Source organism: Mirounga leonina, unplaced genomic scaffold, assembly GCF_011800145.1.
Source record: "Mirounga leonina isolate KUSES-001 unplaced genomic scaffold, KU_Mleo_1.0 Mir_94, whole genome shotgun sequence".
Taxonomy (NCBI): Eukaryota; Metazoa; Chordata; class Mammalia; order Carnivora; family Phocidae; genus Mirounga; species Mirounga leonina.
The window spans coordinates 4,667,297-4,803,368 of NW_023270855.1; the positions used below are offsets into that span (position 1 = coordinate 4,667,297).

The window sequence follows — 136,072 nt, forward strand, 5'->3', positions numbered from 1 at the left end:
CTGTGGCCTTAAGCACCAATTTCCCAGGCGGCAGGACAAGCCCTACTCACCATCCTGTTATTCCAGACTTGCAAGCTCAGGTGGGTTCTCCAGGCCACCAAATAATCCTTGTCCTGCCCCAGCCTGCACCTTCAGGCCTCTCCTAGCATTCACCTGCTCGGCCCCTTCCACCTACAGTGACCTAAGGACAGGTGCCTCCTGCAGAAATATTCTGGGGTCCGTTCTTACATAACATTTTCTCCCTTCCTCGGTAGGTTTAAATGGATAAATGAATAAATTAATGAATGGAAATCCACTGGGGGAGGACAGTGTGAGTTTCTGGAACTAGGCTGCCTGGGTTCGAATCTTGGGACCAAGAGTAGGTATGTGACCTTGGTCAAGTTACTTAACTTTTCTGGGTCTCAGTTTCCTCATCTACAAAATAGGGAAAATAACAACACATACTCTTGAGGTCGTTGTGGGGATTCAATGTGGTATTTTGCCAACAACCGATTTTGTGCCTGATGCCAATAGAGGTAAAGCTTCTTTGTCATCCAGGGTCTAAGCTTCATCCCGTGTCTGTGCTTAGAACCTAATTTCTTTAGGTCCAACCTAATCTTTTTTCACCCACTGGCTTTGGCTAATTCATCCAGTGCTGAGTAATTTATTATCACAGACAGTGCTCTGGAGACAGAACAAAGGTTAAGATGCTACGGGCTGGACGCATGGGGGAGAGACACATTTTTAGTCTGAGGAAACCAGATATGTAGAAAAATGGTACACATGCCAAAAGGGGGCCTGGATGGAATTAAACCTCTTGACTTAACTGCCGATTAAAGCCCTACAGCGGCAACACAGGCTGCAGCCTGCGACTAAGCTGCTCTGAGACTTCCTGTTGGAAAAAATGACTCCAGGGCCCCCTTTAAAAATAAGAGCATGGCTCGGTGGCCGTGTCCACGGGGAAATAGCTGCTGTGTGTTTCAGAAGGTCTCCTCTCTCCCCCTTCTTTAAAAGGCCTAGGAGATTTGACAAAATCCACTTAAGAGATGAGCAGGAAGAAGATAATTGGTCTCCCACCCAGTCCCACCCCCTGGGGACCCAGCAGGGGGACAAAATGGACCTCAGAACACTGCAAAATATGCAGCATCATAACACAGACTGTCTTTAGGTGTGTGCCTTCTGCTGTGAGAAAACTGGCGCTGAGCAAAACTTCTGTATCCTGCAAGTGATGCGTGCACAGCACCTGTCAGCAGGCAAGCCATTTCTGTGCTCTGTATCTCAGACATCCTGTGGGCCCAACTAGGTACAGGGGCTGAGGCAAACAGGGGTGAGGCAATGTTCTCGAGGTAGCTGAAGGGGTGCAGCTGGGACTGATCCCAGGCTCCTTGGAGGGAAACCTGTGCTCTCTCTCACCAGGCTAGAGTAGCCCCTGTCTGCCTCTTTCTTCCAGAATGAATCCAGGTCCGTGATCTGAGATCCGGAGGAGAATGGCCTGGTAAAGAACATGAGGGCTGTGGCCTCAATTTTTGTATTTGGTAGCAGAAGGCAATTCCAGATTGACCCACGTTTGGAAAGCATCAAAGGAAGAATTTGAGGAAAAGGATATGTGAAAAATCAAGGGTGTGCTCAGAGGGCATTCTGGTCAATCCAAGAAGAAGCTTTCCCTGCTTCTCCAGACCTTGAAGTGTGTGAAGTTGGGGTAAATAAAAGAGATGCCTTGTTTTTTTTCCTTGGTAATTTCAACGTCTTGGTAGGTAATTAAAATCAGCTGGATGCCACTCTGGTGAGAACTTCTGGTAAAGGTGATGGTATAAACTTGCCTAATGAGCATGAAGATGACAGCAAAGGACCATGACAGGCATTACACAGAGAAAGGTCAACTCTTGAGGTCTTCTGGGCATCTATAAACAACTAAAGTTTCTTTCTAGCTGCCCAAGATCAGAACCCTCTGAATGGCATCATTGCTGGGCAAGAAAACTAAAGTTCATGGTTTCCAGTTTGTCTTTGTCTTCTCCTTCTCCCCTCTTCCCTCTTTCTTTTATTAATTCCTCTCTAGCCATTTTCAGATGGTTCCCCTCTTTACAAGGAAATAGCATGCAAAAAATTAACTCAATGTCTTTGAGTTATTCTTTGACTCTAGGCTCCAGCACTAGCTAGCTGGCAAAGGCCCTTTGGTGCATCACTTAACCTCTTGGTCCTTGTTTTTCTCCTCTGTAAAATGGGGATAATAGCTCCGACCTCTGAGATTATTCCAAGGATTAAGCCAAATAGATAACCCATGAAAAGAGTTACACACATGTCTGACATCCAAGTGCTACGGCTAAACTCATCATTTCTATCAGTTTCCTATGGTAACTGTCGTCGAAAACTGACCTCCGTGCCTCAGAGCCAAAATATAACGCGTGAAGACAGAGTTTGGGGTAAAGCGGAACAACAACTTTATTGCTTTTGCCAGGCAAAGGAGGCTGCAGCAGGCTAAAGCCTTCAAAACTGCAAGCCCTCCCAAAGGTCAGGGCTGGGGTGTTTCCTAGGGAAATCAGGATCTAGCTGTTTTTTTTGTTTTGTTTTGTTTTGTTTTAATCAAAGTGGCTGCTTCTGGAGAGTGGGAAACAGGTAAGGTGGACCAGGGGACCCTTTTTTTGTTTTGTTTTGATTTGGGGGTGGGGGAACCACTGCTTTTTTTTAAAAGATTTTGACAGAGCACAGAGGGACAAGCAGGCTCCCCGCTGAGCAAGGAGCCCGATGTGGGACTCGATCCCAGGACCCCGGGACCATGACCTGGGCTGAAGGCAGCTGCTCAACAGACTGAGCCACCCAGGCGTCCCCAGGATCTAGCTGGTTTTGACAGGAATTGTTTATATGCTGCCAGCCTCATTTGCCATGTCTTCGGGGTGATACGGGGTTCCTGAAACAAAAAAGCTAAGAAGAGAGGAGGGGAGGTTTGGGGAAGAGAAGAAAAAGGTTGCTTAGCTTAAAAATCGAGACTTTCTGAAACATTAGTGCAGCCATTTTGATTTTTGTTCAACTTCGTGCTTCTAAGCCATTTCATAATTAATTACTACAGATTTACTGGCTTAAAACAACACAAATTCTCCTATTTTTCTGGAGGTTGAAAGTCTGAAATGAGCCTTACAAGGTGTGATATTGGGATTTATAATAAATATATATTTGGTCTTCAGCCCAGTTCCTGGCACGGAGCTCCTAAACCCTCGGAATTTCCTAAGGGAAGACAGCAATAAAGGAGTCTTTTGTTATGTTGATGATGACTTTTGGAAAGCACCTAAGGATAGGGCTGGTTGCTAGGAGAACCATAACCCACAGTGTGATTAGAGAGTTGGAATTTTTCAGTCCCACCCTCTGACCTCCATGGAGGGGAGAGGGGCTGGAGATTGAGTTCAATCACTAATGGCCAGTGATTTAATCAATCATGCCTACGTAATGAAGCCTCCATAAAACCCTCTAAAAAAGTTCGGAGAGCTTCCAGGTTTGTGAGCATGTGGAGATTTGTGGAGATTTGTGGCTTGCCCAGAGAGGTCAAGGGATCTCCATCCCCCTTCCCAAATACCTTGCCTTAGTGCGTCTCTTCCATCTGGCTGTTCTTGAGTTACATGCCTTTATAATCTAAACCAGTAATCTAGTAAGTAAAATGTTTCTCTGAGTCCTGTGAGCTGTTCTAATAAATTAATCAAACCCAAGGAGGGGTTCACTGGAACCTCCAATTTAGAAGCACAGGTGACAGCCTGGACTTGGAATTGGCATCTGAAGTGAAGGCAGTCTTGTAGGACTGAGCCCTTAACCTGTGGGATCTGAGGCTATCTCCAGTTAGATAATGTCAGAATTGATTTGAATTGTAGGACACAGCTGCCATTGAAGAATTGCTTGGTGGTGTGGGAAAACCCTCACACATCGAACTGGGGTGCAGAATCACTACAAGGCTAAAATCTAGGTGTCATGGTGCTGCACTCCTTCTAGAGGTTCTAGAAGAGGATTTCTCTTTTCCTTCTAGAGGCTGCCCGCATTCCCTAGCATGTGGTCTTTGATCCTCCTGCCTCCTTCATAAGGACCCTTCTGATTACATTGGGCCTATCCAGATAATCTCCCCATCTCAAGATCTTTAATTTAATCATGGCTGCAAATTCCCTTTTGCCATAGAGGTAACATATTCACAGGTTTTGGGGATTAAAAGACGGACACCTTTGGCAGGGGGTCAGTAGTCTGTCTAACACAATCAGTATTTTTATCAAGACTAGCTCATTTAACTTATTTCATTCTCATTAAATCCCATGAAGTAGATACTGTTTTATTCCCATTTGGAAATTGAGGCACAGAGAAGTTAAGTAACTTTCCCAAAGCCACATGAACAGTAAGTGCGATTGGAAGCCAGGACACTGGCCTCTGGAGTTCATGTTCTTGCCAGCTGAAATATGTAAAGTGGCACATAGTAAGCACTATATTAGTGCTTTCTATTAAGCTTTCTACCAAGCTTAATATAATAATCCTATATAATATAATCACATGTGGTTCTTGTGAGAATTAAATAAGTTAACGTGCGAGAAGCACCAGACAGTGCCAGTCATACCGCAGGTCTTCAAATGGCATTTAGATCTTTCCAGTCCCACCAATCCACCTTTCTTTTCATCACGAACATCTGTGGTCACTACGCCCTCCCCAAGATGGCGCCACCCCAACACCCAATCTGCCCCACTCAAGATGGCGTCCATAGCTCTGAAAGCCACAATGCGCCCTTCTCAAGATGGCGCCAACACTAGCCCTGTTATCCTTCCTCTTTCTTCAAGATGGCCTTAACCCTGGGCATTCTTTGACTCTCTCAAAATGGTGGCAGACGCAGTACGCACAACATCGGACCTTTCCAAGATGGCGCCAGCGTCGCATACTTATCGTCGCTATTATGACAGACACTTCCGGTTGTGCCGAACACAGGCATTTGAGGCCTGCGGGAGACTGTGCGGGGCCCAGCTTTGCGCTGAGACGCTCTGGCGCCAGAATGGACCGGAGGAAAAAGCCTTTGGATGTTACGGCCTCCTCGGTGAGTGCGGGCACAAATGATGCTACGGGGCTCCGAGTTCTCCTCATGTCCGCTAGACGAGAATCTCGACCTTGTTTCTTCACTCGGGAGACCCAGACCTGGCCTTCCCGCCAACAGGAACCCAGGCCTGGCTCTTCTCAGTTGGGGACCCGGGCCAACTTTTCTTACTTACAGGACCCCGTACTTGGCTTCTCCCCTCGGACGTACACCGGACCAGGAGCCCCTCCTTAGATCCTGAACCTGGTGTCTTTTCCCGTTTAAGAGTGTCCCTGCCTCCCCTCTGCGACAGCCGGGCCAGGCCTCCTTGCCAGTCCTGTCTCTCTCTGTGCTTGCCGTGCTGACACATTCCCCTTCCTCGTTTCCTTTCCAGTCCGGGGACCAGCAAGGTCCTCCCAGAACATGAGCGAGGGTGACTTATTCCCCGGGTCCGAGAGCGCCCAGCGTCCCGATCAGGAACTAAACAGTTGTGAATGCGCTCATAGGTTGCGGTGCCTGCGGGCTGTAAGGTCTAGCAGGACGTAAGCGGTTTGGGTAAAGTAGCTACTTCGGGGAAGAAAACCTGCTCGGAGTACGTTTCTGTGCATTGTCTTATTGAATCCTCTCAGCCGCTTTAGAGAGTAGGTGCTATTAATATCCGTGTTTTATGGCTGATAAATTTGAGGCCCCGTAAGGGAAAGTGGCTTTCCCCATCTCGCATACAGAATTCTTAGTGACAGAACTGGCGCGCTCAGGCTGTTTGTCATCAGAGCTACTGCCTTTTCTGTCACATGAGAGCAAATTGCCTAATCTTTGATTTAATCTTCAATTACCTGCAAAGTATTAGGATGCAAAGGGAGTGCAAAGGAAAACCACTGTGTGTCCCAATATTTGAGTCTCTTTTCCTTGTCTAATATTGAAAATTAGTACTGGTTATTATGGTTGCGCCTAAGGAATCAAAAAGCTATAAATATTAAAGTTATTCTATCCTGACAGGTTAAAATTTAGCAATAACCGTAGTAGAAATGCCATCTGGAAATGGGTAGTTTTCAGAGCATCTTCCTTTTAAAACTCAAAAGTAGTCATAGAAGAGGAAAATGTGTGGCTAGAAAATTGTTACAGTGAAGAAGGCTCAGAAGAAGGGACTAAAGTTTTTGTGTTTAGAAACTTAGTATGTCCTGGGATGAAACTGCCCTTAGCGTTATTAAATCCCTGCCAAGGCTGCTTTTAAATTGATGTCTTCCAAAATAGATCATTGAACTCAGTCATTTTGATTTCCCTTAGAAGTCAGTCTGTGATGCTGGGCTTTATAAGTATCTGATTTATAGGGAGCTGTATCTGGACCTTTAAAAAGGGAACTGTCATTTTATCTTTCTTTGCGGAGTACACAGTGGTGATTGGTACAAGTGAGAGATAGGCATGGATATTCACCCAACTGCCCTGTTCCCTTTGCCCTGGCCTTTCCTGTTCTTGAACCCTATGATTCAACTAAACTTACAGTTTCTAGAACATACATAAACTTGGAGCTCTTCTCATTCACTCAATCCACTTTATTTCTGGCTGTTGAAATCTTGCCTCTCTCTTTTTTTTTAAGTTTTATTTATTTAAGTAATCTCTACACCCAACATGGGGCTCAAAACTCATGACCCTGAGATCAAGAGTTACACACTCCTCTGACTGAGCCAGCCAGGCGCCCCTTGCCTATCTTTTAAGGCTCAGCTCAAAGCTGTCTCTGATCACTGTGGACAGAAGGAAATGCTCCTGTAGCTGAACTTTTATGCTCTTTTCTTCTACCACCTCCCCCCACCTTTTTAAAGATTTTTTTAAGTAATCTCTACACACAATGTGGGGCTGGAACTCACAACCCCAAGATCAAGAGTCTCATGCTTCACCCCCTGAGCCAGTCAGGTGCCCCTGTTTTCTTCCACTCTTGAAGTCATTTATTACATTTTACTGGTATTTTAAGTTACCTTTTTTTTTTAATTAGGTTGTAACTGTTTGAGGCAGGAGAATGTCTGTTTCATGTTTGTATCCTTTTCTTTAGTGCTCAGATAGTTGCTGAACAAAGACATTTTTCTGCAGAAATAATAAATTTTGATGATTAAATGAGATTACAGTATAAAAAAGCCAAGTACAGTGTCAGGCAGAGAGAAGGTATTTAAAGTTGTTAGTTCTTTTTTTTTTTTTTTTAAGATTTTATTTATTTGTCAGAGAGAGAGAGAGAAAGCACAAGCAGGGGAACAGCAGGTGGAGGGAGAAGCAGGCTTCCCGCTGAGCAAGGAGCCTGATGTGGGCCTTCATCCCAGGACCCTGGACCCTGGGATCACGACCTGAGCCGAAGGCAGCCACTTAACCGACTGAGCCACCCAGGTGTCCCTTAAAGTTGTTAGTTCAGTGTGAATCTAACAGATGCAAACTTCATTTACTTTGCTTAATCACTCTCCCCTTAGCCCAGTATTGAAGGTTAGGGTAGAAATACATTACCAACAGAACTGGAATGCAGTATGACTTGGTTTTATTTTGTACATTCAGACATTTAATTTTGTATCCATTATTGTCCATTTATAGGAACTTTAAATCTTACTTTGAGAATTACAAGAACTTGGAAACCTAGTCAGTCATTAGAATTAATTAAATGTTTTTGTTTGCTTATTGGTTTTATTCTAGTTGGTAGACCTTAAGGCTGAACTCTTCCGAAAACAAGAAGAATTCAAACAAGAAAAACTTCTCAAAGATTCTGGCGTTTTGGGAAAACCAAAAACAACTAATAAGGTAAAAATAAGATCTAGTTATCTCCATTAATTCCAAATATGGGGGAATTATACCATACCTAGGTTTTTTGAAAATGTCCTGGTCTCTGCTACATATAAAAAATAAAGGAAACTCCCTTGTAGCTGACCATGTGTATAAAATGTTTTATATTAAAATAGAAATTAGAGCATTTAAAAGAAATTAGAGCATTATAGTACTATAATTACTTAGCTCTTCTTTTGGAAGAGTGCATGTGTTTTTTTTTTTGTTTTGTTTTGTTTTGTTTTTTAAGAGTGCATGTTTTAATTAGTGGTTTGTGTACATTCTCATGGAAGATCAGCTGTATAGGTATTATTAATCCAAACAGATAAACAATTAGATAATATAGCAATATAGCAGAAAATGTCAGGGTCTTTAACAGTTGTGAATAGGTTGTGGTATTTATTACTTATATTACTAAATCTATTGAATTAAGTTGTAATCATTCAGGAGATAATAGATAAGTAACTATCTTGTAAAGGAATTCTTTATATAATTTAGGGCTTTTTTTTTTTTCAGCACTAGCTTTTCCTTGTATAGTCTATTTGCACGACATAGGGTGGCTGTCAGATCTAGTTTTCTCCATTGATTCATAAGATCTAATCCGGTTTTTTTTCTTCCGATGTGTAAGTAGAGATTTTTGTTTTGCAATCACTTGGTTCTGTTTTGTCTTTTTAAATAAATATGCTGCAGAAACCAAGTATCTGGAGCAAACAGAATGCAGGAGTTTCAAATCGAGCTGAGAAGGATGCAGAACAGAAGATCGAGGAACAGAAGACTTTAGACAAAGCAAGGTAAAGTTAAGCTCTGCTAACTGTAGTTGCCTCTGAGGCTACCCAAGCAAAGAAGTGAGAGTTCCACTTTTAGGCTTCTGGATTTACAGTTTTAATTTTGTCATCTTTTCAGTCATATGCTCTATAAATATAAAATAGACTCTAAGAATAATATAATTTGCAGATGTATTTGTAGTCTTAAGAGAAGACATAACCGCAGTCTGAAAGATGAAACAGAGTCCCACTTTGAGCCTTTGTTAGGCTCTAAGATCATCAACAAGTGTTTAAGAAGTGTCCGCGTGGTGGTGTGGCTCTGGCCTACTAGGTAATGTGACAGTAGCATTTAGAAACTAAATTTTCCCCCTAGCTTTTTATTTTGAAAAACTTGAAAACAACAGAATAGTTGAAAGAAGGGTACAATGAATCTTCTAATACTTTTTACCTAAGTTCACCAATTAATGTTTTTCCACATCTGCTTTTGCTTCTCTCTTTCTCTCCTCTTTGTGTGTGTATAGAGAAACTTTGTTAAACATTATGATACTTTGCCTCAAAATATTTCAGTATGTATCCACTAAGAGCAAGGACATTCTCCTACATCACTACGATAATGCTGTCATACCTAAGAAATTTAACACCAATAAAATAATATTATCTATTATATGGTCTATAGGCAGAGTTCACCAATTATCCTGATACAATTAAGTCCTTTATAGTTTTTTTTTAAATTTAATCCAGAATTCAAAGATTGCACATTGAATTTAGTTTTCGTATTTTTCTTTCTTTTTCTCTTTAAGAGGGAGACATTTTGGTTATAGCATGGCTTTCTTTCTTTTTTTTAAAGTTTTTTTTTTTTTTTTTTTAGTAATCTACACCCAACGTGGGGCTCGAACTCACAACCCTGAGATCGAGATATACACTCCTCTAAGCCAGCCAGGCACCCCAGATGGCATATTTCTTTAGTCTCTTTTAATCTAGACTAATTCCCATGCCTTTTTGTTGTCTGTTATACCATTGCTGTTCTTGAAGAATCCAGACCTGTTGATCCGCAGTGTCCCATAATCTGATTGAGTCACATTAACTGCTTTTGCTTAAGAATATGATGTGCATGGTGTGTCCTTCCTGTTGGATCACAGCAAGAGGTTCACAATGTCAGTTTGAGTTTTTATTGGTGATAAAGTTTGATCACTCAGTTAAGATAGGCCTGCTAGATTTTTCCACTGTAAAGGTGCTTGTCCCCATTTGTAATTAATAATAATCTAAGGAGGGAAACTCTGAGACTATGCTTGTTCACCAACATATTTCCACATCGTTATTACATTGGTGATTTCAAAGTGATGATTTTTCTAATTCTTTCATTCCATTTATTAGCTGACATTCTTCTGTAAAGAACTCTCCCTTATTTGCAGTATCAGTCTAGATTCAGAGAGAACCCCAAGTTTTAATGTCTGTCATGACTCATGTCCTTTTGGATCTATTGCATAATAAAAACTGCAGTAGCAAACAGTGGTCGCTAAGGTTGCTCAGCTCTTCTGGGTCTGAAAAAAAGAGGCAGGATATTAGCACATTTGGGGGATTGTTTTTCTTGGCACTTGACCTGTTCCCAGCAGACATGGGATATGTTAATTTTTGAGACATCTTTCTCACCTACTGGACATATTCTCAGAATTCTAATTTGTTGAAAGGTACTGTAATCTTTTATTCTTTATAAATGTATAAACTCTGTATAACAGAGTTTCCCTGGGTACTTTGCTGTGATTTTTTTTCTGTTCAATGACCTGTTAACGTAATACTTTGGCTTCACTGCGCTTGTGAGGAATCAAGTCTTTCCTTGGTCTGCAGGACTTCTGCGTCTCCGCAGAGCTCAAAACAGGCAGGGGCAGTCCCATGAGGGTGTAAGGCCTTAGGCAAGTTACTTCTCCATTGAGATTTTTCTTATCTGTGAAGTGAGGCAGTTTATACTCAGCTCCTGGAGCTCTTGAGGGGATTAAATGAGTTATGTAGTGTCTGGCACATAGTAGTTTCAGATAAGTGTCCCATGCTCTTGCCCTCTGAATTCCATCTTTCTTACTCGACTGAAGAAATTATTCCTTGAAATCTCTAATGACTTCCTCATCTACTAAATCCAGTGGCCATTTCTCTGATATCTTGCTTGATCTCCATTATTCATTTGTAGACTCTTCTGCCATCTTCTTTCTGTTACACTGCATCCAGACTCCTTATCCTTTCCCATGCGTTCCTGTACCTGCCTTTCTCTGTCCTTATTTTGTGCCCCTCTCTCCTGTGCTCAGCATCCTCCACCGCTCTGGTCTCTGCTTGAACATACCAAGCTCATTCCCACCTCCTCTTTCCTCTGCCTCACTTGCTTTCTTCCCAAGATCCTCTCATGGTTGGCTTCTTGCTCTATAAGCCTTAGCTCAAATGTCACCTTCAAAAAGGTTTCCCCGGGCTTCCTTTTCTAGCTTAGTGTCCGCCCGGTTACTCTGTCCTGACACCTGTTTTTTTGTGTGTTTTTTTTTTTTTTTTTTTTTAAGATTTCATTTATTTGAGAGAGAGAATGAGAGACAGCACAAGAGGGAAGAGGGTGACAGGGAGAAGCAGACCCCCCGCTGAGCAGGGAGCCCAATGCGGGACTCGATCCTGGGACTCCAGGATCATGACCTGAGCCGAAGGCAGTCGCTTAACCAACTGAGCCACCCAGGCGCCCTGTGTTTTGTTTTTTTTAATTAAAGTTTTATTTTCATGAAAAAGTAAGAGTCTATAATGACAGAGGTTATTACATTAAGCCCCCTCTGATATAGGGCAAATTAACCTTTTGGAAGTTGAAGGGCCTCCAGTGGTGAAAACTGCTTTTATTTCCTCCCCTTCACAGCACTTGTCTGAAATCCTCGTTCTCATTGATTCGTTACTGTCCTTCTCCCCTTCTATAACAAGAACTCTATGAGCGTGGGGACTGTGTCTTGTTGACTGCCGAGCCCTTGGTGCCTGAAACAGTGCTTGACACAGAGGAGGCCTGGAAGCAGTGCCCGTGGAATGAATGTGTAAAATGGGAGAGGACTCTTTCTGACCCAGATGGCAGAGAAGCACATGCCGTAACTGACGGCAAGCTTTCGGGTGTGGTCTAGGCACTCTTCATGGCCACCCTAAGAGGGAGTGCTGTTTTTTTCATCTATTCCAGATTTAGGAATTGGGGGTACAAGAGAGGTGAGGTAAGTCGCTCCAGAGCACACAGCCGTGTGACCAAGGGACTTTATTGTCTCGGGACGCCATTAGAAATGAAATTTTCCATTGTGATTAAGTGTGATTCTTCACAGGCAAAAGCTCAGATGACCTTTTTGGGACTTCTCTTTGCCATCATTAAGTATTTCCAGAATAGAGAATTGCCAGCCATCTTACTGGGTCTGTACCCACTAAAAAATAAACGTCATCAGAATTAATGTGAGCAGAGAGGCTGCTTTATTGAAATACCAGGGTTGATGTTTGTTTTTTATTAGCTGTGTGTCACAAATAAATTATTCATGCTTTGTATAAAACAGATACATATATATTTTTTGACATTTTTAAAATTTAAATTCCGTTAATTAACATATAATGTATTATTGGTTTCAGAGGTACAGATCTGTGATTCATCAGTCTTAGACAACACCCAGTGCTCATTACATCACATGCCCTCCTTAATGTCCATCACCCAGGTACTCCATCCTTCCACCCCCCTCCCCTCCAGCAACCCTCAGTTTGTTTCCTTTGTTTAAGAAGAGTCTCTTATGGTTTGTCTCCCTCTCTGGTTTTGTCTTGTTTTATTTTTTTCCTCTCTTCCCCAATGATCCTCTATTGTCTTTCTCTGCTTGACTTATGTCACTTAGCATGTCCTCCAGTTCCATCCCTGTCGATGCAAGTGGTAGGTATTCATCCTTTCTGATGGCTGAGTCATATTCCATTGTATATATATATACGGACACACCACACCTTCTTTATCTATTCATCTGTCGGTGGACATCTGGGCTCTTTCCACAGTTTGGCTATTGTGGACATTGCTGCTATAAACATCGGGGTGCAGGTGCCCCTTCGGATCACTACATTTGTCAGATACTATATTTTTAAGAGACTTGTAAGAAGTTGGTCTTTAGCTACCTTAGAGAAGCCTAATAAGCCATGGATGACCAGGGACCCTTGTCTGAAAACAGTAATGCAAAGAGTTTTCATTGAATTTGGTGTTCTGTTTGGAAGGTTGTGTATAGAAAATGTTTTTGTTTGGACATCTCTCTCCTTTTTTTGGCATTTAACTTAGGTTGTACTTGGCATTTGCATCTGGAATCTTACTTCATTATTTATTTTCAGGTACTGATTGAGAACTTGTGCCAGGTATTGTTTTAGGCCCTGGGCTACAGTCATGAATAAGAGAAACATGGGCCTGTTCTCACAGAACTGACACTTAGTCGACAAAGCGGGCGTCGCTGGGTCTGAGGGTCCCCTTAGGGCGGGGTGGTCAGCTCGAGGTACAGCCGCTGCATCATCAGACGGGCCTCTTGTGCAGGGCACGACACGCAGGCAGCCTTAGCAGGAGTGGCAGGTGTTGGACCATTTCTAATACTTGTCTTTTTTTCTCTAGGGAGAAATTGGAAGAAAAAGCCAAATTATATGAGAAAATGACTAAAGGAGACTTTATAGGTAAACACAATAATTTATTTATACTTCTCTATTTTCTGTAACTTATACAGCCCTATAGTATTTTGTTATTTGTTAGGATAACCGTAAGAACAGGGAGGAAATTGAAGGAATAATACAGATTATTTTCTCTGCTGGCATGGAGACAAGAAAATCCGCAGTAATTGTTGATTGCCTAGTGTGGGCCAGGCTGTGTTAGGTGCTCTAAGGGGACAAACAAGGGCAGTGTAAGCCAGATTCTCTGCCTCTGCCCTCAAGGGGGTCGTCATCAATGGAGGCCAATGATGCAGACTGAAGCAAAGGTAGGAAACGAGGTCTAAATAGACTATCATTATAAACTCTTATAACTATGTTAAAAAAAGACTGAGAGGAGTTATGGGTATATCAGCGTGTTGGAGTTATGTTTCCTTTTCCTTATTTTCTATTTTTTCTGTGATGTGCCTGTAATTCCTTCTAAAATAATAAAAAAATCCCCCTTTCCTCATACCCTGCAGAAAAATAAAACCCAGCCTACAGTTAGATAGCAGAAGAGATTTTACAAGGCAGTGTGTATTTCATTGCCAAAGGCATGTAGGGAAGTCTTTAGGGAGAAGGTAGGCTCTGATAGGGTCTTAAAGGCTTTGGATAGCTGGAGAAAGGGATTCTGCAGGGGAAGAGTGGTGAGAGCAGATCCTCAGAGGGAGGAGAGGGCCAGTGTCGGCAGGACAGACTAGCGTGGCTGGGCCTGATGGGCTGGGAAGGGGGCAGCAGTAGAGAGGCAGGGCTGGAACCCTGGTCATTGGCTACCCAGACAGCCAAACTCCCTCTTCCCAGATGGCAGAGGCATGTTCCCTGCATGGCAGGGAGCCCCGTGGGGGAGAGTCAGGCACTCTCAAAGCTAGGGGACATGGGGAGAGGCCATGTCTTCTTCCTGAAGAAGCAGCAGGGTGTCCTTTAACCGGGAGGCCTCACTATTATGTGGTCTTATAACTCTGCTCTGGGAATGCACATCTCTTTCTCATGTGAGTTATTTTGTGGCTTTAAAAAAAATTAAAGTCTTTTACTTTTGATGCAAACTTGACTTGTATTGTTAATCAAGAAATCAGGTCCAAAGGCCTGTGGATGTGGGGATTTGGTTCTGTCCAAAACAGCAGGCCCTGATGGGCATAGTGGCCCCACGTGTCTGGGCAAATTGAGTTTTGGAGCCTCAGTTATTCTCCCCTCTACACTGGGGCTCAACACCAGTACTGGGGACATGGAGCCTAGTGTCTGCTCCATACAGCTCGGTACTGTCCTCAGAGAAGAACTGAAGTGACTGTCTAAAATCCAGCATAGTGGGGCGCCTGGGTGGCTTAGTCGTTAAGCGTCTGCCTTCGGCTCAGATCATGATCCCAGGGTCCTGGGATCAAGCCCTGCATCCGGCTCCCTGCTCGGCGGGAAGCCTGCTTCTCCCTCTCCCACTCCCCCTGCTTGTGTTCCCTCTCTGGCTGTGTCTCTCTCTGTCAAATAAATAAATAAAATCTTTAAAAAAAAATAAAATAAAATCCAGCATAGTGAAACTTCACATAAACCTTATTTTGAGTACATCAACTATCTTGGGTTAAATTAAAGTCGTGGATTGTTATTTAACTTTCAGTGTATGTTTTAGCTCAGGCAGATCACAAGCCACACGTCTCTGTGTGCCCTGCAGATCCTCGCACTATGCCTTGCCTGAAAGTGGTGTTCATCAGGTTGAAAAGAATTCAGATGACTTCTTTTACCCTATACAGTGATCCTTAAAACCTATACCATGGCAGTATAATTAGGACTAAGTAATGTCGCCCCTTAATTGGGGAGGACTATGTAGCAACAAAGGTCTATTGCTCTGGTCTGGCAGCGTGAGCATTGCAGTTCTGCTTCGGCATTTTATCATCGGGTGGATGAGTCTCTTGAAATCAAAAGGTTTGATCTTAAAATTGCATTCCAAGACCGTATTGCTCTCTCATTCTGTTGACGAGGCAACAGAAGACTTTAAGCACTTTTAAGACTTTTTTGTGTGGTATGTGTTTCTGATGGCCTATTTGCAGCTTCCCTGTCAGGTCCATGGTGGCTCTGTGTCTTTGAAGTGTTCAGGGAGTGCCGGGGGTGGTGGATGCATCGACTAGTGAACTGTCCAGGGCCAGTGTAGCTGCCCAGTGGTGAATGTGACTGCTTCATATCAATTCCATCTGTGGTTTACTTCTTTGAAAAGAATGTCAAAAATCTGAAAATTGATTTTTCTGTCTTAGATGAAGAAGTGGAGGATATGTACCTTGTGGATTTCACGCAGAAGATCATAGACAAACACAAAGAAATGGAGGTGTTTGGTGCCAATAGAGATTCTAGAAAGGCAGCAGAAAGAGATGATGATGAAGAAAATCTTTCTGAAAAAGATATACCTCCTCCGCAGGACCCCAGTGAAGAATGGTTGGTGATAATGACACAATTTGGTCATGTTAACATTCTCAGACTTGCGTTTACTTTTTTTTTTTTTTTTTTTTTTTAAGTAATCTCTATGCCCAACATGGGGCTCAAACTTACGACCCCAAGATCAAGAATTCCTTGTTCTCTCGACTGAGCCAGCCAGGTGCCCCAACTTGTATTTATTTTCCAAAAGTGTATTTGTTTGCGTGTTACCAAACCACTTCTTATTCTTCCTCAGTTTTCTTTCTTTTAAGATTGGATTTACAGATGCAGAAACAGTAACTCCAAAGAAGAAATAATTACAAGACTGAGCCAAGTGCAAAAGGCATTAATACACCTGTTTCATTGGTGTGGAAGAGTTGTTTAGACAGAAGCATGTTCCTTTGTTACCCAGGCTGCTGCCCATGTCATTATTCAGACAGGGAGAGTCACTGTCTAGCCGTTGGCGATGTTCATTTCCATAGACAAGAGGCAGGCAGAGCCGGTCCAGTAAACCTTACTGTGGCTGGGACCTTTTCCAGCAGTGAGATAGACGCATTGCGGACCTTGGACCTGCGTAGCACTGGCTCCATCTTTCACTGGCAATACCACCTTGATCAAGTTCCAGCCTTGCTGAGGCTGTTTTCTCACCTGTAAAACAGGTGATTGTTTGGCCTTAAACTCCCTTGGAAATCAGAGAGTATTCTAAGCTACCCAAGAAACTGCTGTCTGTGGAGTATAAGCAGACCTTTCGTAAACTTTTATTGAAATTATCCTGAATTTTATCTACGTGTAGGTGAATGATGGGGAAGCCAAACTTGTCTTTTCTTTATGAGACCAATACGTCAATAAGTAAAGAGACCAGAATGAAAATTCCCTTCTGATGATTCTCTACTTAACACTTTGTTTAAGACTGGGAATAATCCTACCTGCCCACCCTCCTGCCTGTGCATCTTCCCTTCCAGGCTCAGATAGTCTCATTATTGTGGTCTTAACAAGGAACTGCTTAAGATGGTTTGTAGCACTTGACCTTCTGTCAGCTATTGGCCCTGCTGGCAGGAGTTGGTGATGAGCATGAGAGAGCAGTGCCAGCTACTGAGGATCACAGGGACCCCACATCTTCATACAACTGGGGGTGTTCCCAGTGGTCCAGAAACAACATTCACGTTGGGATAGAACAGATGTTTGCTTAGCTGCTTTCTAAAAATTTATCTTTGGGCTAGGTTTTCTGGCTGCATACTTGGTACAAGCAATCCAAAGGAAAGCACATACAGCGCAGTCTCTACCATGGATGCTTTTCCTCATCCTTTTAGTGTGAGTGATTTCTCCCTCACCCGGACTCTGGTAGCACTTAGATACGCTTCCAGCTCCTTTGGGTCTTAACCTTTTATTTAGTATTGACACACAACTGGCCTCATTACTAGAAGGAGATTTGAGACAAACTTTGGGTCCTTTTTATATCCTCCCTGCTGTTGTTAGGAAGTGTTTCATGGGCACATGCCTTAACTTCCCCCCGGAGCTCGTTGAAGATGACATGACTCTGAGTCCTCCTTTATTACTCTTGTACCTCAAGTAATTGTTTCCCTGGGGCTTGCTCAGTGATTGCTGATTACACAGAGCACTTGCTGACTACTGTCTTGCCACTTCTGTTTTGATGGGATCTGTACATTTTAGAGACCTTCTTCAGAAACAGAATAGCCTATGATTGCTTTTCATAGCAGAAATCTCATCTCCTTTGAAAGGTTTAATGTCTTTTTTTTCCCTTACTAATGCCTGTATGATTACAAGCAATTTGTCAGTGATTTGAAGAGTTTGGAGGGCAATTGAAGGTGTCACATGCCACCATATGGTGAAGGAAGACGCACTGCAAGCAGTTCTAACACTTTTTGTTTTTAAATTAAGCTCCAGAATTGTAACTACTTGTAAAATCCTTTTGGTAGTTAAGTTCCAGGTGGTGGAAAATCTTCCCGCAAAAATACTGTAAATAATTACTCAGACCATCTGGCTAGATGATTTTCTTTTTCTATTCATTAGAAAAAGGGTTGGGGGGGGTGGGAAAGAAACTGCTTTCTGCAGTAGGAGGTTTTATTTCTTGTGGTAAGTAGCGCTAGGACTATAGTAGTAGATTCTCAAACATTCCGTTTTCAAGTCATGGGCTAACAATTGGAATCAGCATGTGGAAGAGGAAAGAAACTGCTAACAAAAGCAAAGCCACATATGTGAGACTCTGACCTTGAGCTGCATGAGCAGTACTGACCCCTTTCTGTGTTTTTAGCACCCTGCTAAAGCCTGGGAAATTCCTTGCCCATAATTAAACAATAAAAAAATCTGTTGCATCATAATGCAATTGAAATGTTTTCTGTGAAAATCTGTCCATATTTCCTGTTGTGGGAAGTTGGTCTTTCATTTTGCCTTGCCGTCTGCCTGGTTCTCTTGACTGTCTAGTTTGGGCAAAGATGAGGAAAGAGGAACTAAGTAAAAGATAATAGACTGGCCCACTGCCAGGATGCTTTTGCAGTACAAAATGTGTGTTGCTTGGCTTCCTCCTAATTAATGGGTCCTCAAAATATCATGACTTGAGAAATTACTAATTGGAAAGAACTGTACCAATTAGAAGAAATAAAAGAATAAAAAATCAGATTTGGGAAGACTGAGAAAATGAACAAGTTGAGAATGGTACAGAGCTCGGTTATTCTGATGCTGATAAAATATGGGGAATTGTCTAAACCAGATTGAAGTCAGTTCTGAGATGTTGCAGCAAGGGTCTATATGGGGTATTTATTTTTGAAATCAGAGACATACATGATCAATCATTTTCTGCAGTTTCTAAACCTAATGTTTAATAAAGGGCATAATGAGCTTATTGTGTGTCAACTTTAAACTTTAAAAATCATGTTCTTATCAGTGGTAATGGTCTCTCAGGTGGAGGGTTTTTCTTGGTACTGAGGCTGACATTAATTTTTTTATTGTACACCAACTCCCTAACTTAGGGAACCATATGTCATGTACAAAGCTGCCTTCACATGTTTTCACTTTTATTTCAGGGTGGATTATGTGGATTCTTTAGGACGATCTCGGCGCTGTATGAAAAAGGATTTGCCAGATTTGCTGGAGATGGATAAAAATCTTCAAGGGAGGCTGTAAGTGTGTGATATGCAAAGCTTTGCCCAGGTCTGAAATGCAGACACAGGGATTGTTTTGTGAGTGAGGCTGCTTTTAGTTCATTATTTTTGATGGTCCAGTAAGGAGGTTTTTTCTTAACATACAAAAATATTTGCTGAAGTACACTTTTGTGGCTAGCATACACACATAATACACACTCAGGGAACAACCTGAATAGTTAATCACCCATACTGTGTAGCTACTAAAACGGATGGATGAGTTGGAGCTGTATCTGTTTATTTGGAAGGGTGTTTCATATCAGAGTCAAAAATATAGAATGAACCCAATCCAACAAACAAACCTCTGTGGAGAAAGATGTTTAGGAATGTATACTTGGTTATCCCATAGCAAGTGGGAGCAGAGAGGTAGTTAGCTTTTTAACTTTTTCTTTATACATTTTTGCATTTTAAAGTAAGGGCCTTATAGCTAGATTTTTTTTTACAGGGCCTAAGACACATCGAAGAGATAACTTGTTCCCATGCTCCAGGGAATAAAATTGCCCTCACCAAGGGCAGTTTTTATGAGGAAAATGGTGGGAGAAGGTCCACCTTGTCCAAGTCCTTTAGGTTCAGATAGGCCCGGGGTCAGCACAAGGAAGGAAATGCAGAAGCCCTGAGCTATCTGAGAGAGGCCAGGGGGCGCTACCCAGACTGCAGCATGATGCAGCTTCCTCGGCCCTGTGCAGGTAACCATGCATAGGAGGCTCTGCTGCCTCCTCCCCTTTAGCCCAGAACCAGGGTGGAAAGGAAAGGGATTTGTCTCAAGTGCTGAGGCAAGATTCTGGTGTGCTATTGTAACAAGTCAGCTGCTTGATTAAAGAAAGGTTAAGACTGTTTTTGCAGTTTCCCAGTGGTATTGGGTCAGAAACTTCTGTAAGGAAGTTGCTTGTCCATGATCCAGCTTACTGAACTCCCTTATTGTGTGAAGAGAAGCACTGCTGTCTCACGGCTCTTATCTAAAGAGTTTTGCTCTGTTCCCTTACTAGTTTCGTTAGTCCTGCTAATGAGAAAACCTTATTATCCGAAGATATGAGAAAAGAACTTCAGCGCCAGCAATGGGAGGAAGAAGAAAGAGAGGCCTTGAAAAGGCCAATGGGGCCCATCCATTATGAAGACATTCGTGAAAATGGTATGATCATCTTGCAGCTTTTTAAATCTTTTTTTTTTTTAATCTTGAACTAATGGCAAGCATAAAGGGAAGTATAAAGCAGCAGCTCTTATATAGAAATAAAAGATTCTGATTTTGAAATTGAAAATATCTCCTTTGTTCACTTCATAGCCTAGAGAATACTCATATTGGGAATATCATTCCTACAGAGGGTCTATTAATCACAAGGAGATTTTTTTGGCTTAGCTGCTTTTTTTTTTTTTTTTTAAACTTGTGCCAAATATCACTGCGTTTCTTTTAGCTTTGGTAGGAAAGTTAGCCTGAGTCTAATTCATTAATCAGGAAACTCTAATCTTTTGAATAATTTGATTCATTTCAGAGGCCCGGCAACTTGGTGTTGGATATTTTGCTTTTGCTCGAGATAAAGAGTTGAGAAATAAGCAGATGAAAACATTAGAGATGCTGCGTGAACAGGTAAAAATTAAATTCAGAATTGATGTTAAGAAGTATTTGAGCGATTGGTTTCTTGTTGCACCATATTACAAAAACAATCTATTGGGGCGCCTGGATGGTTCAGTTGTTAAGCATCTCCCTTCGGCTTAGGTCATGATCCCAGGGTCCTGGGATCAGGCCCTGCGTTGGGCTCCCTGCTCAGTGGGGAGCCTGCTTCTCCCTCTCCCACTCCCCCGCTTGTGTTCCCTCTCTGCTGTGTCTCTCTGTCTCAAATAAATAAATAAAATCTTTAAAAAAAAATCTATTATTTATTTAAGTCAATTAATTAATTTTTGAGCAAGAGAGAAAGAGAATGAGAACCAAGTAGGGGGAGGGGCAGAGGGAGAGGGAGAAACAGACTCTCAGCTGAGCAGGGAGCCTGATGTGGGGCTCCATCCCAGGACCCAGAGATCATGATCTGAGCCGAAGGCAGACGTGTAACTGACTGAGCCACCCAGGCACCCCACAGTCTATTTTTCAAATTGGTATTCAGAATGGCTTTTTTTTTTTAAAGAAATGTTATATTTAGGGACGCCTAGGTCACTGCCTGTGCCTCTGCCTGCCGCTCCTCCTGCTTGTGCTCTGTATCTCTCTCTCTCTGACAAATAAATAAAATCTTAAAAAAAAAAATGTTATATTTATTTAATAGTTAATACTCAGAGCAGTGATGGACAAAAGTGCATCAAATTTTCAATTTTATTAAAGATTGATATTTCTGATATTTAATAATGTTATAGCCGTAAACCAGATATTTTATTATTACTTTTTAATTGAAGTGAAATTGACACATAGCATTATATTACTTTCAGGTGTACAACATAACTATTCAATATTTGTGTCTATTGGGAAATGATCACCACGTTAAGTCTAGTTAACATCCATCACCGCATAGTTACAAAATTTTTTTTCTTGTGTTGAGAACTTGTAAGGTCCACTCTCTTAGCAACTTTCAAATATGTGTTACAGTATTATTAACTGTGGTTGCCATGTGCTACATTATATCCCCATGACTTGTTTATTTTATAACTGGAAGTTTAAGTACCTTTTGATTCCCTTCACTCATCCCCTCCCCCCTCCCCCCCACTCTGTCAACCACCAATCTGTTCTCTGTATCTATAAGCTTGTATTTGGGGATTTTTGAGGGGGTGGAGGTTAGAGTCCACATATAAGTGAGATCATACTGTATTTGTCTTTTCCTGTCTAACTTATCTCACTTAGCATAATGGTTTCAAGGTCCATCCGTGTTGTTCAAATGGCAAAATTTCCTTCTTTTTTATAGCTGAATGATATTCTGTTCCACATATATATAAACACACACACACATACATGCACACACACGCCTTTATTCATCCATTGATGGACACTTAGATTGTTTCCATATCTTGGCTATAATTCTACAGTGAACATGGGGGGTGCAGATATCTTTCAAGTTAGTGTTTTTTTTCATTTTCTTCAAATAAATATGCAGAAGTGGAATTGCTGGATCATATGGTAACTCTATTTTTAATTTTTTGAGGAACCTCCATACTGTTCTCCACAGTGGCTGCACCAGTTTGCATTCCCACCAACAGTGCACGAGGGTTCCCTTTTTTCTACATCCTTGCCAATAATTTTTATTTTCTGTCTGTTTGATAATAGTCACTCTAACAGGTGTGAGGTGATATCTCACTGTGGTTTTGATTTGCATTCCCTTGATGATTAGTGATGTCCGGCATGTGTTTATAGGTCTGTTGGCCATCTGTATGTATTCTTTGGAAAGATGTCTATTCAGGTTATCTCCTGGGGGTTTTTTGTTTTTTTGTTTTTGTTTGTTTCTGTTTTTTTCTCATCTGCCTGTTTTTTAATTAGATTGGTTTTTGTGGGTTTTTTCTTTCTCACTTTTTTTTTGTACTGCATTGTATGAGTTCTCTGTATATTTTGGACATTAATCCCTTATCAGATAATATGATTTGCAAATATTTTCTCCCATTCAGTAAGTTGTCTTTTCATTTTGTTGATGGTTTCCTTTGCTGTGCAGAAACTTTTTAGTTAGATGTAATCCCATGTGTTAATTTTTGCTTTTTTTTTTTTTTAAAGATTTTATTTATTTATTTGAGAGAGAGAGCATGAGAGGGAGGAGGGTCATAGGGAGAAGCAGACTCCTCGCTGAGCAAGGAGCCCGATGCGGGACTCGATCCCGAGACTCCAGGATCATGACCTGAGCCGAAGGCAGTCACTTAACCAACTGAGCCACCCAGGCGCCCTAATTTTTGCTTTTGTTGCCTTTGCTTTTGGTGTCACATCCAAAAAATCATGGCCAAGACTGATGTTAAGGAGCTTACTGCCTATGTTTTCTTCAAGAAGTTTTATAGTTTCAAGTCTTATGTTCAAGTCTTTAGTCCATTTTGAGTTAATTTTTGTGTATGACGTAAGATAGTGGTCCAGTTTCATTCTTTTGCATGTGGCTGTCCTGTTTTCCCACCATTTATTAAAGAGATTGTCCTTTTCCCATTATATATTATTGGCTCTTTTGGCATAAATTAATTGACCATATATGGTTGGGTTTATTTCTGGGCTCCCTTTTCTGTTCCGCTGATCTCTGTGTCTGTTTTTATGCCAATATCATACTGTTTCAGTTATTATAGCTTTGTACTATAGTTCAGAATCAGGGAGCCTGATGCTTCCAGTTTTGTTCTTCTTTCTCAAGAATGCTTTGGCTTTTCAAGATCTTTTGTGGTTCCATATAAATCTTAGGGTTGTTTGTTCTATTATTATGAAAAATATTTGTTGGAATTTTGATAGAGATTGCATTGAATCTTTAGATTGCTTTGGGTAATATGGACATTTTATCAATATTAATTCTGCCAATCTATGAGCATGCTGTATTTTTCCATTTCTTTGTGTCTTCAGTTTCTTTCATAATTGCCTTTAGTTTCCCTTGGTTAAATGTATTCCTAGGCATTTTATTCTTTTTGATGTAATGGGAATGTTTTCTTAATTTCTTTCCGATAGTTTATTAGCCTATAGAAGTACAACAGATTTGTGTATGCTGATTTTGTACCCCATAACTTTTTTTTTTAAGATTTTATTTATTTATTTGAGAGCGAGAAGACAAGCAGTCTGAGGAGCAGAGGGAGAGGGAGAAGCAGACTCCCCGCTGAGCAGGGAGCCCGACATGGGGCTAGATCCCAGGACCCTGAGATCATGACCTGAGCTGAAGGCAGATGGTTAACTGACTGAGCCACCCAGGTGCCCCTGTACCCTGCAACTTTACTGAAGCCATTTATTCTCACAGTTTTTGGGTGGCATCTTTAGGGTTTTCTATATATAATATCATGTCTTCTGCAAATAGTGACAGTTTTATCACTATTACTTATCAGTATCAGAATGCTCTTATAGTTTCACGAAGGTACTTGCTGTTCTATTTTGGTGTTTCAGACTTTAAAATTATAGCTGCTCAGAAGTAACTTATGTAACTTTGATGTTTTAAATTTGGTTTTAAATATGGTACTTTTGGAGTGGCCTGGGTAAGAAAATAGAGAGTTATTTAAGGGATTTATTTAAGGGATTAAGGAGTAGAACAGAATTGGTTGGTTTCCTTGAATGTGAAGATTCCAGGATGCTCTGTGAACACTCGCTAAACTTAGAAAACACACCCAGAGGGCTTGTATAAGAGGACCTCATAGGTCTGCGTTTTGAAGAGCTCAAGGCTAGCTTCTTAGAGGTGGCATGAAAACCAATTAGCCTCTTTTTTAAATAAAATAAATTATTTCATCCCTTTAAACAGAAATATTGTGAATTTGGCTTACAGTAAATAATGTTCTAATTTTCTTTTGTATTCAGACAACAGATCAGAGAACAAAACGAGAGAACATAAAGGAAAAGCGAAAGGCTATGTTAGAAGCAAGACTTGCTAAACTCCGGCAAAAAAAGATGAAAAAGTCAAAAGAAGATGGAGCAGAGGAAGAAAATAGAGGTATATCATGGCGCATGTATCTGACCTTCAAAAGGAAAAATTTTAGTTCCATTGATGTCTCAACAAGTAGGACTGGCAATATGGAAAGGAGTCATTTCGTTTTATTCTCTAAGCAAGCAGAGTACCTCTGAGGTACTGCCAGGAACAGGTTTTTATAACCAGAGTGGTGCAGGGTGACACTCCAAAGAATCTTTTTCTATAGACAAAAATACTAACAAACAGGACATTGTGTTACTTCATAGAACGGCATGGTTTTTTAGTAACAGACTTAACTGAGAGAAGAGATGTTTTAAGATAAAGTTGAGTTGTACACACACGTTTTGGACCGAATTTCTTTTGCTATAGCTGTATGTTTTTTGGTTATTATACATTCATTTATTTTAAAGAAGAAATATATTCACAAAATCAGATAAAAGAAAGAATTTACAAATATGAGCCTGGATGGCTCACAAAAGGTCACAGTGTGTGGAAACACTGTTACATGTGTTCCTGCTGGCTTGCTGCCTGCAGTGTGAGTTACCCTAATCTGGGCTAAGCTGTGCTGACCGAGACCCCTGCATGGACTGGCTCACACAAGGTGGAAGTCTGTTTTCTATTTTAATGCTTTAGAGGTGGTGGGTTTTCAGGCAGGTAGTGGCTCTGCTCCAGATGGTCAACCAGGCCCAGCTTCTTCCTGTCTTCCTGCTTCTGCCATCCCTAGAGTGTTGCTCTACCTGCAGGGTGGAGGCTTGTTCCCTAGCACCTGTTCGCAGCCCAGCCCGAGGGAAGGGGAAGGAGGGGGGAGGAACCAGCTTCTTTAGGAATGTGAATCGAAGGCACACACAACCCACGCATTTACATCCCACTGGCCCGAATGCAGCTGCAGGGGGCTGGGGAATGGCCCGTCTAGTGAGGTGGCCACACCCGCAGCTGAAACTGGGGGCGTTGTGTTCCCAGGAGGAAGAAGGGGGTGTGGGTGTCAGGGGCATGTACCAGCCTCTCCAGCCCTAACAGAGGCCTGTGCCAAGCCACTGGCCATCTTCAGATCTGAACACAGCTTCAGCTGAGCTCTGAAAGGAGACCAGAAACACTGAGGAATTGGGAAGTCACCAGTGCCGTTTTGTATGACGCTAGGTCCCTGAAACATGTTAAGCTCTGCATACTGTTTCTCTGTTTTTGCTCTACTCCTCAACATCTGTCATTTCCACAACATGTGAAGTGCCAGCACAGTGGTTTTTAAAAACCCATTTTCTTTAAAAATCTGGCCAAAGGTGAATAGCCTGCGGCCTGTTGCCATGCGTCAGCTCTTCATCACCCTATGTCCCCTTGCTTTGTCTGAGACTCCTTCTTTAGTTGAGTAATTGGGGATTTCTGGCCCTTCAGTTGTTGGTCTGGGGAAGCGGGGTGCCATAGTGGGAAACACAGACTTTGAAATCCATCCAACCTGGGTTTGGATCCTGGCTCTGTCTATTTCTCCTTGTGTAGCATTTCTGAGCTTAATTTTCCTCATTTATAAAGTAGAAAAACCAATACTGACTTTGTTAGGGTTATTACAAGAATTACACGATAGGTGCTCATCAAATACTAGTTACTGCTTTTACTCTCAAGATTAGTGTGTTATATTTATTGATTATTTTTTAAATAGCTTTAAGCTTTACTATAATAATGTCTTATTCTCTGGCAAAAAATAGATGTTATTGGACCTTTGCCACCAGAACCAGAGGCTGTGCCAACTCCACGTACTGCTGCCCAGAGTAGCAAAGTGGAAGTCATTGTTCAGGAGAGGAAGGATACCAGGCCCGGAGTGCCCCATGTCCGAGAGTGGGACAGAGGAAAAGGTAAGGGGGCATGGGCTTCAAGGTATAAATCCTTTCCAGTGATGGGCCTTGCACAGAAGATTTTTCTGGTTCATCTCAGTATGATTCTCATGGGTCTTAGTGGTCCCTTGAGGTTTAAGGAATTCTCCAGATCTTTCGACTGGGTTCTTCTTAGTACCCAGGCACTAGCTGTTTGTAAACAGGGGTACTAGAAAGTGTGATCATAAAAGACCAGGGTCTACAATACATCATTTCAAAAGGACAATTTTTTAGAAGCACTGGGTGAAGTTTTGTAAATTCGTGCTACCTCCATGTGGCTTTACAGCTTTGGAATGCCCTTTCTCAGGAGCCACTTTTAAAAATCTTACAAGGTTTGGTATTTTAATGTCCTCTGTGTTCTTTAGCGTCTCCTTTACGTTCAGTTGAAAATAGTCTGCATCTGTACACCGTGATGCCCACAGCAGCTTCTTGTTGGAAGAGGCTATGATTTATGTCTCTTCAAACGAGATGGTTAGAATAGTACATTAGCTCATGCTGTTTGAGCTGATGAGGTCCAAGTGTCAAGTAAAAGATAGGCAAATAGGCGAGTGCCTTAGGTTAGTGCTGCTGTTAGCAGTAGAGCTGAAATACCAAATGAGATTTGGACAGGTGTCTTTTTGTGTCTTCTAAAACTCAATAAAGGTCAAAATTTGTGTTTGGTTGTGAAGTACCTACATCATGTCAAGCAAATAATCTGAGGGTGTGATTTTTCTAGATTTCTCTTTCAGTTATAATTTTAGTGCCTTTTTGGCAATACTTCCAGAACCCACCAGCCTTCCCCACAGAGCCTTCCTTGAATTTTTCCCCATCTGGAAGTAGGCACTCCCTTTTCCTTATATTTTTGTAGGCATTACATAGACCTTATATTATGTTATTGCTATCCTTGTTCTCCAGAGAATGGGAGTTGGCTTTTAATATATAATAATAGAGAAGTAATAATGATCAGTTCTAATAATACTCTTTCTTATTTTTACTAGAATTTTCCTTTGGGTACTGGTCGAAGAGGCAGTCAGATCTCCGGGCCGAGAGAGATCCTGAGTTTGCTCCACCATCAGATTACTTTGTGGGTCAAAAGAGAACTGGTACCTTTGGTAGCCAGACATGGAACAGACCTGCACCTGCACAGAGTGACTCAGGACAGCGCTCTGGCCAGAGCCATGACCCCAGCTCTTCACATACATCATCCACTCCCGCCCCCAGCAGGCCACCACAAGCCGCCACAGTCACTTTCGAAACTCTGGATGATATGATATCATATTATAAACAAGTGACATGAACTTCAAAACCATTCTCACTTGGGTCTATACTGTGATGGTGCCTTTTTCTCCCAAATTAGGGAAAATATAACTTAGAGACAGAATAGTATCTTTCTCCTCCTGTCCTTTCCCTAGATGATACAGACTTCAGGTTGGGTTTGTCAGCAAGGAAGAAAGTGAATGGTACTTCGGGAATTCTGTGGCCACTTGGCTGTTCATTTCTTTCTGATTGATATGGTGACCTGTCTGCCTGGATTTATGTGTAAGCTGTCATAATATGACCCTGAGGAGTTTGTAATCCTGTTTCCTACCCACTCCCTTGGCTTATTTGATTTAAGCGTTCCATTCCTTTCCTTTTGTAAATACTAGCATGCAGCTCTCTTTGTTCCAACGATTCAGCTTCCATATCAGTTGATGGAGCATCTGTCAGGAGGCATGTTTGCCTGTCAAAGTGGCAAATGAGGGGACACTGTGTGGGGCAAGTGGTTTAGTCTCTAAGGGGACCCTGAAGCTGGTGGACTGCTAAGCAATAACATTTGAAATGATAAAGAAGACCAGGAAAGAGAACCTCATAATCCAGAAAGGTAGAAGGTGAAGTCACTTTTATTGTCAGCACACAGGCCTTATGGGCATTCATTGTGTGTGGAGTGCCTGGGGCCCATTTGGAGGCTGTTCGCTGAGTCAGAGAGTGAGAGGCTCCTTAGCTTAAGGGTTAGTTTTTCAGCTGGGCCTGTCTCTCTGCTGTGCCCCCTGTAGGCCCTCATCACTTTCAGGAGCCACATCACCTCAGAAGTCTAATTAAAATAGACCTGGGCTGGAGTGAGAGGCAGGGAGGTCTCTTCATCTTTACTACCAGTGAGTTAGTGAGCAGAGCTCCGGAAGCATTTCCTGTGCCTGAATACATCCCGTCCTCTGCCTGCTGCACCTCCGTGTCTTCTCAGCTCCAGACAAGCAGTGGGAGTTGGCCACCAGGCCCATAGGGCTCCAATGGCTGCCTCCCAGGCCAGTGAATTCTGTAAGAACATGCTAGAGCAGATCTTCCAAGTGCCAGAAGGAGCCTCTACTCCAGTGGGCTCTGATCCACATAGTTTCAGTGGTGTTGATGGGAGTGCTCCTTACAGATTGCAAACTAGAGCCCAGAAAGGGTCAACGATTTATCCAAGGTCATGTGGCATCAAACGGCAGTTCTGGGACTTAAATGTAGCTTGTTTAGGCTCATGTTTGCTCCAAATTCGATTTCTCCAGTGCCCTCTGCTCTCAGTCTTGTCACTCCAATATCAAGTAGTACTAGACAAAAATCCCAAATTCTTGCAAACTTAACCTCTGAACTCTGTGCCAAGGGTAAAGTTGCCTGTCCTAAGGGTCATTCTGTCAGTCTGATCAGGCAAATACCTCTTTTTAAAAATAATACATTAAAATCAACTGACCCAGCCACCTTTTTGCAGAAATTGATAAGCTGATCCTAAATTTGTATGGAATTGAAGAGACCCAGAATATCCAAAACAATCTTGAAAAAGAACAAAGTTGGAGGACTCACACTTCCTATTTCAAGACTTACTACAAAGCTACAGGAATCAAAGCAGTGTTGGTACTGACAGGATAAGCACCTAGATCCATGGACTAACACTGAAGTCCAAAAAGAAAGCTATATTTCTGTAGTCAATTGATATTTGACAGTGGTGCCGAGGCCATCCAGTGGGGAAAGAATAGCTTCTTCAACAGATGATTTTGGGACAGCTGACTATCCACACGCAAAAGAATGAATTTGGACCCATAACTTGGGCCATAAACAAAACCAACCCAATGTCAAAATGGATTGAAGACCTAAACATAGGAACTAAAACTACAAAACCAACTGAAACAGCTTGTAGGACGAAGGGAGAGGAGACAGAAAAAGAAAAATTGGAATAGTAGAAAGAAAAAATAGAATTATTAGTTATACTGGAATCAAAAAAAATGGAAGAAGGGAAGGAAGAAAACAGACAAATGAGAAAGATGGAAAGAGGGTATGGTTATAAGGTAGAGCAGAAGGACTTGAGAGGCTGTTTGTGGAGAAGGGACAGGAAGTCTGGTCAGGCAGCAGTAAGCCCTGTGGGAGCCAGTGGTCATGAGAGGGATCCCCAAATAACCTTTTGTCGCCAGGATGGCCCAACCTAAGGTGGACGGCGAAGCACTCTGCACGTTGGCTCATGGTCACTGTCGACTAGTAACTGTAAGTCATTTTCTCTAGGATTTCAAGACTATATAAACATTTCTCATTTTGTCTTAGCATACAGGTAGTTTAGTGTTTCGGGAGCCCAGTTGTTACATCCTCTTGCCTTTCAGACCCAGAGTTCAAGTGTTGACGCAATTCTGGTTTTACCATTTCTCATGGGCCTGTTTTGCACATGTGTATCCAGCAGATGGCGCCAGCATTCTCAAGACTTCAGATTTCACTCTGCAACAGCACCGCCCAATAGAAATATGATGTAAGCCGTTTTCAGTTTTCTGGGAACCACATTAAAAAAGTGAAATTAATTTTATGACATACTTTAACCCAGTATATCCAGACTATTTCAACATTTAATTATATTAAAAATACTGAAATATTTTATATTTCTTTTCACACCAAGTGTTAAAAAATCTGTATGTCCACTGATGGACATCTCAATTCAGATGCTAAATTTTCATCAGGAGTACTTGGTCTATATTTATATTTCTTAGAATATACAGTGAAAAAGTAGATTCACACACCCAAGTTGTTCCAAACACACAAACCTTTCCGAGTTTGCCAGTAACTGAATCAAATATCAGTTCTTAATACAATTTTAGTTCCTTAGTCATACTAACCACATTTCAGATGCTTAGAAGACATGAGGCTAGTGCTACTGTCCTGCATAGCACAACTCTGATCTGTTTTTATAGGCTTTAGGGTCTGACTACACATAACCCTTCCCTTAGTAACTAAAGGATTGATAAACATTTCTTCCAGGCATGCATTAAGCACGCAAGCTATTCTCACGGCAGTGTTTAACTCGGAGGCAAGGAGTCGTGAAAACATGACCACACCTTATTCATTTTTTTGTAGAGCTAAGCGAAATGTTTTGGATCAGAAATTGCTTTGAATTATTTGTTTTCATTGTAATCTTTCCTCTAGGCCTTTGTGTGTTTTGATACAGTCCCTTTGAATTGGCTAAATAAATCATTTTGTTTGCTTGCAAAATTCCCAAAGGAGAAACTTTAAATCCATATACATGAGATTGCTGCTATGTTTAGCCATACATTTGCCAAAGATTTGTGGGATCGTTTATTTCCTCTTAAAGCCACAGTGCAGCCTGCAGGATGGTTTTCAGCTAACCTTGTTGTGACATCGAGATGAGGCAGTAGAATTTAGAATTTGGAACAGGGGTGGGTACTGGTCTTTACAGTTAATACCACATAGAGGAGCCACGCCATATGTGCTTAGTTTCTTTTTCAGCCAGTGCATTGAACTAAGTCAGTTATATGTCAAGCAGTTCCTGTAAAAAGCTATATGGCTAAGGTAAGTGATGATAATTAGAATTTGTTGACCTGCTGAAAATCGTGAGAGAAAATGAAACCCCCTGGCCCTCCCACCCAGCCCTTGTGAGCTGCCTTGGTGAGGCATTTAGCTAGTGTAGGTTATGGACATCTAGCTTAATGTTTAACGTTTAGGGTCGGGGGAAGAGAATGATGTAATAGGTGTACATTATTGTCTAGGAAAACTGGAAAAAAACGAAGCAAGGCGTTTTAATGAAAACCTGGCTCTCAGGCCCAGTATTGATCTGTTACTGTGTTTCTTAATAAATCCTGGGCTGCATTTATATACACATGCATATTATTAAGTGCATGTTTGTCCAGTGATGGGAATGGTCAGAAATATTCTCTGTCAACCTCAATTTAAACAGCTTCTTTCTCCACCACATTTCTAACTGCCACGTTCTTCCTAACTCTGAAAACTCGCCTGCTTGGTGGCAGTTTTGCCTGGTGGTAAGCATTTTCACTGGGGTACGTTGTTTTCTATTTCTCTTTCTGATCGTTATCAGCAATGAAGCTTCCATGAACTTGAACATGGGGGGTAGTTTTAGACACTTGACCCCTCAATGCCCCTTGCCCTGCCCCACACCTCTCTGTACATGTTGTTCAGGGTTGTTTATGTAAACTAGAAACACAAAAGTAGGCCCTGTTCACAGCCCAGTTCTCCCAGGTCACAAATACGTCTGAGAACGGCACTGCTATCTTTGCAGGGGACCCAGGATTTATTGTCTTCTTTCCAAAAATGAATTGATTTTTTTTATCGAGGTTTAGTTTACATATAACATACTAGTTTCAGTTGTACAACCTAATGACTTGACATTTGTATATATTACAAAGTGATCACCATTTTACCATCCATCACCATACATACAGAATTCTTTTTCTTGTGATGAGAACTTTTAAGATCTATTCTCTTAGCAACTTTCAAATATGCAGTACAGTATTAACTATAGTCACCATGCTGTACATTATATTCCCATGGCTTATTTATTTTATAACGAACGTTGCAGTTTCTGACTCCCTTTACCCATTTCGTCCACCCCCATCCTCTCCCTCCGGCAACCACCAGTCTGTTCTCTGTTTCTGTGAGCTTGGCTTTTTGGTTTTTTGGGTTTTTTTAGATTCCACTTATAAGAGAGATCATATGGTATTTGTCTTTCTCTGTCTGACTTATTTCACTTAACATAATGCCCTCAGGGTCCATCCATGTTGAAACTGGCAAGATTTCCTTCTTTTTGTGGCTGTGTAATATTCCATTATATATGTGAGTCACATTTTCTTTATCCATTCATCTATCAATGGACACTTAGGTTGCTTCCATATCTTGGCTGCTGTAAATAATGCTGCAATGAACATGGGGGTGCAGATATCTTTTCCAGTTGGTGTTTTTGTTTTCATTGGATAAATACCCAGAAGTGGAATTCCTGGATCATACAGTAATTCTATTTTTAATATTTTGAGGAACCTCCATATTGGTTTCCATAGTGGTTGCACCAATTTACATTCCCACTAACAGTGTACGAGGGTTCCAATTTCTCCACATTCTCTCCAACACTTGTTATTTCTTGTCTTTTTGATGATAGTCATTCTAACAGGTGTGAGATGATATCCCATCGTGGTTTTGATATGCATTTCCCTGATGATTAGGGATGTTGAGCATTTCTTCATAATTTACAAAAATCATCTTTACCTTAGAAGAGGCTTTATATCTCTGCTTCCAATTATAATCTACATAAGTTTTAAGGGATGTGTGACCAAAGTAAACATACCATTTTTTAAAATAATGTTTTTAAAACTGAGCTGTGCCGATATTTTTAATTGTTATCTAATAGTTTATCAAATTAATCTACATTGTTGTTAAACACTTCCTCAGTTGTTGGCTGGCTGCATTATTTCACTATTAGAAATGAAGAGGCTATAAGCATCTTTTTGTTTGGCTCAACCAGCATTCATCTGTATCCAAGTAGCTTCTCTCCCTCTTTTAAACTGTCCCCCTGGGCATTACTTTCAGAAGTGAGATCACTAGGTCAAAGGGATGATCATTTTTATGTTTCTTGGTGGGTCTTGCCGGGAGACCCGTCTTAATAAGGGCCCTTGACGTCCTGATAAATCTCCCTGGTGGAGGTTGCAGGTGGTTTGCAAGTGAATTCTGCTCCAGGATGAGGGGTGACCATGAGGTTTCAGTCTCCTGTGTAAACCTTCCTTGGTGGCAGGCAGTTAAGCTTAATCGTATGTAGTGGCCCCCATTCTGCTTCCTCTTCAGATCACTTCTCTCTCCAGCTCAGCCCTTCTGTCTTCCTCATCTGCTTAGAGAATTCAAGCATCTGTTCAGAACATGCTTTATATACTGAACAACAGAAAGCACAGTGTCTTAATTTTCCTAGTCTCATCTCCACTTCTTCGGTGCACCGAGCGAGGGCTTATTCTCATGCCTGTCCTAGCCGACAGCTTGGCTTGCTCACAGACTGCAGGCACGCAGTTACATCTACACTGCTTTCTGTCTTTATCAAAGCTTTTCTGATTAAAACTACAGAGAGCCAGAAACTAGAGATAATAGTAAAGAAAGCCAGGACCAGATGACCTGAGAGAGCAAAGTTTAATTTTGTTTTTAAGTATACCACTGTATATTCTTTAAAAAATAAAAAAAAAAGATTTTACTTAATCATTTGAGAGAGAACACGCACAAGTTGGTGGGGGGAGGGAGACAGGGGCAGTGGGAGAGGGAGAAGCAGGCTCTCTGCTGAGTAGGGAGCTTGACTTAGGGCTCAATCCCAGGACCCCGGGATCATGACCTGAGCCGAAGGCAGATGCTTACCCGACTGAGTCACCCAGACACCCCCAGGTGTATGTATTTCTAAAAAATATATTCTTGGGAAGGAAGGATGCCCTTTTCTCTTCTAAACCTATACCCGATTTCACCCCTCAGCTTCCTTCTGACTACGGGTCCTTGCTTTTCCCAAAGCCTGTGCAGAATTTTCCCACTTTTCACCCCTGTTGTGCTTGTGCTCCTCGGCACCCCTGGCAGTTCGCCGTGTCTGTGCTTTTTAAGTACTCTTCTGGGTGCACCAAGGACTGGGAGTCCCTTTTCACTGTAGGCAGAAATCAGGGTGCTGTGGGTGTGGCCCCTCTCCTTGGCTAATCCCTCCAGCAACTGGGCTGCTCACACTCCTTCCACTGCACTGCCAGCCCCTGGGAGGGGCTCCCTAGAATACAGATGCCGCCTCCGCTTGCAGTCCTTCTGTGCTTTCCCGTCCCCTGCAGAACAAAGTCCAGGCTGATTGTTTCACGGCTGGTCCCTCCCTGCCCCTCTCGCTCCACACTAACCCACAGCATGCTCTGCTTGCTTCTTCCCCAAACTTGCCAGTTTAGAGCCTCCACCCTGAGCAAGTGTCGTGCCCACCACCTGGAATGCTCTTCCTCTCCTTGTTCACTAGTCTAACTGGTTTCTGGGCCAGTTTCTGTCATTTCCATTGCGCAACCCTCTTCGACCACTCCAAATAATTTCCTTTTTCCATTTAACATTCACTGAGCACTTAACTGTGCTAGGCATTGTGCCAACCCTGTACATGCATCATCTCACTTATCCTCACAGACCGGGGCGGTGGGGACTAGGGCCCTTGAGATCATCATGCAGATCAAGTGCCAGGCTCAAGGTCACAAAATTTGAGATTATCACACAGATAAGTGCCAAGCTCAAGGTCACATTGCCTGAGCTCTTAGCTGCCCAGCCACACTGCCTTCTCTGGGCTTCCATTCTGCCTTGCAGAGAGCACTCTGACTTGTCATTGTAGCTTTGTGTGTTTCTCCCCTTGGATCTGTCCTCTTGGGACAGAGCAGCCAGGCAGCAAATCAAATGAAGAAGGCACTGGGCCTGTGGTCATCTTCTATATGCTTTATAAACTTCTCACACGATCTTTTCATTTCTTTGTGGGAGGTGTTTCTTGAAACTTCGCTTATGGCCATCTGCATGGGTCTGTTAGGCTATGCATGGGACTTTGATGCCGCAAATGTTTTTCAGTTCCTAGTATGTAGCAGCACTGTATTTAGTAATATGGACATTATAAAAGGGAGAGAAGACGTGGCCCCTGCCGTCCAATTGCAGAGATGAGAATTACCACGTGGGACAGAGCTAGTGATTAAAGACAATGCATTTGAATATTTGATCATACAACACATGCAAATTCTTTGGCATGACATACAAGACCTTTTGCGATCTGATTTGAGACCACTTTTCTAACCTTACTACTCTCCCAGAGACCCCAGTCATACTTATGTGTTTTGCAGTTCTCTGAACCCACCGTGCTTTAAATGCCTCTGCTCCCTTGTACATCCTGCTCCTTTTGCCTAGAATGGCAACTTCTGCTCATCTTTTATAACCATCTTCAGTGCTGCTTCTGTGAGACGTTTTTCTTTGGGTTTTCATGGCTCTTGTACATTCTTCTGTAGTGTGACCCTTATTATATTGTCTATAAGTCAGTTTTGTAAGTCTTATGTGCCTGTTAAATGTTGAGCTGCTTGGGGGCAAGGCCTGTGTCTCAGTGATGGAAAAATGAATGACAGAATTAAAATTGGATACATAGAAAGGAGGGTGGGATGATGTTCCAACATGGCTGGTGGTCAGTCCGGAATCACACTTGACTGCAAGGAGAGAGATCTAAACAAAGGGGCCCATTCTCTCCTGTGAAACAAGTTTAGAGGTAGGTAGCCAAGCGCTGGTGCAGGGGTGCTGCTGTGTCCTCAGGAGCCTAGGTTCTGTTACTCTGCTCGACCACCTTCAATGCACGGCTTCCCTCTCCAAGGTAACTTCATGGCTCTAAATGGCTGCTGGACCTACAGTCATCTCATCCATCCCAAACGAGAAGGGCTGTGAGGAAAGAACAAGCTATGAAGGTAGCCTCCTTTAAAAACATGTCTCAGGGCCGAACTTAGCAGCTCCACTTTAATCCCATAGGCCAGGATTTAGTCACATGGGCACCTCTAGCTGAATTTTGAAGAGATAACCCATATGGCAGTAAATACAGGTCAGGGCACCTGGGTGGTGCAGTTGGTTAAGTGTCCGACTCTTGGTTTCGGCTCAGGTCATGATCTCAGGGTCATGGGATCAAACCCCGTGCCGGCTCTGCCCAGTGCGGTGTCAGCTTGAGTTTCTCTCTCCCTTTCCCTCTGCTCCATTACCCCACTCTCTAAAATAAATAAATAAATCTTTTAACAAATACAGGTAAATATAAATTATAAATATAACAAATATTTGTGTTGATTATATTTATTATAATACTTATATATAATGTAAATATAAATAAATATATGATAACTATTTGATTTTAAATGACATTTCTTTAAAAAAAAAAAACAAAATAGCTTTTAGAGCCAAATAGACTTTTCTCAAAAGAAGGTATAAATTGGTTCATAAACACGTGAAAGGATGCTCACCATCATTAGTCTTTAGGGAAATGCAAATCAAAATCACAATGAGATACCACTTCACACCCTCTAGAATGGCTCTAGAATCAAAAAGACATAATAAAAAGTGTTCACAAGGACATGGAGGAATTAGAAGCCTCCTACATTGCTGGTGGGGCTATAAAATGGTACGTCCACTTTGGAAACCAGTCTGACAGTCCCTCAAAATGTTAAACACTGAGTTACCATATGACCCAGCTAGCTGTTCCACTCCTGGGTGTACATCCAAGAGAATCGTGGTGAAAACATCTGTCCACACAAAAACTTGTACATGAATGTTCACAGTATTACTATTCATAATAGCCCCAAAGTGGAAGCAATCAAAATGCCCATCAGATAATGAATGGATCAACAAATTGTGATATATCCACATAATGGGATATTATTCTGCCAGAAAAATGAATGACGTAACTGATACGTGCTCAACATGGATGAACCTTGGAAATATGCTAAGTGAAAGAAGCCAGTCACAAAAGACAACATAATGTATGATTTCATTTATATGGAATGCCCAGAACAGGCAAATCTATAGAGAGAAACTAGATTAGTGGGTGCCTAGGAGTGAGAGGGAATGTGGAGTGACTGCTAATGAATTTCTTTTGGGGGTGATGAAAATGTTCTAAAATTAGATAGTAGTGTCAGTTGCACAACTTTGAATATACTAAAAACCATTATACACTTTAAAAGGGGCACATTGTATGACATGTGAATTATATCTCAATAAAACTGCTTTAAAAAGCTCTTATCTGTTTGTCAGACATATCTTCAAAATTAACCTCAAAAGAAATGAGTTGGTAAGGGGTGGGATGGGGAGAATTTCCTCAGACCAGTTAACATTTCAAGGACTGTATTTGTCTTCTCTTCATTTGAGTCCTGGCTTAAAAAAAAAAAAAAAAAAAATCTGCCCTTCTTGGTCAGGGTCAGATCCCTCTGGCTGGTCGCCCAGATGACTGAGATTCTGAGTGGTTTCTTTGTTCTACAGACTTATCATTTAAAAAACGAAGTATTTTTCTGAGTCTCCAAAGCGAAGGAATAAAGATGCCAGGGGGTCAGCAAATAGACATAGGAAGCCACTTATCTGGAAACCAGGATGTCAGAAGGGTTTGCTCTGTGGAACTCTTGTTCCTTGGAGATTTTGTTGCTGATAGATGGGCAGAAGCAGTTCAAGGGCTGTGAGGAAATCAGACTGTGTTTGGAAAGCTTCTGTGCTGGGAGTCTGCACACAGGCAACTCCCACCTGACTAGGAGCTCTGTCTCGTCCGTCATCAGGGAAATGGGAGAAATAATCTCACCCCAGGTGGTCACACCAGATCGTGCCTGTGAACCTGCTCTGTAAACGGGGGTGGTGTACCCCAGGGGTGAACTTGGGGTGGCTCCGGAGGACACGGTTTGAAAGGTGAAAGAATGAAGATTGTCTGGCAGGAGAAAAGCACCATGGACAGGGTGGGGAGTGGTTGTCAGGATGGAAGGTGGAATTGACAGTGGGAAGGCTGTGGTAACAAGGATTGTCAGAGGCCCTGGCCAGCAGTCCTTCCTCTGCTCTAGAGGTCAACACTGCTAGGCCCCTAGCACATTCCTAGTTTGCCTTTGGGGCCATTTAAGTCAAACAACAGGGGCAACTGGCCTACACTGCATGGAAATGCCAGCAAAGGTGATTCTCTTAGGTCTACCTTTCCTACATATTCTGGATTCTTTTTTTTTTAAGATTTTATTTATTTATTTATTTATTTATTTGAAAGAGAGAGAACGTGCGCACGCACATGAATGAGGGAGGAGCAGAGGCAGAGGGACAAGCAGACTCTGCTCTGAAAGTGGAGCCTGACACAAGGCTCAACCCTAGAACCCTGAGATCATGACCTGAGTTGAAACCAGGAGTTGGATGCTTAACTGACTGAGCCACCCAGGCACTCCTGTGTTCTGGATTCTTGAGCATCTTTTGCAGAGGCTCATGTTCTCACAAAGCCCCTCAGGAATTAAGAGAAATAAGTCATCATTTTTGTGTAATGCAAGATCAAGAAGTGACCTTACATTTTTGTCAGTGTGTTGATATATGACTGAAGAATGTCCTTACAGGGTTCATTTTGATCAGATAAATGAAACTTTCAGATCTGATTACAAAACCCTAGGGGATTTTTCCAGCCATTTTTGTGCTAATCAAATTGTTCTTCACACTTCCTCTCTTCAGCCAGTGGTCTATTTTTTATATATATTAAGAAGACCAGAATAAAACACAGTCTAGAAATATGTCAAGGTAAAAACCATAGCACCATAGCACCTAGTGCTGTTCAGCTGACCCAGACATGAGTATGCTTATCTGCTAACCCACATATGTCTACTTGATGAGCACTCAGAGCCCTCAAGAAGTTCTATTAAAGTGGGAAAATATTTATTATAGTTCATTGATTTTAAGGTATGCATTTTTTCCATTTTAACATCTCTTAAATTGTGATATCTCTTATAGTCAATGGCATCTTAAATTGATATTTTTTTTCTTATAAGTTGGTGCATCTTACAATCAATTACATCAGACCTTGATTTGATGAAATGTGGCAAATATTAGTCATTGAATTGAGAAAATTTATTCTCCTCATTCTTTTCCATCTGCCCTTGGATATACATGCTGAATAATTGCATCCCCATCCTTGCATTGCCACCAGGAACTACCCCATCCGCATCCTCCAGAGAGCCAATAAAACATCTTTTTTGTGTTTGCAGGTTTTTATCCATAGACCACAAGTAGATCTTCCACTCCCAGGTCTCTAACTGTAAAAGGTACAGTGGAACCTTTCTCCCTTCCCCATCCTTTCCATTCCTCCAGCACCCCAGGGTTCCTCCAAGAGGTACTCAGTTTGTATGACTGTCCCTGGAACCATTTCTGGAATCCGGTCATCCCCAAGGCCCTTCCCAAAGTAACCCACTAATGTGGGTTCATCTGATGCTGTCTCTGGGAAGAAAAAGGAGGAGGGACATCCCTTTACCTTCCTGTGTGAGGAGTGATCAATTATTTCCTTATCCTTCCTGGATAGGACCTGCTGGCTCAATGACCTATAAAGGCTATTTCAGCACTTCCATTCTGTCTGTCTCCAAGGCTTCACCTTAGGTAAGCACTGTCACTCTCGGTCACCTCTCAGGGGGCTCTGACTTTCTACAGCTGCAGGTCCATCTGGTCTGAGATGGACAGTATTACCTAGCAGGATGTATACTGTAGCAACATGACTGACATTAAGAGCAACCGAGAATTGTACCAGCAATACACAGCCTCAGCGCCCAGGCTGCTGGCCCATATCTCCAAACTGCTCATCAGTTGCCGGAACGCAGGTATTTCTGTACCTAAGGGCATCAGGAACATCTTTGAGTTCACTTGGGAGGAGCTCACTGCCGACCCCATGGTGCCTACCCCGTCTGACATCATGGGCCTGGAGATCAACATTGGACCCCCACCCGTGGTGCTCATGGAATCAGTCCCCGCGCAGGCCCCTGTCCAAAAGAAGCCACCTCCAGTACCAACACCACAGTTGCTGCCCACATCCACTGGGCCAGCCAAGTTAACCCAGTCTCCCACCCATGGCTATCTAGCACACTCTGGCCAGGAGACCCTGCACAGATTCCAGCGGCAGTCTATCCACCTGCTGACAGAGCTGCTCACCCTGAAGATGAAGACCATGGTGGAGTCCGTGTCTGGTAAGCCTGGCTTGCCAGATTCTTCTCCATTTTTTCTGAACCCAGAAGGATCTGCCCAGACTGATGTGTGTGTCCACCACAGCCATCCCAGACAGGTATATAAGGATATGCTGGGGATAGGTGGCAGCCATGGGTCTGCTGTAGGAATTGAGTCATCAATTCCTCTCACCCCTCATCCTCTCACCCCTCTCTGTTCTCCACTTTTTCCTCCCATTTCCCCAGCGTTGCTGAGTCCAGACTGGAAGAGGCTGTGGAGAACAGTGTGAGGCCAGAGGTACTGAAGGGTGGAGTTTGTAGAAATGATGCAGAAGTGGAGAGAGGCAGCACCCAGGAGGAGGGGGTAAATTGAGAGGACTGATTAGTGGTCAGCAGGACCATCCATGGTAAGGGTGTAACCCCAAGATCATGGAGGGTAGATAAAGCCATACCAGTAATTGAGCCTTCTAGATGCTTCTAGAGCCTTCTAGATGTTATTTTCCATACTAATGGCATCAGTACCCTGGCCTGTGGGTAGGAAGAGAGAAGGGTAAGGGGGGCAGAGAGCAAAATGCCACCTGATCAGTCTTGAGAGCTCAAGACCCTTCCATTGGGAAGACCCTCATACTTGCTTACTCTAGGAGTAGATCTTCTCTCTACCCTTATTTCCTGGGCCATTTACAGAGGTCCTTTCCTGGAAGCATTAGCCCCGTGCTGAGAGGAAAATGAGTTGCTTCAATGATTCTTTTAGTAGGTGCCAATCCCCTGGACATCACAAGGCGCTTCGTGGAGGCCAGCCAGCTTCTCCACCTCAATGCCAAGGAGATGGCTTTTGACTACCTGATCGGCACAATGGGGAGAAGTAACCGGGGTGTTGGACTGATAGGGAAAGGTGGGTACCCAAGCTTCAGCCCTTAGGTGGAAGCTCCAAGAATACCAATAAGAATGCAAGATAGAAAGGTCAAATCCCCAGTTTAAACATTTGACATCTCCAAGAGTTGAGGTGGATTCTCAGATTCTAGAGAAACAGAGATTCTCAAATGCTGCAGGTGAGTATGTAAAGTGGTGCAGTTTCCCTGGAGAGCAGTTTGATAGTATCTGCAATGTGGAAGATGCTCTAGCATCTTACAACCCAGCAATTTCTCTTCTAGGTTATTCCCTAGAGCTGTGCTTTTCAAACTATCTGTGGTGAAGGACCAGTTTGTAAAATTGCCAATCTCTTGTGGATTGACCTTTTTCAAAAATATGATGTCACAGCAATGTCAAATTGCCACAACGTTTTCTAAATGTTTACTTTTAATTTTCGTGCTCATCTAGTCATGGCCTGGTGTGGCTTCACAGCAGTCCACTGGCCACACTTGAGAGTCACACTGGCACACGTGTGCAAGTTGTACTGAATGTTTATTGCAGAACTGTTTAGAATGGCAAAGGAAAATAAAATTGGAAGCAATCTAAATGTCCCTCAATAGGAGAAATACAAATTATAGTCCATTTAGACAATGGAACATAGTAAGAAGTAAAAATCAAGCACTTGTACAGCATAGGGACTATAGACAATAATATTGTAATAACTTCATATGGTGACAAATGGTGACTACACGTTGTGATGAACATTTTTTAATATATTTTTTAAGTAATATTTATACCTGATGTGGGGCTTGAACTCATGACCCCAAGATCAAGAGTCACACACTCTACCAACTAAGCCAGCGGGGCGCCCCCTGGAGCATTTTGTAATGTACACAAATATCGAATCACTATATTGTACACCTGAAACTAAGATAATGGTATATGTGAACTGTACTTCAGTTAAAAAGAAAAAAAATAAAAAACGAAACAAGCACTAAAACACATATCATATAGATAAATCTCAACAAATAGTGTTAAGCAAATAAAAGAAAGCAAGTTTTAGAAGGATACATTTGGTATAATACTATTTAAATAAAATTTAAAAAATAGTAAATTGCATATGGGTACATTATGCAAAGTACAAGTATAAAAGCATGAAGGGGAGTGCTAGGAGCAAAGTTGGAGGAAGTGTGCTCTGGAGAGGGGTGTAGGGGAACAGGATCTGAAAGACACAGCTATTCATTCTTCTCTAATGTATCTCTTAAGCACGAAGGATATACAAGTACAGTTGACCCTTGAACAACGTGTGCTAACTGCCTAAGCAGTTGAAAATCCACATGTAACTTCCGACTCCCCCAAAACTCAACTACTAATAGCCTGCTGTTGACCAGAAGCCTTTGTGAAAACATCAACTGTTGATTAACACGTACTCTGTATGTGTATGTACCATACACTCTATTCTTACAATAAAGTAAGCTAGAGAATAGAGGATGCTATTAAGAAAATCCTAAGGAAGAGAAAATACATTTATAGTACTTAACCATATTTATCAGAAAAAATTCTCATATATGTGGACCCACATAATTCAAACCCATGTTATTCAAAGGTTCATTTTGAATGCCTAAAAGTCATCGTCACTGTTAGGAGGTTTTGTGGGGTAAGTGTAAAACATTTTATCTCATCACCATTCACCTTCACCTGTAAAATCCATTCCCAGCTAGCATCTCTCCCTGCCCACTGGATGTTTGTCAGGATGTCTTTGATGGTCAGAGGTTCAACATCTGATAATATACATGTGCAGTACAAATAAATGGCATAGTAAAATTGCCATCCTTGGGGAAAAAATGTGGGACTTCATGAAGTCAGTGGAAGTGATGTTGGAAAGCTGCTCAGTTCCCACACAGAGCCTTTGATGCTGGCGAAGTGGAGTGAAACTCGTCAACTGCTGGAAACAGGAAAATCGTCTGGGGCAGTGACTCTGTGGAGAAAGGATGATTTGGGTATCAACGGGTTAAAAATTAAAGCTGATAAAGCCCTTGGATATTTTTGCAAAGGCAAACATGGAGGGACTCATGTTTTATTGCTCTTGTACAGCCATTCAGGAAAAAAAATCACCCCACCTCAAAAAAATGACACATTTTTATTGCTTTTAAGAATTAGTGTACGCTTACAATATCAACAAATTTTTGTTAAATACAAGGTAAAAGAAAGTTATTTTGATTACTTTTTTTGAGAGAGAGGGCATGTGTGAGCGTGAGAGGAGGGATAGAGGGAGAGGGAGAGAGAATCCCAAGCAGGCTCCATGCCTAGCGCAGAGCTAGACTTGGGGCTTGATGTCATGATGATGAGATCATGACCTGAGCTGAAATCAAGAGTCAGATGCTAAACTGACTGAGCGATCCAGGTGCCCCTATTTTGATAACTTTTATTTTTTAGCCTCAATCTAAGTATGCTTTTTTTTCTTTTTCCTTTTATTAAGTTTTTTTAAGTTTTTAATTTTTTGTTAAAGATTTTGTTTATTTATTTGAGAGAGAGGGAGAGAGAGCACAAGCAAGGGGAGGGGCAGAGAGAGGGAGAGAAGCAGACTCCCTGCTAAGCAGGGAGCCCAACTCAGGGCTCGATCCCAGGACCCCGAGATCATGACCTGAGGTGAAGGCAGCCGCTTAACCAACTAAGCCACCCAGGTGCCCCTTAAATTTTTAATTCTAATTCCAATGTAGTTAACAAAGTGTTATATTCGTTTCAGGTGTACAATATAGTGATTCAGTAATTCTATACATTACTCAGTGCTCATCATGATAAGTGTACTGTTAATCCCCTTCACCTGTTTCTCTCCCCCGCCCCCCACCTCCCCTCTGGTGACCATCAGTGTGTTCTCTGTATTTTAAGAGTCTGTTTCTTGGGGTGCCTCGGTGGCTCAGTCATTTAAGCATCTGACTTGATTTCGGCTCAGGGTTATGGGATTGAGCCCTATGTTGGGCTCAGTGCTAAGCATGGAGCCTGCTTGGGGTTCTCTCTCTCTCTCTCCCTGCCCCTCCCCCTGCTTGTGTGCTCTTTCTCTTTCTCTCTCAAATAAACAAACAAATCTTTTTTAAAAAGAATCTCTTTCTTGGTTTGTCTCTTTTTTCCTTTTGTTCATTTGTTTTATTTCTTAAATTCCACATGAGTGAAATCATACGGTATTTGTCTTTCTCTGACTTATTTTGCTTAGTATAATACTCTCTAGCTCCATCCATGTTGTTGCAAATGGCAAGATTTCATTCTTTTTAATGGCTGAGTAATATTCCATTGTATATATATACCATGTCTTCTTTATCCATTCATCTATTGATGGCTGTTTCTGTAATTTGGCTATTGTACTGCTATAAACTTCAGGATGCACGTATCCCTTTGAATTAGTGTTGTCGTGTTCTTTGGGTAAATACTCAGTAGGGAATTACTGGATCATACAGTAATTCTATTTTTAAGTTTTTGAGGAACCTCCATACTGTTTTCCACAGTGGCTACACCAGTTTGCATTCCCACCAACAGTGCACAAGGGTTCCTTTTTCTACACATCCTTGCCAACACCTGTTGTTTCCTGTGTTGAGTTTAGCTATTCTGACAGGTGTGAGGTGGTATCTCATCATGGTTTTGATTTGCATTCCCCTGATGATGAGTAATGTTGAGTATCTTTTCATGTGTCTGTCAGCCATCTGGATGTCTTCTTTGGCGAAATGTCTGTTCATGTCTTCTGCCCATTTTTAAATTGGGTTGTTTGTTTTTTGGTCATTGAGTTTGTTTTCCTTTTCTAAGATAAAGTTCCAATTGGACTCCCCACCCCCACGCCCCCACTATTTACCAGAACTGGAGGTCTTTGTTTTAAGGGAATTTGCTCTGCCAGTTCTGTTCAGGGTCAGCTATGCCCTGATAACACAGGCCCTCTAACTATGCTGTAACTATTTATACAGATGGTTACCAGCATAAGTGGATTCCTGCACCTCGTGTTCTATGTAGAGCTTAGAGATCCATTTCATTTGGCGGGGGGATACTGCCTGATGGTCTGTTGCATGGGTAGGAAAGTCCCACCTAGCCCACCTACCCACCCTCAGATCTGCCCATGGTGCTCTCTTACTTGACTGTAATGTTCCCTCACCTTGAAAAGGAAATGGTTGTCACCATTAGCATTCTACCTCATAAGGTGCTTGAGCATTCTTGCAGGATCACAGACTTTCACCTGTGATACAGTGGCTTCCTGCATCCCTTGTGGGTTGTGGTTAACCTAGTGGAGGAGAATTTGCAGAGAGCTGAGCTGAATTCTGGAGAGGCTTTGATGATTTCTGCATCCTGCTGCGTTAGCAGAGTGTTCTACTACACTCACTAGGAAATCGCTCACTTTTTGGCATGTGTGTTCCAGGTGTTCCTCTTTAAACAAGCCTAGAGTTGGAAAAAAAAATCTAACCAATAAAATATAAAAGAAGGAGTGATCCATTTCTCTTGGAATAGCATTGATCCTGGAAGGGCTTGAATTAGTCCTCACAGGGCATTAAAAAGAAGATTCAAACCCTATTGACTTATTTTGCATGACTTTTGTTTTTCTGGACCATCTTATTGCATGAGGTAGAGCAAAGCTGTAAGTAGTTCTGGAGTAGTCTTCCCTTAAAGCTATAGCCAGAATATTCCCCTTGCTAAGGTAGCATTTCCTTAGTGGTAAGCCTGCTTCCTGCCTTTTCTCCTTTCCAGTACATACAGTCCTGCCGTGTCATGAAAGAAAACTAGACTGCTCCTTGATTTTTAGTTGATGGCAATATTATTAAGTAAAATATATACCAAAAAAAGGAAACAAATAATCTTGCCATCTTTACATAAAGCTATTTTTCATTTTTGCAATCTCCTTTGTGGTTCTTCTGTCTGTCTCTCCCTGTCTCTGTCTCTCTCTCTCTTTTTCTCCATATATATTTTTAAAATACTGCCATTTTCCTGTATCTCAGTTTCCTTTACTGAGACACAGATGTTTGCCAACACAGTTATATGTTGGCTTTTAGTAATTGTCATTTTAAGTGGATGTAGACTTTTAATGTTCATGTTCTATAATTAACCAAATGCTTATGTTTTCAGGTTTCTTACCTTTAGTATAATATGCATTATAATACGCAACTTTAAATTTTATTTTATTATGTTAGTCACCATACAGTACATCATTAGTTTTTGATGTAGTGTTCCATGATTCATTGTTTTCATATAACACCCAGTGCTCCATGCAGTACATACCCTCCTTAATACCCATCACTGGGCTAACCCATCCCCCCACCCCCCTCCCCTCTAAAACCCTCAGTTTGTTTCTCAGAGTCCATAGTCTCTCAGGGTTCGTCTCCCCCTCCAATTTCCCCTCCTTCATTTTCCCTTCCTTCTCCTAATGTCCTCCATGCTATTCCTTATGTTCCACAAATAAGTGAAGCCTTATGATAATTGACTTTCTCTACTTGACTTACTTCACTTAGCATAATCTTCTCCAGTCCCATCCATGTTGATATAAAAGTTGGGTACTCATCCTTTCTGATGGCTGAGTAATATTCCATTGTATATATGGACCACATCGTCTTTATCCATTCGTCTGTTGAAGGGCATCTCGGCTCTTTCCACAGTTTGGCTATTGCGGACATTGCTGCTATGAACATTGGGGTGCATATGGCCCTTCTTTTCAATACATCTGTGTCTTTGGGGTAAATACCCAGTAGTGCAATTGCTGGGTCATAGGGTAGCTCTATTTTTAATTTTTAAAGAAATCTCCACACTGTTTTCCAAAGTGGCTGTCCCAACTTGCATTCCCACCAACAGTGTAAGAGGGATCACCTTTCTCCACAACCTCTCCAACATTTGTTGTTTCTTGCCTTGTCAATTTTTGCCATTCTAACTGGTGTAAGGTGGTATCTCAGTGTGGTTTTGATTTGAATTTCCCTGATGGCTAATGATGATGAACATTTTTTCATGTGTCCGCTAGCCATCTGTATGTCTTCTTTTGAGAAGTGTCTGTCCATGTCTTTTGCCCATTTTTTTACTTGATTATTTGTTTTGGGTGTTGAGTTTGAGAAGTTCTTTATAGATCTTGGAAATCAGCCCTTTGTCTGTAGTGTCATTTGCAAATATCTTCTCCCATTCTGTGGGTTGCCTCTTTGTTTTGTTGACTGTTTCCTTTGCTGTGCAGAAGCTTTTTATCTTGATGAAGTCCAAAAAGTTCATTTTTGCTTTTGGTTCACTAACTTTTGGAGATGTATCTTGAAAGAAGTTGCTGTGGCCAATGTTGAAGAGGTTACTGTCCATGTTCTCCTCTAGGATTTTGATGGATTCCTGTCTCATGTTGAGGTCTTTTGCCTGATTTCAAGCTATATTACAAAGCAGTGACCACCAGGACAGCATGGTACTGGCACAAAAACAGACATATACTCCAATGGAACAGAATAGAGAGCCCAGATATGGACCCTCAACTCTATGGTCAAATAATCTTTGACAAAGCAGGAAAAAATATGCAATGGAAAAAAGACAATCTCTTCCATAAATGGTGCTGGGAAAATTGGACAGCTATATACAGAAGAATGAAACTCAACCATTCTCTACTAACTTTAGTTTCTATTGGTTATCAAGATTGATTTCCTAGGAGAGGGATTATTGGAGCAGAAAGTCTCAGTATGTGTACAGCTTTTGCTAAATACTGTTTTCTAAATGGATTTTGCCTACACCATCATGGTTGACCAGTTTTAGCCTATCTTTACCAGTATTGGCTTTTGTTAATTTCTGCTAAGTTAGAAGGTACTGAAAGTTGTCCTGATTTCAACTTTTGGATCACTAGAGAAGGGTATTGTTTGTGTGTGTGCATCAACCAGTGTGCAGTCTCTGGTTATAGTCTTTGTCTATTTAGGAGGTCAGGTTTGCCATTTTCTTTATGAATTTGAATGAACTGTAATAAATTGCTTAACATTTCCTAACAATTTCATGCCTAACCAATGAAATGACTATATTTGGGAGAAGAATGAGCAAATGATTTGATGAGGTTTATGTAAGGATGATCAAGATTTTCTACTAGTGATGGGGGTGCTAACTTTTTTTTAAGTAGGTGCATGGAGCCCAATGCAGGGCTTGAACTCATGACCCTGAGATCAAGACCTGAGCTGAGATCAAGATTCAGATGCTAAACTGACTGAGCCACTCAGGAGCCCCAGGGGTACTAAATTTTAATTCTCAAGTGGTCAGATATCAAATGATTCTACATTAGACAGTGTGATTCTGCAAGAGACTGATCTGTTGAAGAAGCATCCGATTTCTGTGCCTTGAATAAGGGAATAGCTAGCCCAATGTTAATCTCTTTACCTAGTGCAGCACTTATATCTGTATTTGCCCTCACAGCTATCCTGTCACCTTTTGTTCTTGCTACTCCCTGCTCCCTGCACCAGTGTCATTTCTCTCTTAAGGAATATTGTAGTGGGGTGGGGGGTACTGTAGAAAGGAATATCAAAGATTTCCCTTAATTACTCTGAGCCTGCTCATACATTAAAAAGTCTTTTTCTTCTAAGATCTGGTTGTTTTGTAACAACCAGGGCACTTTAGAATACCCACTCTACCATACTACTAGAACAAAAAGTCCATATTACATTTTTGGTTAAAAAAATAAAAATTGAAAAATTGAAGAAATAATCCCTCTGTCTTCCACTCCAGATTCCTCCATGAACACTCCAGCCATGGGAGTGAACACACCTTACCAGCTTGTCTATGAGTCCTCTACTGGCTGTCTGAGCTTTTCTCTCTCAACTGGAAGGGAAGTCAAGAAGAAAACAGGTAATAGAGGAGTCCATCAAGACCTATCAGCCCATCTTTGGGGGTGGAACTGGAGAGGGGGATAGAGGATTTCCAGTGTAGGTTGATGAGATGGCTTGTTTTAGTTTTCTGATAAGAAGGATTAATGGCCATCTTGGCTGTTGGCAGAAGCTATTGACACAGATTCTGTCCCATGAATTTTGACACATCTCAACCCAGTCACTCCACAATGCAGTCTCATCATTTGAATGTTTACATGCCCTCCACTCCTGGTGATGTGATTCACATAACATCATTTAAACATCTCCCTGATTCACCTGGGACAACATCCCTATCAAATCCACATCTTCCACCCCCTCAGTATCCCAAACTCATCCCTTTTACTCAGAGAGAGATCTGTGTTGCTCCTACTCACACAGCAAGTGAGGCAACCAGTATCTGAATAGAGGCATTTGGATAACAGACCTAACAGAATGTCCCAATTGGGCCAGTTCATGCAGGAAGAAGATAAAGACATAGAGGACCCTCCTATTTCCACCAAGGAAGACACACAACAGAAAGAAAGGCTTAAGAGAAAGAATAGGTGGCAAATGAGACCAAACAATATAGCAGCAACCATGCAGCCAGAAGCTCAGAGGAGAAGGAAGTTGGGGCTGGAGAGGGCAGGGCAGGGTCTCATGGAACTTCTGGTTATCTCCCCACCTCCCTACCCAACCAGCTGTGATGGCAGATGGAAAAATGGGGTAGGCAAGGGAGGGCTGTATTTGCAAAGAGATGGTGGGAGGATCAACATAAGGTGGGAGTGCTCTAAGACTGTCCAATCGATTCCCACAGACACTGGAGGTAAGGCTGGAAATTGAGAAGTTTGGATATTATTTCTGACCCCACCCCTGGATGGCTGTGTGATTTGCCTTCCTCCAGGCCTCATCTCCATATCAAGCTGATCCTATATCCTTTCATTTAGTGACCAAATGTTTAGTGAACAATTGCTAGTTGACATTCACTGTTCTAAATCCTGGGGGTACACATGTGGACTCTAAGACAAAGAATACCTTCCCAAATGGAACTGACTTCTTCAGCTTCCTTGCTTGGAGTAGATTCAGCGACCCCGTCTGATTTCTCCAGTTCCTTTACCTCTGTTGATGTACTTTCTCTCACTGTGGTTCAATAACCCACAGCATCATTTCTAGCATCCCACTTTATGTGCTCCTGGTTTTATTATATCCACTCCTGAAGTGGCCATATTAAACACAATCCCTTTGAAAGAAAACAAAGTATCTTCAAGATACACAGTGATTTCATGATTTTTCTTCCTAATGACCTTGAGGGTAATGCCTTCTGTTGGTCTCTTTGTCTATCTGGCTGTTTTCCTCTGCTACCCCACCAAGATGTGATTTTTCATCATGATGTTGCATTGTTCTCACTAGATGTGTGTTCATGGTGCTGCATTTGTTATAGGTTCTTGATGTGTTTAGAAATTCATCTCACACATGCATGCTAGAATGGATGGTTAACTTTTCCTAATAGTTTATAAGTAACTATGTGACCTATCTTGCCCAGGAGTGTCCCAATTTATGTTTATTTTCCTGACATAACAATTAATGATGCCCATTTCTCTAAAACCTTTGCCAGTTTGGACATACTGCAGAGTTATTCTGGTTTCAGCCACTTTGAATTTTGGACCTCTGCTATCTGTTCATGCACATGTGCTATGACACCTTACCAACTGCCCCCTTTGCAGTTCTAGGGCCAGGCAGACTTGGAGCAGACAGGCTTCAGGAGTTAAGCCTACTCCCTGAGGGGACAACAGCTATTTCTGGAAAGTAGCCCAACATTATAGAAGGAGAACTGAGAGAAGTCTGTCAACAATGGTTCCTGGTTGGAGCAAGAGGCTGTCATCCTCAAGGACTCAAAGCACCTAGGGCCAAGCCAGACATGAATGGTCAGACTAGAAGATGTTCCAGGATGTCAGCCAGCAACTATCTGGGTCCAAGTCTCTGGTCTTTGGTGGCAGAAGGAGTGGGGGAAGGGACCAGAAACCACTCATGGTGGCAGATACCAGATATGGTATCCAAGGACCAACCAGAAACCCCGAGGCTAGCTGACAGTGAGGAAGACTTCATTCTGTGGTGCTCAGGGCTCAGCTGGAGCCTGAGTAGTGGCTTTGGCTTGGAACCAGTTTTCATTCATGAAGTTGAGCCTGTATATATTAAGGGAGAGTACGTGGCTCCATTTGGGTGGGCAGCAGAGGCTCAGAAACATGTGGACCTTGATAGATGCCTCTGGAATTTCAGTCATGAAGGACCCCTCCACAATTTCATGTCACCATATCCTTATACCAACAAATACTTGCCATAAGGGGATAACTGAAAATAAGTGCAATAGGCACAAAACATTGCCACCCACAGATTTGAGCAGGCAGAAGAAAGAATAAGCAAAATTGAAGATAGAACAATTGAAATTATTGACTCTGAAGAACAGAAAGAAAAGATTCTTAAAAAATGAATGGAGCCTAAGCGACCTGTGGGACACCATCAAGGAGAATACATGTGCATTGTGGGAGTCTCAGAAGAAGGGAGAAAGGGACAATGAGAATATTTGAAGAAATGTTGGCTGAAAACTTTCCCAAACTTGATGAAAGATGTGAGTATAAACATCAGAGAAGCTTGGCAGACTTCAGATAACATGAACTCAAAGAGACCCACACCAAGACACATTATATGACAGAGAACCTGGAAAGCAGCAAGAGAAAACCAAATCATTATATCCAGGGAATTCTCAATAACATCATCAGCAGATATCTCATCAGAAACTTTGGAGGCCACAAGGCACTGGGCCTGAGTGTTAAAAAGAAAAAAAAAAAGACCTGTCAACCAAGAATCCTGTCTTTAACAAAGCTGTCCTTCAAAAGTGAGGGAGCTATTGAAACTTTCCCAGATTGACAAAACCCAAGGGAGTTCATGACCACTAGACCTACCCTTCAAGAAATGCTCAAGGGAGTCCCGCAAGGTGAAATGAAAGGACACTAGACAGTACCTTGAAGCTGTATGGAGAAATAAAGTTCTCAATAAAAGTAAAGATATGGGCAATTATAAAGCTAGTATTATTGTAACTGGTTTGTAACTGCACATTTTGTTTCTTACATGATTAAGAGACTAATACATTTAAAGAAAAAATTAGTGTAAGAGCTAGTATTACTGTAACTTTGGTTGGTAAGTACAAATCTTATTTTCTATGTAATTTAAAAGATTAATACATTTAAGAGAATTGTTATTTTGTGTTTTGGTGCACATAATATATAAAGATGTAATCTTGTGACGGCTGAAAGGGTTGGAGATGAAGCTATAAAAGAGGAGAGTTTTTGTGTGTTACTGAAATTAAGCTGGTAAAAATTCAAATTAGAGTGTTAGAACTTTAGGATGTTAAATGTAATCTCCATTGTATCCCCAAGGTAACCACAAAGAAAATAGCTATAGAATATATAAAAAAAACAAATGAGAAAGGAATTTAAACCTTTTATGACAATCAATATAAAGAAAACAATATTGAATGATATGAGGGACAAAAGCCATAAGGCATATAGTAAACAAAAAGTACAATGACAGAAGTCCCTCATCAGTAATTACTTTAAATGTGAATGGATTAAAATCTCCAATCAAAAGACAGAGATTGGCAGAATGAATAAGAACACATGATCCAACAATATGCTGTCTATAAGAGATTCACTTGAGTTCCAAAGACTCAAACAGATTGAAGGTGAAAGGATGGGAAAAAATCTGAAACTGATGATGTTCTATATATTGGTTAATTGAATTAAAATTTTTTTAAAAAGAAAGGATGGGAAAAGATATGCTATGCAAAGAGTAACCAAAGAGAGTAGGGGTAGCAATACTAGTATCAGACAAAATAGACTTTAAATCAAAAAAAGTTACAGGAGAAAAAGCACACTGTGTATTAATAAAAGTTCCAGTACAACAAGGAGATAATATAAGTGTTTAGCACCTAATGACAGACCATAAGAATATCTGAAGCAAAAAAATGTATATTTGAAGCAAAAACTGACAGATTAAAGATAGTTCTACAATAATGTTTGGAAATTTCAATACCCTACTCACAGTAATGGGAAAACAACCAGGCAGGAGATTAGTAAGGAAATAGAGGACTTAAATAACATGATAAACCAATTAGAAAACAACAAAAACAATACACATTCTTCTCAAGTGACATGGGTCATTTTTCAGGATAGGCCATATGTCAGGCCACAGATTGTCTCAACCAATTAAAAAAGATAGATACCATACAAAGTATCTTTTCTGACCACAATGGGATGAAGTTAGAAGGCAATAACAGAAGGAAAATTAGAAAAAAATCACAAAATTGTGGGAAGTAAATAATACATTCTTTATTTATTTATTTTGAGAGAGAGAGAGAGAGCAGGGGGAGAGGGAGTGGGAGAGAGAATTTTAAGCAGACCTGCGCTGAGTGTAGAGCCTGACAAGGGGCTCAATCTCATGGCCCTGAGATCATGACCGGAGCGAAAATGAAGAGTCAGATGCTTAACTGACTGAGTCACCCAGGTGCCCTGTAAATAACATTCTTAAACAACCAACACATTAAAGAAGAAATCACAAGAGAAATTAGAAATTAGAGATGAATGAAAATGAGAACATCATATACCAAAACTTACAGGATGCAGCAGAAATAGTACTAAGGGGGGGGGAATTTATAGTCACAAATGATTACATTAAAAGATAAGGATATCGGGCGCCTGGGTGGCTCAGTTGGTTAAGCGACTGCCTTCGGCTCAGGTCATGATCCTGGAGTCCCTGGATCGAGTCCCGCATCGGGCTCCCTGCTCGGCAGGGGGTCTGCTTCTCCCTCTGACCCTCCTCTCTCTCATTCTCTCTCTCTCAAATAAATAAAATCTTTAAAAAAAAAAAAAGATAAGGATATCACATCAAAAAACCTAAATTTACAACTTATGGAACTAGAAAAAGAAGAAGAAATTAAAACCAAAGCTAGAAAAGGAAAGAATAAAGATTAGCACAGAGAGAAATGAGAGAATTAAAAAAATAACTGAAATTAAAAATTGATTCTTTGAAAAGATCAACACAATTGATAAACTTTTAGCTAGATCAACTAAGAAAAAAAGCGATAAGACTCAGATTACTAAAACAAATTGAAAGTGGGTACTCTATCACTGATTATTCTACAAAAATGAAAAAGATTATGATAGAGTACAATGAACAATTGTACATGAACAAATTGCATAACTTGCATGAAATGGACAGATTCCTAGAAACACAAAACCTACCCAAACTAAATCAGAAAGAAGTAGAAAATTTTGATAGACCTATAGATTAAATCGGTAATCAAAAATCTCCCAACAAAGGGGCACCTGGGTGGCTCAGTCAGTTGAGCATCCAACTCTTGGTTTCAGCTTGGGTCATGATCTCAGAATCCTGCTGTTGAGCCCCGCATTGGGCTCCCAGCTTGGCCAGGAGTCTGCTTGTCTCCCTCTCTTTCTGCTGCTCCCCTCGTTCATACATTCTCTAAAATAAATAACTAAATCTTAAAAAAAAAAAAGTCTCCCAACAAAGAGAAGCCCTAGATTTGATGGCTTCAGTGGTGAATTCTACCAAACATTTAAAGAACTGATTACAATCATACTCACCTTTTCCAAAAAAAAAAAAAAGAGGGAACACTTCCCAACTCATTCTGTGAGGCCAGCACCAGACAAAGGCATTACAACAAAAGAAAACCACAGACAATATCCTTTATGAACATTGATGCAAAAATCTTCAACAAAATGCTAACAACAGAATTCAACAGCACATTAGGGATTATACACCATGACACCAAGCAGGATTTATTCTTGGAATGCAAGGGTGGTTCAACACACAAAACTCAATCACAGAATGAAGGGGAAAACCACATGATCATGTCAACTGATGCAGAAAAAGCAGTTGACAATTCAACACCCTTTCATGATAAAAAACACTCAGTGAAGTAGGAATAGAAGTAAACTACCTTCACATGGTAAAAGTCATATATGAAAAACAAAGCAAAAATCATACTCAATAGTGGAAGACTGAAAGCTTTTCTTACAAGATTAAGAACAAGGCAAAGATGCCCACTTTCACCCCTTCTATTCAATATAGAACTGGAAGTCCTAGGCAAAGCAAGATTGACAAGAAAAGGAATAAAAGGCACTCAAATTGGAAAGGAAGAATTAAATTTATCTGTTTGCAGATAATATGATCTTGTATACAGAAAACCATAAAGATTCCATACAAAAAAAACCAAAACCTGTTAGAATAAATGAATTCATCAAAGTAGCAGGATACAACACCACACATATCAGTTCATTTCCATATACAAACAATGAATGCTCTGAAAAGGAAATTACAAAAACAATTCCATTTACAATAGCGGAAAAAAGAGCAAAATATTTAGGAATTAACTTAACCAAGGAAATGAAAGACTTGCACAATAAAAACTACAAAGCATTGCTGGAAGTAATTGAAGAAATAAATAAATGGAAACATATCCTATGTTTATGAACTGAAAGAGTTAAAATTGTTAAAATGTTAATACTATCCAGAGTGATCTACAGATTCAAAGCAATCCCTATCAAAATTCCAATGACATTTTTTGCAGAAATAGAAAAATTCATCTTAAAATTCATATGGAATCTCAAGGGACCCCTGAAGAACCAAAACAATCTTGAAAAAGAACAAAATTGGAGGACTCACATTTCCTGATTTCACAACTTACTACAAAGATACAGTAATCAAAACAGTATTGTATTGGCATAAAGACAGACATATAGACCAACAGAATCAAAGAGAGTTCCCAGGAATAAATCTTTGTATATATGGTCAAATGACTTTTGACAAGGATGCCAAGACCATTCAATGGGGCATTCAGTCTTTTCAATGAACAGCACTGGGAAAACTGGATTTCCACATGCAAATGAATGAAGTTGGACACTTACCTAATACCATATATAAAAATTAACTCAAAACGGATCAAGGAACTAAGTACAAGACCTACGACAATAAAATTCTTAGAAGAAAACATAGGCAAAACTTCATGACACTGGATTTGGCAATGATTTCTTGGTATGGTACAGCAACAAGAAAATAGGCAAATTGGACTTTGTGAAAAATGTTAAATTTTGTACATCAAAAGACACTATCCATAGAGTAAAAAGGTAGAATGGGAGAAAATATTTGCAAATCATATATCTGATAATTATAATTCAGACTATATAGAGAACCTCTAAAAACTCAACAACAGAAAAAACAAACAACCTGACTCAAAGATGGACACAGGACTTGAATGGACTTTTTTCCAAGGGAGATATACAGACGATCAACAAGCATATGAAAAAATGTTCAGTATCCCTCATCATTAGGGAAATGCAAATCAAAAACTGCAGTGAGATACTCCCTCATCCCCAGTAGGATGTCTACTATATAAAAACAACAACAACAACAAACAACAAACAAAACACAAGAAAACAAGAGTTGGAAAGGATATGGAGATACTGGAACCCTTGTGCACTGTGGGTGGGAATGCAAAATGGTGTCGCTGTTATGGAAAACTGTATGGCATTTCCTCAAAAAATTAAAAATGGAATTACTATATAATCCAGTAATTCCACTTTTGGGTATATACTCAAAAGAATTGAAAGCAGGGTCTCAATGAGGTAAGTGCATACCCATGTTCATAGCAGCATACACACAATAGCTAAATCATGGAAGCAACCCAAGTGTCGATCAGTGGATGAATGGGTAAAGAAAATGTGATCTATCCACACAATGGAATATTACTCAGCCTTAAATTCTGACACATGCTATAATATGGAGGAATCTTGAGCACATTATGCTAAATGAAACAAGCCAGTCACAAAAAGATAAATACTAAATGCCTCTTCTTAGATGAGGTACTTAAGAGTAGTCGGACTCATAGAGACAGAAAGTAGAGTGGTGGTTGCTGGAGGCTGGGGGGAGTGGAGACTGGGAAGTTATTGTTTAATGGGTAAGAATTTTAACTTTACAAGATGAAAAAGAGTTTATAGAGATAGATGGTGGTGATGGTTGCACAACAATGTGAATGTATTTAATACCATGGAACCATCCACAGTAAAAATGGTAAGGCTGGTAAATTTTTGTGATGTGTATTTTACCACAATATGTAAAAAAAAAATTTTCAATCCAAGTCTCAGTCAATATACGCTACCTTCCACAGAAGGCCTGAGATTAGCCAACATCAGAGAAGTGTTACAGTTGATTGAGTTGGAACTGAGACATTCTGTCTTCTTCTTTTTTTTTTTTTTTTGAGAGACAGAGAGTGGGGGGGAGTGGGGGATGGGCAGAGGGAAAGAAGCAGACTCCCCACTGAGTGCAGAGTCTGATGCAGGGCTCCACATGGGGCTCGATCCCACAACCCTAAGATCATGACCTCAGCCAAAATCAAGAGTCGGATGCTTGACTGACTGCACCACCCAGGAGCTCTGAGAGAGAGAGAATCTCAAGCAGGCTCTACACGCAGCACGGAGCTTGATGTGGGGCTCAATCTTACGACCCTGAGATCGTGACCCGAGCCAAAATCAACAGTCCGACACAACCGACTGAGCCACCCAGATGGCCCTGAGACTTTATTCAGAAGTGTGAGAAGGGAATCCCTTCAGCATCTATGACAGTCACATATGCGGACCATCCTGGGGAAACACGGCTGGGTTCGTCACTCTGCACACGTCTGTTCCTTATGCATGCTTAGTTGACTTGCAGAGCATTGTCTCTGTGTTACAAGTGACCTGCCAGGAACTCTTGTCCCTGGGAACCATGAATGATGCCCCCAATTATTTTGACCGTCAGAAGATGCTGCTCTCCTGCTCTCCTTGCCACCTCATCTCCACATGAGCATGATGTCTTAAGAAGCCATTCTCTAAAACTCCTCCCTAACCTCTTCCTCTCCAACCACAGGCAAATCAAAAAACGTAGAAGACATAACCATGCTGTCCTTCCAACGAGGAGCCGGAATCTCTGCCTCCAACAGTGTAGAGTTCAGTGACCCCTGCCCTGAGGCCCGGGAGAAGCTGCAGGAGATGTGTCGCCATATGTGAGTGCCTCAGTGGTTGGGGGCAGATGCAAGAATTGGGTATGGCCACCAGCTACCTGTGTGTGCATGAAGGGGAATTCACAGAAGTGTCTGAGTGGTGCCAGGAAGCACTGGCTACCCAGTGCCCCCAACGACAGTGACAGGGGTCCTGGCCATCCCTCACACGTGCTCCCATCCCCAGTCTCTCTCCACTCACAGTCCTTTTCAGTCCTTACTACAACCTGATGAGGAAGAGGGGGTAGGCCCATTTTGCGGATGAGGAAACTGAGGCAGCCCAAGCAGATGGGTAAGCCATTGCCAGAGGTCCCACAGTTTGGTGGACCTGACACCAGGGCACTGATCTTTGCCTCCTCACCCTTTGCAGGGCTCCTTACACTTTTAAGGCTTTGTGCTCTGAATATTTATTTCTTAACATAATTTGTCAGGTGTCTTCCTATAACAATAGCAGCAGCAAAAATCCTTTCAGAGCAAAAACAAACCATTGACATGGGTGATTAATGATATCTATGATTCTGGGTCCCACGAGTCCTAGTAAGTTAGTCTGTATTTCTCCAAAGACTCAGACCATGGGCCATAAAGGATTTAAAACCTAGCCCCATTTAAGGCATAAGTCTTGGGCTCCCCTGAGCTATTAATACAGCTACAGAACACGGGAGGAGGGAAGCCGCCCAGCTTGCCCCTTACTGTGATATTCTGGAAGGAAGTTCTTTCCTTGTAACCTCAGGAGTGGGGAGTGAGCAGAGCCTCCAGCTCCTCCTACCATGTCCCCCTTCTGTACTCAGTCCCACTCCATGGGTCCTCACCCCATTGCTGAAGATGAAAGTTAGGAAAGGACTAGTTTCAGAGGGGTACTGGGACCTTCCCAGTTCTTCCTAAAATTCCTGGCTTTAAGGGCAAGGGGGAATGGGGTGGGCAGAGGTACTCTGGGGACAGGGAAATGGGATGGGAGTCTTGGGAACTGGGCCGGGGCTCTAGAGAGAGTGTCCCTGGTGACTAAGAGCCAAGTGACTTCTTAGAAGATATGTTGGTCTCCTTCCCTGCAGAGAAGCCGAAAGGGCCTTGTGGAAAGGGAGGAATTTCTCCTGCCCCCTGATCTTTCGCAACTACAGGGCAAAGGTGCCCTCTCATCTAATGTCAGCCCCGAAAGGGGACGCTCAGAGCCCAAGCTCCCACCACCCTAACCCTCCAGGTGCTCAGACTTCCACTTCCACCGTTCACCAGCCCCCTGCCCACCACCATCCTCACTTCGCCCGGCATTCTCAGGAGTGGAAGGTATCCAAGAAGATCATCAAGTTCCATTACGCCTTCTATGATGGGTCCTCCTTTGTGTAGTATCCTTTTATTTACTGCTGTCCCTTCTCCCCAGCCACTCAGCCCCAGAAAATACCCAGGCTTAAATAAGCCTAAGTATTTACTTTGGCTTTTCCACTGACCGGAGAAGCCTGGTGACAGGTTCTCCAGGATATTAGGCGTTTGTCCAGGTCAGAGAGGGTTCCCTTTGGAGAAGGCCTGGGTGGGAAGCAATGCATCAGGAAGTCACCTTGGACACCTGTGTTCCTTGCAGGGGTCCTGTCACCCACTCCCCAACAGGCAGCAGAGCTGGACCAGATGCCCAGCCCATTTGGCAGCAAGGCTCTGAGGCTAGAGAGGGTGAAGCACTTATTCCAGGTTCTGCAGTCTGAGTCGGATAAGACATCAAAGAGGAGCCACTAAGCCAGACATCCTTGTCCCTTCCTTGTAGTAATGGATGGTGTCACTCACTTCAGTGTCACGAAAGGAATTTGGTGGCAGAGCCAGGCCTGGATTCAGGGCCGCTTCACCTCTATTTAGGGCCCTCCTCCTGGCACAATTGTTATGCCTTCCAGGATTGTTTCCTGCGGCAGAGAGCAGGAGAGGGGAATGGAAGGGGGCCTTGTTTAATAATAAAACCACTGGGTACTCAGTGTCCCACACCTTTGGAGGAGAGGGAGCTCTCTGAACTGTCAAACAGGCTGCCCAGCAGTAGCCCCCCCTCACTTCATTTGGCCTCCTCTCCAACTGAACTGGGAATTCAGAATTTAAGCGCCTTGTCAAAGGAGTCCTATTGTTTCTCTGACTGTAAATGAATCCATTCATCACACTCCGTTCGGCCCTGCTTCCAGGGAGCCCTGTGATATTGAACACAGCAAACTCCTTCCAGGGTAGCTGCTGCTTGCTGGGGATCATGGGCTCCCCCTTACCCCTTTTCTGATTCTTCATTGCCTTGAGTAGGATCATCTCCCTGAGCTCGAGAAGCTGTGTCTGTGAATTCTGTTGCTATCAGCAGGAACAGAGCGGGTGGGCTAGAACACAGCTTTCGTTCTCTCTCCTGTCCCAGAATCCCAAGGTCCCCCTGGGTGGGACAACCCCAAACCTGCAGGCCCTGCTACTGGCATGCTTGACTCACACGCAGTGACCACATCCTGGCCATCAACGCGTTTCCTCTTTGCGAGTCCCAGGAGGCTAAGTTCTAGGCCTAGTTCTTCTTGGTGACCCTGCACAGTTCACTTCATCTTTCTCGGCCTTACCTGCCTTCATTATAAGCGGAAGAAGTTGGACCCAGTGATCTTGAAGGAGAAATTCTGTGTTACTGTGTTCCAATGGCCAAAGCTCATGTGTAGCTGTTGGATCCCTTGTAAGCAGAGAAAAATGTTTGGAAGACATTTTCTGGGCTCAGCAGTTACTTCCGGTCTCATGAAGATGGCTGGGCAAAGCTCTCAGGTAGAAATGGCCTATCTGCCCCTGAAGTGCCAGAAAGCTGCTAGCCCTGATTGGTTTGCTCTTTGCACCAGACTCCAGAACCATCCCAGTATGCATTTCATTTGTGTTTCATTCCCTTCATTGTCAGCATCTCCCAGATGTCTTCCCACAACTGCTGATTATCCCATCAAACATCCCTCAAAGCCTTTTTTCCTATGCACAGACTCATCACATTAAAAACAAACCTAATCACTGTGCTCAGCACTGTTCCTTTAGGAATTGGTGGAGCACTCAGAAATACTCTGTGAGGTACACATTTTTTTTTTAATATGGAAAAATGTACATCACATAAAATTTCTCATTTTAACCATTTTAAAGTGTATAATTGAACAACATTCACAATGCTGTGCAGCCATCTCCACAATCTAGTTCTGTGACTTTTTCATCACCCTGAAAGCAAACCCCATGTCTGTTAAGCAGACGCTCCCCATTTCCCCCTCCCCCACAGTTCCCGGCAACCACTAACCTGCTTTTTGCCTCTTTGCATTTGCCTGTTCCAGATAGTTCATATAAATGGAATCATGCAGCGTGTGGCCTTTTGTATCTGGCTTCTTTCACTCACCATTATGTTTTCAAGGTTCATCCACATTGTGATATACATCAGTGCCTCCTTTTTTTATTGGGGTGAAATTCACATAATGGAAATTAAATCCTTTTAATATATACAATGTAGTGGCAGTTAGTGCATTTACAGTGATGCTTCCATCACTTGTCTCAAGTTCCACAAATTTTTCATCACCCCAAAAGAAAACCCTATGCCCATTCAGCAGTCACTTTCTGTTTCCCCTACCCTAGCCCTGGCAACCACCAATCTGATTTTTGTCTCTTTTGATTTGCCTCTTCTGGACATCTTTTTTTTTAAAGATTTTTTGTTTATTTATTTGACAGAGAGAGACACAGCAAGAGAGGGAAAACACGCAGGGGGAGTAGGAGAGGGAGAAGCAGGCTTCCTGCTGAGCAGGAAGCCTGATGTGGGGCTCAATCCCAGGACTCTGGGATCATGACCTGAGCTGAAGGCAGACACTTAACTACTGAGCCACCGAGGCGCCCCCTCTTCTGGACATCTTATAAATCCTACAATATGTGGCCTTTTGTATCTGGCTTCTTTCACTGAGCATAATGTTTTCAAGGGTTATACATATTATAGCACATCTCAGAATTTCCTTTTTGTGGCTGAATAATATTCTATTTTATGGATGTTCCACTTTTTTCTAATCCATTCATTTGTTTATGGACATTAGGTTTTTCCCACCATTTGGCTATTGTGAATAATGCTGCTATGCACATTCTTATAAGTTTTGTTTGCACACCTGTTTTCAATTCTTTTGGGTCTATATGTAGGAGTGGAATTACCGGGTCATATGGTAATTCTATGTTTAACTTATTAAGGGTCCTCCAAAACGTTTTCCCCAGTGGCTCTACCATTTTATATTCCCACCCACAATGTGTGAGAGTTCCAGATTCTCCACATTCTTGACTACACTTGATATTTTCCAATTTTTAAATTCCAGCCATTCTAGTGGATGTAAAGTAATATCTCATTGTGGTTTTGAATGGTTTTCCTAATAACTAATGATTTCAAGCATTTTCATGTGCTTTCCTGGTATATCTTCTTTGTAGAAATGTGTATTCAAGTCCTTTGCCCATTTATTTGATTGTCCATTACTTAATGAGTTGCAAGAATTGTTTATATATTATAGATACTAGATCTTTATCGGATAAATTATTTGCAATTTTTTTTTCTATCCTGTGGGGTGTTGTTTAAATCTCTTGATAGTATCCTTTGATGTAGGAAGTTTTCAATTTTTATGGAGTCCAGTTTTTCTTTTTTTTTTTGTTCCTTGTGCTTTGGGTTTCATATCTAAGAAACCATTCTTATGCCTATATTGTCTTCTAAGAGTTTTATAGTTATAGATCTTACATTTAGGTCTTTGATCCATTTTCAGTTGATTTTTGCGTATGGTGTGAGATCAGGATCCAACTCCATCCTTTCTCATGTGATATCCAGTTGTCCCACCTCTATTTCTTGAGGCTATTCTTTCACCTTTGAATGGTCTTGGCACCGTTGTTGAAGATCAGTTAATCATTGGTATGTGACTTTATTTTTAGACCCTCAATTCTATTCCATTCATCTGTATGTCAGTGCCATAGTGTTTTGATTATTGTAGCTTTGTAGTGAAATGCTGAAATTAGGAAGTTTGACTCTTTCAACTTTGTTCTTTTTTCAAGATTATTTTGGTTATTTGGGGTCCTGTGCAAGTCTGTATTATTTTTAAAATCAAATTTTCTGTTTTTGCAAAAAAGAATGATGAAATTTTGATATGAATTGCATTGAACCTGTAGGTCACTGTGGGGCATTTTGCCATGAACAAGATTAAGTCTTCCAATCCATGAATACTAGCAATAAATGATCTGAAATGTTGTATGAACAGCAGTAACATAAAAAAGCAATGAACAAAAGGAAATGATGTCATTTACAATAGCATCAAAAAGAATAAAATACAGGGCGCCTGGGTGGCTCAGTCGTTAAGCGTCTGCCTTCGGCTCAGGTCATGATCCCAGGGTCCTGGGATCGAGCCCCGCATCGGGCTCCCTGCTCTGCAGGGAGCCTGCTTCTCCCTCTCCCACTCCCCCTGCTTGTGTTCCCTCTCTCGCTGTGTCTCTCTCTGTCAAATATATAAAATCTTTAAAAAAGAAAAAAAAGAATAAAATACTTTGGAATAAATTTAACCAAGGAGGTGTCAGACTTGTACACCGAAAACTACAAAATACTGTTGAGATAAATTAAAGAAGACTGAGATAAATGGAAAGACATCCCATGTTCATGAGGGGCAACTGATTTCTGTGTGTTGATCTTGTATCCTGCAACTTCCCTTTGCATGTTTCTAGGAATTTTTTTTTCAACTAGACTATCTCACTTGTAGATATACAATTGTTGATATACATCTCTTATGATATATATATATTTTTAATTTCTGTGAAGTCAGTAGTAAAGTCTCCACTTTCTGATTTTAGGAATTTGAATTTTCCTTTTTTTCTGAGTCAGTCTAGCTAAAGATTTCTCAATTTTTTGTTGCTCTTTTCAAAGAAACTACTTTTGGTTTTGTTGGTTCTTTCTAGTGTTTTTCTGTTCTCTATTCTATTTCTCTTTCTTATAATCTTTATTATTCCCTCTCTTCTGCTAGCTTTAACTTTAGTTTGCTCTTCTTTTTCTAGTTCCTTAAGGTGGAAATTATGGTTATTGATTTGAGATCTTTCTTCTCTTTTAATGTTTTATTTATAGCTATAAATTTCTTCCTGAGCTGCTTTCACATTGTTCCATGACTTTGTTGTTGTTGTTGGCATATTACTCCTTTATTAGAAATTGTAAATGAGAAATTATTTCAACATCTGAAGACCAAACTACAATAGAAGGTTATTTCATAGGTTCAAGATTTTGAGACATTTTATGAAAAGAGTTTTCTATAAAGTATATCCTTTCGGGGTGCCTGGGTGGCTCAGTTGGTTAAGCGACTGCCTTCAGCTCAGGTCATGATCCTGGAGTCCCGGGATCGAGTCCCACATCGGGCTCCCTGCTCGGCAGGGAGTCTGCTTCTCCCTCTGACCCTCCTCCCTCTCATGCTCTCTGTCTCTCATTCTCTCTCTCTCAAATAAATAAGTAAAATCTTAAAAAAAAAATTTAAAAAAAAATAATAAAGTATATCCTTTCTATGGCATGGCAACATCATTCTTCTTTTAAAAAGTTACTGGACAGACATCATTTCCACGATCACTTATATAAACAATTTGTGTATAATCTATAAGTTGTAACTGTTGTAACTGAATCTACAAATTCTACCAAAACTACATTTTTGCAAAGATTCTCTGGGTACCTATTGCAAGAGTGAGCATGATAATTTTTCACAGTGAGATGATCATTGCTATCAAAAGCTGCTGGATTTGTAAACACTTTATCAAACACATCATGAAAACTAGTAGCTCCTAAAACCCAATCTATGGAGACTGAATTTGAATCTGAAATATTGATGCAGTCAAATTTATCCTTGTTCTTTCTTGTTCTATCCTTGTTCCACCATCCTTAGAGATAAAGGTATTGATGTCACTGCTCTTTTCACTTCATCTTCTCTTACACCTGCACCTTCCAAAAACTTAAAGATTCTGCCCATAAATTCTGCCCCAAATCCTTTTTCATAAGAATTTTGTAGAAGCTTTTTCTCTGGAGTGCACTGTACAATCCAGGTGTCACTATTGTCATCTATGACTGTATTGTCAAAGTCAAAAATGAGCAAAGTTTTCATGGTTCCAAAAGCAAATTTGGGTTACCAGTATTTGTGTTCCTGTGGGGATGATTTTTGAGCACTCAGAATGAAACTGACTTGGTATTCCCAAGACAATTAGTTTTACTTCAGAATAGAGCTTATGTTAAACAGTCATGACAATCTTCAGTTTTAAACACCAGCCAGTTTCTAACCAACATTACTCCTACTCTGTATGCAGGGAACAAAGTCTTCTGGTTTGGAGCAAAGAAATGGAGACTTCCTAACTCCAGCATTATTACAGTAGAACACCTGATAGAAAACCTGCCAGGTCTGCCCTGAATGTAGGTGCAAGCATCAGACTGGGCCAGATCTCCAGGGCTCCTCAGTGATCCAGGCCAGATGTCAGCAGCCATCCTGGCCTCTGTGGCTTCTCCCTTGGACTCTGCACTCTGACCTCATTCCCGTGCCTTATCCCATAAGTTTCGATATATTGTATTTTTGTTTTTACACCTTCAACTATTTTCTAATTTCCCTTTTGATTGCTTCTCTATCCATTGGTTGTTTAAAGGTGTATTGTTTAATTTGCACCTATCTGAGAATTTTCCAAATTTCCTTCTGCCATTGATTTCTTGTTTCATTCTGTTGTCAGAGAAGGTACTTTCTAAGATTCCAATCTTTTAAAATTTATTGAGACTTGTTTTGTGGCCTAACATATTGTCTCTACCAGAGAATGGTCCTGTGGACTCAAAAAGAATGTGTACTCTGCTACTGTTGGGTGGAGTGTTCTGTTAGGTCTAGTTGGTTTATAGTGTTGTTCAAATTCTCTATTTTCTTTATTGATCTTCTGTGTAGTTGTTCTATCCATGATTAAAAGTAAGGTAGTGAAGTGTCCCAACTTCTATTGTAGAACTATTTCTTTTTTTAATCCTATAAATTTTTGCTTCATATGTTTTGGGGCTCTGTTGTTAGGTGTGTATATGTCTATAATTGGTGTATCTTCTTGAGGTATTGACCATTTTCTCAATATATAATGTTCTTCTTTGTCTCTTGTAAAAATTTTTAAAGTCTGTTGTCTCTGATATCAGTATAACCACCTTTGCTGTCTTTTTGCATGGAATTTGCATGGAATAGTTACATGCAATATCTTTTTTCCATCATCTGACTTTCAACCTAGTTGTGTCTTTGGATCTAAAGTAAGCTTCTTTGTAGACAGCATATAGCTGGATCTTTAAAAAAAAAAAAAAAATCCATTCTGTCAATCTCTGCCTTTTTGTTGGAGAATTTAATCCATTTTTATTTAATGTAACTGCTGATATGGAAGGGCTTGATTCTGTCACTTTACTATTCATTTTCTATATGTCATATCTTTTTTTGTTCTTGAGTTCCTATATTATTACCTTCTTTTGTGTTGAACTGATTTTTTTTTATAGTATGCCATTTTTATTCCTTCTCATTTTCTTTATTCCATATTTTTTAGTTATTTTTTAGTGGTTACCCTGGTATAATGGGTTGAACAGTGTCTCCTCAAAATTTATATTCACCTAGAACCTCAAAATGTGTTCATATTTGGAAGTAGGGTCTTGGCAAATATAATTAAGATTAAGTCATATTGGCTTAGGGTGGAGCCCAATCCAATGACGAGAAGCCAGAAACACACAAAGAGGGAAGACGGCCATGTGATGACTGAGGCAGAGATTAGAATGGTGCATCCATAAACCAAGTAATGCCAAAGATTCCTAGCAGCCACCAGAAACTAGGGAGAGGCAAGGAAGGATTCTTCTCTAGAACCCCCACAAGCTGGGCCCTGTCAACACCTTGATTTTGGATTTCTAACCTCCAGAACTGTGAGAGAATAAATTTCTGTTACTCAGGTTATCAAGTCTGTGGTCTGGATATCATGGAAATCCCAAGAAACTAATACATTTGAGTATTACAATTGACAACAAACAAGTTTCAACTAATACCAGCTTAGGCTTAATAGTACACAAAACTCTGCTGCTAAACAGCTCACCCTTCCTCCTCTACATTGTTATCAGAAATTACATCTTTATATATGCATTGTGTGCCATTAACATAGATTTGCAATTAGTGTTTTGTGCCTTTGTCTTTCAACTTAGGTGGGGAAAAAAGAAATTATAAACCAAAAATACAATAATACTGGTTTTATATTTACTTATATAGTTACCTTTACTGGTATTTTTTTTTCCTTGTATTGCTTTGAGTTACTATCTAGTATCCTTTCACATCAGCCTGAAGTACTCCTAGCATTTCTTGTAGGGCAGGTCGACTAGTGGTGAACCCCCTCAACTTTTATTTATCTAGAAAGTCTTAATTTCGTCTCTATTTTTGTAGGATAGTTTTGCTCAATATAGAATTCTTAGTTGATAGCTTTTTTTTTTTTTTGGCTATTTAAATATTTCATCCCAGTGCCTTCTGGCCTCCATGGTTTGTGATAAGAAATTGTCCTTATCCTTATTAAGGATCCCGTGTACACAATGAGTCTCTTTTCTCTTGCTGCTTTCAAGATTCTCTCTTTGTCTTTGTCTTTTGGCAGTTTGATAATAATATGTCTCAGTGTGGCTCTCTTTGCATTTATTCACCTTGGAGTTTATTAAGCTTCTTGAGTGTGTACAGTCATGTCTCTCATCAAATTTGCAGCACTTTTAGTCATTATTTCTTCAAATATTCTTTCTTCCCCTCTTCTCTCTCTCCTGTCCTTCTGAGACTCCTGTTATGGATATGTCTGTATGCTTGATGGCCTGCCATAGGTCTCTTAGGCTCCATTAATTTTTCTTCATTCTTTTTTCTTTGTGCTCCTCAGGCTAGATAACTCTAATTGATCCATCTTTGAGATCACTGACTCTTCTGCTCCAATCTGCTGCTAAACCCATCTAATGATTTTTTCATTCCAATTATTGTACTATTCAGCTCTAGAATTTCTATTTGTTACTATTTATGATTCCTATCTGTTTATTTCTTTTTCCCCCATTGGTAGGAAAGCATTTGAAAGCAGTTGAGCCCCAGTGCCAACCACTGAAACTCTTCTGTCTGGGGTACTACTGAAATTCCTGCAGTAGCTGCCCACACCATGTTCCTTTAAGCTGGGACCAGTGCTTCTTGGGATCACCTAGTAGGAAATGAGCAGGGAGACGTTGCCTGCTCTCCTAGACTGATCATAAAGGGAGGCAGCCTGACAGCATTAGAAATATACTTCACAGTTCAGATCCTGGTTCTGCCACTTCCTTGTGTTGTCATGTAGGATGATCATTTCTTTGCACCTTGGATTCCTCATCTGTAGGATGGCCATCTTGTCCCGGTTTGCCTGAGATTTTCCTGGCTTTAGCACTAAAAGTCCCATATCCCAGGAACACCTACTCATCTGTGAGATGGAGATAATGCTACCTACCACAGGGTGGTTGTGAGAAATAGGAAGAAGATACAGGAAGGCACACAGGGCATGGTTGTGTTCCATAATTATTGTTAGTTATGCAAAGTGCAGGGAGGGTCTTTGAAGACTGGAAATGATGCACCAAATAGCTATTATTTTGACATGATACTTTCCATGGAGCACCTGAAAGCAGAACCTGGAGAGTTTTCTGTTAGTTTTCCTTGACCATTTCTGCCAGCTATCCCTCTGGGAACATCGCCATGTGTCAGATCCCCACGTGCTGCAGAGGGAGAGCCATTACCTGCCTCTTTAATGACACACCCAGCTTCTTTCTGGCTCTGTTCAATGCTGATGGACAGGGCTGTGTTTACTACAACATGAAGGCCTGGTGAGTGGTTTGGGGAAATCCTGGCCCCATGGAAGTGTTTCTGGTGGTGACAAAGGGAGACAATGAGGTGGTAGTCCATGGGAAAAGGAGGAGCCATCAGTGTCCAGAGGTCTGGGAAGGCAGTGAGGCAGGACTAAAGTGGGGCCTGCAGGGACATAGGTATTTTGAGGCTTGACCTTGCTTGATAGATCCATGTCATAGCAAAAGAGAAGGGCAATTCCCCAAGTCCTGCTCCACTTGTACCCCCAGAGCACTAAGATCTGGATTATTGGCTTGATTCATGGAAGAATTACTTCGTGGAGAAGAATGTTTTATACCACAAGTAAGTGAAGGAGAGGCCATGGGTACCACTTCCATGGGGGTTTTTAAGAGAGGCACATATTCTTGTCAGCCAAAATTCAATTTCATAAGGAACTGTTTTCAGAAGGAATGACTTACTCTTGTGTTATAGATGTTCCTGTTGCCATTTTGGTGCCTGAGATCTTGTATGCCCAGACTTTTGGGCTCACGTTTCATTTCTTCCCTCCTGGGTTTGGCCTGAGCCTCTATTATCTCTCTCAAACCTGCCCCTTCTGACTGACATTCCTGTAGCATCAACAGATGAAGAGGCATCAGACCAGATTAGGCAGAAGAAGTGAGGCTGCCCACTGGCCTTCATGGTTCTTCTAGTCTAGGACAGTGTCTCAGAGCCCTGCCTGCCTATACCCTGTAGTGATGAGGGCTTCCTTCAGTTGCTTGGCATCAACTTCTCACCTCTGTATTTCTCCTAGTTGCCCATACGTCCTAGTCTTGGATGAGGAAGGTGGGACCGCCAATGACTACAAGGGCTACGTAGTCCACAAATGGAGCTGGACTTCCAAGACAGAGACTTTGCTTTCCCTGGAATATAAGGTGGGCATGGACAGCACAGGTGGGGCGGCTTCAGCAACCTTCCTTGGGCTGTCCAGCATTAAGAGTCAGAGGGATACCTGTAAGACAAGTGCCTCGCCCTCAGGAGCTTTATAGTCTCATTCAGCCATTCCCCAGTTGGTGAGCAGGGGTCGGGAGCTGGCTGAGGTTAACTTTTCTCCAGCCTACAACAACTGTTGGCTGCTGTACTGACCTTTCCTAGTAATATCTGTCCTATTTTTTATTTTTATTGTTAATATTACTACATTTTGATGGTTTAAATGCCCTTCACTTTAGAAGGAACCATTATAGTAGTTGATAGCTTTATTTTTAATGCCTATACATGGCAATAAGAATTGTAATTCTATGTTGGTCTGCCCAGTTTCTGTTTGTATAACTTTACTATGTCATGAAATAAAAAACCTGTAAGTCAAAGGTGGCTGACAGACAAACTCTTTTTTATTATTCATTTGATTGTTTAGACAGCCACTCATCAAAGATTTATTAAATAATAAATTAGTGTGGAATTACTAATATTAATAATGATAAAGTTATTAATAAAGTAACTAAATGTGCTTGTTACTTTATTTAAGGCAAAGTTTCTCATCCTTGGCAGAAAAGACACTTTGGGATGGATAATTCTTTGTTATAACTGTGCATTGTAGGATATTTAGCAGCATCCCACCAGATACCAGAAGTATCCTCTCCCCAAGTTGTGACAACTGAAAATATCCCCAGACATTGTCAGATGTCGCTGGGGGGTGGGGGGTGGAAATAGTTGCCCTTGATTGAGAATCACTGATCTAGGGGGTAGAAAGATAAGCAATGCCCTTCAAGGAAACCCAAAGTCCAGGAGAGTAACACAAGATAGAGAAGATTAAGGGCAATTAGAGAGGGACAAATTCATAGGGATTCAGAGAAAGATCACAGAACACAAAATCCACTCAAGGTGGTATTAAGAGCCCCAGGGTAAGGGTTATGGACGGAAGTACTCCTAGAGTGTGTGGCAGGGCTCAGGTACCCTACCCCTAATTGTCTGTCTCATACCTGTCCTATTCATCCTCTGCATTGGCCACTGGATTTTCATCCTTATATCTGAATTCCTATAGATCACACCTCTGCTCAGAAACATTCAATCCCTTGAACATATCTCACTCACCCTTCCTATCCCCTTGGCCTGAAATGTGCTCCCTCCTCTCTCTGCCAATCCAAATTTCCCCTCCTTCACAGCCCAGCTCATGCTTCTTCTCCATCCTGGCACTGTAGTCTACATCCAGTTCTCTCTTCTCACAGTACCCACAGTCTGGGTTACTCATATGATAATTAGTCATGCTCTGGTTGCATATAAGAATCCTGTGGAACCTTAAAAAATGCAGATCACCAGACACAGCCTCAGAGAGATTCTGATTCAGGTGGTCTGTTATAAGTGCTAGATTTCTGTATTTTTGACAATCAATTCTGATGTTTGGCCAGGTCAGAGATTGTCAGTCTAGGAGTGTATTGAGTTGTTGTCTTAATATTAAACTTTTTGTAGCTGTATGAAGTTTATAGTCCATGAAGATTATAAATTGGTTGCATACAGGCACCATATATTATGTGTCAGTGTGACCAAGTGGACAGAATGGAATGAGAGCCTGAGAAGCCTTATATAGTGCCAGCTAGCCAGACTCTGGCTTTGAAGCTGTGTGAAAATCACTCAGCTCCTCTGAGTCTCGATTGTCTAATCAATACAGAGTGGATCACCAGACCAGCCCTGCCTCACACTGCTTTTGTGGGAATTAAATAAAATAATGGCAGGGAAGTTGCTTTGACATCACTAAAGCGTTTGGGTAACATAGTTCAGTTCATTGTTCTATCCCCTGGAGCTGCATAAAGAAGTGCACAACAGGGACTGGTGTAGTCAGGAGCGGCCTGGAGTACAAAATGACCTTTGAGTTGCCTCAGGAATGTGGGTGCATATGATTCATGTAGATAGAAGAGGGAAGGGAGAGCATTCTGGGTAGAAGGAATAGCATCTGTAAAGGCTTGGATTTGAGACTTAGTGTGTCATCTTTAAAAGTTCACAGGTGCTTCTTGTGAAAGAAAGGGGGGCAGGAGGTGTATATGCTGTGAGGTAGAGGTGAGACGTGTTGGATGTCAGGCTGAGGAACTTGCTTGTTGTTTTGTAGGCTGCAGTGGCCAGTTTGTTGTCACCCAAATATTTACATTTCCAGTGTTTTTCATTCCTCTCTGAAAATCTAAGTTTCCCTCCAGTATCATTTCCTTTAGAATATCGTGAAGGGCAGATCTGCTGACAACAAATTCTGTTTGCTTTCGTGTTAAAAATGTCTTTATGAAAGGATATCTTTGCTGAGTATGGAATTCTGGGTTGACTGGTTTTTTTTTTTTTCCTTCCAGCAATTTAAAAATACTGTTCCACTGTGTATGTCCTCCAAAGTTTATGATGAGAATTCTGTATTTATTCAAATCATTGTTCATTTTTCTAGCTGCTTTCAAGATTTTCTCTTTAACCTGATTTTCTAAGTTTGACTATGATGTGTTTAGGTATGGTTGTCTTTGTTCTGTTGGGGGTTTCCTGAGCTTCTTGAATTTGTAAATTCATGTCCTTCACCAAATTTGGAAAGTCTTCTGTCATTGTTTTAGGGAAAAATGTGCTCAATCTCTCCCCTTTTCCCCTGAGACTCCAATTACATGTATTTTAGAGCTTTCAATATTGTCCCAAAGGTCTCTGAGACTCTGTTCTTTCTTTTTCTTTTAATTTTCAAGAGAGAGAGAGCACAACCAGGGGCAGGGACAGAGGGAGAGAGAGAGAATTTTTTTTAAGGATACTTTGTGTGGACATTCAAGTTGACATTGCCTCTTCTTTTTAAAAAGATTTATTTATTTGAGAGAGAGAGAAAGTGTGTGGGGGGGGGCAAAAGGGGAGGGAGAGAGAGAATCTCAAACAGACTCTCCACTGAGCGTGGAGCCCACCACAGGGCTCGATCTCACGACATTGAGATCATGACCTGAGTGGAAATCAAGAGTCAGTGCTTAACCAACTGAGCCACCCAGGCGCCCCCAGAGAGAATCTTAAGCAGGCTCCACACTCATCATGGAGCCCCATGTGGGGCTTGATCTCACAACCCCAAGATCATGACCTGAGCCAAAATTTGGTTAAGAGTTGGACACTTAACTGACTAAGCCAGCCAGGCACCCCAACTCTGTTCTTTCTTGTTCAGTTTCTTCTGTTCTCAGCTTGGATAATTTCTATGGATCTAACTCTCAAGTTCACTGACTTTATTCTGATATCTTCATTCTGCTATCATGCTAATCCTGTGAATTTTTAAATTTTTGTATATATATTTTCAAGTCTAGAATTTCCATTTAGTTCTTTTTTAATATTTTCTATTTCTGTGCCGAGATTGTCTATTTTTTCATTTATTACAAATATATTTTCCTTGGCTTCATTGAGTACAGTTAAATTAGCTGCTCTAAAGTTTTTGTCTGATAATTTCAACATCTGGGACATACCACACAGGATTGGCTATCTGTTACCTTAAGAATGGCTCACACTTCACCAGTTCTTTACATGTTGAGTAATTTTAGATCACTGACATTGTGTATGTTGTGTGAGGATCTGTGGATTGTGGAGTCTGAATTTTGATATATTTCTCTGAAGAGTGTTAACATTTTTGTTTTAGCAGGCAGTGAACTAGGTTGGACTCACACCACAAACTTTGTCTTACCTGTAGTAGGCAGGAGCTCACATCTCAGTTCAGTTTTTCTGTTTCCCTAGCAGTAAGCTGTCTTGAGTCTTCTCTGCTCATGCATGGTTCAGGGATTAGCCAGGGATATGGATGGTTTATTCATAGAATTTGGAGCTCTATTTCTTTTTTTTTTTTTTTAAGATTTTATTTATTTATTTGACAGAGAGAGACACAGCGAGAGAGGGAACACAAGCAGGGGGAGTGGGAGAGGGAGAAGCAGGCCTCCCGCCGAGCAGGGAGCCCAGCGCAGGGCTTGATCCCAGGACTCTGGGATCATGACCTGAGCCGAAGGCAGACGCTTAATGACTGAGCCACCCAGGCGCCCCTGGAGCTCTATTTCTTTGGCACTGTCTCTTCTGGAATTTTATCCTGACTTTTCTGTGATTGTAGTTTCCACAAGTTTAGCCCTTTGGTTCTCTAGGCCAGGAAGATGGTGGTGTTTTGGCCATGACGGTGGCTTGCCTTCAGGGTAAAGCTATAAGGTAGAAATTCATCCCATGCTGGCCCTTTCTTTTAAGTTTTGATTCTTCAAAATTTGCCCACTTTTATTTATTCTTCAGAGACTTCAGTTATTGTTTTATTGTATTTGTGTCAAGTTCTGTGGGAGGGTCAGCCTGGTAGGAACTGACTCAGTTGTATTGGAAGTAGAACCAGTTGGTCAGTTTCTAAGTTGACGGCTGGCATGCTCAGTTCAGCAGTGTGTAGAAAGTTGACCAGAAAGGCGTTAAGTGTCTGCCTTCAGCTCAGGTCATGATCCCAGGATCCTGGGATCGAGCCCCACATTGGGCTCCCTGCTCTGCAGGGAGTCTGCTTCTCCCTCTCCCACTCCCCCTGCTTGTGTTCCCTCTCTCGTTGTGTCTCTCTCTGTCAAATAAATAAATAAAATATTTTTTAAAAAAAGAAATTTGACTAGAAAGGGAAAGATCAGAGGATGGGCTAGTTCAAAGATTAGTTATGGAGTTACTAGCCAGACCTGACATGATGAAGGGTAGAAGCAACATTTTTTAAAGGAGCCATTTTAGTAGAAGGATTCAGTGGCATTCAAGCATCAGCTGTAGGGGATAAATGAGAGGAGAGAGGAGTATAGATGACTCCACAATGGAGTATGTATCTGGGTGGAAACAGAAGTTTCTGAGAGCGTCAGAGATCAATATAGTTTTAGATGTGCTAATTGGGCTCAGTGGCTTTTATGACATAATCCTCTCTTAGAGTGAGAGATTAGGGATGATGGATATATGTGATGGGTTGGCTCATGAATTCCCAAGAAGATGAGTAGTGAATGAGCTTGTAGAGCACCCATATTTGGGGCACTGGAGAGAGGAAGAGAAACCACCCAGGGAGCAGGGATAATAAAAAACAGTTGTACTGTGCTAAGCCCTGTGCATGTTTTCCCATGAAATCTGCTCAGTGCCCTAGGAAAAAATTTCTGTTACTGTCCCCAGGCTCAGAGAAGCTAACCAACTTGCCTAAAATTGCTCCACTGGTAAGTAGCTACACTGGGATTTGAAACTTGTCAAACTGTAGCACTTGAGCTCTCAACCACAGCTCTATACTACACTCTCTAGAAGAACAGGAGAAGGTAGGGTTTTTTCTTAAGTGGGAATGATCAACAAGTTTGAAGATGTCAAAAGACTTGACAAGAAGGCAGCCATGGATCAAATGTTTTCCGGGTGCTAGAGAGCACTAGCACACAGACTGTAGAGTATGAGGAAGGGACTCAGTGGTGAAGAAACTGAATGTAGACTTTGGGGCCAATAAATGGTATAGCAGAAGGAAATGGAAGTGAAATGAAGAGTATTCCTTAGTTCAGGGGAGTCCTGGGGTACACATAGATCAGGGACATTGAAGATGGAAGAAAGCATCACCACACAGCAGGTGGGGCTGTAGACTCCTAGGCCCTTGCGTAGGGCCTCTGTGCATACGTAACTCTCTGCAGACGTGAACCATCCAGGGACCTCACAGGATTGCGCTGCCATATCCTGACAATATCTGCTCATGTGTGTTAGGGATCTTTGTGGCTTGTGAAGCCACTGCTATAATCTTCATCTCATTTGAACGTAATACTAGCCTTTCAGCTATTTCCCCTTGAGGAATTTTAGCTTCAGAGAAGCTGGCTTGCTAACAGAGCCTGAATTGGAACTTACTTCTAGAACACAAAATTCTCAGTAAGGAGTGAGTTGCTGTAAAGGCAGCTCATCCTCCCTCTTTCTATCTGGGACTGCTACATAGGAAATCCCACCCTTTTGGAAGTGATCTTTTTAAAAGGCCCCTTTGGGGCGCCTGGGTGGCTCAGATGGTTAAGCGTCTGCCTTCGGCTCAGGTCATGATCCCAGGGTCCTGGGATCGAGTCCCACATCGGGCTCCCTGCTCCTTGGGAGCCTGTTTCTCCCTCTGCTTCTCTCTCTCTCTGTCTCTCATGAATAAATAAATAAAATCTTAAAAAAAAAAAAAAAAGGCCGCTTTGGTTCCTCCTCAGGGGAAGAGTAGTGAATATTTGGTGATTGAGGGGAGGGGACTGAGCATGTATGGTTCAGCCCCTGCTGGGTTTCCTTTTGTCATCTGCCCACCCACCCACAGAGGAGTGCATTCTGGTGCTTCCTGCCTTGTTGTCAGCTTCCCAAGGCAGCTCTGTGTGCTCTAGAGCAAGGCTCATAGTCAGACTTGGTGCCTGGGTGCACATGTCTGATTCATAGATAGTGTAGGCTTATGACCCAACCTGCATCTCTATCCAGCTCTACTAGAACCAAAGCTGATTTGCCTCCAGATTCCTATGTCTCTTTCACAGGTAGTTCTAAGCTTGGGCTGGAAAGGGAAGGGGCAGGTATAGGAAAGCATCAGTTAGGTTTTCTGACAGTCCCCCAAAAAAAGACTGGAATTCTTTCTTCTTTAGGAAAGCTAAATTCCAACAAAAGAACTGGTAAGATCTTACAGCTTTCTCGGCCCCAAGCCAAGAGGAGTTTTGTGCTTTGTGGGGGGGGGGGGGGAAGGGAAGGGTGGATAATAGAAGCAGAGACTCCCTAAGAACTGTTTCTTCATCTGCAGGTGAATGAGCAAATTAAGCTGACGGTGCTGAGCCAGGACTCCATCATGGTCACCTTCACCTCCCTAAATGAAACAATAACACTCTCGGTATCAGCCAGCAATTGTCCCCATGGGGTAGCGCATGAAAAACGGGTAAGCCAAAGCAGACCAGGTCCCCAGGCCTGACCCCAGCATGTCTCAATGTGGGTTGCCAGTCCATATCTCAGTGCCTGTGCTCCTCTATCCCTCCACCCCCTTCCCCATGCAGGGCCCTACCTCTTTCTCTGACTGATGAATGGACTCCTATTCATCATTCACTGTCTGATGTTAGCACTACCTTCTCTGTGAAACTTCTATCAGTTAGGAGTCTTTCATTTGTGATAGTCTCCAAAGCAGATTAGCAAAGCATGGAGAGAAACTATATTGGCTCAGTAAATTGAAAAGTCTATCCGTAGGCAGCTGTAGGCATGGCTGGATCCAGACCCTCAAATGATTCCATCAGATCTTCCCATCTCTTGGCTCTGCTTTCCTCTTTATTGGCTTCATTCTCAGGGAGTTTCTCTCCTTATGGTGACAAGATGGTCATGGGCATCTCTGGGCTCGTTATTCTACCAGCTTTGTTCTTTCTAGGAGAAAAAGGGCTTCTCTTTCCTAAGTGCTCAAGTAGAAGTGCCAACACCAACGTTGCTGCCTCTGCCTGAAGTGGCCACCGTGGCCAGGAGCACAGGTTGCTCTCACAGGGCAGGCTTGAGTATCACGTCCATCCTGAGAGCCGAAGGGCATGATCAGTCCAGGTATACCACCTGGGTGAAGGATGGGGCAGGAACACCATGGTGCTGTTACCAGAAGAGGGAGAGATGATACTGGAAAGAATAACTACCAATGTGTGTTGATGACCCTCTCCACCACCCCCTTTCCATCCCAAGGAGAGTCCGCCTCTCCCTCTGCTCAGCCCTCCCAGCCATGACTCATCTCTATTCTAGCACTCCTTTATTTATAAACCTATCTTCTCTACCAGACTGAGAATTTCCTGTCATTCCTACTAATGTCTTTCTCCAGGGCTCCAGAACAGGACTGCTTCAAATTAAGTACTTACTAAATGTTTGTTGGGTGGGTAAGAAAACAGTGGAGACTGGAAGCCCAGGTCTTCTATTTGCTGGGTCTTTATGGATCCTACTGTGTTCCTGATCCCGAGTCATCATCATGGAGAGAGATGGAGAGGATGGATCCCCAATCCTTGAGGGGTTACTGGTCTAGTTGAGAACACTTGACATATACCGTGAGACTGGGGTAACCAAGGGTTCATTGATGGAGCAAGCCACTTGCATTGCAACCAGGGTGCTTTGCTGGGATTAGTTCACTGGGGAAGACTCCTTGGAATGGGAGCAGAGGGACCCACACCTTCCAGTTTCTGCGGGCTCAGTCCCGGTTTATACCTGCCAGCCTGGAGGAATTATTTTTTTTTTTTGAAGATTTTATTTATTTATTTGACAGAGAGAGACATAGTGAGAGAGGGAACACAAGTAGAGGGAGTGAGAGGAGAAGCAGGCTTCCCGCTGAGCAGGAGCCTGATGTGGGGCTTGATCCCAGGACCCTGGGATCATGACCTGAGCTGAAGCCAGACGCTTAAGGACTGAGCCACCAAGGCACCCCCAGCCTGGAGAAATTATTAATAGCATCTTATTTCACTCTCAAAAGTGTCCTGGTTTGGATGTTCATTTATATGATCATCCAGAGGGCATTGCGCCCTCTGCATGTTGCTGTCTGGGGCTGAGCAAGGCTGTTGTGCTGCAGGGGCATTTGCCACCAACATGCCACAGGCTCATAGACTCACAGAGCTGACAGAGCCCATTAGGAGCAGCCAGCCCAATGTTCTCACTTTACATGGGGACATGGAGGCAGGCATTTGTGAGGGACCCATGCTATATGAACAAGACACAGAGAACACCTGTGTTTCTCTGGGAGGAGAGCATTGCACCTGTTTTCCCACCACCTTTTCATTTGAGCAGCATTTCAATTTCATTAATTCATTAAATAATTCAATAAACATTGATTAGCAGTTGCAGTGTGCCAACTTGGCTGCTGGGATGTAGAAATGGAAGAAATCTCACTCCCTCTAGTCTCTAAAATACCTTCCGTCTAATGGAAGGGGGCAAAAGCATCAACACCAGTTGTAATCCAGCTGGATTGGTACAGTGTGCCAGGGAGAGGGGCACCATGGAAGCTGCTGGGGTACCAGGAGAGAGTGTTCGTTAAAGGGGCCCCATAGGAGCACCCAGGAAACTCAGATGCCTGTGACTTCAGGCTGCACTGATTACTTCAAAGAGCAGAAGAACCCCGGCTTTTGATCCATTTGAGCTAAGATGATGATCATGCTTATTGATGAGTCCACCCTGCCCATTTGGTTCCATTTTATTACTCTACTCTAAAAATCACTTTTCTGTGTTATATGACTAAGTACACACGATGCATGAGGTCCTATGTCTCTATTTCTTAAAAACCTTTTTAGACTGTGTTTTAAAAATGTGAGCGAGCTTTTCTTACCAAAGGCAATAGATATTAGAGAATTGTTCTTTCCCATAAAATGGTAGTGATGCTTCGTTTTCCTAACAACCTCTTGTTTGGTAGTCACTGGAATCTGGATCACTGCTAAGAACCAGGATGTAAGCAATCAAAGACCCCCATGAACAGCCAAGAGAGGTCACTCTCTGTCCATGTACCAAACATGCCCTCTGGGCCTAGGAAAGCCCCTTAATAATTCAAGTCTTATTTTATCTTACCTGAATGCAATCTTAGAAGTGAGAACTAGAAGTCCAGAGCTGTGCTGTCCAATATGGTAGCCACAAGTCACAAGTGGCTACTGAGCACTTGTAATGTGACAAGTCTCAATGGAGATTGGCCAAAAGAGAAAATACGCATTGCATTTCAAAAACTTAACATGAAAAGAAAATGTAAAATTTCTCATGAATAGTTTGATTCCATGTTAAAATAATCATTTTTTTGATATATTGGGTTAGATAAATATGTTGCTAGAATTAACTTCACCTTTAAGAGCTTTTTCATGTGGCTACAGGAACGTTTACCACCACATTTGTAGCTTGTGTTTTATTCCTAGTGGACCGTGTGGGTCTAGAAGGTGATTATCTTCATCAGGGAAGCTCACAGAGGCAGTTTGACAGTGTGGTAGAAAGCAGGAAAGTTATTTAAAAGGACATCATAATTCAAAAAGTGTAACTGTCTCGGGGACATTTAGCATAGGGCTAAGCAAACTGGTACATTAAAACAGCTTCTGGAAACAGTGCTGGGTTCTAGTCAGTATTCATTGATGCTGACCCAGAAGACTGACTTGCCGTAGAAACGTCAAGGTCATAACCCCTTCTGTTTGAGATAACAGATTTCAGACTAGATAAACAACAGCAAATGAGGAACTATCGGATTTATCGTAGGGAACATGATTTCCAAATGTTGACTTCAGCTGCCGGGTTAAGCATCTTGGAATACTTTGACATGAGATCTGGAGGCCCAGAAAATTGGCTCATGTTCAATTCCTGGACTGTCAGAGCTGCAAGGGGCCCCTGAGAAGACTTGCTGATGTGCAGGCTGGCCTAGGCTAGGAAAAGGCCATAGAGCCTTGGGCTGTTCCCTTCCATTTCTGGGCCTCAGTGTCCCCATCTGTATAGTGATATGTAAGGGCCTGCCCAGCTTCCACACTCTCCCACCTGGGACTTTTACAGTCCGTTCAACTTCTTCCTATGTCTGCGTGTTTGGGGTTGGTTATCGCTCATCAGCAAAATCCATGGCAGCCTAGAAAATCTGAGGGTGGGAGGTAGGGTGGCCTCGTCCCACTAAGTTCCCATCACTGAGAAGCTTGTTAAATGGCTTCCCCAGACACGCATCACCTTGGAAGGAGCCACCTATCAGAGCGACGAGCAGAACAGCAGTCCCAGCTTTTATGGCCCTGCAGCCAGGCTCCTCACTAAATATTTCTATCGAGGCTGCACTTTGAAAGTGAGGCAACACCTCAATTTAAATGCTTTATTAGCCCAGAGCGCCACCTCAAATCCTTTTTGGAAGCAGGCTGGGTATAAATTACAAATAAATAAATAAAATTAGCCTAGAAGCAGCAGCTGAGGCCAAAAACCAGAAGGATGGTTGAGGCTTTGCTGTTAATTGGGTGCATCCTTTATGGAAGTCCTGCCTGCAGGGTAAAGAAGGACACATAGAGTGACCATCATTCTTCAGAAAATCTGTCCACTATCCATCCCATTCTCTCTACCTGAGGCTTCAATTCCACAGAAATTGGGCTGATGTGCAGGAATTCACTGAGCAGAGGGGGAGAGAGGTGTGTACCAGCAGAGGGGACGACACCTCCTCCAAACCAGAGCAAGGCCTAGTTGTTGGTGGGTTGGGCTAACTGGCTTCTCTCCTCCTTGGCCTTTCCCCAGCTACTGACCCGCATGGATGACAAAATATTTAAGATGAACCGAGCTTTGGCAGAGATCAAGAAGCGGTTTAAAAAGACAGTGTCACAATTTATGAATTCTGTCTTGCTGGCAGCAGGTAAGGGGCAGAAAGGTAGGGGGTGCCTATCTGATAACTTCCTAAATCTTGGGTCACCTGCAAGGCATCTCTGAGGACAGCTTTTTACCACCCAGGGAGATGAGCGGGCAGGGTGACTTCCGCATTGGTAGATGGGTGATAAGACTTGGGCCTCTGAAGCAAAGGTACTTTCTCAGGGCCATGTCACGAGGAATGGAGGCCTTCACCACCTTCAGTTTCTGAGTGCCTTCCCGTGTGTCCTCAGTGTCTCCTGTGGTTGTTTTATTTTCCTGGGCCTCCCATTGTTGTTCTGTAACTCTGACCTACTCCTCCATCTGGTTCACCTTTCAGCTCTATCTCCCATATTGTCCATCCATTTGTAGATCCTGTTCCTCTCCTTGTGGACAATCTCAATAGAAGAGAAAAAAGCAGCCAGCTCACCAGGCTCTCCCTGTTAGGCCACAGGGCTCCCCCTGGGGCCAGCCTGGTGACCTCAGGACCCCTCCCACATCGAGGCTCTCCTGCTGATGGGCCTGGAGACAAAGGAACAGTGACTTCCATTCTGTGCCACCCCCTGGCTGGTTCCCAGGGGGCTGTGCTCCAAGGAGTTTCTCCTCATCCCTAAAGACTCAGTTCAACTGTATCCCTCCTCCAGAAAGCCTTCCCTGATTTCCCCAGCAGAATGAGTCTCATACTCCTCTGAGTTCCCACAGCACATACAAAATGTACTCTAATTATAAATCTTAACCTAGCATTGTGAATATTTCTTTGTTTGCCCATCCCCCCGTACCCTGGCTTGGAGTTCTCAGAGGCAGAGAACCCTGTTTGGGTCATCAGTATATTCCCAGCATCCAAGAAATGTTTGATAGGTGAATGAAGGAATAAAGGTCCTGGGCCTCAGAAGTTTTCAAGTCTAGTAGGGAAACTAAAACAAGAACACAAATAAATACAACAAAGAAAGTGATGGAAATTACTTAACTCCAGAGATATAGGGAACAGCATTCTCAGGGAAGAGAACAGTGTGGATGCATTGTGTACCCTGCCTCTATGAGTACAATGGATGACGCAGACCTGAATGAAACATGGGCTCCTTGGCAGAAGAGGGATCTCAGCTGGGTCTTGACAAATGAATAGAAATGAGATTGATTTGTTCTTACATTCAGCCAGCATTTACCGATCCACTAACTGTACTAGGGTTGGAGCTCTGTGCCGGACAGCAGAGGGGAGGCAGCCTGGCGGGAGAATGTGCAAGAGTGGAGGAGTGGCGTGGAAGATGAGCTGAAGGGCTGCTGATATGCAGAGCCCCACAGCAGGGCAGGGAAGGCTGGGCCACGAGGGAGAGTGACAGCTGTGTCTTCTGTTAACAGGCCTGTTCACCATAGAATACCCGGTTAAGGAAGAGGCAGAAATCAGTCGAGCCAAGGTAAAATTGAGTCCCTATCTCGAGAGGAGCACCAAGCCAAGTTTATACTCAGGAGAAGCCCTCTTATTACGATCTCAGTCAGCCCGACCTGAATCCTCAATTGGAGAGTCTTCGAGGGAAGAGCCTGGGTCTGTTTCTATAAGCCCCACTCGGAAGAAGAGCATCAAGATCCAAGCTAAAGCCGTGGTCACACCCAGGTGGGCTTGGGCCTTCATTTCTGCTGGCCTCCATGTGTCAGACATGGTGATGGGCAGTAGGCTCACAATGGAGAACAAAAGAGATGAAGCCCCTCCCTCCTGGAGCTGAAATGTTAGGGGTGGGAGAAGGTAGACAATTAACACATGAAGGAATGAAGTCATTTTAGTAGTGATAAGGTCTAGGAAGAAAGTAAATCAGAGTCATGGTTTAAAGCAGGAGTTAGCAAATTAGGACCATTCACCAAATCTGGCCCCCCTGCCTGCCTTTTTATGAGTGAGCTAAGTAAGAGTTTTTACCTTTTGAAGTACTTGGGGGGGAAAGGATCAAAAGAAGAATATTTTATGACATGTGCAATGACATAAAATTTAAATGTCAGATCCGTAAGTAAGGTTTTATTGGAACAGCCACACCCACTCATTTACATATTGTCCATAGCTGCTTTCCTGCTAAGACAGAAATGTTGAGTAATTATGACTGAGACCATCTGGCCTGCAAAAACTAGAATATTTACTATCTGGCACTGTATAGAAAATGTTGACTACTGCCAAGGGTGGATAGTGACTGGGAAGTGGGCTGGGAGGTACTAAATGAGATAGCCAGTCAGGGAAGGCACTTCTGAGGAGGTGATATTTAAATGGGGACCCAGGATGAAAGATAAGAAATAGGCAGCCACAGAGAAGGACACAGGGAAGGAACAGCAGGCAGAGGGTAGAGCAAGCAGAGACCTGTGACAAGAACATACCACCATGCTGGTCTGTATGAGGGAAAGAAAGACCAGTGCAGAGCATGGTGATGAAGAGGTGACATGGCTGTGAACTGAGGACAGAGATAGGCAGGAGCCAGATCAGGTGGCCTTGTTAGTGTTGTAGGAAGCCATCCCATAACTTTAAGACAGGAAGTGGTATCATCTGATTCATGGGGTTTTTTAACTTAAAAAAAATAAAATAAAAATATGTATCTTTTATATTTTTCTATTTTAATTTTATATAATATTAATTAATTATATAAATTTTAATATAATATTAAAAGGCTTGGGGGAAAAGCATTTTGAGGGCCTCATTAAAGTATTTTAATATAGTATTAGTATAATATTTCTATATAAAAATACAGAAAAATGAACAAATCCTAAGTGTATGGTCAATGCATATCACAAAGTGAACACACCTTATAACCAAACCAAGGAATAGAACATTACCAGCTCCTTAGAAGTGCCCTCTTGTCCTTGCCCTCCCAAGCCTTCCTCCTCAAAGGGAAGAGTTCTAGCTTCATACATTTGTGGGGTTTTTTAAAAAACTTTATTGAAATGGAACTATTCAGTATGTATTCTTTGGCATCTAGCCTCTTTTTCTCAACATTATAATCATGAGTTGTTGTGTATAGCAGTAGTTTTTTCATTCTCATTGCTGTATGATGATGTATTATTTGAATACACTACAGATTATGCATTCTAATGTTAATGGATATTTGGGTTGTTTACAGTTTTGGTAATGACAAACTGTGCTAGTGTTAGCATATGTCCTTATTTATGGTGGGTGGAGCCCGGTGTGGTGCTCAATCCCAGGACCCAAGATCATGACCTGAGTCGAAATCAAGAGTTGGATACTCAACCGACTGAGCCTCCCAGGAGCCCCTATAAATTATGTTTTTAATTTAATTTTCCTATTTGTTGCTGGTTATAGAAAGTCAGTTGATTATATCTCAATTTAAATTTATTTTTAATTTACTTGCAGTAAACTTTACTCTTTTTGGTGTAAAAGTCTGTGAGTTTTGGTAAATGCAGAGTTGTGTAACCACCACCATAGCCAAGACACAGAATGGTTTTATCACCTCCCACCGGCCCACCCCCAAATTCCTTCATGTGGCCCCTCTGTAGTCAAACTCTTCACTCACCCTTAATCTCTAGCAACCACTGACCTGTTCTTTGTAGCTATAGTTTTGCATTTTCTAAAATGTCATATAAATCGGATTATACTCTGTATAGCCTTTTGAGTCTAGCTTCTTTCACTTAGCATAATGCATGCAAGATTTATCCATGTTGTGGCACATATCACCAGTTCATTTATTCTTATTGCTGAGTAGTATTCTCTTTCAGGGAGCCCCAACACTATCCCCACATTCAGAGATTTACCAGAACTCATGGGATTCAGCATATAGTTGCATGAATGTATGAGTTTTATTACAGTGAAAGGATATGTGATATCCCCTCTTCTTTTTCTGATGGTAATTTGGGTCTTTTCTTTTATGTTGGTCAGTCTGGCTATAGTTTCATCAATTTTATTAATCTTTTCAAAGAATCAGCTTTTGGTTTCATTGATTTTTTTCTATTGTTATTCTGTTTTCAGTTCCATTTTTTCTGCCATTTACTTTTATCTTCCTTTTGCTTGTTTTGTGTATAAATTGCTTTTTACTAGTTTCTAAATTGTAAGCTTAGATTATTAGTGAGGCCTTATTTTCTTTTTTTTTTTTTAAAGATTTTATTTATTTATTTGAGAGAGAGAATGAGAGAGGGCACATGAGAGGGGGGAGGGTCAGAGGGAGAAGCAGACTCCCTGCTGAGCAGGGAGCCCAATGCGGGACTGGATCCCAGGACTCCAGGATCATGACCTGAGCCGAAGGCAGTCGCTTAACCAACTGAGCCACCCAGGCGCCCGAGGCCTTATTTTCTAATATGCATTTAATTCTGCAAACTTCCTTCTAAGCATATTTTGCCTGCATTCCATAAATTTTGAAATGATGGATTTTAATTTTTATTCCATTTAAAATATTTCCTAATTTTCCTGTGATTCTTTGGCCCATGGGTTATTTAGAAATTCAATCTCTAATTTCCAAATGTTTGAGGATTTTCTAGATATCTCTTTGTTATTGATTTTTAGTTTACTTCTGATATAGTCTGAGAATATATTTTGTATGATTTCTATTCTTTTAAGTTTGTTAAGGTTTGTTTTATGACCCCAGAATGTGGTCCATCTTGGTAAGTGCTACATGTGCCCTTGAAAAGAACTGTATTCTGCTCTTGATGGGTGGAGTCTTCAGCAAATCTTTCAATAGAAGATCATGGATAAGTGTCAATGAGGTCCAGTGATAGTGCTGTTTAGTTCTTCTGTATCCTTGCTGATTTTCTGTCTTCTTGTTCTGTTGGTTACTGAGAATAGAGTGTTGATGTCTCCAAGTATGATTGTGGATTTATTTCACCTAAGTTTCTTAAAATATGTATAACTGTTGAAAGCAAAAATTATAACATTTTTGAGGTTTTTCGATATATGTCTTCAATATCTTAAAATTTTATCATATTTTTGCTTCATCAATCTTGGAGCTATGTTGTCAGGTATAGCACATTTGGCTCTTTTATCATTATGTAATGTCCTCTTGATACCTGGTAATTTTTCTTGTTCTGAAGTCCACTCTGTATAATAATAATACACTCACTTCAGATTTCTTTTGATTAGTATTTGCTTAGCATAACTTTTCCATTGTTATTTTTAATCTATCTGTATCATTATGTTTAAAGTACGTTTCTTGTGAATAGCATATAGTTAGGTCTTGTATTTTTATCCAACATGACGATCTTTTAATTGGTGTGATTAGACCATTTACATTTTTTTTTTCGTACAGAAACATCATTTACTCATATATCTGAGATGTGAAACAAATTAAGAGATACATTTTGCCAACTCACCAAAGACAGGCCATATAAGACAAAGAGTGTGAATATCACCATGAAGCCAACAATTACTACAATTTGGATAGATGTTATGATCAGAGCCATAAAAATCTACAGGATAAATACGAAGCTAGCATACATTAATCCCCAGGAGAGCCTATGGTAGAAACAAAGTTTTACTTCAGAATTAGGCCATTTACATTTAATATCATTATTGATATAGTTAGATTTAAGTCTACTATTTTATTATTTTTCTGTTTGTATCCTGTTTTTGTTTTGTTTTGTTTTTGCTCCTCTCTTCTCTCCCACTTTCTTTTGAATTGCTTGAATATTTTTATTTATTTTTTTATTTATTTTAAAGATTTTATTTAGGTAGAGTGAGAAACAGCAAAAGCAGGGCAGAGGGAGAGGGAGAAGCAGACTTCCGCTGAGCAAGGAGCCCAATGTGGGGCTTGATCCCAGGACCCAGAGATCATGCCCCGAGCCAAAGGCAGACACTTAACCGATTGAACCACCCAGGCACCCCTGCTTGAATATTTTTAGTATTCCATTTTAATTTGTCTATTGGCTTTTTAGTATATCTCTTTGTTTTTTAATTTTTCTTTTAGTGTTTGCTTTAGGATTTACATTCTATATGACTTACCTTAAACAGCCTATTTAGGTTTAATATTGCCACTTTAAGGGAAATGTAGTAACCTTACAACCATATATTATGCCTCTTTAGTCTCCCACCATTATAGTATGGTTGTCAAATGTATTACATCTACATATATTGAAACCCCTTAACAATGTTATAATCTTTGTTTCAACAGTCATAAATTTTAAAGAACTTAAGAAAAATAGTTTATTATATTTACTCAGATATTTATAATTTCTGTTGCCCTTCTTTAATTTATGAAGTTCTGAGTCTCCCTCTGAGATCATTCTCTTTCAGCCTGATGTATTTCTTCTAGCATTTCTTTTAGAGCAAGCCTGTTGGTGATAATTCTTTTTTAATTTTCCTTCACTTGATCACATCCTCATTTTGCCTTAATTACTGAAGGATATTTTCACCAGATATAAAATTCTGGTTCAACAGCATTCTAAGTATATTTAGTCAAATATTTATAATTTTCTTCTTTCAGTACCTTAAAGGTATTCTCCTGTTTCATAATCTCCAGTTTCTGATGAGAAATCCACAGTCATTTAAATTGTTGTTCCTCCATACGTACTGTGCCCATGCCCTTGCTGCCACTGCTATAGCAGTGCAGTTCTGCTGCTGAAACTGGCCTTGTGGCAGAGCCAGGAGAGGAAAAAGAAGACATAAAGAGAGAATTCTCTTCACACTCCCAGAATCACAGGGATCTCATTTCTTCTTTCTTTGGCTAGAAAAAAGATCTTTCCTCAGGGTTTTTATTAACCAGTTCCACTGTTCCCTTCAGATTCAGTTCACCTTGATTGCATTTCAAATATTCAACCAATTTTGTAGTCCCAACATAAATCTAACTTGGTTTTGATATATCCCCTTTTTATATATTGCTAGATTTGGTTTTCTAGTATTTTATCTAAGATTTTGGTACTTGTGTTTATGAGAGAGATTGGCCAATAATTTCTCCTTTCTTGTCATGTTCTGGTCAGGCTGACTTCTTAAAACAATCTGGGAAGGGAGCACCTGGGTGGCTGTTGGTTAAGCATACAACACTTGATTTCAGCTCAGGGTCATGAGACTGAGCCCCACATCAGGCTCCGCTCTTAGTGTGGAGTCTACTTGTCCCTCTCTCTCTCCCCTCCCCCTCCCTCCACTCAGATGTACCCATGCTGTTCTCTCTCTCTCTCTAAAATAAATAAATAAATAAATAAAATCTTTTAAAAAAACAATCTAGGAAGAATTTCTTACTTTTCTATTAGCTGCTATTTGTACACTTGAGTTATTTCTTCCTTAAATATTTGATAGAGTTTACCTAGTAAAGCCATCTGCCCTGGAATTTTCTTTCAGTGGAAGTTTTAATTAAAACTTTTATTTTTAGGGCGCCTGGGTGGCTCAGTTGGTTAAGCGACTGCCTTCGGCTCAGGTCATGATCCTGGAGTCCCGGGATCGAGTCCCGCATTGGGCTCCCTGCTTGGCAGGGAGTCTGCTTCTCCCTCTCCCACTCCCCGTTTGTGTTCCCTCTCTTGCTGTGTCATTCTCTGTCAAATAAATAAATAAAATCTTTAAAAAAAAAACTTATTTTTAATAGATATAGGAGTATTCAGATTTTCTATTTTTGTGTATGTTTATTTCAGTAAGTAAGATTTTCCTAGGAATTTACCCATTTCATCTAAATGTTTAGATATGTTGAAATAAAGTTTTTCAAAATATCCTCTTGTGATATTTTAAATGACTATAGGATATATAGTGATACCTCCTTTTACATTTATTTGTGCTTTTTTTTCTTTTTTTCTCAAAGTATTAACTTAGGATTATTTTCCTTCTGCCCGAAGAACTGCCTTTAGAATTCCTCTGCTCTTGCTTTTTTTTTTTTTTTTTTTTTTTTTTGGTTTTGCCTTAGTATGTCTTTATTTCGCTTTCAATTTTGGATGATACTCTTGTGATTGACAATTATTTTCTTTTAACATTTTAAAGATGCCTCACTGTTGTTTTCTGATTTCTATGACTTCTACATTTCTATTAAGAAGTCAGCTCCCAGTCTTATTGTTACTTATTGTTGAAGGTCATGTGACTTTTTTCTCTTTTTTTTCTCTCCACCTTTTGTTAATGGCTTTTCTTTAGTTAGCAGTTTTTCCATGATGTGCCAAGATGTGATTTTTCTTTTTTTTTTTTTAAAGATTTTATTTATTTATTCATGAGAGACAGAGAGAGAGAGGCAGAGGGAGAGAGAGGCAGAGGGAGAAGCAGGCTCCCAAGGAGCAGGGAACCCGATGTGGGACTCGATCCCAGGACCCTGAGATCAGGACCTGAGCCGAAGGCAGATGCTTAACCATCTGAGCCACCCAGGCGCCCAAGATGTGATTTTTCTTGCATTCATCTTGTTTGTAGTGCTTCTTGACCCGTGGTTTTCAATGATTTTGGAAAATTCTCAGTCATATTTCATTTTCCTTTTCATTTCCTTTTGTCCCTCTCTCCCTTCCTTCTTTCTCTTTTTCTTCCCTTCCCTCTCCTCTCAGCCTGGGATTCCAAGTATATCCATGTTACACCTTTTCACTGAGCTCTATGCATTTTTTTTCCTATTCTATATTTTAAATTCTTTTCTTCCTTCTGTTCTTCAGTCTAGGTATTTTCTACTGACCTATCTTCCAGTTTAATAATTCTCTCTTTAAATGTATTTAAACTGCTGATAAAACTTATCTCTTGAATTCTTGATTTCACTTACTCTGTTTTTAAGTTCTAGAATTTCCAATTGATTCTTTTAGAGTTTTAGCTCTGATGAAATTCTTCATCTTGTCTCCTATTTTCTTACACATATTAATCATGGCTACTTTAACATCTGTGTCAGTTATCTGTAATATCTCTGTCCCTATGGATCTGTTTCTTATAGTTTTCAGTCAAACCTTGACTTTTATATATCTGATATTTTTTGTGTATGCCACTCTGTATGAAAAAATAGAGAATTTGAGGCTCTGGATAATGTAATGTTCCTTCAGAGAAGATTTACCTTTGCTTTCAACTGTCAACTTGGCTAGAGCCCGATCACCCTCATACAGATAGGAATTGAAGCTGTGTTTCAGTCTTTGTGAGGGCTTGTCTCCTTCTGTCCCACTTCTACTTTTCAGGTATAGTTCTTCAGATCCTCAAATAAAAGCCAGGATTGCTTATCAGGGCCATCTTCTTTGGCAGGCCCTGAACTTCCGTTTTCTCCCCTACAACCCATGAACACATACATGAGGAACTCTTCTCACCTTCTCAGCCTGTCATTCCCAGGTTTCACTTTCAGAATCAGAATTTGTTTGAGGGGTAAAGCTGTCCTATATGTCACACTTGCTTTTCTTGTTTTCCTTCTTCTTCTAGATCCTGACCCTGCAAGTTCTCACTTACTTGTGAAATGCAGTTAAACAGTTTTTAAACATTTTTTTATTGAGTTTTTCTCATTTTTCTCAGAAAGGACAGTTCATCTAAAACCCCCTAGTCAGCCATTGTTGGAAGTGGGAACATTTCTGATTCCTTTGTGGGAAAATTATTTTAGGGTGGAAAAAGTAGAATCAAAGTAGTTGGACACTATTTTAGTAATCCAAGTGACAGTGATATTGTGCTATCAGGGGTAGTAACAGAAAGAAGGAGAAAATTAGGCATATCTGTAATAAATTTTGGAAGTAGCACTAACATAAATAACTGATAGATGTGGTGTAAGAGAAAAGCAAGTTATTATGAATGACTTTGAGGTATTTGGCTTAAATAACTGAATGAGGATGTGTCATTAACTTGGATGGGGAAGAGTGAGGGCAAAGTAGGTTTAGGAGGAGTTAGGTGAGAATAAATGTGCAAATTACAAATATACTCCTTTCAGTATGCATTGGTACCTATATGAGCAGGGATCCTGACCCAGATGGAGAAAATTCAGGATTCATTCAGAGCCATGTTAGGAATTTTCATAGAGCTATTCAGTGGGCCCCTAAGTCTTTTTCTCTTTTGATCTTAAAACTCATTCTCCTCATGTGACAGAAAACGTCCCTAAACCCCTGAGATTATAGGAATTAACCAAGTTTATACAACTCTAGGACTTCCTGGTCTAAGTAGCTCAAACGTTCAAAATCTCACTTTCCTTATTTTTCAAATGGGTATACTAATCCCTGACCTGTCTACCCTCTCCCTGTATGTTCTTCCAAGTTCCTCTGAAGGGCAAAGACTATTAGATTTGCAGAAATGCTATTTAAGCTGTACGTGCTACAATAACATGGAGTAGTACGTTTATGTATTTTCAGATACCTCAGAAACATTGTGGGAAGTGAGGAAGGAACTAACAAATATGTTTGTCTATTACACCAGAGCTGCCTTACCATATTCTTGGGTTAGGTTTTCCTTCGGCAGCAGGCTACAAGGCAGCAAGGGGACCAGGGTTTATGTGGGAAGCTGGGAGACAGTACTCCCCCTCCAAAGATAACAGTGAGCAAAGGTGAACAGAACCTATAAAAGTCCCCTTTCCTAATCTTTCTTCCAGTCCCAGGAGCCCTACATGGGATGTTGAATAGCAGAGCACCGAGCAGGAGAGGCATTTTCTAGCCACTCTAACATCTGTCCTATCTGGAAAAACAGGCAGCCCAAGTCTGGACGGGAACTGAAGGCAGGAGCTGCTAGGCTTAGGAACTTAAATGCCAGCTTTCAGCATTGCAGATGCCAGAGCTGACAGGTGGAGGGTGGGGGCTGTTCTAAATGGATGGGCCTGTCTGAAGAGTAAAGTCAAGTTAGAATGGGAAGGGGAACCATTGATGAGACCAGGCTGCAGAGTTTAGATTTGACCTGCAGGGCAAATGACTAAGACCTGGACAGACAGAGCAATGGGGAGGATCTTCTGATAGGAGCACTGATCTGTGGTTGAGAGGAGCATTACCCCATGGAGAAGGAATCAGAGAAGTAAATATCCAGCTGTATGCTCCTCCTTCCTTCTGATCTCTTGCTGGTGCTCCCACTGGCAATACCCAACCAGAGCTTCCTAATGTCTGTATAAACAAAAGCAAATGTATTTCTCAAAGCAAATATATTTCTCTTCTTCTTCTTCTGCTTCCGCTTCTACTCCCGCTTCCGCTTCTACTCCCGCTTCCGCTTCTGCTTCTTTCTTCTTTCTCTTCTTTCTTCTTCAAAAGCATCATATTAAAAATGCTGTTCTGAACTTTGCTTTTTTCACTTAACAATATACCTTAGAAATTGTCCTGTTAATCGCTTTTGACCTTTTTCTGTTGGCTACATAGTATCTATTGTATAGACATTCCATGATTGATTTGCTCAATCCTTTATTCCTATTCTAAGCCATGCAGAAGCCATGCAGAAGGCAACAACCACATATATTCATCATTTCACATTTGTACAAATATATCTAAATAAATTGCTAAAGATGGAATTGCTGGGTCAAGGGTCCTATGTATTTAAAATTTTAAGACATAGTCCAGGGGCGCCTGGGTGGCTCAGTTGGTTAAGTGTCCGACTTTTGGTTTCTGCTCAGGTCATGATTTCCAGGTCAGGGGATCAGGCCCTGTATTGAGCTCTGTGGGGAGTCGGCTTCCCCTCTCCTTCTGCCCCTCCCCCCACTCACACACACATTCTCCCTCTGAAATAAATAAATCTTTAAAAAAAAGAGAAAGAGTCCAAATTAATCTCCATAAATGTTATGCCAGTTTATGTTCTCATCAGGAGAATATGTTACCTTAGTATAGTTTAATTCATATTCTAATTCATATTTATCTTTAAAATTTTTCAATTCCAGTATAGTTAACATATAGAGTTATATAACTTAAAGGTGTGCAATATAGTGATTCAACAACTCTATACATAATTCAGTGCTCATCATGATAAGTATACTCTTAATCCCAATCACCTATTTCACCCATCATCCTACCCACCTCCCCTCTGGTAACCATCTGTTTGTTCTCTATAGTTAAGTCTGTTTTTTGGTTTGTCTCTTTTTTTTCTTTGTTCATTTATTTTGTTTCTTATTTTTTTTAAGGTTTTATTTATTATTTGGGATAGAGAAAGAGAGAAGACAAGCAGGGGGGAGGGGCAGAGGGAGAGGGAGAAGCATGCTGCCCGTTAAGCAGGGAGCCTGACATGGGGCTTGATCCCAGGACCCTGTGATCATGACCTGAGCCGAAGGCAGATGCTTAACCAACTGAGCCACCCAGGCACCCCTGTTTTGTTTCTTAAATTCCACAATAAAGTGAAATCACATGATATTTTTCTTTCTCTGACTGACTTATTTCAATTAGCATTATACTCTCTAGATCCATCCATGTTGTTGTAAATGGCAAGATTTCATTCTTTTTCATGCCTGAGTGATATAGTCTATTATATATATATACACCACGTCTTTTTCTATTCATATTGTGATGGACATTTGGGTTGCTTCCATAATTTGGCTATTGTAAATAATACTGCAATAAACATAGGGGTGCATATTTCTTTTCAAATTAATGTTTTTGTATTCTTTGGGTAAATACCCAGTAGTAGAATTACTGGGCCATATGGTAATTCTTTTTTTTTATTTTTTTGAGGAACCTCCATACTATTTTCCAGAGTGGCTGTACCAGTTTGCATTCCCACCAAAGTGTAAGAGGGTTCCCCTTTCTCTGCATCCTTGCCAACATCTGTTGTTTCCTATGTTGTTAATTTTAGCCGTTCTGACAGGTGTGAGATGATATCTCATTGTGGTTTTGATTTGCATTTCCCTGATGTTGAGTGATAATAAGCATCTTCATGTGTCTGTTGGCCATCCGTATGTCTTCTTTGGAGAAATATCTGTTCATGTCTTCTGCCCATTTTTTAATTGGATTATTTGGTTTTTGGCATTGACTTTTATAAGTTCTTTATATATTTTGGATACTAACCCTTTATTAGATATGGCATTTGCAAATATGTTCTCCCATTCCATAAGTAGTCTTTTGGTTTTGTTGATTGTTTCCTTTGCTGTGCAGAAACATTTTATTTTGATATAGTCCCAATAGCTTATTTTTGCTATTGTTTCCCTTGCCTCAGGAAACATATCTAGAAAAATATTGCTATGGTCAGTGTCAGAGAAATTACTGCCTGTGCTCCCTTCTAGGATTTTTATGGTCTCTGGTGTCATATTTTGGTCCTTAATCCATTTTGAGTTTATTTTTGTGTATGGTCTAAGAAAGTGGTCCAGTTTCATTCTTTTGCACGTAGCTGTTCAGTTTTCCTGATATCATTTGTTGAAGAGACTGTCTTTTCCTCATTGCATATTCTTGCCTGTTTTGTCAAAAATTAATTGACCATCTAATTGTGGTTTTATTTCTGGGCTCTCTAATTTGTTCCATTGATCTACATGTCTGTTTTTGTGCCAATACCATACTGTTTTGATTACTGCAGCTTTGTAATATAACTTGAAGATGGAATTGTGATACCTCCAGTTTTGTTCTTTTTCAAGATTGCTTTGGCTATTTGGGTTCTTTTGTGGTTCCATACCAATTTTAGGATTATTTATTCTAGTTCTATGAAAAATGCTATTGGTATTTTGATAGGGACTGTGTTAAATATATAGATTGCTTTGGGTAGATGGACAGTTTAACAATATTTAATCCATGAGCATAGAATATCCTTCCAATTTTTTGTGTTGTAATCCATCAGCATGGAATATTCTTCCAATTTTTTGTGTTGTCTTCAATTTCTTTCATCAGTGTTTTATAGTTTTCAAAGTGCAGATGTTTCATCTCCTTGGCTAAGTTTATTCCTAGGTATTTTATTATTTTTGGTGCAATTGTAAATGGGATTGTTTTCTTAATTTCTCTTTCTTCTACTTCATTATTAGTACATAGAAATGCAACAGATTTCTGTATGTTGATTTTGTAACCCTCAACCTTACTGAATTCATTTATCAATTCTAGCAGTTTTTTGATGGAGTCTTTAGGGTTTTCTATATTTAGTATCATGTCATCTGCAAAGAGTGGAAGTTTTACTTCTTCCTTACCAATTTGAATGCCTTTTCTTTTTGTTGTGTGATTGCTGTGGCTAGGACTTCCAGTACTATGTTGAATAGAAGTGGTGAGTGTGGACATCCTTGTCTTGTTTCTGACCTTAGGGGGAAAGCTCTCAGTTTTTTCCCATTGAGTATGATGTTTGCTGTGGGTTTTTCATATATGGTCTTTATTATGTTGAGGTATATTCCTCTAAACCTACTTTGTTGAAGATGTTTATCATGAATGGATGTTGTGCTTTGTCAAACGCTTTTTCAGCATCTATTGAAATGATCATATGGTTTTTATCCTTTCTCTTGTTGATGTGATGTATCTTGTTGATTGATTTGTGAATATTGAACCACCCTTGCATTCCAGCAATAAATCCCACTTGATTGTGGTGAATGATTTTTTAAATGTATTGTTAGGTTTGGTTTGCTAATATTTTGCTGAGGCTTTTGCATCTATGTTCATCAGAGATACTGGCCTATAGTTCTCTTTTTTTGTAGTGTCTTTGGTATCAGGTTTATGGTGGCCTCGGAATAAATTCGGAACAGCTTTCCTTCCTCTTCTATTTTTTGGGATAGTTTGACAAGAATAGGTATTAACTCTTTAAGTGTTTGGTAGAATTCACATGTGAAACCATGGGGTCCTGGACTTTTGTTTGCTGGGAGCTTTTTGATTACTGATTCAATTTTATTCCATAATTGGTTTGTTCAAATTTTCTATTTCTTTCTGATCCAGTTTTGAGAGGTTATATGTTTCTAGGAATTTATCCATTTCTTCTATGTTGTCCAGTTTGTTAGCATACAGTTTTTCATAATATTCTCTTTTAATCTTTTGTATTTCTGTGGTGTTGGTTGTTATTTCTCCTCTTTCATTTCTGATTTTGTCTGTTTGAGTCCTTTCTCTCTCTGTCTTTGTTTTTGTTTGTTTGTTTGATGAAGGCTTATCAATTTTATTGATCTTTTCAAAGAACCAGGTCCTGGTTTCATTGATCTGTTGTTTTTTAGTTTCTGTTTTGTTTATTTCTGCTTCTAATCTTTTTCTTTTTCTATCTCCTTTAGCTGTAAGTTTAAGTTGTTTATTTGATATTTTTCTTGTTTCTTGAGTTAGGCTTATATTACTATATACTTCCCTTTTAGAACTGCTTTTGCTGCATCCCAAAGATTTTGGACCATTGTGTTTTCATTTTCATTTGTTCCCATGTATTTTTTAATTTTCTTTTTGATTTCTTAGTTGACCCATTCATTGTTTAGTAGCATATTGTTTAACCTCTATGTATTTGTAGTCTTTCCAGATTTTTTGTTATGGTTGATTTCTAGTTTCATAGTCAGAAAAGTTACATGGTATGACTTCAATCTTTTTCAATTTGTTGAGACTTTTTTGTGGCCTAATATGTGATCTATTCTGGAGAATGTTCCATGTGCAGTTGAAAAGAAGGTATATTCTGCTGTTTTAGGATGGAATGTTCTGAATATATCTGTTAGATCCATCTGGTCCAATGTGTCATTCAAAGCCACTCTTTCCTGTTGATTTTCTGTTTGGACAATCTATCCATTGAAGTAAATGGGGTATTAAAGTCCCCTACTCTTATTGCATTACTAATAATTACTTCCTTTATGTTTGTTATAAGCTGCTTTATGTATTTGGGTGCTCCCATGTTAGGTGAACAAATATATACAGTTACATTTTCTTGTGTTGTTCCCTTTATGATTAATTATATAGTGTTCTTCTTGGTCTCTTGTTACAGTCTTTGTTTTAAAGTCTACTTTGTCTGGTATAAGTATTGCTACCCTGGGTTTCTTTTCCCTTCCATTTGCACGATAAATGCTTCTCCATCCCTTCACTTTTAACCTGTACGTGTCTTTAGGTCTGAAATAAGACTCTTGTAGACCACTTTTTTAAATTTTTGATCAGGTGTATTACTTATCTCAGTTTTGTTTAGGTCTCTTGCTGTGATTTTGTCCTATTCTTTCATTTGGGACATGTTCCTCTGTCTCTTCATTCTGTCTAACTCTTTGTCTGTTACAATGTATTAGGAAAGTCAGCTACATCTCCTGCTCTCAAAAGTAGTGGTCTCACGAAGAAGAGGTCCTATGGTGCCCTCCTATGCAGTGTCCCCTATTCACAAGAACTGGTGCCTTAGGACTGTCTTGTATATGTGTTCTGTGTACCCTGCTGTTGTGGCTGAGCCACTTTTGCCTTCAGTCCAGTCATCTGCAATGGCTCTCTTCACCTGTTGTTGGCAGGGTTTGATTCCTGTGTTGTTAGTGGGTTAGTCTGGGGCCTCCCTGGGCTTGAGTTAAGTCAGACCAGGCATTTTCCAGAGATGCAGTAGCATCGATGTACAGGATGCTTTCCCTGTGTTGTCCCCTGAGAAGTTTTATTGGTGGGCAGGGCCTGTAGTCAGACCAGATGTCTACTCCCAGCCTACTGCTGGGTCACAGTTGGACTGGTGTGTGTGGTTATCTTCCCCTCTCTCTGGGGCAAGAGTCACTTTGGAGTGGTGCTGGTCCTTGTTGGAGCTGCTTGCATGTTGCCAGGCTTGTGACATCAATTTGGATGGGCTCTAGCCAAAGGTGTATTAGAGGAGGCCTGTCCAAAGGAAAACATAGGAGTGGGACAGTGGTGTTATCAAGGTCTGAGAAGGTTTGCTGTGGAAGGGGACCTGCAGCCCCTGGAAACCATGGCCTGCCAGGTTGGAGGAGGTGTATCTGCAGAAGTATGTGGGGGTAGGGTGCACTGTTAGCAAGTTCGGTAGCAAATGTCAGCATGTTGGTACTGTGCTGGTTGTGGTGTCTGTGTGTCTAGGCTGGGGGTAGGGGAGGGAAATGGCACTTGCCAACTTCTTCGTTCCTGGACAGGTCTCCTATCAATGCCTGCCCCTTTAGCACACACTCTGAGATTAGTAAACAGATCTCCCTCCCGTTTATCTCAGGCAGCTTTCAAATGGCTGCTTCTCTGCTGTATCTCCATGGGGCTGTTTGTTGTGCTGTCTCTTTAAGGGCAGGAACTCAGTTTCCTATTGCCCTCCCAGCTCTCCCAGAGCTAAGCCTACTGATTTTTGAAGTTCCAGATGTTAAGCCCCATTGATTATAAGAACTCACAAAATTCGGCCCATCTGGTGTTTAAAGCCAAATGTTATGGGGATTCATCTTCCCTGTGTGGGTTCCCTGTGACTGTGGTGCCTGATGTGAGGATCTATTTCTTTCCCCCTCTTCACCCCTGCAGTGTCCCTCCCTCCTGGAACAATCTTGCGGGTCCATTTAGTTTCTGACCATGTTTCCACTCTTCCTATCCTCTTTGATGTGGCCTCCTCTCTACATTTAGCTGTGGAGAGTCTATTCTACCAGTCTTCAGGTTATTTTCTGAACCTATTACATCTATTTACACTGATATGGGTGTTATCTAGTTCTATCTGTGGGACAGGTGAGCTTAGGATTCTCCTACCATCTTCTGCATTTATTTTATTGTGAGTGAAGTCAAGCACCTTTTATAATTTCTTTTTTCAATTTTTTGTTGTGGTATAAAATGCATATAAAATAAAATTTATCATCCTGATATATTTAAGTGTATTTATTTCAGTGGTATTAAATACATTCATAATGTTATGCAACCATCACCACTATCCATCTCCAGAACTCTTTTAATCTTATAAAACTGAAACTCTGTCCCCATTAAAGACTAATCCCTCATTTCCTCTCCCCAGCCTCTGGCAACCACCACTGTACTTTGTTTTTATGACTTTGACTACTCTAAGTACTTTATCACACAGCATTTTTTGTGTGTGGCTGGCTTATTTTACTTAGCATAATGTCTTACAGGTTCATCCATCCTATAGTATGCGTCAGAATTTCTTTCCTTTTAAGGGCTGAATAGTCCTTTGTATACATAGACTACATTTGGTTTATTATTTATCTGTTGAGGGACACTTGTGTAACTTCCACATTTTAGCTACTGTGAGTAATGCTGATATGAAGATGGGTGTATAAATATTTCCTTGAGACCTGTTTTCCATTCTTTTGGGTGAATACCCCTAATGGATTTGCTGGATTATATGGACATTCTATTTTTTTTAAACTTTTTTGGGGCGCCTGGGTGGCTCAGTTGGTTAAGCGACTGCCTTCAGCTCAGGTCATGATCCTGGAGTCCCAGGATCGAGTCCCGCATCGGGCTCCCTGCTCGGCAGGGAGTCTGCTTCTCCCTCTGATCCTCCCCCCTCTCATGCTCTCTGTCTCTCATTTAAAAAAAAATTTTTTTTTGAGGAAACATCATATAGTTTTCCACCATGGCTATACCATTTTACATTCCTACCAATGGTATGCAAGAGTCCCAATTTCTCCACATTCTTTTCAACACTTGCTGTTTTCTTTTTCTTTTTCATCTTTTTTTTTTTATAGTAGCTATCCTAAGGAGTGTGAGGTGATGTCTCATTGTAGTTTTGACTTCTATTTCCCTGATGAGTAGTGATGTTGAACATCTTTTCATGTGTTTGTTGGCTATTTGCATCTTTTTTTGAGAAATGGCTATTCAAGTTCTTTCTTTTTTTTTTTTTTGCCACAAGGTGTGTTTTATTTTCATTAATCATACAAATAATTTGCTGTAATATCCCAGGGCAAACTGGAGAATTTGGCAGTCTGATTGGAGAGTCCCCTCAGAGACTTGCAGGCTAGTGGCATTGGCTTGGAGTGCCTGGGTTCACAGTGCAGCTTGTTACTTACCCGTCTAGCGGGTGACTCTTCTTCCTCTACATGACTGGGGTGTCTTGAAGATGAGAGGGGTGGGGAATCCTCTAGGTTCTTAGGAAATTTCACTTCACTTCTCCTGCTCAATGGGCTCTTTGGCTGGCAGGGTGTTCTCCTGTTTCTCTGTTTTCTTCAGGTTGGCCTTATCAAAGCTGGCAATTTTCCCCATGTCTGGCTTGCCTGACATTTTCTTAAAGTGATCCATGGAGTTTCACTCCAAGCCTGGTGCCTGGTGCCACTCACATTGCTGCAGCAAGAGACTGCTCTTTCCCCATTTTTAATCAGGTGTTTATTATTTTGTTGATTTTAGGAGCTTTTTAAATATTCTGGGTATTCTCTTATTAGATATATAATTTGCAAATATATTTTCCCATTCTGTGGGTTGTCTTTTTACTGTATGGATAATGTCTTTTGATTCACAAAATTTTTGTTTTCATGAAATGCGATTTGTCTATTTTTTCTTATGTTACCTGTGCCTTTGCTGTCATATCCTTGAAATCATCGCCAAACCCAATGTTGTACAGTTTTTCTCCAATGTTTTCTTCTAAGAATTATATTATTTTAGGTTCTTGATCCATTTGGAGTTAATTTTTGTTTAATTTTTGTTAAAAAGAACTTCATTCTTTTGCATGTGTAAGTCCAGTTTTGCCAGCACCATCTATTGAAAAGAAACTGTGCTTTCTCTATTGAATGGTCTTGGTGTCCTTATCAAAAATCATTTGACCATATATGTAAGGGTTTATTTCTGTGCTCTCTATTCTATTCTATTGGTCAATATGTCTGTCATTATGCAAATATCACATTGGTTTGATTGCTGTAGCTTAATAGTAAGTTTTGAAATCAGGATGTGTGAGTCCTCCAACTTTGTTCTTCTTTTTCAACATAGTTTCAGCTATTTATGATTCCTTACAATTCCATATGAATTTGAGGGTTGGCTGTTGCATTTCTGCAAGAAAGGCTGTTGAAATATTGATAGGAAGCACATCAAATCTGCAGCTTAATTGGGGTAGTATTGCCAGTTTAACGATATTAAGTCTTTCAACACAAGAAAATGGGATGTCTTCCATTTATTTATATATTTTAAAATTTCTTTAAAAAAGAGAGAGAGAGAAAGAAACAAACCATAAGAGACTCTTAATGATAGAGAACAAACGGGGGGTTGATGGAGGGAGATGGGTGGGGGATGGGCTAGATGGGTGATGAGTATTAAGGAGGGTACTTGTTAGGATGAACACTGGGTGTTGTATGTAAGTGATGAATCACTGAATTCTCCTCCTGAAACCAATATTGCATTGTATATTAACTAATTAGAATTTAAATAAAAATTTAAAAGGAAAAAACAAAATAAAACAATTTCTTTCAATGTTTTGTAGTATTCATTGGGTGAGTCTTTCACTATCTTGGTTACATTTATTCCTAAGTATTTTATCCTTTTTGATGCTATTATAAATGAAATTATTTTCTTAATTCCTTTTTCAGATTGTTCTTCACTAGTGTATAGAAATATAACTGACTTGTGCCTGTTAATCTTTTATCCTGATATTTAACTGAATTTGTTTATTAGCTCTTATTGTGTGTGTGTGTATTCTATAGGATTTTCCATATATAAATCATATTATCTGTGAATAGAAATAGTTTTACTCCTTATTTCCAACTTAGACAGCTTTTATTTCTTTTTCTTGTCTAATTGCTCTAGTTAGAACTTCCAGTACAATGTTGAATAGAAATGGTGAAAGTGAGCATCCTTGTCTTATTCCTGATCTATAAGGGGTAAAGCTTTCAGTCTTTTACCATTGGATATGAAGTTAGCAGTGAGTGTTTCATAAATAAATAAATGTCTTTTATCATGTTGAGGAAGTTCCCTTCTAATCCTAGGGTGTTTGAATTATCAAATGTTTTTTCTCTATCAATTGAGAGGATCTTGTGGTTTTTTATCTTAATTTTATTAAGGAGATGTGTTACCCTGATTGATTTTCATAAGTTGAACCACCCTTATGTTCCTTGGGCAAACCCTGCTTAGTCACGGTGTATAATCCTTTTAATATGCTGTTGGATTTGGCTTGCTAGTATTTATTTCATTGAGAATTTTTGCATCTACATTCATAATGGATATCCACCTGTATTTTTCTTTTCTTTTCTTTGGCTTTGGTATCAGGGTAATCCTGGCCTCAGAATGAGTTAGGAAGTGTTCTTTCCTGATCTATTTTTTAGATGAATTTGAGGACAATTGGTGTTAGTTATCCAAATGTTTGTTAGAATTCAAAAGGGAGGGGTGCCTGGGTGGCTCAGTCGTTAAGCGTCTGCCTTCGGCTCAGGTCATGATCTCAGGGTCCTGGGATCGAGCCCTGCATCCGGCTCCCTGCATCCGGCTCCCTGCTCGGCGGGAAGCCTGCTTCTCCCTCTCCCACTCCCCCTGCTTGTGTTCACTCTCTCGCTGTCTCTCTCTGTCAAATAAATAAATAAAACCTTAAAAAAAAAAGGAATTCAAAAGGGAAACCATCTGGTCTTGGGTTTTTCTTTGTAGAAAGTTTTTTGATTACTGATTCATTTTTTTTACTTGTTAGAGGCTTATTCAGATTTTATATTTCTTTTTCAGTCAGTTTTGGTAGTTTGTGTGTTTCTAGGAATTTATCCATTTCATTTAGATTATCTAATTTGTTGATGTACAGTTCATAATAACTTCTTATAATCCTTTCTAGTTTTGTAAGATCAGTAGTAATGTCCCACTTTCATATTTTATTTTAGTAATTTGAGTCTTCTCTCCTTTTTCTTAGTCTAACTAAAGATTAGTCAGCCTTACTGATCTTTTCAGAGAGCCAACATTTTTTAGTTGTTTCTCTATATTGCCTTCTATTTTCTATTTTCTTTATCTTCCCTCTACTGAGAATGATTTCCTTCCCTCTACTAGTTTTGGGTTTAGATTGTTCTTGTTTTGCTAGTGCAAAGTTCAGTTAGGTTATTGATTTGAGCTCTTTCTTCTCTCTTAATGCGATACATCTTCCTCTGAGTACTCTTCTCAATGTATCCCATAAGTTTTGGTATTTGGGGTTGTTTTGTTTTCATTAATGTCGAAGTATTTCCTAATTTTTTTTGTGATTCCTTCTTTGACCCATTGACCGTTTAAGAATGTATTGCTTAATTTCTTAATTTATGAGTTTTCCAAATTTCTTTCTGTTAGTGATTTCTAATTTTGTTCCACTGTTATTAGAGAAAATATTTTGTATGATTTCATTCTTTTTTAATTTATTGGGACTTTTTGATGGGTGAATATATAGTTTATGCTGGAGAATGATCCATGTGCACTTGAGAAGAATGTGTATTCTGCTATAGTTGAGTTAAATGATCTATCCATGTCTTTTAGGTTAGTTGACTTAAAGTATTCTTTAAATTGTCTATTTTCTTGTTCATCTTTTTTATACTTGTTCTGTCTGTTATCGAAAATAGAATGTTGAAATCTCCAACTAGAATTAGAATAGAATTATCTGTTTCTCCCTTCAATTCTGTCAGTTTTTGCTTCATGTAGTTAGAAGCTGTATTGTCATATTGCATATATATTCATAATTGTTGCATTTCTAGTGAGAATTACCCTGTTTTTGATATATAATGCTTTATTTGTCTCCTGAAATAATTTTTTACTTAAAGTACAGTTTTGTTTGGTATTAGCTTAGCCACACCTGTTCATTTTTGGTTACTATTTGCTTGGAGTTTATTTCTATCCTTTTACTTGCAACCTAGTTGTATCTTTGAGTCTCTTATAGAGAGCATATAGTTAGATCATGGGTTGTTTTTTTCTTTTCCATTTTGCCAATCTCTGACTTTTGTTGAAGATTTTAATCCATTTACATTTACAAGTAATCACTATTAAGGACTTACTTCTTCCATTTTGTTATTGGTTTTCCATAAATCTTACATTTTTTTGTTCCTCAATTCCTCCATTGTTGACTTTTGTTTTTATTCTTTTTATGTGTGTTGGTGTATGGTGTGATGCTTAATTTTGTTCCAACTTGACTAGGATAAGGGGGACACAGTATTTTGGGGCGTGTCTGTGAATGTGTTTCTGGAAGAGATTAGCATTTGATTCCGTAGACTGAGTAAATAGACCCATCTTTACCAATGGGGGTGGGCATCATCGAATCTACTGAGGGCCTGAATAAAACAAAAAAAGCAAAGGAAAAGTGAATTCCTTCTCTCTCTTCTTGAGCTGGAAAGTCCATTTCTTCCTGCCCTCAGACATCAGAGCTCCTGGTTCTTGGGTCTTTGGACTCTAGGACTTACACAACAGCCTCCTGGTTCTTAGGCCTTTGGCCTTGGACTAAGAATTATACCATTGGTTCCCTTGGTTCTCAGGTCTTTGGGCTCAGATTAAATTATACTACTGGATTTCCTGGCTCTGAAGTTTGCAGACAGCAGACTGTGGGATTTCTTGGCCTCTATAATCACAGGAACCAGCTCCTGTAATAAATTTTCTCTGATATATATCCATATATATCCTATATATATATACTGTTTCTGGAGAGCCCTAATTAATGCATACAGTTTTTTAAATGATTTTATTTATTTGTTTTGTTTTAAAGAGAGAGAGAAAGAATGTGAGTGGGGGAGGGGCAGAGGAAGAGGGAGAGAGAGAATCTCAAGCAGACTCCATGCTGAGTGTGGAGGCTGACATGGGGCTCAGTCTCATGACCTGAGCCAAAATCAAGAGCCGGACACTTAACCAACTGAGCCACCCAGGTGCCCTACATACAATTTTGATTCCCTTCTTATTTCCTTTTCTATATAGTTTTTAGTTATTTTCTTAGTAGTTGGTCTGGGTATTACAATAACAATCTAGCTTGAATTAATATAAACTTAGCTTCAAAAGTCTGCAAAATCTCTGCTCCTATACAAACTCATCCCCCCTACCATGTTTTGTTGCCAAAAACTACATCTTTATGCATCGTGTGCCCAATTAACATAGATTTATAATTATTGTTTTATGTATTTGTCTTTTGAATCATATAGGAAAAAAATAGAGGAGTTGAAAATATAATTATGCTGGGTTTATATTTACTTATATAGTTACCTTTACAGTGTTTTATATTTCTTCATATAGTTTCAAGTTACTGTCTAGTATTCTTCCATTTCAATTTAAGGCACTTTAGCATTTCTTTTGCAGTAGGTCTACTAGTGAAAAACTGCCTCAGCTTTTATTTATCTTGGAATATCTTGACTTCTCTCTTATTTTTGAAAGATAAATTTGCTTAATATAGAATTCTTTGTTGGAGAGTTTTGTTTTTGTTTTTGTTTTTTTAGCACTTTAAATATGTCATTCTGCTGCCTTCCAGCCTCCATGATATTTTATGAGAAATTAGCTGTTAATCTTATTAAGGATCCCTTGTATGTGATGAACCACTTTTGTTACTTTCAAGATTCTCTTTTTGTCTTTGACTTTCAACAATTGTGTCTCATTGTAGATCTCTTTGAATTTATCTTACCTAGAGATTGTTGAGCTTCTTAGAGTTCTGTAAATTTGAAGAGTTTTTGGCAATTATTCCTTCAAATACTCTTTCTGCTCCTGTCTTTCTTGTCCTTCCCAAGGGCAACTTCCCAACTCCCATTGAGTTTATCTTGGCATTCTTGATGGAGTCCCACATGTAACTGAGGCTCTATTAATTTTTCTCTGTTCTTTTTTCTTCCTGTTCCTAAGAGTGGATAATCTTAATTGGCCTGTCTTCAAGTTTGCTGATTCTTTTTCCTGACTGTTCAGATCTGCTGTTGAATTTTTCATTTCATTTATTATACTTTTCAACTCTAAAATTTCTAGTTGGCTTATTTTATACTTTTTATTTCTTCATTGATATTCCCTGTTTGGTAGGACATTGTTTTCCTGGTTTCCTTTAGTTATTCATTCCTAGTTTCCTTAGTACTTTGGGCATAATTAGGACAGTTGATTTAAAGATCTTTATCTAGTAAGTCCAATAGCTGGGGTTCCTCAGGGATAGTTTTTCTTAATTTCTTTTTTCTTTGAGTGCTTCATAACTTTTTGCTGAAAACTGAATATTTTAATATTATAATGTGGTAACTCTGGAAATCAAATTCTTCCCTCTCTCCAGGGTTTGTTTTTGTTGCTCGTAGTTTGTAGTTGTTTAGTGACTTTCCCAGACTACTGTTATAAAGACTACTTTTTTTGTCATGTGTGATCATAAAGTCTCTGGTTAACTTAGTGGTCAACTAGTGAAATTTGACAGACTTCTTAAATACCTGGAGCCAAAAAAACAAAAAACACTCTCCCAGTCTTTGCAGATTAACTGTGTTGAGGTACACTCCTTCAGTGCTTTTAGCCAGGCTGTTTACATCTCTGCTTTGTCTTTCATGTCTCACATGTGCAGAGACCAAAGGTCAGCCAGATGTGAAAGACTAGGGTGTTCTCAAGCTTTTTCTAAACATGGTTCCAACCCTGGGCATGCATGTGCCCCTTTAGATTCCCTAGTATATGTGGAAACTTTCAAAGTCTTTATTCCCTCATGTATTTTTCCCCCAGCATCATCCTCTCAGGTTTTTTTCATTTCTGTACTGTGTGCCTGTCTGTTATCCCTTGCACCAGGAGGTTGTGTCTCTTATATTTCCTTTTAAATGATTTTGAGAGATGTTGTCCAGGAGAAAGTTCCAAGGTGGGCAAAACAAAAGTAAGCTCCTTAGCCAGTCCTTCAGGGAATCTCCAGACACGTCAAACCATGTAATCACAGTTACTTGAGAGAAAAGTCCATAATACCCTCTCTGGTATCAGCAAACCACACCAGGAACATGAGCTGCCATCCCCACAGATGCCACCAAGCTGGGGAGTGGGGGATAGGAAGTGAGTAAGTTAAAACACCACAGTACTCTCTTACCAAAATAGAGCAGTTTCTTTCCTCATTAAGCATTGCCCTGACTGTGGTAAATTTTTAAGTTAGTTTTCAGAGCTCTGATAAAGTTGATTCTGACAGTTTTTGCCAGCTTAATTGTTGCTTTAGTGAAGGGACATAGATTTGGAGTTCTCTACTTTGCCATTTTTGGCAATGTCAGTCTTATATTTGTATAATTTTAAAAATCATTTTTGGGGCACTGGGTGGCTCAGTTGGTTGGGCATCCAACTCTTGATTTCAGCTTGGGTCATGATCTCAGGGTCATGGGATCAGGCCCCATGTAGGGCTCTGTGCGCAGCAGGGAGTCTGCTTGAGGATTCTCTCCCTCTCCTTCTGCCCCTCCCCCTGCTCACACACACATACTCTCTCTCTCAAATAAATGGATGAATCTTTTAAAAAATCACTCTTATAATTTTCTGTGAATTGTGTATTCACTTACTTTGTTCATATTTTGCTGGGTTATTAACTTTTTCTAATTCATTTACAGTTATTTACATAGTAGGGAAATGAACCACTTGTCTGTGATGGGAGTTTCATATACATATTTCCCAGTTTGTCATTTGTCATTTGTCTTTGTAATGGTTTTGCCACTCAGATTTTTTCATTTTTCTTTTGTGTAGTTAAATTTATCAGTCTTTTTCTATCATGACTTCTGGACTTTGGAATCCTAATTATCAAAGGCTTTACCTACTCTAAAATTATAAGATGATTCATCCCTATTTTCTACTAGAATGTTTATGGCTTAATTTTCTCACATTTAAATTCTTTTTTTTTTATTCTTATGTTAATCCCCATACATTACATCATTAGTTTTAGATGTAGTGTTCCATGATTCATTGTTTGTGCATAACACCCAGTGCTCCATGCAGAACGTGCCCTCCTCAATACCCATCACCAGGCTAACCCATCCTCCCACCCCCCTCCCCTCTAGAACCCTCAGTTTGTTTTTCAGAGTCCATCGTCTCTCATGGTTCGTCTACCCCTCCGATTTCCCCCGCTTCATTCTTCCCCTCCTGCTACCTTCTTCTTCTTCTTCTTTTTTTTTTTCTTAACATATATTGCATTATTTGTTTCAGAGGTACAGATCTGAGATTCAATAGTCTTGCACAATTCACAGTGCTTACCAGAGCACATACCCTCCCCAGTGTCTATCACCCAGTCACCCCATCCCTCCCACCCCACCCCCCACTCCAGCAACCCTCAGTTTGTTTCCTGAGATTAAGAATTCCTCATATCAGTGAGGTCATATGATACATGTCTTTCTCTGTTTGACTTATTTCGCTCAGCATAATACCCTCCAGTTCCATCCACGTCGTTGCAAATGGCAAGATCTCATTCCTTTTGATGGCTGCATCTCACATTTAAATTCTTGATCCATTTTGGATTTATCTTAACTTAGTAAGTTGTGATTAATAGATCTAACCTTTTCCCCCCAAGATATTCATGTTCTTGAAGAAGAGATATTCTTAAGTTTAGCAAGTGTTTATTAGTATCAGGTAGCTTCTGTGAAAATATGAGTAGTTAAATTACTGGCATTGCTCTTGTTTTAGGATGACCTGGTTTTTAATTCTAGCCCTTGTCACTTAATCACTGTATGAACATGAGCAACGCATTCACCCAGTGGGAATTTTCTGTTTCCCAATCTGTAAACAGTGATAATAGTTTCTGCCCAGGCTATCACAGGGGATTATTACAAAATTAGCCAAGACAGTGTCTATGCCAGGGACTGTGGATGCATACAATGCTAACCACAATGTAAGGCAGTAGTAATGATAAATAAAATCATAGCAGGACTTTATATTTGAATGGTGCTCATTCCCATCTAAATACAACAACATTGAGACAACCCAGTGCAGTGTCTGGCACATAGTAGGTACCTGGTTAGTATTTGCATATTTTTTGAATCTCTATTGAATCTTTACTATTTGCCAAGAACTACAATTTATTTCACTAAGCAAAACACTCCAAACTCATGAACTCACTCATGAAATTTATGTTCTGTTGGGATAGAGAAGTACAATAATCAAAATAAGTAAAATGTATAATATATTAGCTAATGAGCAATGATAAGGAGAAAAATAGTCAGGGAAAGAGTATTGAGGGTTGAGAGATGCAATTCCAAATAGGACAGTCAGAGAAAGCCACTCTGAGAAGGTGGCATTTGCACAAAGACATAAAGGAGGTGGGAAGGAAAGTGAGTTGTGTGGCTGCCTGGGGGAAGAGCCAGGCAGGCAGAAGGAACAGCAAGAGCAAAGGCCCTGAGGTTGGAGGATAAGCAGAGGCTAGAGCAGCTGAGCAAAATAAACAAAGGTGAGAATATTGGAGAGTAAGGGAGGGCAAGGGGCTGAGGAAGGAGGCCAGATCATGTACAGCCTGGAAGGGCATCATAGGGAGTTAGGCTTTTATTCTGTGAAAGATGGAACGCCACTGGAGGGTTTCAAAGAGAATAGTGACGTGACGTGACGTGACGTGACGTGACTTGGGTTCTAACAGGAGCCAGGATCCCTCAGTCTGGTGTGTGCAGAATAGATTGAAGAGGGGCCAGGGAAGAAAGCAGAGTGCCATTAGGAGGCCCTTGCAGGCATCCAAGCAAGAAATGATGGTGGCTTGGGCCATGTCAGTAGGAGTGGGGGAGCAGGAAAGTGGGTGGATTCTAGATCATTCTTGAGTGTAGAGCAGACAGGCTTCTTGGTAACTTGGATGGGATGTGGGGTGTCAGAGAAAGAAAGGGGTTCAGGATGCCTCCAAAGTTTTTGTTGGATAAAGGAGTCACCAGTTTTGTACCTGAGGAAACTGAGGCACACAGAAGTGAGGGGGCTCCATCCAAGGCCTGAGCAATGGCCCACTGAGCACCTGCCCACTTGTTCCTCATTGCAGAGGAAAGTCTGGAGAGGTGCGCAGCCCTACCAGGTGGGCAGCCTCGCCCTCCGACTGCCCGCTGGTGCTGCGGAAGCTCATTCGCAAGGAAGACATCCGGGCTGGCTGCCGGTGCACGGTGAAGGCACCCTTGGTAACGGATGTGGAGCTGGAGCGCTTCCTGTCCGCACCCCGAGACCCCAGCCAGGTACTGGTGTTCGGGATAGTCTCAAGCCAGAACCCCACCAGCACCGCACAGCTCCAGTGGCTGCTCGACACACTCCACAGTCACCGGCAGCAGGGCCGCGCCTCGCCCTGCATCCAGGTTGGTCCAGGGCCCAGCTCGGGCGGCCTCAAGGGAAGACCGCCCCCCAGGGGCGCTAGGACTGACTGAGCATCTGGCTGAGAGGCTGCCCTTCGGCCTCAGCACATGGGCCCCCTTTCACTTCCTTTTCTCCTTGGGGCCTTTGCACACACTCTTCAACACACCATCTGCCATGTTTCGCCTGTCTTCTCTCTCTCTGACTCATCCTCCTGTCCGGAGACGAATGTCACCACATCAAAGTGGGTGCTCGTTCTGACCTTGAGATCTTTTCTGCCATTTTCATCCAGAGCACTCCCCATAGCGTGTGGTTATGTATTGGTGTGAGTACTTGGAGCAGAGATGGACTCCCCAATGGATACTCAGGACTCAAGAATGTTCATAGACTGTGGCTGAGGACCTACTGTGTGCTGGCCCCGTGCCAGGCCCCGAGGGGCTCCCAGCATGGTGGGGCAACAGCTATAGCAGCCCTGAGCAGGGCCATGAAAGGCCAGCTCCGGGGGGTTCAGGAGCTGGGAGCAGGGCCTGCCACCTCCAGAGAGTCAGGGAGAGTCTCCCAGGATGAGAGGGTTCGAGTGTTCCCATCAGAGGCAGCAGCCTGTGCAAAGGTGGTCAGGGAAAGGGGCGCTTGAGGTCCCTGTTCATTGTGGTTGAAGTCTCAAGGATCTGCAGGGGCATATAGAACACCCCCTGGTCCTGTCCTGCCTGCAGGGTCGTTCCTGAGTCTCATCATCATCCTCCCTCAGTAACCTTCCGTGGCAGGTTTATCACAGTTCAGGGGTGACCCTATCCCCACTCCAACTGGAGGAGAGGATGCCATGTGAGCACATTAGCTTTGTGTCTACCTGGTGACTTCTTTCAAATCCTCTTGGCCCTATGCCCTCTCTGTTCCACTATCTGCCCCTTCTCCCTTTACTGCAGTCCTGACTTCCAAGTTTTTGTATCTGCCCTGGGGATACCCTCTCCAGCTCTCCTCCCAGGACCATGGCCTCCCTGACCCTATGTGCCCACCCTTGTGCCTGCACTTCAGCCAGTGCCAGGAGCTTGGCATTGGAACCCTTCTGATCAGACACCAAAAGCCTTTTTACTAGTCTTGTACATCCAAGCTGTGTATTCTAGAGTCACCCCCAATTTACATAGACTTAGTGAACACTTATTGAGTCCTGCCCTGTGCTCATCGGTGTATAGACATAGGATCCCTGCCCACATGGGAACTTAGAGGTGACTTTAGTTTACCTCAAGGCTATTAATTTTTCATTAATAGTTATCTGTAAGCATAAGATGCATGGCAGTCCAGCCCAGCTCTGAGTAGCATGAATGGGGACAGGGCCTGACCTTGAATCTGAGGTAGGAGTGGGCAGTGGGATTTGAGGAGTGTGGAGGACAGTTCTGGAGGGAGGTGTCAGGTTTCACAGTGACTCTGGTTTCACCATCCCAGTGTGTGTGATTAAGACAGAAATGTTCCTTAACATTGTCTTACTCTGAAAGCTAGAATGCCAGATATAGTTCTGGATTTCACATTTTAAATAGAAACATCAGGCAGGACAGCTGGAGGCACCTGGAATAAAAGGCAGATTAAACCAGAAAACATTATACATGAGCTATTTTAATGGATTTGTAGCATCCAGAAATAAGGAAGAGAAAGAGACCCCCTTTACTCTGGATTGACCAGGCCCCACCTTGAGATGTAGGTTTGATTCAGGTCCCAGCACTGGATCTAATGACAGCGAGGTATCCAGAGGGCAGCCAGCAGTGGTAGAGGGTGGAGGAATCCTGAAAATGGGTACACCCATGAATATGGTATACCTTCAAATCTCCAACATGGCTACTTCCAGGCAGAGGGAACAGTCAAGTCCTGCAGACCCTTAGAGGGTGGAGCTAGTGGCTGTCATGTGGTGGGGGGCAGTTATCTCCATGACAACCTTCACCAGCAGAAGGCCCTAGATGGACCTAGATGATCATGGCAATGGTCATGGGAGGTGTGCATGTGGGAGCTGAACAGCCTGTTGAGCAGGAGTTGGGAGACCGTGTTGAATGGGGCTCCAGGACTCCATGGAACCTGGTCAGCCTGAGAATGCAGGAATCTGAGTGCATCCTCTTGGCATAGGATTGATGGGCACTTACTTCTGTCTTGGCAGTGCCGGCATGACCCATACCGCCTGCTGCGGTATGACCTGGACAGCTCTCTGCAGAAGGACCCACCCCTGCTGGTGAAGAAGTATGCTGTGGTGCCAGGGATGGTTCTGGTGAGCTGGGGCCAAGGGGGGCACTCACTGCCAATTGCCTGCCAACAGCCCCTGTCTCCCACAGCCCCTACCTTTGTGGAATCACAGATATGGGAGGGAGAAAGAGAGAGGGTCTGTGAGATCTGAGGCCCAGAGAGCAGAAGGCCTGACTGAGAGTCACCCAGCTTATAGAGTCAGGGCTGGAGTCCAGTCTCCTGTTCCCAGCCTGACCCCATCCATCCCTCATCCTGGAAGACTCAAGGGAGCAGGGCACACCTAACCTAGAGAACCAAATTCTCTTCATCTGGTTTTTTTGCTTTGTTTTGTTTTAGAGATTGATTGATTGATTGATTGATTAGAGAGAGAGAAAGAGCATGAGTGGGAGAGGGACAGAGGGAGAGGGGGAGAGAGAATCCTCAAGCAGACTCCCCACTGAGTGAGGAGCCCCATGCAGGGCTCAATCCCAGGACCCTGAGATCATGACCTGAACCGAAATTAAGAGTTGGACATTTAACTTACTGAGCCACCCAGGCACCCCCCTCTTCATCTGTTTCTAAGTAACTTTTTACTAAAAACAGGGCATTGTAAAAAATATATATATTCATTGTAGAAAGTTTAGAATATACAATTTAGAGGGGTGCCTGGGTGGCTCAGTTGGTTAAGCATCTGCCTTCGGCTCAGGTTGTGATCTCAGGGTCCTGGGATCAAGCCCCACATTGGGCTCCTTGCTCAGCGGGGAGCCTGCTTCTCCCTCCGCCTGCCACTTCCCCTGCTTCTCTCTCTCTCGCACTCTCTCTCTCTCTCTGTGACAAATAAATAAATAAATAAATAAAATCTTAAAAAAAAAAGAATATACAATTTAGAAAATAATGACTTCCCCGTATTACCCAGATTGCCTTATGCAGCAAGTATGTACTGGGCACCTGCTAGATTCAGCACAATTGGAAGCTCTGGGGCACACCCCTGCTAACATTATGGCCTCTGGCTTTTTTAGTCTTTTTTCTGACTTTGGGGGTACTGCTTTTTTAAATTGTTATTTTAACCACTGCATAAGAATCTGACATTTGATTTCTCTACCTATGAGCCTTTTGTTGGACATTTAGGTTATTTCCATGTTGGCCGGGCAGGGGTAGAGGGGACATACCAAATAACACTCTAATGGATATCCTTGCACAAAAATCTTTGGACACGTGTCTACTTGCTGGAGACAGACATTAGAGGGTGGGGGTTCAGAGAGCAGTAGGACAAGATCCCTGCCCTCCAGAGGCTCCCATCCCATGGGACCAGTTGATCAGTGCATAGGGATAAGTGGTCCAGTCAGCTGTAGGTGGGTGTGGTGGGGCCCTCTGAGCAGGAAGAAACCCTTCCAGCCCCAGGGCTCTGGAGCGCTTGTGTGTGAAGTGGCATCTGAGCAGGTGGGCCAGCAGGGGGCAAAGGTTGGGATGGTGGGGCTGCCATCTGACTTGGGAGGACTTGATGGGGAACAGGCTCAGCCACACTTCCCTGGGCGGCTTCGGGAGGGCAGCACCCTTCCCCCCACTGCTGAAACCATCAGAGAAAGGCCTGGCTTCTGGCACAAGCTCTAAGAGCCCATGGCACTGGCCTGAGATTCAGTGCTGGTGTGCTGAGGGCCTCTCCCGCCATGTCCTTCCTGTGTGTCTACAGATGTTCGCAGGGGGGAAGCTCCTTTTTGGTGGCTGCATTTTGAATGGATATGGCTTTAGCAGGCAGAATCTGCTGAAACAGATCTTTCAGGCTCAACAAGACTGCAAGATGGGCTACTTCCTGCCAGACAACTACAAATTTAGGTAAAACAGGAAAAACTCAGGATGCAGGGGCAGGCATGGGGTGGGAGGAGACCTTGCTCTGGAAGGGACACTGGTGGGGAAAGAAGCTGGCAGCAAGCAGAAGACTTCACAGGTGGCAAGGGGGAATGAGGCCATGTTGTTGGTTTCTCTGGGACACAAGTTGGGGGAAAGGTCCCTCTTGGAGAAAGGGGGACACGGGATGGTTTGCACAGTGCTGGTTTCTGGGGCAGGGAGGCTCATGAAGACAGGTTTGGGTAGGGGTCCTAGGGACACCTCCACCTTTTTCCCCATCACACCCCATCCCAGTCCTGCTTCTCTGTTTACCAGCAGGGCCACGTAGACAAGGGTTCCTCAGGAAGTGAGCTCAGACCCTTGTGAAGGGAAATGGGGTGGCGCTGGCTTAAGACTGCCTCTTGGCCACTGACTGCAGGTTTTTCAACCAGGTGATGCCCATCTATTGAGTGCCTCCCAGGCCTAGCTTGGGTGAGATGAACAAAGGTTGGTCTCTTGGCTCAAGAAGCATGCAGCCTGGTCCAGGGAAGGAGCCCACAATTTATGACATTGCTAGAGCCTATGTTAGGAGTGGATTCTGGAATGCCTGGGCTGTACAGTGCAGTGTAAACCTTACTGGGTCAGGGGTCCCAAGACGAGGCGGGAGCCCCAACTCTGCTCTTTATAAGCCAGGGGTCCATTTGCCTCCCTAATCCTCATTGTCTTCACCTTTAAAATGAGGATGGTAAATCCCACCTCTTATGAAAGTGTGTTTGCCGAAGTGCCATATAAACCACAATGAGGAGCAAACACACCAAAGGCCAAAGCATTGCCTGCCTGTGCACAGGGGCTCCCTCTGCCTGCACCCCTAGCACGCTGAGTCGACAGCAACCCAACCTGTTCCCACCAGGCCCCTCAGCTTTCTAGGAGTCCTGACGCCAATTTCTCCCCAGCGCACTGAGTTTGAGCTGTGCCAGAATGTCTGCCTGACCCTAAACAGGTTCCTCTAGAAGGAACCATAGAGGTCACACCCTGACCCCAGCATCCTAGACCGCTTAGTAGAGAAGGCAGGATCCCCAGGAGCCCCGGGGACATCAGGAAGGGCAGATGCTGCCAGGTGCAGAGAAGAAAGTCATTGAGACCCCACTGCTGAAGACTCAAGGAGGGCTTGGGGGTCCTTCAAGACCAGCTAGCTCATTGACAGTCCCAGGGAAAAAGGGAAACGGAGGCTGTGGGTCTGCTCAGGTTCAAGAAAGAACGATGGGGAGGATGCCATCCAGAAGGCCCAAACTGAAGATGAGCGGCGGAGGCCACTGGCAGATGCCAAAAACAGCAAGCAAAGGCATTTCAAGAGACATTTAATGGATGGGGTGCTTGTGGGTGTGGTAGATGCGGAGTGAGAGGCCAAAACCAGTTACAAGGAGATGTAGCTCTTCATTTGGCTGCCACTGTCCTTGCAAGGACCGTTTACCCTCTCTGCCTCAGCTGCTTTGTCTGTAAAGCAAGAATGAGCAGTTTTCATTGCCCTGGGTTGTGCGGATTAGATGAGTTAGGTAGGTGAGAAATTCTGGCACATCACAAACATTTATTGAGAGGTTATAAGTTACAGTTGTTAGTGCTGTTATTATTGCTAAAATGAATTCTAGGCTCCTAATTTGTTACATACAAGGGTTCTGAAAGGACTTCATGCTTACAACAGATTTCAGTAAGTTTTTGAGGAATGGTGGGGAGAGAATCAGCAAACTACCCACACACAAACACAGACACACACATACAGACACACACACAGATGCACACAGAGACATGCACACAGACACACTGAGACACACAAACACACAGATGCACACACAGACAAAAACACACACAGATACACACACAGACACACACATTCATGCACAGTCTAGGTTTTTGAAAGTGGAAGGGGGAGGATTCCTGAGATTATAAACCAGTAGGACTCCTCTTAATTCTAGAATGGCCTATTAGGTTGGCAGTTTGAAAGCACTTAGAGAAAAAAAGGAATGGAATTTGACAAGAAAATGTTGCCATAACAACAGCTCTTTTATCTACATAAAAGCTTGAGGTGAAAGGAACCACCTCAAGCTCAGTGATGTAAAACCACACAGCCATTTCCTATTATTGTCTCTGAGGGTCTGGGGGCTGATGGGGCTCAGCTAGGTAGTGCTTGCTTGGGGTTTCTCATGTGGTCACGTCAGAAGATGACAGTGGCCAGAGTCATCTCAAAGACTTGCTCATTCCCATACCTGGCCATCCATGCAGACTTTCAGCCAGAACACTTACCACCTGGCTTATCCGTGTGGCCTGGGCTTCCTCAGACATGGTGGGTGGCTCAGTTCCAAAGCAAGTGTCCTGAGATGCAGCCAGGTGGGACCTGTGTTGCCTCCTAAGTCAGGTAGCATCACCTTGCACTGCACATGAGTCCCTAGGACCAGCCCATATTCAAACGAGGGGAATGAGACCACACCTCTTGATGGGAGGAGTGTCAAAGAATTTTTGGACGTGTTCTACAGCCAGCCACTGGTCCGATTCCTCTTCCAGCAGGGTAACTAGAATAGGAGTGAGACATGCTGTCGGCCTAGAATAACTTCAAGGAAGACACTGGGTGAGATCTCTTGATGTCCTTACGAACAAGATGGTTGGATGAGGCTCAAGCAGATGCTTGTTCGGCCAAGTGATCACCAGCAAGTGGTGATTAGCCTGAAGGGCAGACCTCTGTGTTTGGCCTGTCCACTTTTCCCCTAAATATGTAACTTGGATGTGTTCGTGGAAGGCTGATCGATCAGTTGTGCCCTAGGTGGGGAAGGATGACAGAATGGAGGTTCGCAGGAGGCTCAGCCGCCAAGCAGTGGTTTGGGAGGTTTATGGTCAGTGGATATGGAAAGTGCCAGCATGACAGAGCGCCATGCTGAAAAACAACCTAGAAGTCAGCGCTGTCGGTGTAGCCCAAGGGAGATGCTCTTTCTGGAGTTCTAGTGTTTTCATTTCTGGGTCCTCTGTTACAAGAGGGGGCTGGCAGACAGCCTCACATTCACAGCTAGTGGGGGGGCCCTCACTGTCTCTGGGCGGGAATCATTTCTTCCTTGCCAGAGTAGACTTCCGATCTGCTTGGTTCTGTACAGCTCTAGTGGGAGGACTCGAGGCAGGGAGCTGAGAGGGAGAGGATACAGGTCTGCAGAGTAAATGCAGGGAAGTGGGCAGAGCTGGAGGACAGCTCCAGAAGGCCTGCGCTGCTCACTGGGCACTCAGAGGAGCCAGCCGCAGAGACAGCTGTGGGTTGGGAAGGGCTGAAGGTCTCTCTGTACCTGTTAAGCCGGGTGTCCTGCATCACACGGCCCACCTCCCTTCTCTTTGTGTCCTTTGCTCAGCCCCAGGGCCTGGCACATAGAACCCCCTGGGGACATGTTCACTGAATGATGACCCCGAGCTGATTTTATCCCTGGGAGGCAGAGGTCAGGTCAGACTGAGGAAGGGCTGATTGACAGAGGGTCTACTGATAACCAGTTGCCATGGTCCTCTGGCCGCTCCTCATATACCTCCTGTGAGGGAGGCTCCTCTCCCCAGAAGCAGCCCTCGATTTTAACCCAAAAGTCATGCCCCTCCTACTGCCTGCCCGGGCTCGTGCTCAGCACTGGGGATTTGGAAGTGAACATGATCTCTACCTGCTTTACCTTGGCCAATCCAAAGACGCAGAAATCGATAAGAAAATGAGTAAAGGGAACTAATCATTAGAGGAATGCAAGTCAAAACCACCGTGAAATACCACCTCATACCCATTAGGATGGCTACTATCAAAAAAACAAAAACAGCACGTTTTGGCGAGGCTGTGGAGATACTGGAAGGCGCGTGAGCTGCGGGCGGGGATGTGACACGGCGTGGCCACTGTGGAAACAGTTACACAGCGTTATGATTCAACAATTTCACTTGTGGGTAGCTACCTAAAAGAGCTGAAAGTGGGGTTTCAAAGAGATATTTGTACACCTGTGTTCATAGCAGCATTATTCATAATATCCAAGAAGAGGACGCAACCCAAGTGTCCATCAGTGGATAAACGGATAAAAAAAAAATGTGTTCTGTGCATACAGTGGAATATTGCTCAGCCTTAAAAAGGAAGGAAATCCTATCACAAGCTACAACATGGATGCGCCTCAAGGACGTTATGCTCAGTGAAATGAGCCAGTCACGAGAGGACAAACACCGCATGATTGCACTTACATGAGGACCACAGAGGAGTCAAATGCACAGAGACAGATAGGGTGGTGGCTGTCAGGGGCTGGGGATGGAACAATGGGCAGCTGGTATTTAATGGGGACAGAGTTTCAGTTTGGGAAGATGAAAAAGTCTGGCGGTAGATAGTGGTGATGGCTCTACAGCAATGTGAATGTACTTAATGCCACTAAAGTATGCATTGGAAAATGGATAAATGTTATGTTCTGTACTTTTAACCACAACTTAAAAGTGGGGGGTTAGGGAAGATGCTCTGTGGGTGCTTTTAGCTGAGGGAGGGGGAAGGAAAGGGGCTGTTTTCCCCTGTTAGCGAGCTCCCAGGGCGAGGGCTGATTTGGTCTTCAAAGCCCACCCTCTCTGCTCTGGTAACACTGGTCCCATTCTCCATCCGCCCAGGGCCAGGCAGAGGAGACGGTTTCCCCAGCGGCCAGTACGTTTCATTTGTCAACAGCCCCAGGCCTGGTGGAGGGCCTCACCTGGGGACACTGCTGATGCTCCCCACATCCTGGTCACCCTGACTCTCTCATCTTGTAACCTGCTATTGGAAGCTCTCACCTAGGGGTGCTTTTCCAGTGCCCCACTCGGATGGATTCCCATTTCTCCATTTACCTGTGCTTTGAGTCCCTAGGAAGTGCTGAGCTGTGACCCATGTGGGGGTGGGGTGGGGTGGGGCGTGGGGACAGGAGTAAGAGTCCTTAGCACCACCATGGTGCTCAGGAAGTCTCAAGAGACCCACTCCCAGAATCTACTTTCCTACCACCTTTGTCCAAATGGGACCAAAGGGGACAGGGGAGCCAGCTCAGTCCATACCTCCATTTTAAATTTTTCTAGCGTTTTCAAAATGATGGAAGATGCCCTCCTCTCCCCTCCCCCCTGCTCGTCTCTTGTCCCCAAAATGCCTTGCCCTCAAGCAAGTGGCATAGCAGGGGCTCAATAAATACGAAGAAACAATGAAACAACAGGGCCTGTCCTGTCTCTGTATTCATTAGTTTCTTAAGACTCCTGTAACAGTGGTCCACAAACTGAGTAGCTTAAACTGAAATATATTATGTCATGGTTCTGGAGGCCAGAGACAGAGGTGTAGGCAGAGAAGTGCTAGGGTGCTAGGGAAGGCCTTGCTCCAGGCCAGTCTCCTGGCTTCTGCTAGTTCCTTGGCTTGTGGCAGCATTATTACTCCAGGCTTCACGTGGTGTCCTCCCATCTGTTTATCTGTGTCCACATTACCCCCTTTTTTTATAAGGACACCAGGTATGTTGAATTAGAGGTCCACCCTACTCCGGTATAACTTCCTCTTGACTCATTACATCTGCAGTAATCCTATTTCCAAATAAGGTCACATTCTAGGGTACTGGGGGTTAGGACTCCACCAACCTTTGAGTTTGGGGAGGGGGACACAAGCAGCCCGTAAGACTCTACATAATGGCTTATTTCCTTGGCCTCCTGTGCTCTCTCCTTTGCTCACTTACGGAGCCCTCCTGCCCCACCGGTGGTCAGTGCTGGGTGCACAGATGTCACTGACATAGAGTCAGGGTGACTCCAACCTTAAACAGAGGCCAGAAAAAACAAGCTCCAGGGAGTCTCTGGGTCCCCAGGGGTCAGGCTCTCCCTTTACCCACCCTGGGGAGGAGAAACCCTGCGCTCTTTTCTCTATTGGAGCTGGAATGCTAAATGGCAGTACCAAGCAGGGGCTACTTACTCGGGGCCCCCTCTGGCTGTGCCTCTGCTGAGCCTTGCCCTCCCTTCCCTGCCTCCCCTGCAGCATTCCAACCTATATCCCAGTCCTGGAAGACCCCGACTCAGCCAAGAAAGCAGTATCGGCAGACATCCAAGAAAGCTTCTCCTCGTTGGCCATGGGGGACAAGATGGAGGAGTCCCCTCCTGAAGCTGAGAAGAAGTAGGTGGCCACCCCAGCCCCAGGGCTGAGGGGCCCTCCTGTGATCAACAGAATGGGCATGGCTCACAGCAGGGCCCCTGGCTCTGCCACAGGCCACAGAGTTCATGTGGGGCTAAGTAGCTTTGGGCAAGTCACTCCTCCCCGCCCCGGGCGTGGGTCATCTCCAACCATCCCTGATATCTGGCCCATTTAATCAATACCATGTCTAGCTGGGCAGCAAGCCTGCTCCCGGAGCTGCAGGCAGTGGTCTGGGTGGTGGAGATTGAGACCTTTTGTAGACTTTGCAGTGAAACCCTACAACCCAGACCCTCAGTCTGAGAACGGTAGAGACTGCCTGCCGTCTCCCTGCAAGAAACCTTCAAGACCTGCCAAAAGTCCACTAACTTGGCCATGTTAACTGAAGCGAATTACGTATTCTGCAAGAGTGTAAAAATCACCCAATTCTCCTGAAGATAGAAAAGCAAAATTGTGAGCACCTAGAAAGGTCACAGGTGCCTCTGGGTCCCCCAGGTTGGAGCAACACCCAGAGGGCTTCAGCTGTGCATGGCGGAGGGCCAAGTGCACTTCTGCTCAGGCCAGGGCAGGGCTCTGAGCGCTGTCCACACCAGTTCTCTCCACCCATTTCCCAGCATTTGCTTCTCTCTATTTTGATTTTTAGAGTGAAACCACCTGAAGTGGATCTGCCTGTTCTCAGCAAAGCCAGGAGGGGCAGTAAGAAGGCGGTCCCCTGGAAAAAACAGGCCTTCAAGAGATGATGCTGCCCCTACGGCTACCCAGAGCTCCAAGCCTGGACACAGCTCCTCTCACATCCACCCCAGCCCTGCCTCCCAAGCCTCCCACCCCCTTTCTCTGAGCCTCTGCATAATAAATAAGCGTGCCTCCAGCATCTGGTTGAGGCCATGGGATAGGCTGGCTCCTACAAGGCCCCCCCACAGCCCTGTTCTAGGCTGAGTCTGTGGAAACCAGAGCTTCCTCTGTGACCATTTAAATCAGCCAGAAAATCCCACATTCCCAAGGAAAGAGATGTCCCACTCCAAGGGGGCCAAGCCAAAGGGTATATTAACCCTGGGGAGGTCGTGGATGAGACTAAATTGTGCCCTCCTACCCTTAACAGGGTGGAAAAGGGCTCTGCTTCTGGCCCAGATGGATAAGAGGGGATGAGAGCGAAGAGGGAGGAGAGAGACAGAGAAGGAGAGAAGGAACAGATGAAAGACAAGATGGAGGGAGAGCTGGAGAGCCACTAAGAAGTGGGCCAGGGGAGGACTGAGGGAGGAGGAAACTAGGGAAGAGGGAGAACAAGGGAAAGGGTCACAGAATGAGATGAAAAAGATGGTGACAGGCCACGCCCAGGGGCCCCTTGGTGGCACCCTGAAAGCCAGAGCGCCTGTGGCCCCCAGTGTGTTAATGTCCCCCTGTGCCCAGCCTCAGTACCCTTTGGTGGATTAGACACCCCTTCCTGAGCTGACAGGCCTGAAGAGTCCTCCCCAGCATCAGGGACCCAGAGATGGCAGCCCCCTCTCCACCTCTCATGTGCTGACTACCCCCTGGTGGTAGTCACCAGCTCTGGGTCTGTTTGTCTGAGGTTCCCAAGAGCCACTTCCCAGAGCAGGGCCTGGACCCCAGAGGGTCTGCCTGGTTCTCCAAACTTGGAAAAGACTTCAGGCCCTGATCTGTGGGCAGTGTTTGGTGATGTGCTCTATACTTAACTACTTCTGCCCCTTTGGAATAGATGCTTTTTTCAATTTGAATTTTTATCCTTTGTATCATTCAAAGGCTTGTTTTGAATTATACATTTATTCCCCTAGAAATGGATTTGAAATGGCATGCTATGTTCTTAAGCTTGCATCTCTTGATACGTAAGGGCTTGATATTTGCTAGGGGTCCTGGGCATCTAACTACTCTTCCCCCCACACCGCCCCTCTGAGCACAAGGGCATACAAGGATTAGAAGGCAAGGGGGAGCAAATTCCACCTCTGTCCTGGCATGCAGGCACCCTCCAGCCCCTCAGGCAGGACTCTGGTAAAGACTGGAATGGAGACACTGGCCCTCCTACCTTCTTCCCTGAATTGAACCCTTGGGCCTGCATGTTAAGTCATGTACTTCAGAAGCTGCGTGCACAGGGACCACAGAACTGTCTCTAAAGGGCAGGCACCAGCCCAATTCAAGGTGCTTGCCACACTGAAAATTTGCCAAAAATGAGCGGACTTGAGCAGGGATGTCTCTCACTGGTGAAATGGGGCCCAGTGAATGTCCAGTGCTACATAATCAAATTGTCTCTTGAGGAGGAGGGAGAAAAGAAGGAGCCTCTTTGTCCACAGAAACATCAGGAGAGGGGCATAAGGCTTCAACCCCCGACAATGTCCCCAGCAAACCAGGTATTATGGGAAGATGTGAAATTATCTGAAAGAGTCATAAACTCTTGTCCGACTACAGCAGCTAGACTTTTCTTTCAAGCTCCCTCCTGTCATCTTCTTCCTTGGATTAGGGAGGTCCAAGGCTTTCTAAAGCAAAAAGGTGTAGCATGACTCAAGGGGACACTCCAGAGATGGCAAACACACAACATACCTGCTTCTCCCCCCGGGTCCTTGCAGACATCATTAATCAATCACAGCACTTGGAACTCAAGTGATGCTTCAGAAAACATCTTTAGCACAAAGGTCCAAACTGCCAATTAACTACCAATCTTTGCCATCCATGGAGTAGTCCTCTCCTCTACCTGGGCCTCAGTTTTTTGAAAGATTTCTTGGGGGAAGTGAGGGTAGAATTAGAGCCAGAGCCTAGAGGATAGGTTTTGTTAGGAGGCCTTGCTGTGTGCTATTTGTGCCAGCAGGAAAGTAAGGAGTGGCCCAATTACTCACCTCCTAGATACTCAGTCAATCAGGGGGCCACTTAATGGTCAGTAGCCCCAGGGTCTATAAGAAATGGGAACAGGATGCTCTTATCACTGAGCACTCTTTCCCCAATTCTTGTTCAAGTTGCCCCAGTAGAGGGCCCAGGAAAGGGGAAGACTATATCATGAATAGACTCAAAGAAAATTAAAACTGGAAGGAAAGCCAGTCAGCATATGGTTGCATTAGGCAAAGTCCCTGGTGCTGAATCCATTCTTTCTCCTCCACCCAGGGCCAGAGGAAGAGGGAACCAGGCAAGACAAAAATCAGACTTCCATTTCCAACAATAGTATGGATTAAATGGCCTGAAAAAAAAAAATCACATTGCAAAACACATAGAAATGTTGAATAACATAAATCAAATATCCTTTTAATGCATACTGGAGCTCACAAGGTAGTAAGGACAATCTATAGGTGCTGAAAAGAGGACTCAGGAAGCCAAGTATTAAGCAAGCATTAAAACCACAGCTGTCCTGAGGCTGTCTTGTTAATCTCAGTGACCCAGAACCTGGGCTTTAATGGTTGTAGAGAGACATGAGAAAAAACCTTGGGCCTGAACAAGACACCAGACTTTAAATAAGACTCCTAAATATAAATCTGGGACCCTTGATACACACAAAATGACAAGGGAATTTGAATGTCTTAGCCTTAGAGAAAAAATGTTTTGGACCTAAATGTGAATGTATAATCCAGGTCTGCCTTCAGAGAGATTTGGGGTTTAAATATACGTACATGCTGTCTTTGAGGTCTGGGAACCCCTCAGAATGCTTGGTGGAAGCAAACAAATCCTCTCTGATGATGATCACTCTCAACCTAGACTTCACAGGATTCCCACAGAGATAATCCAATTGAGCCTGAGCTCACAATCCAAAATTTAAAAGTGTAAGCCAAAGCAAATGAAAATATCAAACATTAAATTAGACATCCAAGATTTTGGATATTGGACTTCTCAGACAATATAAAATGAATATTTTCTTAATGTTTAAATATGCAAAAGAAGGAACTGAAAACATAAGCAAAGAACAAGATATAACTAAACAAAAAAGAGATGGCCTGAATTTTGCTTCCAGACATGTTGGAGTGGGTCTCTTGAAAAATAATAAGGCAAGAGAAACAAAGTTCTACAAATCCCCAGGTTTCTCTCAGAGATACTTTCTGGATCATGGTGCAGGGAAGGAGAATTCAAGCAGAATATGATAGTATTGCTGAACTGAGGAGAGAGATCAGAATTTGGGGAGACGAGTGGTGATTGGAATTTGTGGAGCAGGGTATCAGAGAAGAGAGAGTTATGCAGAGAGAACCCTCAAAATCTGTCTAGGGGTCTCCTTGAGTCTTCAGCTGAATGCTAAACTGCACATGTTTAGGGCATGGCTTCATGAGACCAGGTAAAGAAATACAGGGGAGCTGTGAAGTGACAGTTCACAGATGGTTGGGAGACGTTCAAGTTCCAACCAGTCAGAAGTAGACACATGGGCCAGTAACTTCTTTGACATCAGCCATAGCAACTTCTTTCTAGGTATGTCTCTTGAGGCAAGGGAATCAAAAGCAAAAACAAACCATTAGGACTACATCAAAATAAAAAGCTTTTGCACAGCAAAGGAAACAATCAACAAAATTAAAAGGCAACCTACAGAATGGGAGAAAGTATTTGCAAAGGACATATCTGATAAAAGGTCAGTATCCAAAATATATAAAGAACTTATAAAACTCAACACCCAAAAAACAATCTAGTCAAAAATGGGCAGAAGACATGAACAGACATCTCTCCAAAGAAGACATACAGTCGGCCAACAGACACATGAAAAGATGTTCATTGTCCCTTACCATCAGGGAAATGCAAATCAAAACCACAGGGAGGTATCTCCTCACACCTGTCAGAATGGCTAAAATCAACAACACAAGCAACAACAGGTGTTGTCAAGGATGTGGAGAAAAAGGAACCCTCTTGCAATGCTGGTAGGAATGCAAACTTGTGCAGTCACTGTGGAAAACAGTATGGAGGTTCCTCAAAAAGTTAAAAATAGAACTTCCTTATGATCCAGTAATTACACTACTGTGCATTTACCCAAAGAATACAAAAACACTAATTCAAAGGGATACATGCTATAGCAGCATTATTTACAATAGCCGAGATAAGAAAGCAGCCGAAGTATCCATCAATTAACGAACAGATAAAGAAGATATATATATTCAACAGAATATTATTCAGCTATAAAAAATGAAATCTTGCCATTTGCAATGACATGGATGGAGCTAGTATAATGCTAAGCAAAATAAATCAGAGAAAGACAAACACCATGCAATTTCACTTGTGTGGAATTTAAGACATAAAACAAGCAAGGGGGGGAGGGAGAGAGAGAGAGAGACAAGAAACAGACTCTTATAGAGAACAAACTGATGGTTACGAGAGGGAAGGTGGGTGGGGGGTTGGGTTAAATAGGTATGGAGATTATGGAGTACATTTGTCATGATAAGCACCAGGTAATGTATGGAATTGTTGAATCACTAGATTGTATACCTGAAACTAATATAACTAATTTTAACTAACTGAAATTAAAAACTTAAAAATCCCTCCCCAAAAAAAGGAGAGACCTGGGCCTTTCAGTGAAAACCCCAGAAAAGCCAGTCCATATGAGTAGAGATAAGCTAGTCTTGGAGTAAAGGCTAATCTAGACCCTCCCTAGTAAAATTTAAAAACAATTCTTGACAAAACTATAGGGACAGAAAAAAATAGATGAGGGGTTACCTGGGGTGGGGATGACTACAGAGGGCATGAGGGCATTTGGCAGAGGCAGGGGGGTGATAGGATTATTTTATGTCTTGATTACAGCAGTGGATACCTGACTGTATACATTTGTCAAAACTCACAGAACTGTTTTCCATATTTGATAATAAGAATCTCAATGAATCTTAAGCAGGATAAACACAAAGGAAACATCATCCAGGTACATCATAATCAAGTTGGTGAAAGTTGATGTTAAAGAGAAAATCTTAAGAAGAATCACAGACTCATTATATACTGAAGAAAAAAATATGAATGCTAATTTCTCCTCTAAAATAATGCTAGTACTAAAAAAGCTAACCTACAAATTTTATATCTAGTAAAAATATCCTTCAAGAATGAAAGCAGGGCGCCTGGGTGGCTCAGATGGTTAAGCGTCTGCCTTCGGCTCAGGTCATGATCTCAGGGTCCTGGGATCGAGTCCCGCATCGGGCTCCCTGCTCCTTGGGAGCCTGCTTCTCGCTCTGCCTCTCTCTCTCTCTCTCATGAATAAATAAATAAAATCTTAAAAAAAAAAAAAGAATGAAAGCAAAAAAAGTAAAAATACAGTAAATGTGAGTGAGTTAAACTCACCAATCAATAGGGACTCTCACATACAAAAACTTGTAAACAGATGTTCATAGCATTATCCAAATGTCCATCAACACATGAATGGATAAACAAAATGTGGTACAGCCCTACAGTAAAATATGATTTGGCCATAAAAAGGAATATAACACCAATACATACTGTAATGTGGATGAACCTTGAAAACATTATGCTTAGTGAAAGAAGCCAGACACAAAAAGCCATATATTGTATGATTTAATATATATTAAATGTCCACAGCAGGCAAATCTCTGGAGACAGAAAGTAAATTAGTGGCTGCCAGGGAATGGAGAGGAGAAGACTGCTTGAAGGGTATGTGGCTTCATTTTTGCGGTGATGAAAGTGTTCTGGAATTAGACAGTGACGTTGTTACATAACATGAATATGCTGAAATATACTGAATTGTATACTTTAAAATGGTTACATTTGTGGGACGCCTGGGTGGCTCAGTTGGTTGAGCATCTGACTCTTGGTTTCGGCTTAGGTCGTGATCTCATGGGTCATGGGATCAAGTCCCATGCTGGACTCCTCACTCAGCGGGGAGTCTGCTTGAAGATTCTCTCCCTCTGCCCTCCCCCACTCTCTCTCTCTCTCTCTCTCTCTCAAATAAATAAATAAATCTTTAAAAGAGTTTTTTAAAAAATGGTTAAATTTTGAATTTTATCTCCATTCTTTAAAATCCATAAACCATTGCTGAAAAAATTTTAAACACTTAAGTAGATACACCATTTCATGTATTACAAGTTTCAATTTATATAGAAATGCAAAAGACCTAGAATAGCCAAAAAAATTTTGAAAAAGAAGAACAATATTGGAGAATTTATACTACAGATTTCAAGATTTACTATAAAGCTACAGGAATTAAGACAGTGTGGTATTGGCAGAAAAATAGACATATAGATAAATGGAATAGAATAGAGTCCAAGATTAGAATCATGTACAGATGATCCAACTGATGTTCAACAAAGGAAAAGGTAGTCAGCAGAGAAAGTCTTTTCAACAAATGGTGCTGGAACAACTGAATATCCGTATGGGAAAAAAATTAGAACTTATCTTTACCTCTCACCATTCTCAATAATTAATTCAAAATGGATCATAGATCTTAAGAGCTAAAATTATAAAACTTCTGGAGAAAATATTTGTAATTTTAAGGCAGACAAAGATTTCCTACAACAATAGTAAAAAGTAATGAAAAGAAAAATAATGGACTGGACTTCACCTAAGTCAAATACTTTTGCTCCTAAAAACAAAAACAAAAGCAAAAACAATACTTTCCAGAAAAAATGGTGCACCACAAACTGGGAGAAAAATACAAATTTCTAGAATAGCTAAAGATCACAAATCAATTAGAGGACAAACAAGTCTATTTTTTCTAACTAAGCAAAATATTTGAATAGACATTTTGTAAAAGAAGATAGATGACCAAAAAAAAAAAAAAAAATACCCCACACGACAAGATGTCTACCATCAGTCTTTTAAAGAAATGCAAATTAAAACCACAAGTGAGATACTACTAGACATCTATCAGAATGGCTAACAAAATTTAACTGAAAATGTAATAGCTACTGGCAAATATATGGAGCAACTAGAACTCTCGTACATTGCTGGTGGGAATGTAAAATGGTACAAGTACTTTGGAAGACACTTCAGTGATTTCTCATAAAGTCACACTTATATGACCAGAGGAAGAAGCCAGGTTGAGGAGCAGGCTGCAGACCCCATTCTGTGAGGTGTGCCTAGCAAGACTGGGATGGTTCAGCCTGAACCCAAAGCCTCAAGGAGTCTCAGTCACTGTCCCCATCTCTGCAGGGCTATCGCAGGGCTTGACTGTAAAAGAGATGTTATAGACAGGTTTCAGCATTTTTTCATTGAAATAAGATGAAGTCTCTTAGGCTGAAACCCAAAAACCGTAGTAAGAAATCTCCACGAGGACCACTTTGTCCAAAGATCAATGGGGCCAGAGCTAGAGCCATCAAGGTATCTGCTCCCTAGGATAGAAACATCCACTGAGAGTAATTCTAGTTTCTGCCAACATGGCAAACTGGCATGGACTTACTGGCTCCTTCCCTGCAAATCAACCCTGGAGAAACAGTAGCTGACATGATCAAGAAAATATGATCTCAAAGGCCAAAATAACTAATCATTTACTGCAAAAGAAAGACACTGAACAAGAAATACCATCTGAAGCAGAATTGTTGGTAAGATCAGAAAAAAAGTAAGCACAGTCAATATACCAAAGGAGACAAGGAAGTAGTTAAAATAAAGAACAGCACACATATGAGGTAAAAGCTGAAGAACCAATTAGTGGGTTGGAAGATCAGGCTGTGGAGCTCTCTGAGAAAACATCAGGAAAAGCTGACAGTGTATAAAATAGAAAAGAAACACTGAAAATGTGGAGGACAGAAAGAAGTGTGGATAACCCCAGATTATAAGAGTCCCAGAAAGGACAGAAAATAGAAATGGAGAAGGGGAACTACCTAAGAAATAACAAGGATTAATATGCCATAACTGAGAAAAATGAAAGACTTTGGAATGAAAGAAATCAGAGTGCCAAACAGAAGAGAGAAGGAAAAACACACCCAGACATAGTAGAGGGAAATTTGAGAAAATTTGAAAAAAGACCAGATAGAGTAGACCACCTAAAAGGAGTAAGGATCTGGCTAACATCAGATTTTTCACAGAAACACCAGATGCAAGAAGAATGAAGTAATCTTGTTTTAAAGAATCGGAGGTAAAATACTGTAAGGGTGGGGGTAGAGAAACTAAAGGGACATAACAGTGTGGTAAAGTATTTAGCTTTTTAGAAGGTAGAGTGGATATTGATATGGTTAAAAATTAATAGGAGACAACAGGTGGAAGAAGGCAGAGTGGGAAGCACACGAATCTATCTGGCCACCTGGGCCTGATGACTTCTGTGTGAATTCTAGCAAACATTTAAAGAGTTAATGCCAATCTTTCCCAAACTTCCTAACTCATACTATAAGGCCAGCATGACCCAAATACCAAAGCCAGACAAAGACACTACAAGAAAACTGCAGACTAATATTCCTTATGAACAGTAATACCTATCCTCCCTCAACAAAATACTAGCAAACAGAATTCAGCATATTAAAAGGATTATACACCATGACACCAAGTGGGATTTATTCCTAGAAAGCAAGGATGGCTTAAAATACAAAACTCAATTGGTGTGCCTAGGTGGCTCAGTCAGTGAAACGTCTGCCTTTGCATTGTGTCATCGTCTCAGGGTCCTGGGATGGAGCCCTACGTCAGCCTCCCTGCTGAGCAGGGAGTCTGCTTCTCCCTCTCCTTCTGCCCCTCCCCAACCCCTGCTTGTGTGCTCTCTCTCTCTCTCTCTCTCTCTATCTCTCTCTCTCTCAAGTGAATAAATAAAATCTTTTTAAAAAAATACAAAACTCAATGTAATACACCATAGAATGAAGAGGGAAAAAACTATGATCATCTCAAGGCAGAAAAAGCATTTGACAAAATTCAACACCCTTTCATGATAAAAATACTCACCAAACTAGGAATAGAAGGAAATTACTTCCACATAATAAAAGTCACATGTGAAAAACCCACAGCAAACATATTCCATAGTGAAAGATAGAAAGCCTTTCTTCTAAGATCAGGTACAAGGCAAGGATGTCTGCTCTCACCAGTTCTATCCAACATAGTACTGGAAGTTCTAGCCAGGGTAATTAGGCAAGAAAAATAAATAAAAAGCATCTAAATTGGAAAGGAAGAAGTAAAATTATCTCTGTTGGCAGATGATAAGATCTTATATGTAGAAAACCCTAAAAGATTCCACAAAAAGCTTTTAGAATTAATAAATGAATTCATCAAAGTACCAGGATACAGTGAACACACAAAAATCAGTTGCATTTCCATACACAATGAGCAATCTGAAAAGGAAATTACAAAAACAATTGCATTTACAATAGGAGCAAAAAGAGCAAAATACTTAGGAATTAACCAAGGGGGTAAAACACTTGTACAATGAAAGCTACAGAACATTGCTGAAAGAAATTAAAGACATAAATACATGAAAACACATTTAACATTTTATGGATTGGAAGATTTAGTATCACTAAGTTGTCAATACCCAAAGCAATCTAAGATTCAGTGCATCCCTATCAAAATTCCAATGACATTTTTTTCAAAAATAGAAAAATCCATCCTAAAATTGGTATGGAATCTCAAGGGACCCCTGAATAGCCAAAACAATCTTGAAAAAGAACAGCATTGAAGGACTCACATGTCTTGATTTCAAAACTTACTACAAATCTACAGTAATCAAAACAGTGGGGGGGGGGGGCCTGGGTGGCTCAGTTGTTAAACGTCTGCCTTCGGCTCAGGTCATGATCCCAGGATCCTAGGATCGAGCCCCACATCGGGCTCCCTGCTCCGCGGGAAACCTGCTTCTCCCTCTCCCACTCCTCCTGCTTGTGTTCCCTCTCTCATTGTATCTCTGTCTGTCAAATAAATAAAATCTTTAAAAAACAAAACAAAACAGTGTGGTATTGGCATAAGGACAGGCATACAGATCAGTGGAATAGAATAGAGACCCCAGCAATAAACCCTTGCATATATAATCAAGTGAATTTTGACAAGGGTGCCAAGACCATTCAATGGAGAAGGACAGTCTTTTCAACAAATAGTGCTGAGAAAACTGGATTTCCACATGCATAAAAGAATGAATGTGAATCCTTACCTAACACCTTATACAAAAATTAACCCAATATGGATCAAGGACCCAAATGTAAGACCTATAACAATAAAACTCCTAGAAGAAAACATAGGAGAAAATCATGACAACATTGGATTCAGCAGTGATTTCTTGGCTTTGATACCAAAGACACAGCAACAAAAGAAAAAGTAGACAAATTGGACTTCGTGAAAATTTTTTAAATTTGTGCATTAAAAGACACTATCCACAGAGTAAAATGGCAACCCACAGGATGGGAGAAAATGTTTGAGAATCATATATCTGATAAGGGATTAATAGCCACAGTATATAGAAAACTTCTGAACCTGATTCAGAATTGGACCAAGGATTTGAATAGTCATTTTTCAGAAGAAGATATACAAAGGAAAAAAATTGTTTTAAAAAAGAAGATATACAACGGGCCAGTGCTCACGTGAAAAGATGATCAACATCACTAATCATCAGGGAAATGCAAATCAAGACTATAATGAGATACCACCTCACACCCATTAGGATGGCTGCTATCAACAAAACAAACAAAACAAAAGAACCTAGAAAACAGCAAGAGTTGGTGAGGATGTGGAGAAATTGGGACCCTTGTGTACTCATGGTGGAAATGTAAAATGGTGCAGCTACTATGGAAAACAGTACGGTGGTTCCTCAAAAAATTAAAAATAGAATTACTAGATGACCCAACAATTTCACTTCTAGGTATACACCCAAAAGGATTGAAAGCAGGGTCTCTGAAAAAAACACTTATACATTCATGTTCATAGCAGTATTATTCACAAGAGCTAAAAAATGAAAGCAAACCCCAAGTATCTGTTGACAGATGACTGGACAATCAAAATGTGGTTTATACATACAATGGAATATTATTCAGCCTTAAAAAGGAAGACGATTCTGCAATATGCCTCAGCATGGGTAAACCTTGAGGACATGAAGCTGAGTGAAATGAGCCAGTCACAAAAGGACAAATACTGTATGATTCCACTTGTATGAGATCCCTAGAGAAGTTAAAACCATAGAGACAGAAATTAAGAACGGTGGTTGCCAGAGGCTGGGGAGAGTGGAGAATGGGAGTTACTGTTCAATGGGTAAGAGTTTCAATTTTACAAGATGAAAAGAATTATAGGGACGGATGGTGGTAATGGTTGCACAACAGTGTGAATGTATTTAATACCACTGACTGGACACTTAAAAACGCTTAAGATAGCAAATTCATGTGTATTTTATCTTTAAAAAATATGTTTAAAAACCTGCAGCAAACATTTTTCTTAATGAAGCCTCTTTAAATGCATTCTCTGTAAAGTCAGAAACAAGACAAGGGTACCACTGTCAACCCCACTATCCAAGAAATATAGGAAATCCTGAACACTCTACGGAAAGAAATAGTTCAGGCTATTATTCAAAATAGCAGAGACTGGGTGGCTTGAGCAACAAACTCACTTCTCACCGTCTGGAGCCTGGAAGTGGAGAGCCAGGGTACCAGCATGGTGGGGCTCCTGGTGAGGTCCTCTTCCGGGGCATGGCCTTTCCTGGGGTGTGCTCACAGAGAGTAATCCATCTCCTGTCTCTTCCTCTTCTTATAAGGACACTAATCCCAGCATGCGGGCCCCACCCTCAGGACCCCACCTAAACCTGATTGCCTCCCAAAGGCCCCCACCTTCAAATGCCATCCTGCTGGGGATTTGGGTTTCAACATATACATTAGGGGGGTGGGGACACAAACACACAAATGTTCAGTCCACAGCGAAGAGCTAGAAGGTTGTGAAAGGAAATTATAACGTTGTCAGTGTTGGCAGGTGGATTAATCATTTCTATAGAAAAGCCATCCAAGAATCAATAGACAAACTGGTAAGACTCCTGTGGATTCTCCGAGGTGCTGGACACAAGAACAACGCATCTAGTCAGTCAGAGAAGCAGTGGGCCAGGTTACAGGCCCAGCAGCTTGCGGGTCTGAGAAACAATGAAATCTCGAACAATGGCGAACAATGGCGTTAGTGCTAGGCGTGAACCGAGGCAGGAGAAAGCAAGAGTGCTTGCCCCAGAGAGGATGGAGCCCCTCTGCTGAGAGCCCAGGAGCTCTGCCCAAGGCCAGGAAGATACAGAATAAATTCGAGGCCAACAGTTGCTGAGCCCCCGACACCCCTCACCGAGAACCCTCAAGCAACTTCCCTCATCAAAAATCAAAGCTGGCTTCTCCTGCGTTCCCCTCTGGCTCATGCTTTGAGACTGTGGGCAAGTGACTAAGGTCTCCGGGTCTCCACTTCCTCATCTGTAAAGTGGGTATGATGACAATAAAAACCTCCAGGGATATGGGTGGATTAAATAAGATAATGCAGAGGAAGGGCTTAGCTGGTGCTTGCTAAACATGGATGAGAATAAGTATTTATTCCTAAGGCAGTTAAAGAGCCCCCACCTATCCACCCCCACACCAGCCTGCTGGCTGCCTCCCGGCCTCCAGTTCTATCAAGGGTTAAGGAGTTTGGCTGCTTGCCTAGGAGCAGGAATGAAGCCTCAGCCCCAGCAGCTTCTCCCTATCTGTAAGCAATCTCCTCCCGCCACCCAGCTCAGGCCTTCGGAAATGAAAGCCCCTCTAGGCTGAAGCTCCTCTGCTGGCTGCATCCTAATGACTTTCCCCAGGGAGGAGGTGGGCCCTCCACCCCCGCCCCACCTCCAGCCCCCCCGCCCCCGCCCCCGCAGCTTTCTCTTGCTTCCCTGGGTCTTGAGGCTACAGGGACCCGGGAGCTGCCCTGGAGCTGTCAGCTCGCATGTGGGAGAGAGATTGGGTTATTCCAGCTCCGGGCCCTGTGGAGTTGAGGAAAGAGAAATGGGGTGGAGGCGCACTAGGATGGGGTCCTGGAGCTGGGGAGTGCTGACAGTTTGGGGAGTACCGGGTCAGTGTGACCAGGCACCCTGGGTCTCAGAGAACCGATCCATCCTGCCATGGGTCTGCAGATTACGACCCATTTTGTGAGCTGTGAAATCCACTGCCTGGGTTGTGATCTGCATTTTAAAAAAGAGAACCAGAATAGGAAATAGAGTGCATTGCATATAATAAATTGACAAGCTTTATTTCCCTCACCGTGAGTATAGTGGCTAAAAACACAGACCCCAGAGCCCACCTGCCCAGCATGAGACCTAAAGCACATTAACCTTCAGGGCCTCAGTTTCCTTATCTGTCCATGGGGACAAGATCAGCATCCACATCCTGGGTTATTGTAAGGCCCAAAGGAGGGATACAGAAGAGCTCAGGGAACATGGAACCCCATGAGTACTGGCTCATTTTTTGTCCTCACACGCATTTTTCCTCCCTGGGAGTGTAGTCACAAAAGCTTCCTTGAAAGGATTTGAGGATTGGGTACCAGACCTGCTTACACAGAGAATTTGGGGTGCAGCCTTGGGGAGGGGGTTGTTGCTCTTAGCAAATTAGAAAGAGAATCCTGAGGGGAAAAAGGACAAGCCAGAGTCCCCAGAGGCAGGTCTGCATGTGCATAGCCCTGCACACTGTATACCACCTGCTGGCCTCCCTTGCCCCAGGGCGGACAAGTTGCTATGGCCGCCGGGATCATTGTGCCCATTTTGAAGATCAGAGTAGAGGCTCAGGGTGGAGGGCATTCTTTCCGGGGTCACTGGTGGCTGCAGGCCTGACTGTAGACACTGACCTGCGCTGGCTACTCAAGCCCGCCCCAACTGGGCTCTCTTTTGGGGGTGGGGGGTATGGAAATGATAGAAATCCCCCTAGTTTCCCAACAACTTGTCACCTGAAGGGAGGAAATAAACGCGGCGTCCCTTGTAGTTGTCCGTCCTCTGGCCCCGGGTTTGTAGGAGAATAAAGCATCACATGAAGGTAGTTCCCACACGGCATCCGAGTCTGCCAGGAGCCCGCCAGGAGCCCGCCAGGGTCCTACATCTCAGCTAGCACGGGCCTTTGCCAGGAGCAGTCCTTGCTCAGAGATTCCACTAACAGGGCCTCTGCTATGGCCGGGATGACAGCTCAGGGAAGAGCGGACCCTCACTGCGGCTGAGCTTGTCCCAGGATCCCAGTGATGACACTCAAATCTCTTGAGTGCTGGTGATGGGCCCTGCTGTGTGCTTGATCTGCATCTACACACCTGTCATGCCTGTTTTACAGGTGGGTAAGCTGAGGCTCAGAGGCTGAGGCAGCACCAAAAGGCAGGCTCCAGAGTCTGTGGGTGTAAGAACTGGGCCCCACGGCCTCGCGTACACAGTTGATCCTCACAGGAATCCTGGGAGGTAGGTGTTATAACCCTCTCCCGCTCAGCCATTCAACTGATTTTTAACGAGTGGCTATTATATGCCCGGCCTTGGCGATGTAATGGTGAAAGGACAGGCAGAGACTGACCCTCACTGGATTTATAAATGAGGAAACAATCCGTTCTTGTCCTCCTGCTGCGTGTCAGACCCCACACTTACCTGCGTTAGCTCATTGGATGCTCACCTCCATGCCTCCCACACTCATCTATCTCCCCCTTCCAAATGGGAAGCTGAAAGCTGAAAGAAGGCCTGGCCTGTGACCCCACAGCCAGTCTGTGGTGGAGCAGGATCGGATCCAGGAGTCCATGCCCCAGCGACTGCCTCACTGCCCTCAGAAATCCTCCCTGAGCTACCGAAGCCTGGCTGCTGGCTGGCCAGCCGAGCGTACAAGAGCCGACCCTGCTCCCTCTCTCCTCCACTCCATACCCTCTCTCTTCTCTCGCCATTGGGGCACCCTCCTCTCTGTCCTTCAAGCATGCCACTATCCGTTTCGCCCCAGGGCCTTTGCACAGCCATTCCCTCTGCCTGGAAGGCTCATTCCCTGGACCTTCACCTGGGCACCAACTTACTAAGGTGAGTCTCAGCTCCTCAGAGAGGCCCCTGCCCGCCCCACTCACGTTGTCCTCCACCTCCACCACCCCGGGCCTTGCCAGCACATCCCCTCTTTTATTTCCCTCTTGGTGCCCAGTACTACCTGGTTTTTGTTCAGTTGTGTATTGTCTGTCTCCCTAACGGGGATGCAGGTTCATGGGGCAGGGTTCAGATTCTAGTTCTAGCCCTACGATGCGGGATCGCCTTGGGTAAGTCACTTCTTTTCTATCAACCTCAGTTTCCTCATCTGTAAAATGGGTATACCAACACCTACCTCTCAGCAGCCTGGCGAGGGTGCCATGTGACAACGGTGTGATGTCTGGTGCACAGTAGCTGGGGATCACACAGTTGGTGGTGTTATAAAAGTGCACGGAACAAATAACCTAATTAAGAAATGGGCAAAGGAACTACTGGGTATTTACCCCAAAGATACAAAAGTAGGGATCCGAAGGGGTACGTGCACCCCGATGTTTATAGCAGCAATGTCCACAATAGCCAAACTGTGGAAAGAGCCAAGATGTCCATC

General features: G+C 42.1%; 3 protein-coding genes and 1 pseudogene across 3 annotated transcripts; 2 read left to right on the plus strand and 2 right to left on the minus strand.

The window, feature by feature from the left end:
• Nucleotides 1-4,835: 4,835 nt before the first annotated feature.
• Nucleotides 4,836-31,699, plus strand: CCDC174 (coiled-coil domain containing 174). Its single transcript, XM_034996569.1, has 11 exons — nucleotides 4,836-5,026; nucleotides 7,670-7,774; nucleotides 8,486-8,586; nucleotides 13,172-13,230; nucleotides 15,474-15,651; nucleotides 18,672-18,767; nucleotides 19,775-19,917; nucleotides 20,276-20,370; nucleotides 24,211-24,343; nucleotides 26,014-26,160; nucleotides 27,156-31,699. Exons 1-11 carry the CDS (start codon nucleotides 4,889-4,891, stop codon nucleotides 27,452-27,454), a joined length of 1,494 nt encoding a protein of 497 aa, XP_034852460.1. The 5' UTR covers nucleotides 4,836-4,888; the 3' UTR covers nucleotides 27,455-31,699.
• Nucleotides 31,700-39,061: 7,362 nt separating this feature from the next.
• Nucleotides 39,062-121,608, plus strand: CUNH3orf20 (chromosome unknown C3orf20 homolog). The gene is made up of 15 exons (XM_034997159.1): nucleotides 39,062-39,200; nucleotides 39,455-40,109; nucleotides 40,837-40,977; nucleotides 48,624-48,743; nucleotides 57,716-57,851; nucleotides 58,895-59,182; nucleotides 68,515-68,664; nucleotides 69,435-69,555; nucleotides 76,344-76,475; nucleotides 80,768-80,882; nucleotides 82,229-82,481; nucleotides 109,248-109,551; nucleotides 111,687-111,794; nucleotides 113,439-113,581; nucleotides 119,574-121,608. The coding sequence occupies exons 2-15, from the start codon at nucleotides 39,641-39,643 to the stop codon at nucleotides 119,710-119,712; spliced, it is 2,619 nt and encodes an 872-aa protein (XP_034853050.1). The 5' UTR covers nucleotides 39,062-39,200; nucleotides 39,455-39,640; the 3' UTR covers nucleotides 119,713-121,608.
• On the minus strand, nucleotides 63,976-64,927 carry LOC118005298 (annotated as a pseudogene).
• Nucleotides 99,557-99,673, minus strand: LOC118005299 (thymosin beta-10-like). The gene has a single exon (XM_034997158.1). It carries the CDS (start codon nucleotides 99,671-99,673, stop codon nucleotides 99,557-99,559), a length of 117 nt encoding a protein of 38 aa, XP_034853049.1.
• Nucleotides 121,609-136,072: the final 14,464 nt, after the last annotated feature.

What these genes read in the sequence shown, in the direction of transcription:
- LOC118005299 (XM_034997158.1), bottom strand. Translation starts at nt 99,673, where the DNA reads ATGTCAGGCAAGCCAGACATGGGGAAAATTGCCAGCTTTGATAAGGCC.
- CCDC174 (XM_034996569.1), top strand. Translation starts at nt 4,889, where the DNA reads ATGACAGACACTTCCGGTTGTGCCGAACACAGGCATTTGAGGCCTGCG. An exon ending in AACCAAAAACAACTAATAAG is followed by an intron (nt 7,775 to 8,485) that starts GTAAAAATAAGA and finishes AATATGCTGCAG; the next exon opens with AAACCAAGTATCTGGAGCAA. An exon ending in AAGACTTTAGACAAAGCAAG is followed by an intron (nt 8,587 to 13,171) that starts GTAAAGTTAAGC and finishes TTTTTTCTCTAG; the next exon opens with GGAGAAATTGGAAGAAAAAG.
- CUNH3orf20 (XM_034997159.1), top strand. Translation starts at nt 39,641, where the DNA reads ATGACTGACATTAAGAGCAACCGAGAATTGTACCAGCAATACACAGCC. An exon ending in TGTTGGACTGATAGGGAAAG is followed by an intron (nt 40,978 to 48,623) that starts GTGGGTACCCAA and finishes CTTCCACTCCAG; the next exon opens with ATTCCTCCATGAACACTCCA. An exon ending in TTCTGTCTTGCTGGCAGCAG is followed by an intron (nt 80,883 to 82,228) that starts GTAAGGGGCAGA and finishes TTCTGTTAACAG; the next exon opens with GCCTGTTCACCATAGAATAC.